General features: G+C 40.0%; 1 protein-coding gene across 2 annotated transcripts; it reads left to right on the top strand.

Annotated features, from left to right (window-relative positions):
• Positions 1–56,912: 56,912 nt before the first annotated feature.
• On the top strand, positions 56,913–136,876 carry LOC5566189 (homeobox protein B-H2). Of its 2 annotated transcripts, XM_021854476.1 has the most exons (4): positions 56,913–58,363; positions 132,295–132,473; positions 132,725–132,882; positions 134,889–136,876. In XM_021854476.1, the coding sequence occupies exons 1-3, from the start codon at positions 57,589–57,591 to the stop codon at positions 132,866–132,868; spliced, it is 1,098 nt and encodes a 365-aa protein (XP_021710168.1). In that variant the 5' UTR covers positions 56,913–57,588; the 3' UTR covers positions 132,869–132,882; positions 134,889–136,876. The 2 variants fall into 2 exon arrangements, with proteins under 2 accessions (XP_021710168.1, XP_001650563.2); XM_001650513.2 differs by lacking the exon at positions 132,725–132,882.
• The last annotated feature ends 7,303 nt before the right edge of the window (positions 136,877–144,179 follow it).

Genomic DNA, 144,179 nt, shown 5'->3' with positions numbered 1-144,179 from the left:
TTTCAGGGAGTCTTCCTCCAACCGTAAGCAATAATTCCAGGGGGTGCCCCGTGGAATTATAAAACTTTATTTTTCTCCCATACTGAGCTGGGCCAGTTTAGTATCCACTTATTAACAGAAAATCGAAACTTTGTCTTAAAAACAAGCTTTTTATCTTCAGATAAATTTTCAGGCCAGCCATATTGTATGCTGTACCAATATGGACTAGCTGTTGTAATACCAGGAAGAAAGCTCTGCAGATAATTCAAAATAAAATTTTGAAAATGATTCTGAAACTTCCTCCCTGGTATAGTACTAATAAGTTACATAGAATATCCAATATTGAAATAAATTAAATAATCATATAAAACAAAAATCGTTGGAACAAATGTCATATAAAATAAATAATTATTTTAGACAAAAATCGTTGCAATATTCTATTGCCACGATTAATGCGTTAAAAATTTAGGTTAAGTAAATTGAAAGCATTATTTTTCTCTATAGGTGAAATCAACTCACCCATAAACATTCGTAACTGAAATGTAATATGTTGTTAACAAAATGTTAATAAAAGCTTGATTTTGTTATACGAAATTAGGATGATAGTGTTGTCCAACAAAGAACACCTAGATATAAGAAACGAATGTAATGTTTAGAATGATACTAATAAAGAATTAAAAAAAACGGAACCACACCTATTACAAATATTGCTCACCGCAAGATTATTCCTGCCCAAATGTGCATCTAGTGAGTTGGACATTAGGGCGCGGCTTATTTATCGAAATATCTCAAAACCAAATGTTCGCCTGCTTTTCTGAATTTAACTAACTTTAGAAACGAACCTCAAATTTTGAGCCAAAATATTAAGATTTAGAGGTGGAGCAAGTGACTTGAAGGTGAATTTTCAGGTTATGAATTATGACCTTTAATAAAGTGTTCATAACTTTGTTAATTTCCAAACAATTTTTAAGCTTTTGTGCCAATTTGAATATTCTACAATTTTTTTATAAATTTTATTTCGAAGAGAATGATGCTACTCTTCGAAATTAAATTTATAAAAAAATTTATAGAATATCAAATTTGTCTAAAATCAAAGGTAGTCTTAATTGAAAGTAGTTTTCTCTAAATTTTTCCTCTTTTTCTATGAAAAAAATTAAATTGTTTGACCGTAATTTCATGAATACTCTTCCGGTTCCACATCTGTACATATGCTTTGAATCTTATTTAGATGTTTTTATACTGTGCATACAACGAATCTAATAATAAAATGTTTTGACTCAGTTATTTAACAAAAAATACCCAATACATGATTTTATAATAAAAAAAAACATTGTTTTTTGAAACGCGCAGCTATTCAGCAAGACCAAGCTGAGGGTCGTGGGTTCGAATCCCACCAGTCGAGGATCTTTTCGGGTTGGAAATTTTCTCGACTTCCCAGGGCATAGAATATCTTCGTACCTGCCACACGATATACGCATGCAAAAATGGTCATTGGCATAGTAAGCTCTCAGTAAATAACTGTGGAAGTGCTCATAAGAACACAAGCTGAGAAGCAGGCTCTGTCCCAGTGGAGACGTAACGCCAGAAAGAAGAAGAAGATATTTTGAATTGTTCATAATTTGTTGCCGGAAATTATATTTTCACTTTTTAATGAAGATAAAAGAAGCATCTTGTAATAACTTCAAGCTGAAAAATGCAAACATTTTTAAAAATTTTAGAAAATATTTTTGTTTACATTATTGAAAAAAAAAATATTTTTGTTACATTATTGAAAAAATGCTTCTAATACAATTTTGAAGGTTTAACAAAACAGAGAAGCCAGTTTCAACTAAAGTATCAATGGCAAAAATTGAAAAATATAATATTTTCCGTTGAAAATGCATGTTTTTGGACAGTGTTTGTTATGTTAGTAAATCAAAATATTGTTTTATTTAATTTGTAGTACCCACAATTTTAAACCTACTAAATTTGATTTAAAGGCATGTAAAAAGTTTTGAAATCAGTTAAGTTATTTTGAAGTTATGGTAAAACAAATTTATTTTTTTAGTAGAACAAATGAAACATGTGGAGAAAACTAGTTTTAACTAAGACTAGTTTTGATTTGGACAAATTTGTTATTTTGATAACTTATCAAAAATGTAATTTTGAAAGGATGGATGCTAAGAGCTTCAAACTTGGTTGGAAAATAACAAAGTTAAGACGACTTTATAGAAGGCCGTAAAATTCATCTTCAAGTTGCTTGCACCACTTTTGAATCTTAATATTTTTGGCTCAAAATTTTCCCTTTTTATGTGGTTTGATTTGAGAAGAGCACGCGAATTTTTGGTTTTGAGAACTTTCGAAAAATATGTGGACAAGTATACTGACAAAAAAATATTAAATCTGTTACGTATTTGCTGAACGGTGAGAGTTTTAGTATTTTTTTTTCTTTCGCCTAGGCCTAAACTGGTTCAATCAGTTTTAAAAAATTAAGATGATAGCTTGTCTAAAACAAAACACGTAGATATAAGAAATGAAAGTTTTGTTTGAAATGATACTAATAACATAATTAAAAATAAGTGTGATTATCAACAGATTATACCCAAAAGTGATGATAATACATTGTAATGCCACAATTGGGTGTAGTTTTGTTGCTTTATTTGTGTGATGGTGTCACATTCTTGGCCGAAATAACCGCCCCAAACATTGTAAAACTTTTCAAACCATTTAACAGTCAACAGTTGACCGATTGTCTGTCTGTTTTACAAAAGTCAAGCAACATTCTCTACTTACTCACCATTGTTTTCATGTCATCACAAAATTGGTTGAAGCTAAACCTCCATCGATACTAAAAAATGAATCGAACAATAATCGTTTTCAGTAGAACCACTCATAATTGCCAATAATGGCCACCGTGTGTGTGTGTGGATCATAGTAGACAGACACTACTGGTCAAAGCTAAATACGAACAAAGCAAGAAAAGTAATAAATTAATTTTGAATAATTGATGGTCGTCAATTCCGAATGGTTTCAGCACAAACGTTTTGTGCCTGCCATTGTTCTGTATGGCTTTATTCTGTGCTTCCTCCACCGGCCATTAGGCTCTAACGCGGGAGGCACTAAATAGTATTCGCGCAGTGGCCATCACCAGTTAGGAATATTCATGACAGACTACCCGATGGTAATATATCATTATATACAGTTGGATAATAGAGTACATCAACTAGATTCGAACAGAAGTCAGTGTCAGTGGAGGTCTTTTATCAAAGTGTCCCGATCAGGATCGAGCTCATTTCGAATGCCGTAACTCATGGATAGAGCAGTTTTTTTTCTTTCTTTTTTAGGCTAATTAGCGGTTGGGAAATCTTGATGGAATTATTAATTGTTTCCCGGTGGAATAGGTAAACTCCACGTATGGAATAAAGAATCGTCAGCTTTGATCCATCAACAAGGTTATTGTGTTTCGTTTGGCACATTCTAGTACAAAGTAATAAAAATGTTAGGTAAATGAAAACAAGATGTTTAAGAAGTAAAAGTTTAAAAAAAAATACTTGATCAAAAAGAATTTCACGGAGTGTTTACATGATCATTGATATTTCCAGAAAGCTTTTCAGATTTAACTACAATGAATGAGTAACACTCGCTGCGACCGGCTGACTATTTACACTTGGTCTTTCAAAATGTTCAAATTTATGCTCAATGTTTAAACTCCAAACGAGTAACTAAAGAAACTACATTCGATTGGTCAAATTGATGGACCATACGGTAATTATTATTAAAACAGTTTTCGAGGACCCCTCGATTTTTGACAATGTTTAGCTCACTCAAACTGCCATAACTCAGAAATTTGTTCAACAACCCCTGCATAATAACATGGAAAGAGAAAACATAGGAGCTTCATTTGCAAAAATAATATTATTTGGCGGCCATATTGAATTCGGTCGCCATATTGGATTTTATAGGAAAAATTGAATTTTCATAATGTTTACAACCACCGATTTTTGAAGTTTTACACAATATGAAAAAATCAGAGTTGTATGTTTATTTGATCAAAAATCAAATAAGTGATTTCCTATTGCGCTGGTGCAATTTGCGGTCTTAAAATGGTGCAATAATTAAAAAAAAATCTGTGGATGCGAATCATGAAAATTTAGTTTTTCCGATAAAATTCGATATGGCGGCCATATTGGCAAATGGAATCAAAACAGTTGTAGGGACAAAAGATCACGAAGAGGGAACGGCGGGGAACGTGCCTCTGGAGCCGGCCTTCTGATACCTGATAGGTTCATATCAAAATTATATCAGATTATGTTATTACGATATGAAAATTTTTATCGAACATAGGTTGTTTCAAACTAGGGAAAAAGAAAAGTTTTCAAATGTTGTAAATTTTTGATAAAAGGCACGGTAAATGGCTGGGCATGGCGTACCATTGGTACCTCGCGTACCTGCATGAATAAACTAGACCCCTTTGTGTGGTCCTTAGCCTCTTGCCCAGCAACTCCTATCCCTACCTCTTCGTGGTACTGGTCGGGGTACGAGTAACCTTGAAGAAGATCGGGTAACCAACCTCCGGTGAGAACTTTGGTCGTATGCTGACAGGGAAAGGGGGTTTGCTTTTGCTTTTGCTTCTGCAAACCTTGAGCGTCTGTACTCCATGTTAGGAGCGGCTCACAACAGCGTCTGTTTCCCATGTCAGGGGCGGCTGATCATCGTCCGAGTGCCAGAGAAGGACTCTAAGCTAAACTTCGCACTATGGTCCTCCGAACATTTAGGGGGAATGGTCCTCCGGAAATCTAGGGTATTGGTGTCAGGCCCTGCAAGCCAACCGTAAAACACACCAGCACAGGAACGTCAAGAATACGGACCGGAACAATCGACAAAGACCACAACGACGGAAATGGACTAGCGATTGGAAACTCTGTACGTGGAACTGCAAATCTCTCAACTTCATCGGAAGCACACGCATACTCTCCGATGTACTGAAGATCTGCGGTTTCGGCATCGTAGTGCTGCAGGAGGTGTGCTGGACAGGTTCGATGGTGCGAACGTTTAGAGGTAATCATACCATCTACCAGAGCTGCGGCAACACACGTGAGCTGGTAACAGCTTTAATAGTGATAGGTGATTTGCAAAGGCGCGTAATCGGGTAGGCCGGTTCTTCAACTTCAGCATCATAAACGTGCATACCCCTCACTCTGGAAGCACTGACAATGACAAGGACGCATTGAGGGCGCAGCTCGAACGCGAGTACAACATGCCCAAGCCACGACGTCAAGATCATCATAGGAGATTTGAACGCTCAGGTTGGCCAGACCGACGATTGGAAAGTTCAGCGCCCACCGGTTGACGAACGAGAACGGCCTACGACTAATACATTTTGCCGCCTCCAAGAATATGGCCATTCGTAGCACCTATATCCAGCACAGCCTCCCGTATCGGTACACCTGGAAATCACTTCTGCAGACAGAATCGCAAATCGACCACGTTTTGGTCGATGAATGGCACTTTTCCGACATAACCGACGTCAGAACCTATCGTGGCGCTAACATTGACTCCGACCACTGCCTGGTGATGGTGAAACTGCGCCCAAAACTATCTGTCATCAACGATGTACGGTATCGACGCCCGCCTCGGTACAATCTAGCGCGACTGAAACAACCGGATGTCGCCAATGCGTACGCGCAGCATCTTGATGCAGCGTTGCCGGATGATGACGAGCTCGATAGGGCCCCTCTTGAGGACTGCTGGTGGACAGTCAAAGCAGCCATCAATGACGCTCCCGAAAGCATTGTCGGATGTGTGGAACGGAGCTCGAGAAACGGTTGGTTCGACGAAGAGTGCCAGGAGGTTTTAGAGGAGAAGAATGCAGCGCGGGCTGCAATGCTGCAACATGGTACGCGACAAAACGTGGAACGATACAGATTGAAGCGGAAACAGCAAACCCGCCTATTCCGGGACAAAAAGCGCCGCCTGGAAGAGGTGGAATGCCAAAAGATGGAGTTGCTGTACCGTTCTCAAGAAACGCGGAAGTTCTATCAGAAGCTCAACACATCCCGCAAAGGCTTCGTGCCGCGAGCTGAGATGTGCCTGGATAAGGATGGGAGCATCTAGACGGACGGACGCGAGGTGATCGAAAGGTGGAAGCAGCACTACGATGAACATCTCAATGGCGCAGAGAACACAGGCACAGAAGGTCAGGACAGCGAAGGCGATGGCTACGTCAGCACAGCGGACAGTGCAAACAAACCAGCTCCCACGATGGGGGAAGTTAAGGATGCCATTCAACAGCTCAAAAACAACAAGGCCGCATGCAAAGATGGTTCGGAGCCGAACTCATCAAGATGGATAGGTTGGCCGCTTGTCTGCATCGGCTGATAGTCAGAATCTGGGAAACAGAACAGCTGCCGAAGAAGTGGAAGCAAGGCATTATATGCCCGATCTACAAAAAGGGCGACAAACTGGAGTGTGAAAATTATCGTGCAATCACAATCCTAAACGCCGCCTACAAAGTGCTATCCCAAATTCTCTTCCGTCGTCTATCACCTGTAGCAAACGAGTTCGTGGGAAGTTATCAAGCAGGTATCATCGACGGCTGCTCGACAACGGACCAGATCTTTTCCGTGCGGCAAATTCTCCAGAAATGCCGTGAGTACCAAGTCCCTACGCACCATTTGTTGATCGATTTCAAGGCGGCATACGATAGTATCGACCACGTAGAGCTATGGAAAATCATGGACGAGAACAGCTTTCCCGGGAAGCTCACAAGATTGATCTAAGCAACGATGGACGGTGTGCAAAATTGCGTGAAGATTTTGGGCGAACACACACAGAAAGAAAAATCCATGTAAGTTTCAGCGTAAAATCGTGCACATAAAGGGAATGCCAGATATGTCGCAAATTTACACGTCACATCGTGTAAAATTACAATGGCATCATGTAAGTTTCCGCTATATATCGTGTAACACGCTAGATTCTAGAGGCTCTAACCGATTACGTGACAATTCGCATAAATTTACATGATGTTGATGTAATATTACACGATGTGTCATGTAAATTTACGACAAATCTGGCATTCGCTTTATGGGCATGATTTTACGCTGAAATTTACATTGATTTTTCTTTCTGTGCAGTTCATTCGAGCCTCGGCGGGGACTACGACAGGGCGACGGACTTTCGTGCCTGTTGTTCAATATTGCGCTTGAAGCTGTCATGCGGATAGCAGGACTTAACAGTCGAGGCACGATTTTCACGAGATCCGGCCAATTTGTTTGCTTCGCGGACGACATGGACATTATTGGGAGAAAATTTGAAACGGTGGCAGATTTGTTCACCCGCCTTAAACGCGAAGCAACAAGAGTCGGGCTAATGGTGAATGCGTCGAAAACAAAGTACATGCTGGTAGGCGGAACTGAGCGCGACAGAGCCCGCCTAGGAAGCAGTGTCACGATAGACGGGGATACCTTCGAGGTGGTGGACGAGTTCGTCTACCTCAGATCCTTGTTGACGGCTGACAACAACGTTAGTCGGGAAATACGAAGGCGCATCATCAGCGGAAGTCGTGCCTACTATGGGCTCCAGAAGAAACTGCGGTCAAGAAAGATTCACCCCCGCACCAAATGCACGATGTACAAAACGCTCATAAGACCGGTAGTCCTCTATGAGCATGAGACGTGGACTATGCTCGAGGAGGACTTGCAAGCTCTTGAGGTTTTCGAACGCCGAATGCTAAGGACGATCTTCGGCGGCGTGTAGCAGAACGGCGTGTGGCGGCGAAGGATGAACCACGAGCTCGCTCAACTCTACGGCGAACCCAGTATCGTGAAGGTAGCTAAAGCTGGAAGAATACGCTGGGCAGAGCATGTTGCAAGAATTCCGGACAATAACCCTGTAAAGATTGTGTTCGCTACGAATCTGGTAGGAACAAGAAGGCGTGGGGCACAGCGAGCTAGGTGGATTGACCAGGTGCACCAGGACCTGGAGAGCGTGGGTCACAGTCGAGGATGGAGAGAAGCGGCCATGAACAGAGTGAATTGGCGAAATATTGTTGGTGATGCTTTATCATGATAATTGATGTAAAGCCAAATAACAACAACCATTTTTTTTGATAATAATAAAGATTTTTCAAATTTTGTTATAAAATTGTTATAAAGTAACAAAAAACATATTCAAAAGGAATATAACACAATATATTAAATTTTTGTTTCAATATATTTTGTGGATGACGGCCTTAAACAAAATAATATCATAATAAAATATGCATATCATATTTTGATTAAGTTTTATTATTTTCTTGTTATGCTCCTCTGGTCGGGTACGTGGTTTATGGACCCGACCAAAATCTAAAGGGGGAAAATGCTGTTCAAGAGATGTTTAACAGTTTTACAACTGTTAAACATGATTGAGATACTTTTGCCTGAATGTCATTTCCCAAAACTTCAGCTTTCCGAACGACCCATTTCCCCGAATGATCCGTTTCTTCGAAAAGTTATGCAGTTCAAACAGGTCCAAGAATAGTCTTCAATGACTGGCTGCCAAACTAGAAAAAAGAGAAGTTATCAAATAAAGGAGATATTATTGATCATAAGGTCATTCTCGACTAAACAAGTTTTACCATAAATGCTGAGAATGGTGAAACCTGAAAGAACCGCTAATCAATTAAGAAGGGTGCACATCAGATGACCAGTTGTGCAAATTTGAGCAGACTCCTTCAAATTTAAGAAGAACGAGCTTGAAGTTTGTAAGAAAAAAAATCTTATAAATATATAAAAAATATATGTGATGCCTTATTTGATGAATTTCTCGGGTTATTAATGAAAAGATTCTCCAATCAATAAATAAAGGACTGAAACAAACTGGAAGTCCTGTAGTTAAAAAAAAAACAAACAAGACAAGGTCAAAATATTAATACTAAAATCTGGGTTTCCTCGGATTTTCTAGTTAAATGTGTTCACTATTTACTACATACCATTTTCCTGGATTTTAACAGACCAAAATTCTATTATTATATTTTTTCTTGGGAATATCCCATTCTGGAGGATGTCATTCTGAAGAATGGGTTTCTGGGAAATGTCGTACAATCACTAAAACTCAAGGTTTAGCCTGTTAGTCTGTAAATCAATAAGCAGAGCAATAATATGTTGTTTTTTGACGATGATTTGCTTTTAGATGTAATGTTTGAGCAAGTTTTTTTTTTACCTTATATAAAAACTCAAAGCGATGACATGTTGCTTTTTCGAGCAAAGTTTGTTTGCATAAGATGTTAAATAAACATATTCATGGTCATCGCATTAAATTTTAGTTTAAAAACAAACAGTTACGAAAATACTTGTTTTGTAATTCTAGTAAATTAAATTTGAGTGCAATAAAACCTTTCTATTTCAAACAATATTTTTTCAATGGACTTTCATAGCCCGGTAGATTTAAAAAGTGGTTAGTCTTAGTTTTATTTATTTATTTGGATTGCAAAAACAGAAAAAAACTGATCCTAATAATGTATTACTTATTCTAGTCTAGCAATTTTTACCATTTATAAACTAAAACACAATCCATGACAGAAATACAAAAACTTTTCGGGGGCTTTTCGTAGTATTTAAAATAAAATAAATTTTGAATGCACTGAAAAATTTTATTTCTGGCCAACCATGTTAACTAAACTTCTAGAATAAAATAAATATTGACAAAACAAGACGTCATCGCATTAACTTTTGATCTTTAGGTAAATGTTATTAAAAATGGGATTCTCCTAATTTTCAGGCAAACAGTGTTAATTTGCAGGGCTTCTTCAATCAAATTAGATCAAATCCATATTGCAAGACTCGTTGAATAAATGTTCGATGCGTACTGAAGCAATGAATCATTCAATTAGAATTCAAATGCTCATTTTGGCCAATAACAAAAATCTTTAACAGAAAACTACTTTTGTGCGCGCTTCATGGAGTTTCTTTAAATGTATTTTAAAGATAGATAAGTTTTGAACTGATTGTTAGATATATTCCAGACAGCAGCTTGTAATCATTGTTACATAAAACTAAAAATATATAGGAGAAGGTATCGACCGTGATTGTTGCGATGATTGCGACTCAATGGTAAAGGAAGTCTATAGAAGATTGATGGAAATAAATAGGAAGAAGGATAGGCATCGCCAAGGAGCGACAAGATTGAAATTTTATTAGGTGGTGAAAATTGAGCAAGCCATAGTATAATCAGTAAGCATCGAAGCGTCATGTATTTCGCCTAACTTCTCTACTGGAAATAGGTTGGCTCAAAACTAAGCTTTGATACCAACACAGGTAAAATACAGAAGGCTTTGATGTGCTTATATACTGAAACAACATTGAAACTTCCCTTGTTCGTCTCAAGGCATTTATTCACCAATTGAATTGTGTTTGTATTCACTACAAAGTTGTAATTTTTGAATAATTCCTGAAGTAAACAAATAAATTACATATTTCGGAATGCTTGGCATTGCTATCACAGGAAGCATGGAAATGAGGACAAACTTTCATACATTTTTAAAGTTATTTTCTGCGTTCCATGTGCCGTGTTTACTCAATAAATAAATCATGATTACGGACAGATAAAAATTTATTTGCTCATTACTTTCCACCCTTAAGTTGCATTAAGATCAGAAGATTATTCTGGCGCCATGACAGTGGATCGTTTTTCTATCTCTGCTTTTCCCAGTCGTTCCGTTCTGCAAGAGGCTTTTGGACCAATCCCACTTTTCCAATCATATTACCTGATGAGCTTGGGCTTTTTACTTCTCTCTTTCCCATTTTGTCCCTGGAGTTCACTCGGCATACGAACACATCTACACGTTTCAACTCCAATACACTCGTCCTCACCCCAACGCCGAGGTTGCTTCCTCCAGCCGTTGGACATAATTCTGATGCCCATTTACGAGAGTAATTTATTTTTTCGCTTTTTACTTGAACTCTCGTCTCGCACCTCGCTGTCCAAATTAGCTCGCTTTCTGCCAACGCCAAGTCTTTAAGCTCGCGATCTCGCCTTCCTTTTAACCGTGATAAGCAGACGACGAACGAGCTCTCAAGCAGATCGTGCCCCCAAATGCTCCACTACAGTCCGTCCAGTGTCGCCCTTTCCTTCTCTCTCTGCTTCTAGCTTCGTTTTCGTATTCCTACAGACATTCGCCTCTTGTGGCTTCGCGCAGATTCAAGAAACCACCCAAGAGTCGGCATTTTTCCTTTGATGTTATTGTTATAAGCAAAAATAAATACATCATCATATTAATATTATAATTTTCATTCTTTCGAAGAGGTGGTTTGCCCTATGTTACCTCCGGTGCCCCTTCTCAGGCGTGGGGCTTCCTTCCGTTCCTAGAGGTTTCAAAGAGCCAGAGTAATTTCTTGGTGGTGGGTAAATGAGAGATCTCTTCTGCGGGGCTCTTCTGGACCACAACGATGACGATGTCGATGATGAGGACAACGAAGACGACCAGAGATGATAGTAGATTGGGTTGGGAATGAGCCTTGAGGCGAATAAAAGTTAATTCTAAAAGGGTGCAGTTGCTATTGAAGAGCTATAGGCGTGTGCAGGTTGGACAAGCCATCTTGTAATTTAATTGGAAAAGTTGGCAGAGCTTAACCATTGAGAGGTTATGTGTATAGTTTTGGTCAAATGCAACCAATGATAGTTATATTAATTTTATCATATAAGTTGTGACGGTACATTGCGGAAGCAAATCTCGAGTTGTATCAATGTAGCTGGAAAATTGATGTGTTAGCACTAAATATTAAGAAATAGGGAAAGTGTACCAGTTATGGTCATAGTGGTTCCCTATTTGGCCATGTGTGAAATTTTGATTACTTTCTAATAACACTCGCCTGAAATTCCTGATTTTGTTTGCTCACTAGTGGCAACAAGCGGATTTTTTAGAATTATAAGGTCTAATTCCGAATGTCCTTGACACTCTTAACAACTTTACCGAATACTTGAACTTTCTATCTCATGTGGGTCACAAGAAGGTCTTGCTTATAATACTCATTATCACATGCTAACTTGCGCCACCTAGCTACTGTTTGCTTCCGGATGTCTGACTTTCAAAACAACTCTGTCGAAGACTCAAACTTTCTATGAGAATAATGAGAAATATTCTTATTTTATATGCTTTTACAAGCGCCACCTTTTGGCATAACTGTGAAATCACACTGACTGTCCGTCTACCGAATGTTTTTGACTTCCGATTTTTCTGCCTCATTTGACCACAAGATAGTACTAGTTTAGAACTAGTTTAAGTGAATTAAGTGAATCCGTGTTTATGACGGGTAGTGTAAGTACAAAATTATCATCCCATAGTGAAAACTCATTCATTAATGAAGGATGTTGCTGTATCCCTTTTGTGCTTATTTTCCTTGAGATTTTTGTAAGACTATAATCCCATGTATAATTCTCAACACATTCCGTTTGACCCCTTTTTAAGTATCGACTCTACACAACACTGTACCCAGAACAAACTATCCGGAGCGTATGTGTGGGGCCTCCGGCTTGACTGCGAGCAGAGACGAAAGATAAAAAGAGAAAAAAAAACACTTCGCGCAGATTTGATGTACGAGATAATGGATGAGATCTTGTAAAACAGGGTGGAGAAGTAAAGTCCATGCTCATTTCCTCGACCCCTCACCGAGCTGGAAGGAGCGTGGTGGGGCTGGAAATTGGCCTTGGCTTGGTCTGGGCACTTAGTGAGATCACACACATGCAGAGTGTGCAATGTTCATTATCATTAAACGTGGCCCACCGTCGCCAGAGGCAAAATTTTACTGTGGCGGAAGACGATTGTCATTTTTGTTTGGCTAAAATTGTCCCAAAATTGTGCTCCGCTGTGGTAATGACGTCGAGCGGCAACGAAGGCGCCATGATCGACATTATTTCACATCTGCTTCTTTTGGTGAACATTATCATTAGGGATTCAGATACCGCGATCGTGATGTCTGATCTTTGCTGAGTGATTTATTGTTTATAGATGGATTTTGGTTTATATATAATTTTTCCTGTGGGGTCGTCCCATCCCCATATCGAAAGTGAATAACGATGGGATCGTGGCTATAAATTACCTGACATGTATCGATCATCGAGTGTTTCAGGATTAAAAATATAGACGTCTGATATCGGTTGTAGGTTTTGCTTGAGTTATATTTATGCCTTGTTTGATTTTTTTTTCTTTACGGATCAGCATCGTGTGTGGCAGATAACTTGTATATTTTATATTGTGATCTTTTAAGGTAGGGCTATGTCAGCATAAAGAACACGTTTTGCGAATGCCTATTTAAGACAATAGAATAAAAATAGTTGGTATTGGAAGTAACCAAACGATACATCTTTCTAGGCGATCCCTCTTCTTTTTTCGCACGTTACGTCCCAACTGAGATTGAGCCTTCTTCTCAGCTTAATGTTATGTTAGAGCATTTCCATGGTTATGAAAGCTTACTTTACCGGCTGACCACTTTGGCATGTGTATATCGCAGGTTTCGTACCCTACCCTGGGACGTTCATTATCCATCTCATTACCCCGAACGCCACTATAGGCTTGGCATAAACGACGCACGGAACGCAAAGGAACAAGATTGATCAGTTGGCAACGTCTTTCGTAGCTAGGAAGTCGATACAGGTCTTTCCACGGCAGCCAACGCTACTTATATGTTAATTGAGAATCCAAAATCACACCAAGATCCTTTAAGCGATTTACACGTTCAAGAGTCGTTCCAAGCAGTTCATAATTGAAAACGACTGACTGTTTCTTCCGCGTGAATGTTATTACGGAACATTTTGCCGGGTTTATCATCATCCGATTTAACGTAGGAGAAGTGGTGGTAAAATGAACACCGGGCTTTTTATCGAGAAAACACTAATTTGAATTAACTTTTATCACGCACGGGCGATTTATTGCATAAATCGGACTGTTTGGGTTGATACGGAGGTCAACGAAAACTAAGATTTTAGAAAATCACGTTTGAAAATAAGAACTGACGTAACTTTTAGCTCGGAAGTCTTGAGGTTTTTCAGTGAGGTGAAAATCGTTATGATATGATGTCAAATCTAATACCTTTGGATTTCCTTTTGGATGTGTTGCAATCATTAATGGATATATTTTGGAAAAAAAAAAACAATAAACATTTTCAAATATATTTATTTTGCTCACGTTTTTCGCATGATGTTCATTTTACCACCAACAGCTGTTTATTTTACCCAAATAGTGCAGGTAAAATGAACATTTGAATCGTTTTTGCTAGCGATAAAAAATATGTGAAAATTTAGCTATTTTATTCTGAATTTGTGTCGCTGCTATAGATAATATCCCTACTTTTGATGGTGTGCGATAGAACCATATAAATTCTTCGATTTTCTATCAAACTTAACCTTCCTACGGTGTCAATATGACCCAAAACGCACTTTCAATGCGCCATAACTTTTGTTTAGTACATCTTTTGCTATGAAATTTAATGACTTCAAATCTTTCGCGGAAAATAAGAATTTCACGTCCAAAAAAAAAAAAAAATCTAGGACTAGGATTCTGAAGGGCTGGACAAAACAAGTTACGTTTAACCTTCCTTGTGCATTGGAGTCGTTTTGGCCAATCGGCACGGTAAATGAGCTGTAACTTTGTAGAGAAAAGACATAAAAATCCGAAATTCTCTGACTTTACCTAACTTTTGAAAACGAACATTTTCGTGCTAAAAGGACCTCTAGGAGCGGCGCTACAAAAAAGTGACACATCGTGCATTAAGGGTCAAAAATGACCCATGACTTTGAAACGCTCTTAAAAATCCATTTTTAAACCAATTTTCGTTCTTTTAGCTTTATATGAAAGATATAGAACTCTATAATGGAACCCTGGAAGTTGTTAGTGAGTATGGCCATTCTGGGTACAAGGGCAAAAGGGAACATGGAACCTGTTCCTGATGAAACTGGCGTATATCATATTCAGCAGTTCATACACATGTATATAACGACGATCCGAATGTCATGGGTTTTCATTCCGATTTACAAGAGCACCAAAAGGACCAACATTTAGATCTGGCTGGTTTTTCGAAGTATTCCGGAACCGGTTCCGCTAGGGTGTGATGTAAACATTTATAAACCATCATATAGTTCCTTCATGCGACGGCTCAAATACACGATTTATCATCCAGATGGAAATGGACACCATGCCACCCCTACTGGAACAAAGCCTGCTTCTCAGTTCTGTGTTATTTTGAGCAGTTCCACAGTTATTAACGATGAGGTTTGACATTTGACTATTTTTGTATTTGTATTTGTATTTGTATTTGTATTTGTATTATTTACTTCATCTGACAACTAGTGGTCTTAATGAATAAATTAATAATTACTACAATAATAGAGCATTGACAAGACAGAATTGGAAACTTTATACTAAGGAAGATTACGCATACGATTTCTAAACGACAATACAGAACTATTAAAATCAAACAAATTAAAATTCTCTTGCAGTCATCGGCTTATACTATTAATTGGACAGTGGATCAGATTGAAGGAAATGCAATCCATGAGCGGATTAATGCATCTGAGAAATGACGTATGATCCGAGTGGATCAGATTGAAGGAAATGTAATGCATGAGCGGACTAATGCATCTGAGAAATGTCGTAAGATCCGAGTGGATCAGATTGAAGGAAATGCAATCCTCGAGCGGATTAATGCATCTAAGAAATGACGTAAGATCCGAGTGGATCAGGTTGAAGGAAAAACAATCCTCGAGCGGATTGGTGCGTCTGAGATGAATCAGTTTGAAGGAAATATAATGCATGAGCGGACTAATGCATCTGAGTAATGACGTAAGATTCTAGTGAATCAGGTTGAAGGAAAAACAATCCTCGAGCGGATTGGTGCATGTGACAAATGACGTATGATCCGAGTGGATCAGATTGAAGGAAATGCAATGCATGAGCGGAATAATGCATCTAAGTTGCAGGAATAGTTTTTTATTTTGCTGTTTGATCGATTTCTTTGGGAGTCTGATTTTCTCCATTAGAGAAAATTTGATCAGATGCAGTGATGATCATGTTATGAGATTTTTTAATGAATTTTTCAATATGTTATTGCAATAATTTATGATATAGCTGTTTGATCGTTGTTTTTTATCTCGACCCTGATAAACTCCGCTTGAGAAAGTATGCTCAGACTGTAATAGTCTTGATTTGAGAGTTATAAATTGTAAATGAAAATATCTTAGCAGTTGTAAGAGTACTTTCTTGGATTTAATTGATTTATTGCTTCTGGAGCCTGGTAAGCTCTATCCGAGGGAGTATAATCAGATTCAGTGAATATCATGTTATAAGAATCATGATGATAAGTAAACTGGTTTAATCAGTTGTTGACATAACTTCTGGTTTTACTGTTTGATCAGTTCTTCTGGAGCCTAATAAGCTTCATCCGAAAAAAAAATGATCAGATGCAGTGATGGTCATGTTATGAGAATCTACATAAATAAAAAAAAGGAATGGTGTTTGTATGTCACGAAATAACTTGAGAACTAGGTAGTCATTGGATTTATTTTTCTTTCACATTTAGGTTCTTGAAGTATTTCGAAGTGATTGTGTGTGCGAAAAAAAAGAAGAACTTTACGAAAAAAATAAAAACAACAGGGGTATAAAACTGGAAATTATTTTCATATATTTTTTTTACATCATCTAAGGGCTAAGAGCTTTCTGGAGCCTGTTAAGCTCTATCCAAGATAGTATGATCAGGTTTAGTGAGGGTCATCTCATGAGAATTATAATTTGAGCTTCCGATTTGAAGGTTAGATTTGGTAACGAAACTGACTTAGCAGTTGTTATAGTATTTTTTTGATATTGTTGTTTGATGGATTCTTCTGAAGCCGGGCAAGCTTCATCCAAAAAGTATGATCAATTTGAGTTATAGTCATATTTAGGGAGTTTGAATTTGTTAATTAAATTGACTTAACATTTATAAGGATTTTTTTTGCAGATGGATTTTTTTGGTAGGTACTTGGTAAGTTTGTATTAGCATTTTTTTTTGTTAAAATTTCGTGCGAGGATATTTTTTTATATTATTATTTATGGTGGTGAGTATTACCCCTTGAACACAATAATATTTACGCATTCTTCTTATTTGCAGAATTAGCGACACCAAAGCTTCATAATTTTCGAGTTGTAATGCCATTGATATTATACATTGGTTCATAGAGGTGTTTTAATATTATCTAGGTATTGCAAAGAACAGCCCTTTTCAATATACATATTTTTTTTTTAGATTTGTTTATTCTTCATTTTCATTGAATCGTTCATTGATATAAAACATATTTCAATAAACCCCTTGATGTTGCGTTCAATTATGTAAATAATGAGATTAAAGAGTAGAAGAGGGGGAAGATGTAGGGAATAAGATTAATTATAATGAAAGTTGTTTTATTGAATCATTAGAATTTGTGTGAAAATATACATCAGTGTACCCATCGCATAGAAGAATGAGCAAGAGAAGCGCACGGAAATCCAACTCCATCATTATATCGGATCGATGTCAACCCAAGCGAGCAAAGGATGATCGGACGCTCCAGACAAAGACGAAAAGAACGGGTAGAATAGAAGAATGAGTAAGGGAGAAGAGTATACATGGGCTATCTGAATCGGGGTTATGGGGTTATATGAAGGAGAACGGGAGATCAGTTTTAAGAATGAAGTGTTTGACAATGGTTGTGTTTGAAAAGTGTGTGATAAAAAAAGAAGGAAAATAATACAAAAAAAAATGGAGTTTTTAATAATTAAATAATTGTGTTTTGTGCTATAGATTCGAAAATCCGACAGCTTCCATAGAGCGTCCGTCTTGGAGATTGTCGCAAAACTTGTCGGGATCTTAATGGGCGGTGTGGAGTGTAAAGGTTCATTTGTCCAAGCAATTCTGGGCTGTCAACCTCAGCGCAGAGAATTTTGGCGCCAAAAACAGCTTGGCCGATTCGTCGTCTCTTTTCCAAAGGTTCGATACCCAGTAAAGCACAGCGGTGTTCATACGGCGGTAGATGCAAAGGATCCGACCAAGGTAAGCCGCGCAACGCACACCTGACGAATTTACACTGTACAGCTTCTATTCGAGATATCCAGATTGCTTCGTAAGGTGCCCATACCACAGAACCAAACTCGAGTATGGATCGAACCAATGAACAGTGTAAGGATCGCAGACACAGTGGGTCATCAAACTCGTTGGCAATCTTGAAAATGAATCCAAGCTGGCGGTTGGCACGATCGATTTTCGCCGAGAAGTGCATTTTGAATGTCAGGCGGCTATCAAGAATTATCCCTAAATCCTTGACTTGTTCCACTCGATTTAACGGCTCACTGTTGATCGAGTAGTAGTGTCGAATAGGGTTCTTTGATCGGCTGAAGGAGATTACTGAACACTTCGAAGCACTAACCATTAGAAAATTGACTGCGCACCATTCGCAAAACAGATTCAGTTGCTCTTGTAGTTGTCGACAATCCTCAATACGACGAATGACAAGAAAGATTTTCAAATCGTCAGCGTAAAATAAAACACAGCAATTCGTCAGCGGAAGCGACGCATCGTTGAAAAACAACACAAACAGCAGAGGTCCTAAGTTGCTCCCTTGCGGTACACCACATTCTGGAGAGAAAGGTGTTGCGACATCAGATCAAATCTTCACAATCAGTTGACGGCCAGTTAAATACGATTGCAACCATTCACAGATTCTCATCGATGCTCCTAGTTTTCTCAGCTTGGCCACCAAAATGTCATGATTTACCGTATCAAACGCAGCTTTTATATCGGTGTATATACTATCGACCTGAGCGCCTCCGTCCATATTGTTAATGCAGAACGATGTATATTCACACAAATTAGTCTGCACTGAGCGCTGAGGATAGAATCCATGTTGCGATGTTGAAATATAATGTTTGCACGCCTCGATCATGACATTATGAACAACAATTTCAAAGCATTTAGACCCGGCTGGAAGCGTTGTTATACCCCGGTAGTTTTTAACATCAGTTTTACTTCCTTTTTTGAAAACAGGTTTCATGAACGATTTCTTCCATGCGGTAGGAAATTGTTGATTTCGCAGTGTCAAATTGAAAATAGCTTGCAGTGGTACGACTAAAAGATCACTGCATTTCTTCAAAACGCAGGCGGGAATCCCATCTGGACCAGGTAACGATGACGGTTTAAGTTTCTTCAGAGCGTTTTTCACCATTATCGGGTTTATTTCAAAAATATCTAAGTTAAACACGTCGGTAGGAAGTATTGCGGTAGCTGCATCGACATCTCGCGGAGTGGGAATTGCAGTTTCAAAAACGCTTTTGAAACGAGTAGCAAACAAATCACATTTAGGTTCGGCATCATTCGCAGTTATCTCACCAAGATGCATTGTGCATGGCAGGCCAATATTTTACGTTTAGAATTGACGAAATTCCAAAATTGTTTTGGGTGTTTCCGTAAATTCTCCTGAATGCGTTTCACATGTTTGCTATACAAAAATTGGTTATAGCATCTATAACGACGACTCGATTGGACAAAATTTCGTTTGTTGAATTCATTTTTCGTGGCAGATAATCTTCGAAGCGTGTTAGAGCGAATCCTCCGAAGTTGTCGCAGCCGTGGATTTGACCAAGGCGGCTTATTCGCTGGTCTAGATAACGGAACACAATTCGAAAAGCAATCGAGGAATGTCCTATTGAAATTTGAAACAGCTTCGTCAACGTTACGACTTTGTGACACAACAGACCAATCAACTTGTGATAGCGCATTGTTGAGTGCATCGTAATCAACTCTACTGAAATCGCGGTTGACATCGACCGGGTCTTCTGCAAAAGTAATGCATTCCGGAGCTTTTATTGCCACGTCCAACACTGGATGGAAAACATCAACGTTAACGATTGACTCTAGCGACTCATCAACTGAACTACAATTCGTGATAATATCGTTTGAAAATACCAGATCAAGCGTTCTATTCATATGGTTTCGTATTAGATTACGCTGTTTCAATCCATTAAAAGCCAAGCCATCAAGTAGTACACGACTAGCGGGCGTAGAAGATGAGAGGAATGGGTCCGCAAAAGCGTATTCGTTGTTTGCAGGGGTCCATACAATGCGTGGTTGATTAAAATCACCGAACAAAATGACTCCATCATTGATATTCATCACGCGATTAATTTCGGTGACAGCGTCTATGTGAAGTTGAATGCATTCACAATCTACAGCCTTTTCAGGAGGTACGTATGACACTCCTACGAAACGAGCGCCGAAGTTCGTTGTTATCTTAGCCCACAATGTTTCCACCGTTGTACTTGAGGCAGCTTGAACCATCGAAGAACCGAATTTGTTCGAAACAGCGATTAACACACCTCCACCACGTGTTCTAATACTGTTTGCCCGAGAACGATTGACTCTAAAAACACTGAAATGACGACTATCGAATAGTTGACTAGAATATACGCTATCGTCCAACCACGTTTCCGTCAGCACATAAACATCGTAGTTGAGATCCAACACAGCTACGAAGACATCGTCGATTTTCGTTTTTAGTCCACGCGTATTTTGGTAATACAAACGAAGTCCATATGAATCCCGGGATGAGGCAGTACTCTTCAAATATCTCGTTTCTCGTTGGTTATCACTGAAACACGGAAAAGCATCAGGCAAGGAATCACTGTTTGAACATGCATACTTGCCTGTTTTTAGAAGGTGGAAGACCCCGTCACTACCCTCAACCACAGGACCAGAACGGCTCCGACGACAGGAACCTGCGAGCACGACTGGGTTGAGGAGATCAGGGGCTTCCATAATGCTGCAGGCAGTGCGTTCTGGTTCGGCTGGTCCATCGAAGTTCAGTGATGTTGAATTATCATCGGATTCGTTCGATGAAATATTATCGACAACGTAGTGCTGACGAAGCGAGTTGGAATAGACGGAGAAAGAATCAGCGCAAATCAGGGGATCACAGTATGCATACTTGCCTGAGAATGGGGTTTGGGAAACCCTGTTGTAGTATCCGGACACTTTCCGACTGCTTTCGGCCATCAGCCGATTCTCCACTTCGGCTGAAAATTCAACAGCCGTTTTCACCACCGTCATCCACAACAATCTTCACTAAACTGAAGTCTCGATTCGACGACCAGCCTGGAAGCTGTTTTCGCGCTCATTCAAGCTGTCAATAGTTACACTCAAATCAAAAAGTGCTCATATAGAACATGCACGCTAATATCAAACATGCACGCTAAAATCAAACATGCACGCTCAACTAAATTCAAGTAATATTTCAATTGAAAATCAATAAACCAGCTCTAGCTACCACACCTGTCACCATCATCGACCACAGGTCCAGAACGACTTTGGCGGCAGGATCCAGCATGCATGACTGGGTCGAGTGGCCCAAGGGTTTTCCTAGTACCTAGGGCAGTGTGTTCTGGGATGCGATGATTATTCGATCCGGTTACTGAAGATTGTCCACTGGTTGGTTGAAACTGATTACTCGTCGTTCGTTTTTTCCAAAGTTAGTAAACTCCCGAAAACTAACATTTTCCGGCCACGAATCAGTAGATAGTGCACTGTCTTTCAAGGTCATGCTGATGCCAACTTTGAAAGACATAAAGCTCAGGCTGGCTATATCTTTATCCTTCGGTATTAACTTGATTATTCTCGGTTTTGCATCCATATCCATGCTCAAACATTCTTTGGTAAGAGCTTCAATATCCGATTCTGATGTACTTAGATGAAACGCTGATAGGTATATCCAAAATAGATTCTCAGCCTCGCTTTGCTGAACTGTCTTCACCAGCACGCTCACAGGTTTTGTTCCACGCGTGATTGGCAGAGGCGTAGATTCCTCAACGCGTTTTCGCTTTGGAGTGTTCATAGCAGTTGGGCGATTAACTTTCTTCCAAGCAGGGTTTGTCAAAGGGGTGAGCGGTTTAGCATCAACTTTTGCCGAAAGTGTACTGACGGCATCACTAAGCTTGATAATATCATCCATAAGCGCACGAACAGATATCTCGTTAGGCTCATTATCGATTGTATTAAGATTAATCAAGCGTCGTAGATGATCATTCGAAAACAGATCAGCACATCCATCGCACATCCAAAATAAATTACGTGGATGACTGGTCAACATCTCTTGTACCAGTCGATCAATATGTGCACAAAACGCATGGAATGAGCAACCACAATAGCCACGACAAATGATGCGTTCATCATCTCCAACAACTTTTTGACAGCGAGGACAGGCCATTCTGACGCACTTACACAGAACGATCCGGGTTTAATGCAAGATTGCGTGGAGTAGCTGTTGAGTGCGATACTAGCAATGTATATATATATATGTTTCGATAGTCTAGCGGCGGTATGGTTCAGATAGCAAATTTCGCTAAATTACTAACAAATTAGCACGAAAACAGCATACACTTAATTGATTGGTGAGCACAGTAAACAGTAGAACACATAAAAGTCAATCACACGATTTTAACAATATCGCGACACGTAATTAGAGAAACGAAATCCAATAGAGTCGATAGCAAACAACTTGTTCACATTAGACCTGTTCAGAATCTTTATGCCTATGTATATCGTTTGGCAAGCACGATGATACTCTATGCGTGGAAAGTCGAGAAAATTTCCAACCCGGAAAGATCCTCTACCAGTGGGATTCGAACACATGCCCCTCAGTTTGATCTTGCTGAAAAGCTGCACGTTCACCGCTAAGGCTATATGGGCCTCTCAAACATAAAGTTATCATAATCGAATTCCATTTCCGTTATTAGCAAATTAGAAAAAAGTGTAATATCGGAATCATTCGACAAGTCATAATTCATGTTTTGGGTAAGTAAAACGACATTTTATTGCTAGCAAATTTTAACTTTTTACACCAATCGCAATTTTAAAACCAGCTCAAATGGGGGCATCAGACGTTCTTTTAGGAAAACCTCCAGAGATTCTTTGAAGAATTCCTCTCTAAATATCTCCACAGAGACTCTTCCAGAGAATTCTCCAGGAATTATTTCGACGATTCCTTCAGGGATAATCTCTACCGTAATCCGTAAACCAATTTCTTCACTAGGGCTTTTGCCAGAGATACCTGCAGGAACCATGATACATTTTAAATAAGTTTCGATAGACTTCCATGAATATCTTAGCAATTCCTCCAGGGAATCGATAAGGAATTCGATTCCTAGGATTCCTGCAAACAATATTCCTTTAGAGATTTCGCAATGAATTGCTGTAGTCACTAGTGATTCCTCCAGTAAAATTTTTACTGTGATTCTTCCAGAATTTTCTCCTAGAAATCTTCCAAGATATGTTCCAGGAATTCTTTCAGGAAAGTTTTGAATTTCTCCAGAGAATTTTCAACGATTTCTTCTGGTATTCCTTTAGAGATTCCTCTAGAACATCGAGGATTCTTGTAGAAAATCTTCAAAGGTACACTTTTTTCATTTTATGGAGATTGTAATATTCAATCAGTGGATTTCATATCTTCAAGGTTTCCTCCAGGAGTTAAACTATTAATTTTTTTTTCAAGGATTACCGTAATCCGGGGTAACATTGATCATTTTTTTGAATATTTTTTAAATATTTCGTTTGAAAATGCAAATGTTGCAAATTTTATATTTTTAAAACAAGTACTGCCACCCATAACTCGTGACTATATACTGTATTTTGTTTTTTGAAAGATTTAAGCATGTTTAAAAAAATGTTTTAAGCGATTTTTTGATTTAGCTGATATGGGGTAACATTGATCACCTATGTAAACAATATTCGGTAATATTGAAAATGTCGTTACTTACTTAAATCATGGCCCCCGAAGCCGAATATGAAGGCAAAACGCTTACAAGTCATTTACTTTTTAAGTTATTTTAATATTTTGAACACCTCGATCCACGGAATACGCCTAAAGGTAGGCAATTTCCTAAGGGAATTCTATATTCCTCACAGTAATTCGTTAATATTGTCTAATTGAGCATACTTATGAAAGTTTTGACAACGGAATCGTTTTCGGCGATGCCATTTTTAGTATGAACCGCATTTCCCTTGCTCATATTGTTTGCAAAACTTATGTGAGACATGAATGTTCGGTAGTGTCATCCATACCCATTGAAATGATTGTTTTGAAAAGTTGACAAATTTACGCATAAGGTAAACGCAATTTACGGAAAAATCTTCACTTTCATTAGCTTATGAATATAAGAAAGAGAAGCACCATTCATGATTTGAAAATGTTTCATCAATAAATGGCGATACGAACATTTTACGAGATGGGTCATCCCGATCAATGTTACCCCGCTGATCAATGATACCCCGGATTACGGTACTCAAGATATTTATCTAGTGATTTCTTCAGAATTTCCTCCGATGATTCTTTCACGGGCCCTTCAGGGGCCCAGATAGCCGTAGCGGTAAACGCGCAGCTACTCAGCAAGACCAAGCTGAGGGTCGTGGATTTGAATCCCACCGGTCGAGGATCTTTTCGGGTTGGATTCTTTTTCGACTTCCCAGGGCATAGAGTATCTTCGTACTTGTCACACGATATACGCATGCAAAAATGGTCATTGGCACAGTAAGCTCTCAGTTAATAACTGTTGAAGTGCTTATAAGACCACTAAGCTGAGAAGCAGGCTCTTTCCCAGTGGGGACGTAATGCCAGAAAAGAAAGAAGAAGAAGAAGATTCCTCCACGGAAACATACTGAGATATCTCCAAGTAGTCCTCCCAAGATTCTTCCAAGAATCATTTTGGAAATTTCTTCCAGGATTCCTCTCCGGATCGCTTCAGGGATTCTACCAGGAATTCCTGCAGGTGTTCCACAACTCACAAATTGCTTAAGAAATTTTTGCAGGAATTCTCTCAGAGTTACCACAACGAAAATCGTGACATGCATTATTTTAATGATTTCTCTTGATAATCTTCCAGGGATCCAGGGAATTTCTGCAGGAACTCGTTCTGAGCCTCCAACGAATCCTTCGGGGATTCCTCCAAGAGTTCTTTTTGAAATTCATTCAGTGGTTCACCTATGAATTCCTGCAGGAATTTATTAAGAAATTATCCTAAGAACTACTTAAGGGATTATTTTAGGAAAATATCTACAAAAATTCCTCCAGTAAATGCTCTACATTAATTCTTTTTGGAAAATCTCTTCATGGAATTCTTCGGATATTTCTCCAAGAATTATTTCAGGACTTTTCAGGAGCTCATCAAATTTTTTTTCAAAAACTTCTCTAGGAAATGAGTTCTTAGAGGAATCTCTAAAAAATCGCAGATGAAATTTGAAAAATCTATGTAGGAATTTCTAAAGGAATTCTCGAAGAATTGCCCGGAGGAGTTTTTGGAGACCCACAAAGAGTTTCTGGAGAAATTTTAAGGGGAATCCCTGGAAGATCACCTTAGAAGAATACATGTAGCGATTTCCTGGATGCATACTTGAGAGAATTCCTGAAGTAAACTCTTGAGGAGTCCCTATAGGAATTCACGAGCTAATTTCTTGTAGAATCCCTAAATTATTTTCTCCCGGAGAATTTCTAGAGCGACCTCGGAGGAAACTACCAGGGAATACTCTGGAGAAATAACTGGAGTAATCCTTGAAGAAATCGTCGTAACTTGTTACTTGGAGAAAGCCCCAAAGACATCTCCGCATAAATACCTGTAGAAATATTATGGAGGAATCCTTAGAGGAGTCCTCGACCTGATAGAAGAAACAAGATTATAACAGAAAGTTTGGCTCTGATATAAGTTTATTATATCATCAGTTGTTATAAAACATATATTGTAAGTTGTTAAAATAACACAAATTCTAACAATGTTTACCCCAAATAAATAAAGAACATAATTATAGCAAAATGATTACAAAACGTGTTACAGACATGTTACAATATAACAATATTATTGCAATTTTTTCATAACTTAAGATGTTATGTACAACCAACTTACAAATGTAAGGGGCCATCCATTAATTACGTAAGAGTTTATGGGGGAGGGTGGGTTTGAGATTTCTTAAGCGCCATACGATAATTTTTTATTTTCATACAATAAATCTTATCATGGAGGGAAGGCAGGGGGTTTGAAAATCCCAAAAATTGCCTTACGTAATAAATGGACCGCCCCCAACTTCTAAAATATAACAAATGTCATTAAATAAATCTGTTACAACAAATGTGACAAGCAACCCAAGCAAAGCTTGAGATCATATTGAAAACTAAATTTGATACTTGTTTTTAATTATGAATCGTAGTTTACGGCCAACCAGCCGAGTGGAAGTTTAACAACTACCGAATAGCTAAACATTACATATACTTTGAAATTGGATTAAATGGACAAATTGCTGTGAAGTTTTGTGAAAAAGTTACACGTCTTCTCAATAAGAATCGAACTCATGACTCCCTGAACGGACTCATGTCGATTATTCGGAGACTCAATTATCCGGTGACTCGATTATCCGGAATTTGTTTTTGGATATTCTTATTTTTCAGTTTTTATGCATAAATTTGAGATAATTTGGTATTGCTATATAAAATATGTATGGTTTTGCTGTTTTCGACGTAGGTAAAAAAAAGGGGTTTGAAAAAGGATTTTTATGTGTATGCTGGTCAAACATTTTTTCCTCTCAATTCCCCTAATGTTCCTAGAAATAATTTCTGGCTACGCCACTACGGAAAATGATAATAGTTAAGTTCTTTTATTGCAGATTTTAATGTTTCTTTTAGTGATTCGATTATCCGAAGGATTTAATTAAGGCTCAAGAATCCATCATTCAATCATCAGCAGTCATTGCAAATCAAAAACCAGTTTTTTTGCTCAAACTTGAAGCCATCCTCATGAAAATCTATCATTGCATTATAGGTTGCAAGTGTAATGCAATGATAGATGTTCATGAACATTGCTTTGATTTTGAGCAAAAAACTGGTTTTGAAAATTTGTAAAACAATGATGGTTATTTTCCTTTTAACCGGAGTGAAAAAAATCTATACTCCCGATAATCGAATCCTGTAATATGAAATAATCTTGTCATGTGATTCTGGACGGTGTCTGAAATAAATTTTGGAGGAATATCAGGAGGAGTCCCAGAAGTAATCTTCGGAAAGGTTCCCTGTTATTTTACTGGGGGAATCTATGGAGGAATCACTGGATACATTTCGGCAAAAACTCCTTCTTTGATGTATTGCACAGCTGTCACTTGTACAACTGTTGGTTGCGATCTGGGAGGGAGAAACCGATACAAAATTTATGTACGTCATAGTGAGCCAGGATACCGCTGTCACGAACTGTCACTGTGAGCCCAGATCTCAAACATTGGACTAACATGGAAAAAGCGCGTAACTGATTAAAACGCATTTTCGCATTTCATCAAAAGTGACAAAAATCGAATGAAAATCAATTCATGCACATAATGCAAGTAATGTCACGATGGAAAGTGTAGCGTAATGTAGAAGAAAGTGAAAGTAGATGTGAATATAGATTAGTTGAAAATAGACATGTATCGGTAAAGAAGATACAGATTAACTATGATTCCGGCACAGTGGTGGCCACGAGCACAGAGTGCCTTTCAAAAAAACATAAGGAAAAAAAAAATCTCCATGGATTCTAAAAATTCTGATCCACATCCCGAGCAAAATCGGATAACTAGATGATATCAAATTGATAATAACTTTTATTTATTGTTAATTCAGCCAAAATGATAACGAAATCAATTAGCAAATGATGATAACCAGGTAGCAGGATTTATTATCATTTTGCTATTCAACTTTGCTCGGGATGGCTTCTACTAAATGTTTGAATACGGTTCTTGTGCGGGAGTCCCGGAACCTATAATGGAACAACAGGATAACCAATAAATAAAAAACTTCGAAAATAATTGAATTATGAAGCACTGTTTTCCATTAATTTGAACACAGCAATACATTTTGGACCCTCAAAGTATATGTTTTGGACCCCGGCATTTCTTATCGTTCGGCGACAAAGCCCACGACACTGGTTGTATAATATGCCCATAAATCAATCGATTGACAATGGAAAACCGAAGAAATTCTACGCTTTTAGTTCATAAATTTGAAAAAAGTTTGTGTTTACAATTGAAAAATTTCTGACGGCTTCAATTTCTGTGCGTAACGTGTTTTAACAGTTGCATAGATGAACCGATTAAATTGAATTTATTTCAGATAATACTTCACATCTTCTATGTACCAACTGTTGATGCAAGTGCGAAATAGTCCTATCTTTCGAAATGGCATGCGAATTGAGATGGTTTTTGGATTCAAACTGGGAAATTTGCAGAAAAATGGCCCAGGGGGTAAAAAATATATAGGGGTCCAAAATATATTGGTTACCCTACACCTGACTCTCTGCACAACACCTTCTAACGCAATGTTGAGCAACAGGTACAAAATTCTGTCGAAGGTTCGATCGAGATTTGAGAAATTTGGACCTTCGCCCTAGATCTACACGAAGTTTTAGTAACCTTTTCAGCTGTTCAGAAAAGCAGTATTTTCCATTAATTATGAGTTTTCTGTGATGTACCAACGCTACTTTAAAATCTATTTACTGGTTGGACCCAATTTCGCAATATCTGCTAGTCTGTGGTTTGAAAAATCGATCAGATTCAAACATAATATCATTGACAAACGATAAATCAGTTTAGAAACTTCTCATCCAAGAAGTGTGGGAGAGAAAGAAAATGTACAATTTGAAATGGGTCTCATCTCACCAGCAATCCGTACAATACCATAACAAAAAATACTCGGAATCGAGTGATTGGAACGGAAAGGAACGGAAATTACTTTATAATAACTTTATAAACATATTTATTTTGATTGCCGACTTTGGTGCGTTGTGGCTGCCGGCATATACATATGTGTTTATTTTGATGGTTTTGTGCGCGCCTGTAACAGTGGGAACCGTCTCCTCTCCTGATGGATCGGAGTGTTCCTGTGCAAGTCCCATAACAATAATGTGCCACATCATTTCACATCCACTCGATAGCGCGGCTTTCTATTCGGATCGAGGTCTCTCTGCGCTTTAATGTCTGTCGTAAAAATTATCCGGTGATACTCGGAAAACACTTCTCTGGAAGGTGTTTGTTTACGAGCTGGTTTTACGAGCTCACATTATTTTGACAGATGCCATTTGTGCTTGGTAAACAGAATCTGCTTTCGCACCGGGCTGATAGGGTTAATTCAAATATAACGTAACGCAAAATTTGCCAATTTTGGATTCCCACGTAACAGCTTTTGTATGGAAATTTTTCAATTTTTGTATGGACCGTAACACTATGCAAGACCCCCTCCCTCCCCCTGTTGCGTTACGTAATATTTGAACAGCCCCATAGGCGAGCTACAAAGTGAATATTACAACCATTCAGCAATGCACAAGGAAACTACTGGGCTGGGGCAATTAAACCAGGTTTAGTAATACGAACCGGACGAGCAATTATATTCATATTAATTTTTGTCGTTCATCCCCTGGCAGAAAATAGACGGCCATTACCAAAGCGGCCATTTTGACAGCTGTCAATTTGTGTTATCGAATAAAAGCATCAGTAGCTCCGTGGATCGATTTGTGCTACATTATAGAGCAGACCGCAAGTCCACATTTACGTGATGGGTGTAGGCACATCAAGATTGAAATTATCGATAGAGTCACGCGCATCCATGAGCGAGTTAATATTTGATAATGGTGGCGAACAAATCTCCTGTAAATTAATTTAGCTTTTCTACCAAGATACTTTGCGATATTAAATTTGTCCCTTGACGAATGAAATTTTATCACTGGCATCAATCACGTGCATGGTAAAATTGTGCAATACTATGTATGCACGTATGTAGCCATTAATCAACAATAAAACCTAATGCTAATTATGTATAAAGCAACAATTTGCTTGGTAAGCAAATGAAGCTCTTCATATAATTGAATTTATGCATACTTTTTCTTTAGTTTCGAAAAACAAGATTTGAAAATAGTTGATTTTGCGCACCAATTTATTATTTGAGCACAGTACACACAAGATCATTAAGAGACGTGAATATACCATGGATCGCATCTCTAAAAATATGTGAATCACAGATCATTTTTTTTTTAATTTCTTTATTAGTATCATTCCAAACATTACATTCATTACTTATATCTAGGTGTTCTGTGTTATAAGACAACACTATCATCTTAATTTGGTAAAACAAATTTAAGATTTAACATTTCATTTGCCGTAGCAGTTCAGATTTTTTACAGGTGAGTTGATTTCACCTGCTTATAAGAGAAAAAAACACGTTTTCAATTGACTTAACCTAAATATATAACGCATTAATCGTGTAACGATTTTTGCCTGAAATTATTAATGATTTTTTTTGACATTTGTTCCAATATTTCTTTCTGGTATTACAACAGCTAGTCCATATTGGTACATCATACAACATGGCTGGCCTGAGAATTTGTTTAACTATCAAAAGCTTGTTTTAAAGACAAAGTTTTGATTTTCTATTAATAAGGGGGTAGAGATATTTACATATTTATTACATTTGGCTTGAATGCCCTCAATGTGATTTTTGAAAGTTAAATTCTTATCTAGCATGAGCCCTAGATACTTAACTTCATCTGACCGATTTATTTGAACCCCTCTACTTGAAGGTTTCAAATAAAAAGCTTTTGGTTTATGTGGGAGTATTATTAGTTGAGTTTTGGAAGCATTGACAGAAATCTTCCATTTTTGCAATTATGAAGAAAAAATATCTAAACTTTTTTGCAGTCGACTACAGATGACACGCAGACTTCGTCCTTCGGCAGAGAGGCCTGTGTCATCCGCAAACAAGGATTTTTGACATCCCTGGAGTAACTCAGGTGAGTCAGATGTGAAAATATTGTATAATATTGGTCCCAAGATGCTGCCTTGGGAAACACCAGCTCTTACAGGAATTCTTTCAGATCTGGAGTTCTGATAATTAACCTGAAGCGTACGATTTGACAGATAACTTTGAATTATTCGAACAATATATGTTGGAAAATTGAATTTTTTTAATTTTACGATCAAACCTTCATGCCAAACACTGTCGAATGCTTTTTCTATGTCTAGAAGAGCAAGACCAGTAGAGTAGCCTTCAGATTTGTTGGAACGGATCAAATTTGTTACACGTAAAAGTTGATGAGTGGTCGAATGTCCATGGCGGAATCCGAACTGTTCATTGGCAAAAGTTGAATTTTCGTTGATTTATACCATCATTCTGTTCAATATAACCTTTTCAAAAAGTTTACCGATGGAGGAAAGCAAACTGATTGGACGATAGCTAGAAGCTTCTGCTGGTTTTAAAATTGGAACAACCTTAGCATTTTTCCATTTGTCAGGAAAATATGCTAATTGAAAACATTTGTTAAATATATCAACTAAAAATGATAAGCTACTTTCTGGAAGTTTCTTGATGAGGATGTAGAAAATTCCATCATCGCCAGGAGTTTTCATATTTTTGATTTTTTTAATAATAGTTCTCACTTCTTCCAAATCAGTCTCCCAGGCATTTTGGAAAACGTTCTCTTGATTGAGAACATTTTCGAAGTCCTGAGTAACTTGATTTTTAATTGGACTAGTAAGTCCTGAAATAAAATTGTGCGCACTTTCAAACTGCATAGCAAGTTTTTGAGCTTTTTTCGCAATTAGTAAATAATAATTTGTTTTCCTCTTTCCATGCCGGTATTGGCTTCTGAGGTTTTTTTCACAATTTTAGATAATTTCCAAAAGTGCTTAGAGCCAGGGTCCCATTGAGGAATCTAATTTTCAAAATTTTTGTTTCTTAATTGTGCAAAACGTTTCTTGATTATTTTTTTTCTACAAATCCTGCCGCTGCCATATAATTTTCATAGCAGGATCGCGAGTGCGTTGAAGTTGCCTTCTCCTTACGTTTTCAAGGCGGATCAAGAGTTTAAGATCATCGTCTATAATCACGGATTAAAATTCACTTCACATTTTGGAATTGCAATGCTCCTGGCTTCAAATATGGAATTTATCAAAGTTTCAAAAGCATTGTCAATATCAAGTTTCATATATATTCCAGTCTCCAGTCGGCTCGAAAATAATTGAAAGTTGAGCTGATAGGATTGAGAATCGCTTCATGGGATATTTGAAATGTAACAGGGACATGATCAGAATCAAAATCAGCATGAGTAATCAGTAATACAAAGATGACTAGAGTCGGTTAAAACCAAGTCAATCGTGGATGGATTTCTAGAAGAGGAAAAACATGTAGGGCAATCAGGGTGTTGAATTGAGAAATATCCTGAAGAGCACTCATCAAATAAAATGCTGCCGTTGGAATTACTTTGAGAATTATTACATGACCGACGTTTGGCATCAAAGTCACCAATGACAAAAATGCTGTCCAGAGTATTGAAAGGCAAATAGGCAGCTATGAAAGTATATTTACCATACATACATACATACATACCCCATCAAGTCGATCATTACGATAAACAAAGAAGTTAGGATCTTTTTTAAGTTTGTATCCAGGTTTCAAATATGTTTCAGTAATAACTGCTATATGGACGTTTTTAGCTGAAAGTAAATTAAACAGCTCGTCCTCTATACCATTCATAGAAAGATTATTCCAATTTAAAATATTCAAATTATTATTAATTGGATCCATTAGAAAAACGTAATCCAATTACAATGTGTTTTGTGAATTTTACACTGACTTGGACTGCTTCAGTCATGGTGATGGCTTTGAACATTGCATCAATCATTAGATTCAATTGTTCGAGTTAGAAAAATAGAGCAGAGGGAGGCATACCACTTGAAGTGGGTACATTATCTGATGATTTTCCATTAGAATTTTCGGTAGACGAAAATGCGGAGCATTACTATCCTGTGGCGGCAGGGTTTTTTTCCATTTGATTTGAAACAATTAGAATGGGTACTCATAGTATGAAGAGGGGAAGATTTCAAATTACCTGCTACGATATCGGTAAAGAATTTACCGTGGGTAGATTTATTTTTATTTATTTAGTTGGTATTACATCAATTAATTTGATAAAACCTCGTAAACGATGTTACGCCAATTTACTCGGTCCATGGCTGTGTCTCTCCAACTTCGATTTTGGCCCACGTTCTCCAGATCTTGTTGCACCTGATCAAGCCACCTCGCTCGCTGTGCTCCTCGCCTTCTTGTGCCAACCGGATTCGACGCGAACACCATCTTTGCAGGATTGTTGTCCGGTAGTCTTGCAACATGCCCTGCCCAGCGCACCCTTCCGGCTTTCGCAACCTTCTGGATACTGGGTTCGCCGAAGAGCCTAGCGAGCTCGTGGTTCATTCTCCGCCGCCACACACCGTTTTCCTGTACTCCGCCAAAGATCGTCCTAAGCACCCTTCGTTCGAACACTCCAAGTGCTTGCAGGTCCTCTTCCAGCATGGTCCATGCTTCATGTCCATAGAGGACCACCGGTCTTATAAGCGTTTTGTACATGGTACATTTGGTGCGAGGGTGAATCTTTCTCGACCGCAGCTTCTTCTGGAGCCCATAGTAGGCGCGACTTCCACTGATGATGCGTCTCCGTATTTCACGACTAACGTTATTATCAGCCGTTAACAAGGATCCGAGGTAGACGAACTCATCAACCACCTCAAAAGTATTCCCGTCTATCGTAACACTGCTCCCAGGCGGGCTCTGTCGCGCTCGGTTCCGCCTATCAGCATGTACTTTGTTTTTGACGCATTCACCTTCAGGCCGACTTTTGTCGCTTCACGTTTCAGGCGGGTGTACAGGTCTGCCACCGTTCCAAATGTTCTGCCGACAATATCCATATCATCCGCGAAGCAAACAAATTGGCTGGATCTTGTGAAAATCGTACCTCGGTTATTGAACCTGGCTCTCCGCATGACACCTTCTAGCGCGATGTTGAACAGCAGGCACGAAAGTCCATCACCCTGTCGAAGTCCCCGGCGGGATTCGAACGAACTGGAATGTTCACCCGAAATCTTCACGCTATTCTGCACACCGTCCATCGTTGCTCTTATTAGTCTTGTGAGCTTCCCGGGAAAGCTGTACTCGTCCATTATTTTCCATAGCTCTTCGCGGTCGATGCTATCATAAGCCGCTTTGAAATCGATGAACAAGTGATGCGTTGGGACTTGGTATTCACGGCATTTCTGGAGGATTTGCCGTACAGTGAAGATTTGGTCCGTTGTCGAGCGGCCGTTGATGAAACCAGCTTGATAACATCCCACAAACTCATTTGTTATTGGTGATAGACGACGGAAGATAATCTGGGATAGCACTTTGTAGGCGGCATTCAGGATAGTGATCGCACGATAGTTTTCACATTCCAGTTTGTCGCCCTTCTTGTAGATGGGGCATATGACCCCTTGCTTCCACTCCTCCGGCAGCTGTTCCGTTTCCCAGATTCTGACAATCAGCCGGTGCAGACAGGCTGCCAACCTCTCCGGCCCCATTTTGATGAGTTCAGCTCCAATACCATCCTTACCAGCGGCCTTGTTATTCTTGAGCTGGTTGATGGCATCCTTAACTTCCCTCAATGTGGGGGCAGGTTGGTTTCCTTCATCCGCCGTGCTCACGTAGCCACTTCCTCCGCTGTCGTGACCTTCGGCGCCTGTGTTCTCCGTGCCATTCAGGTGGTCATCGTAGTGCTGCCTCCACCTTTCAATCACCTCACGTCCGTCCGTCAAGTGAAGTCGTGGAGTGTATGGGTAGTGGACGTGCTTCATCGAAGCGCGATCGTTTTTGACGAATTTGTTGCGACAAAATCGTTTAAGCCATCTAAATTGTGTTAGAAAGGTTTCATTTTAGAGAATATTCCTAATGTGAAGTGCAGTGATAGTGAATGGGAACTGCGATTTTGAGAAAAGTGCTTTGATTATCGAAAAATTTTCTCAAGTGAAGCCATATCTATGTGCTTGGATACAGTCGTCGAATACACCACCACATGCTAGCATGTGGTGGTGTCGTAAGTATTTTGCAAATTGAGCTTTCACCATTCAGTGTAGAGCATACAGGTATACGCGTACAAGAGTGTATGCTTGTTCTTGCTGAGTTACCAGCAGTGATGTATTTTGAGTGACTATATCTGTATATACTTCTACGATACAGTCAATTCTCTCATGGAGATAAATTGGATGCGTGTTTTAAATCCATTTGTAATGTGTTTTCTACCACAATAAATTGATGGAAATCTCGGACGATAATGTACAAGATTCTTTTTGCTTCTATAGAGCTTCACTTGACTCACGCAATTCAAATCTGTTGGTAATAGTTACGCTTTTACTATATGGGGGAGTTGTGTGAATAGGTAGAAGTGAACCCATAGAGGCGCAGGAATTCTCGTTCTTGTATCACATCAGCACAAGCTGCCGTGTTGCCAGAACATTGTTGTTTTTGTCTGGCACTTAAATAAATATTATCAATATTGTGACTTACACACTCTTAAGACCTGACTTGTGTATATGTTCATACTCTCTTCGACAGTTGTATGATCAATTGTGTTGTTGATTAACATACACATATGTTGCAAATGAACATTCATTGCAATTAGAGTAGTGATAAATCTTATAAATTTACAACGACTGTAATTATTGCACTTTTGAATAGTGTTTGCCATGATTCGGGTTTTGGAAAGTGTGTTGAGATCACAACCATTTTTTCTCATTTCGAATTTGTTCGGTGACAGTTGGTACATTTTATGTAAATGTGTTAAACTGTGTAGTACCAATTGGTTTATGTACTTTTGTCCTACAAGGGACACACTTATATTAGAGTATCTAATTTGATCACACAAATGCATTAGTTTAATTGTGTGATCGGTACATACCAAGAAAAAACGTATGTGGTCAGTTATTCACACTGATAGTTTATTTATGATATTTGTGATACCACAAACACAATACCATAACAATTTCATCCACACAAGAATGATTTTTGAAGTTGGAAACACTTGTGAATGCCAAGCTCTTTCTTTTTTTTGGTGGATTTTATCGAGTCAACATCGTTGTTTCTTCCGAGCTGTGAACTTTCATCTCAATTTTTTTTTATATCAACATGGCTGCCAACAACGTTCCTGAAGTCGAGATGCAGAGTGCTGAAGCTACATCTGGTAAGGTTGTGACTGCCGAATCTCAGTTTTCTGAAGCTGACGATTCATGTGCCATAAGAACAAGTTTACTAGCTGTGCCTTCTACTGCTGTGATTAACCCAGGAGACGGTGCTGGTTTGCCACGTGCTGAAGATGTGCCTTCCAACGAAGTTCTGTCGGAGGCCTCCAAATGGCGTATTCAAGTTAGGCTTGAGAATGGCCATTTTACACCTGCGTTAAAAGACGCCCTTCTGAGGGATTTGAATGTGTGCCTTTACTCTTCTCCCTCATCTTCTTTTAACCCTAGTTTTAGGGGATCTGGCCTTAGGTTTGGAGTTGTCTGGTTTCCCCAGACAACGAACCTAGCTATAATTGGCTCATTGAAAAGCTCACAGCAATTAATGAGAAAGCTGGAGATCTTAAGTTCGTAATCGAACCTTACGTTGCACACCAGAACAAAATCTGTGTGAATATTCCTTGGGATCCCAAGGAAGGTCTGCGTGACGCAAATGTTTTGAAAAGATTGAAATTTCAGAACCCCTCAATTTCAGCTGATCGCTGGAAGGTTGTAAAATCTAGAACAACTGACAACAATAAATTGTTGTTATGTAGCATTGATGATGCTTCTTTGAAAGTTTTGCAGAAGCAAAACTTTCGGCTGAACTACGGGTTCTCTAAGGTACAAGTAGATGTACTTCTGCAGAAAAAATCTGCTAAATCCAAACAAATGTAATTTTTATTACCAATCTGCTTATACTAAGCACCAAATGTTGCATAGCTCACATGTAATGTAATGTAATTAAATAACTGAACTTCGGGTTCCCATTTTTTTAGCAAATTTTGTTGCTTTGTCCTACAATTGAGGAAGAGGCTATAATGGGTTGCGCAACGATGTGTTGCGGCTGGTTTTGATAGTTAATCCATGTTATTTTCTATCAAATCCTTGCGCATCGCTGCGAAACACATCACAGTCCAGCCTTTACAATCCGTGCGACGGTTCTTTCAGCAACATCTCCTTAAAATGTTCTGATAAATACACTTTACTGATACCTGATACCAGATTCTGACAATCAGCCGGTGCAGACAGGCTGCCATCCTCTCCGGCCCCATTTTGATGAGTTCAGCCCCAATACCATCCTTACCAGCGGCCTTGTTATTCTTGAGCTGGTTGATGGCATCCTTAACTTCCCTCAATGTGGGGGCAGGTTGGTTTCCTTGATCCGCCGTGCTCACGTAGCCACTTCCTCCGCTGTCGTGACCCTCGGCGCCTGTGTTCTCCGTGCCATTCAGGTGTTCATCGTAGTGCTGCCTCCACCTTTCAATCACCTCACGTCCGTCCGTCAAGATGCTTCCGTCCTTATCCCTACACATTTCGGCTCGCGGCACGAAGCCTTTTCGGGATGCGTTAAGCTTCTCGTAGAACTTTCGCGTTTCTTGTGAACGATGCAGCTGTTCCATTTCTTCACATTCCGCTTCTTCCAGGCGGCGCTTTTTGTCCCGGAATAGGCGGGTTTGCTGCTTTCGTTTTCTTTTATATCGCTCCACGTTTGGTCGCGTTCCTTGCTGCAGCATTGCAGCCCACGCTGCATCCTTCTCCTCCAAAACCTGCCTGCATTCATCGTCGAACCAATCGTCACATGTCCTCCTTTCCACGTACCCGACGATGCTCTCGGCTGCGTTGTTGATGGCTGCTTTTATGTTGCTCCAGCAGTCCTCAAGAGGGGCTTCGTCAAGCTCGCCCTCTTCCGGCAACGCTACCTCGAGATGCTGCGCGTATGCGGCAGCGACATTCGGTTGGGCCAGTCGCGCTACGTTATGCCGAGGCGGGCGTCGATACCGTACATTGTTAATGACGGATAGTTTTTGGCGCAGTTTCACCATCACCAGGTAGTGGTCGGAGTCAACGTTAGCGCCACGATAGGTTCTGACGTCGGTAATATCGGAGAAGTGCCGTCCATCGATCAAAACGTGGTCGATTTGTGATTCCGTCTGCAGTGGTGATCTCCAGGTGTATCGATACGGGAGGCTGTGCTGGAAGTAGGTGCTGCGAATGGCCATGTTCTTGGAGGCGGCAAAATCTATCAGTCGTAGGCCGTTCTCGTTCGTCAGCCGGTGGGCGCTGAACTTTCCAATCGTCGGTCTGAACTCCTCCTCCTGGCCAACCTGAGCGTTTAAGTCTCCTATGATGATCTTGACGTCGTGGCTTGGGCAGCGGTCGTACTCGCATTCGAGCTGCGCGTAAAATGCGTCCTTGCCATCATCAGTGCTTCCGGAGTGAGGGCTATGCACGTTTATGATGCTGAAGTTGAAGAACCGGCCTTTGAGCCTCAACTTGCACATTCTTTCGTTGATCGGCCACCACCCGATCACGCGCCTCTGCATATCGCCCATCACTATAAAAGGTGTTCCCAGCTCACGTGTGTTGCCGCAGCTCTGGTAGATGGTATGATTACCTCTAAACGTTCGCACCATCGAACCTGTCCAGCACACCTCCTGCAGCGCTACGATGTCGAAACCGCGGATCTTCAGTATATCGGAGAGTATGCGTGTGCTTCCGGTGAAGTTGAGAGATTTGCAGTTCCACGTACCGAGTTTCCAATCGCAAGTCCATTTTCGTCGCTGTGGTCTTTGTCGATTGTTCCGGTCCGTATTCTCTCGTTGACGTTCCTGTGCTGGTGTATTTTTACGGCTGGCTTGCAGGGCCTGACACCAACCCCCTAGATTTCCGGAAGACCATTCCACCTATATGTTCGGAGGGCCATAGTGCGCAGTTTAGCTTAGAGTCCTTCTCTGGCACTCGGACGATGATCAGCCGCCCCTGACATGGGGAACAGACGCTCCTAACATGGAGTACAGACGCTCAAGGTTTGCAGAAGCAAACCCCCCCCTTCCCTGTCAGCATACGACCAAAGTTCCCACCGGGGGTTGGTTACCCGATCTTCCCCAAGGTTACTCGTACCCCGGCCAGTACCACGAGGAGGTAGGGATAGGAGTTGCTGGGCAAGAGGCTAAGGACCACACAATGGGGTCTATTTTATTCCTGTAGGTACGCGAGGTACCAATGGTACGCCATGCCCAGCCATTTACCGTGCCACCGTGGGTAGATACATTAGAAATTAAAAGAATCGAACGGCGACCCGACGGATTAAAATTAGTTTGTGAATGAGCATGATTATGATCTTCCTGCTGGGTATGATTCCTAATCAAGCGATCATTAACTAAAGAATGAGCATTGTTTGATACTCTACCAGGGAAATTCCGGAAACGACCGTTATCGTAACGGATATTATCTTTCATCTGCCTGGCACAAGCCTTGACGACTCGCCTACGCGAAGGGCAATCCCAAAAAATTGACCTATGATTGCCCCCGCAATTGGCACATAGGAACATATGGGTATCTTCCTTCACTGGACAGAGGTCCTTAGTGTGAGAAGAACCTCCGTAAATTATGCATTCAGCATCCATGCGGAAATATTTTGTACCATGACCCCACTTTTGGCACTGATGGGACTGAGTGGGGTTCTACCCGAGTAACACACATGTTATAATTGATGCATATTAACTCTTATATGACAAAATCTACTCATATAAGAGTTAATATGCATCAATTATAACATGTGTGTTCATTGGGTGGTAATTTTTTCCAGGTTTCTGGAAATGTTCCCATGTCACATGGACATCGAACATAAGTCTAGCTATTTCTTAATCTTTAATATTATTTAGATCTTTTTTTGTTAAAGTGAACTAAATAATATTCTTGAGAAAGCACTTTCCGAACAATTTCATAATGATTACTTGAACTGGGAAAAATCCAAGTAAATCGTTTATTCAATTTTTGATCTCTTTAGGTGACTTATTGTCACTTGAAAGACCTTTCAAGACGACTTTGAACAAACGTTCAGTTTTGTCGTCATAAATAAAAAAAAATTGTACTACTTCTCTTCAAGATGTTTGAGAAAAAGTTCCCGATCTTTAAGAGTTTTCGGCAAAACGCGACAGTCACCTTTATTTGCGATTTGGAAGGAAACCTTGATTCCCATAATGGAGTTCAAGATATCCTACCTAAATCCCGTAAATTCGGAACAACTGACCATGATAGACGGCACTCTTTGCTTCCTCACTTGAATCAAAGAGCCTGGGCTAGAGACTGCTTCGAATTTTTATTCGGAAAATTTGTCTAGAGCATCAAACTGATTGTCCATATCGATGCAATTATCAACATTATCCATTTCATCCTTGGAAGAAAGTTCGCATTCCGGAGAAACGTCCATTCTTCTATTCTTGTCACGTTTAGTGACAGTTTTAAATCCCACTTTTTTGGAAGGAAGTTGTGAATTCAGAGATTCACCCTTGTTTTTGTTTGTAGTTGCAACCATGTTAAGTGAATAAACGAAAGAAGACGAGACCTCCTGAGAGGGTTTTTCCCAAGACGGTGTCCAAGAAGGATTACCACCGCTAGCTTTCGCCAACGCACAGTGGTCCAGGAATCAGTTTTACGCGGAAAGATTCATTTTGAGCTTTAGAATGAAACATTAGACGAAAACGGTCTTCTACAAAGTTGTTTGTATTAGTAAGGTCCTTTGTTTGGTGTTATTGAAAATTAGGGTGGAGCACATTTCCATAGAAATTGTGTAACTAACTTTTTCGTTTGTAGAAATTATATATGCTTCAACAAAGTTGTAGACCATTCAATTCCAAGCAACTTTGCCCAAAAAAGTTTTTTTGTATCTCTTAAATTGACCAATTTAGAACTATTTTGCTACGGTGACATAGGGTGGTTCGAACAAAACTGGTTTTCTGGCTCTAGAGTTTTCAATTCAAATTTCTCATCAAAGTAGTCTATGAAACACTTTTAGAGCTTTAAAAAATGCGCAATTTGGTGAGTGAAGAAACTCGCTTTCTCCTTTCGTTTGGGATTTATTGTTGTTTTTCTCTCAAAAACATGCCTACTTTGATTGTGGATATCTCTGATTGGGGCAAACATAAAAAATATCTTTTGACGGCATTCAAAAAAAAAAAAATGTATATTATATCAAACAATTACAGATGTGTTTTTTTTTTTGTAACTCTAATGAAATGCCAAATGCCCTGGAAAACAAAGGATTTTAGTTAGAAAAACTTTAATAACTTTTGAACTAAAATAGATATCAACAATCTTTTTACATGAAAATTTGCGTGTTTGCGTTAAGTTCTTAAAGTCGTTCATAGACCGCTTTGACGAGAAATCTGAAATAAGAAAGATAGGGCTCTAAAACCATTTTGAAGATTTTCATAGTATGTATTTCTTTATTTTTTTGCATTTTGAGCATAAAAATAAAATTTTTGACAAAAATGATCTTCTACAAAATTGTTTCTAAAAATGTAAGCTTTCATACTGTGTCATCTAATGCTAGGGTGGTCCACAATATCACACAAATCATAAAATCAACTTTTTTATTTGCGAAAATACTGGTATATACAAGCAGTAGAACTTGAAATTTTGATCAACTTTGCCAAAAAATGTTTTTCTGTAGCTCAAAATTTGACCAATCTAGAGCATTTTTCCCAATCATCGCAGGGTGGTCCAACAAAAATAAGTTTTTCAACTCTAGTTTTTTTAAATATTTGTTTCTCGTCAAAGTCGTCTATGAACGCTGAACTGAACCAGCCGAAACGCAAATTTTCATGCAAAAAGATTGTTGATATCTATTTTAGTTCAAAAATTATTACAGTTTTTGTGATAAAAAATATTTGTTTTTTTCAAGACATTTTATCAAAGTTACAAAAATAACACATCTGTAATTTTTTGATATAATATACAATTTTATTTTGCCTTATGAATGCCGTCAAAAGATATTTTTTATGTTTGCCCCAATCAGAGATATTCTCAATCAAAGTAGGCATGTTTTTGAGAAAAAAAAACAACAATAACTCCCAAACAGAAGGAGATAGAAGTTTCTTCACTCACCAAATTAAGCATTTTTAAAAGTTTTCAAAGTGTATGATAGACTACTTTGATGAGAAATTTGAATTTAAAACTCTAGAGCCAGAACACCAGTTTTTTTCGGACCACCCTATGTCACCGTAGAAAAATAGCTCTAATTCGGTCAATTTAAGAGATACAAAAAAACTTTTTTGGGCAAAATTGCTTAAAATTGAATGGTCTACAACTTTGCGGAAACAGGTATAATATAATTTCTACAAATAAGAATGTAAGTTGCACAATTTCTATGAAAATTTGGTCCACCCTAATTTTCAATAACACCAAACAAAGGATCTTACTAATACAAACAACTTTGTAGAAGACCGTTTTTGTCTAATATTTTATTCTAAAGCTCAAAATGCATCTTTCCGCGTAAAACTGATTCCTGGACCATAGTGCAACGGGTTCAACGAAAAATCGAAGGCACGGGTCCAAACAAGGATCGTAAAGGGATCAATAGTAGTAAAAAGTAGAACTTAAAAGTAATGTTTTAGTAGCACTGAAAAGTACTGAAAAGTTTTTAAAGAAAAACTTCCAAAAGCAGAGAGAATTTGTGTACGAAGGTACGATGCGCATTGGTGAAGGTGTCCTTGTTTCATTCCACTTTAAGACCAAAAACTGATTTGTTTTCGTCTGTTCATTAAAAGTGAATGTAATCTTTTGTTATGAAAATGTATGTTTCAGGTGCAGACGAACCGATTAATTCCTATTAACAATCTGTGGACAATTTAAGGAGTTAATCATTTCTCCATTATTTGATGCTAAAATCCAAACTGTGATGGACAAACAAACTCCTTTCCATACCTGTTAATAGGCGAAATCCAAATCAAATGCACTCAACTCAACGGTAAATTTCTTGAATGATTGATAATTAATTGCAGCAGCCGTTAAGTAACCACTTCGTATTTAATATGTCATCAAATGAAGTCATCATCCATCATTAGGTGAACTTCTACAGGCAGCTGTAACCGTACATCAATTACGACTCTCGGTTAATGATGACGAGAAGAGTGCGTGAATCTTTTTCCGATACTTTTTCGGTGACATTTGGCTGTTGTTGGGACAGAAGCCCAGTTTTGTCACATTATAACTGCAGTTGAATATCGTCTTAATTACGGCCCTCGAGAGGTGATTTTTTTTGTGTGGCATGATTAGTCACGCTCAGTTTTCGTGCCCCTATGGGAACCCAAAATGCCAATCTACAAAACCGGCCAGAAAAGCATGTCTAAATTTCCTTTTGTGATACGAAACGGAACTCAATGATCGATTTGTATAGTGCTCGATACTGTTTGAAAATCGCATACTGATGGCTTGAGCTATCAATGTCTTCAAATTGGTTAGGGTGAATATGAAAATCAACGAGGTTAACGCTTATTTTCGGTTTTACGCTTCTATTTGTGTACTGTATTAAAAATCATCGAAATAGTTATTTAGGCAACAAGTTGCAAAATGATGATTTTTTCAGCACGAGTTGTACATTTATCCAACGAGGCTCGCCGAGTTGGCTAAATACAACGAGTGCTGAAAAAAAAAAACGAGTTTTGCGACGAGTTGCCTACAACATTTTTTGCTATTTCGAATAATGCCATTTCAGCTGGATGAACTCTAAAAGCACAAACAAACATTTCAAGAGAACGCACATGGGCACACATCCATGCGTAGTATCAATTCAGTATTTTTCAATCACGTAGGCTGTGATACAGTAGTACCTACCCATGAATGTCACAAGATTTCACGCTCCCATCGATATCAGGTAAGACAGCACAAACAGTAACTGATTATACAAATGTTGTTATTCGATTCCAAATCAGAATCGCCAGCCTGTGTGGAGTTATCCATAAATCACGTGCTCATTCATGGGGATAGGGAGGGTCTGGCCAATGATCACGGTCCGTACAAATTTTATAAATTTGTGTATTGATAAATGACCACGAGGGGGTAGGGGGGTGGCCCCAAAAAACTGATCACGTGGTTAATACACAGCCCCTGTCGGAATCAGATCGCACAACGGATCTAGAATCAGATGCAATTTTGCGCGGAATGAGAGGCGAGGCGAGTCGAATAAAGTCGACTCGCTCCCATTGGATTAACATTAGTCGCCTCACATTACTCGAGGTGAGAACGACTCGTCTCGACTCCCACGTCGCGAAAATAAGCTCAAATGGCATGAAGAGTTCGGTTGATGCCTACCAAAACAGCACTTTTTAGCACTGTTTTTTTTCAGTAGGAAAAGTAGGCCATTATGTTGATCAACTTCTTAATGAAAAGTTGATTGATTTGCAACGGAATTGCAGAAAGTATATTTCGATAGTTTTTAATTATTCTAATGCAATTCATACGAAATGTTGTATGGGAGAGTAGGGCGGATCAGAATTTAAAAAATGTTTGAAAATCCAATTTCCCACATCTATTTTATGACTATGAAAATAGTGTTCTGTAAAATTTTCAGGTTTTTGGTGGTGATTTAAAGGTGGCCCAAAGACAATGTTTGTATGGAAATTACTATTGAGAAATTTTGAAGAATGTTCCAAACACTGGAGCGTAGGTATAAACTTATCATCCCATAGTGAAAACTCAATCTTCAAAACAACATTCTTTGTAATAGCATAACTACGACCAAAATATATATTATTCATTCCGTAAACAGAGAAATTTTTGTACCTTAATTTTGACTGTACATTACCCAAAATAAGTATATCAATCATACCCAAAATCTCTCGGTGATCCCTTTCTTCCCTACGAATGTTGTCAAAAATAGAGCGAGCTGGGTCTACCCTACCCCCATTGAGCCTAATATGCCAAATGCAGCTTTTCTTATTTTTGAGTTGACAGAATTCAATTTTACTCAACTACAGAATTGCGTTGAAACAACCCAAAATTGAGTTGAATCCCGTCTCCGTGTAGAAATTTCTGATCCACTGTAAGGCTTCAGAATCCACTCGCCTATACGTCTACCACTGTATATTGAGTTCAGAGTCGCCTGAATTGGTTCATACCAAAAAACATTTTTTCACGAACGTTGTAATGGAAATTTTGTTTAAGCAATTCAAAAATTGTTCGTTTTTCAGCAAACTATCCATCGGAATCATTTAGTTTTATATGTATGCTATATTTGATAGCCTAAATCTTATGTCCTAACTTTATCGCTTCACCAGGTTCTACTAGTTCAAAGATCAAGCCGCTTTGGTTCCGAAGATGGAACCCTACAGCACCCGGACCAATACCTACCTGTTTTGATTTCGGATTAGACCAAGTATAATAAAACTGCAACCGGAAAGTTACCATGCAACGTGGAAAGAAGAAACTGAAATCGGTAGCCGTTGTTTGATGTTTCGGTGTTTCCTTCGGTAAATTGCTACCGATTTTTCCAGTTGTTTTAGGCTATAGCTTATTTTTTCGGTAGCAATTTGAGGCTTTCGCCGTAAAGTACACCCATCCGAAGGTATACAGATTCGTCTCGACGGCAGCAAGAGGCATCCGCATCGGGCTTAACGTGTGAAACAGATTCTTCTGTTTCTAGCATGGCTAATGACTTAATTTATTTTGAGTGAAGGTGTTAATTTTGACCTATTTTTCATGGGCAAACAAAGCGATCGGGTTGAGCGTAGTACTGTTAATGAGGATCCAGACCCGATGTCGGCGGGTTTGAAAGAAGTGCTATCAAGCGAGAAAATTCGAGCACCTAGAAGACCACCTAATCAGAATTGGGTGTATTCTCACGGTCAGGACGAGCCTCTTCCAAATTTTTTGGTTCTTATTTATTTAGCAAAATATTGGTTTATTTTGCTTTAGTTGACGATATGGCAATAAGCTGGATTTGATTTAACGTATTATCCGCTACAATTGATGGATTAGTTTCGTTACTTCCTCACATACATCGTGTCCAATATACATACAAACGAAACCTGCAAAATTATGACGATTCTCATAAATGGAAAAAAAACATCAAAAACATTTTCTGAACTTCAAGGAAATGAGTTTTTAAACAACTAAACAACTAAGATATAGCCAACTAAAATTAACCATTTTGTATGCAATATAAAAAAGGTTGCAAATATATTTGCCCACTAGATAAATTTCGTGTATCAAGCGAAATAGAAATGCGAGAGAACTATTATAGTTTTCGACAGACCTTTTGCAAGCCGATTTCAAAATATTGAAATTAATATTTTAAGGCTTAGCTTATAAGCATTACTTAAAAAAATGAAGTATCTTGAAACCATCATGTGGATTAAATTCAAGTTCAACTTACGCTTAATTTCAATTCACTCATCAATTGAAGTCCAGTTTCCCTTACTTTAAAAGTTTTTTTTTGTATTTAAAATCCTAAATAACTAAAAACTACGTCCGACGGCAAAACGTTCTTTAGAAAATCGCAGTCTTCTTAAACAGAGCGAACATTTTTATCCGGAGATGACGTAATCCTTGGTCGTCCGACATGCCAACTTCCAATCTAAGCTTGATTGACACAACAATCCTATAGAGGATTTGCATTAAGGTGCTAGAAAATCTGCCATTAGCGCGAGGATATGCTGTCAAATTAGTATTCAACCAGTGGACCAGGTCGGTTGGAAATCCCACAGAAAAGACGGTGGCGGTCGCCGATTATTGCAATCGAACTAAATTACACGATAATTAATTAATGCCTTCGCACGAAGAGTCGTCTTTCCGAGCGGATGAATTTTAAACTAATTTCAATACACTCAACTTGAGAAGAGTGGTGTCAGAAAGAGAGAGGGGAGACGAAATCCAACCCTATCCGACTTCGACCAACGACGATGACGGCTCGTTCAACCATTGCTAATTCGTGTTCGTGTTTTAAAAGTGAGTGACACCCACATTGATTTATATTAATGGTAACACGCCGCACCATCGCGTACCCGGACGGAGATGCCTTCCAAGGCTCGCTAGAGGAACGCTAAAAACTGCGAAAAGAGCAGAGTCACACAGGACGCACACAACTTTGGTAACATGGTCATGGGCAGTGTTGCCACTATTTTTCTTTTGCAAGAAGAATTGGTCAGTCAGACCAAATGTAGTGTTTTTTATGATTTCAGGAAAACATTGTAAGCAACTCTAATTACAACATTTTTGTATTATTTCCTATAATATTGGAACTTAATTACTTGATGAAACATCTGTATAAAAATAGCATAGGAGAGATTAAAATTGGCCGAAGCCTTGATAAATCTTTTCGAGGTCGAAATAACGTCTAATCCACTCTTTTCGAACACCCATTGCTTTTGATACAGAAAATCGAAAATGAAACTTTGCCGTACATGTCAAGCCTCTAGATCGTTGCAGTAAAAAGTTAAATTGTGGCACCACATATGCGGATGATTAACGAACTATCAGTTTATGTCAATAGATGATCCTTGTTGGTACGAAACACTTTTCCGAGAACACCAAATGCTTGAAATGCTTCGTTACCGAATTGTGAATTTTGTCCCGCCAGATTGCATCTCTAGCCCATAGTGTAGTGTAGTTAAACACTGGCCTCAAGAGAGGCTTCATCCAGCTCACCCTCTTCCGGTAATGCAGCTTCGAGGTGCTGCGCGTATGCAGTTACGACATCCGGTTGCTTTAGCCGTTCTAGGTTATACCGGGGTGGCCGTCGGTATCGTACGTTAAGACGTAGAGTTTTGGGTGCAGCTTAACCATCACCAAATAGTGGTCAAAGTCGATGTTTACGTCACGATAGATCCTGTCGTCGATAATTCGGAGAAGTGCCGTCCATACATCAGAACGTGATTAATTTGTGATAATATATGCTGTGGTGATCTGCAGGTGTATCAGTATTTAAGGCTGGGCTGGAAATAGGTGCTACAAAAGGTCATGTTCTTGGAGGCGGCGAAATCAATCAGTCGTAGGCCGTGGCATGAACAACTGTTGTACTCGCGTTCACTCTGCGTGTGAAAAGCGTCTTTACCATCATCAGAGTGTTCGGTGTGAGGGCTGTGCAAGTTTATTATGCAGAAGTTGAACCGGTCTTTGATCCTCAACTTGTTTATTCTCTCATTGATCGGCCACCACCCCATACGCCTCAATATAGTCCCTTCAATATACAGTTACTCACAAAATTGAGCGTACAAGTTTGTGTTTGGTTTTATTTTCAATTTTTTCCTTTAAAAAGAATAATATTCCAGTTTTCTAAAGCATATTTCAATATATAATGGTTCGAATATTACACTATGTACAAAAAAGTATATTATACTTCGTTTAGTTATTTGTGAAAATCAAATTTTAAAGACATTAATGATATTGGAGACTCAAAATTGAGCGTACAATATTTACTTCTGTCCGGTATACGGTTCAATCACCGTAATTTTTGACAGTTTTCTTGTAAACAGTGTTCGATGCGGTGCTGTGCTTGAGCTGGTCTTCGAATTTCGCGAAATCAGCTGTTCTGGGCGAAGTTTCGGCATAATGGAAGGTAAAAGGAAGCAAACCGACTTGGCCACCCGAAACCTTATTGTCAATCTGTACTGCAAAGGCAAGACTATGCGGGAAGTAGGCAAGATTGTCGGACTCACTCATTCCACCGTGCAAAAAATCATTAACAAATGGAGATACGAAGGAAAACTGCAAAATAATCCCGGAAGAGGTTGATCACAAGAAAAATCAAAAATAATCCAAAGATTTGTGTGCCGAATCTGGTGTCCGAGGTGTCGGAGATGATCAACAGACCGGTTTCCACCGAAACCTTCCGCAGGGTCCTTCGACGTAACAACTTACACGGTAGAGTAGCTCGTCGCAAAACATTTATTTCCGCTGTGAATAAGAAAAAGCGTCTGGAATTTGCAAAAAAGTACATTGCACAGCCGCCTGAGTTTTGGGAACAAGTGCTCTTTACGGACGAGACGAAGATTTATCTTTTTGGTTCAGATGGAATGCAGATAGGGTCCTAAAGCCCTGTCCCAATTTTAGTGCCAAACGCTTAAGTTTAAGCCAAAAACACATGTTTACTCAATTTTCTAATATTTTCCCTTGGTTTAAGCCCAAAAAACATTTTTTTAGATTTTGTCTCATCCTTTGGCTTAAACTCAAATTTTGGGTGTTTTTTTTTTCCGTGTCCCTAACGAAATGTCAGATAGGAACAACCCCAGTAGTCGAACTAAAACCCCTGTGGTGTTTTTGTCAACTAAGCGAACGTCAAACATGATCAAAAGTGTCATGGTTCATTTATGGACCAAATTTTTAAATTAAAGTTTAAACATGATATAGCCATTATTTGAGCGGGAAAAATTGCTAAAGTAGTTACAGTAACATGCTTTTTCGTGTTATTAAATAAAAACAAGATTTCATTAAAAATTTTAGGACCCAATTGTATGGAGGAGTCCAAACACAGCGTTGAAATCACAACATTTGAAACCAACAGTGAAACACGGAGAAGGAAACGTTATGCTGTGGGGCTCGATGGCAGCAAGGGGAACCGGTAACATTGAGTTTATCGATACTATCATGGATACTAAATAAATTCACAATAAATACTATACTAAATTCACAATAAATAATATATTATATTACAAGATACAAAAAACAGCGTCAGTGTCACTTCCAATGACTGGGAGATGGGTAAAACCAGTGTCGTAAAAATTCAGCCGAATGATACCCGATCAGTGCGAAAACGAACAAAAACAAACTCCGCTATCAAGAAGCCAATCTGACTTCGAGTGCGAATGCGACGAGAAAGAGAGTGGGTGCAACACACGCACACATTCAGTTTCACCCACTGTTGGTGTCATTTCAAAATTCAGTTTCACCTAGAGGCACTGAAATTGAAAATTGAATATAAAAAATTACAAATGAATTTTATATTACTGGTGTAAGAAAACGACAATGTGATGCCTCCAATTGATGAATCATGATTGTCTTTTAATAAAAAAATACAACTTTTGCAATTTGCGGATGTTTTGTGGGGTATTTTGACGGAAATGATTTTTTTCACTAGTGAAATTGAATTTGAATGTCAGTAGTGGATGAGAATTAGTATAGCAAAAGTCATTGAAAAACTGAATGCACGTTCTACCAGATTCGTGCATGTATTGTCAAACAAACATTCACACAAAGAAGAATTCAACGATGACGGAGCCTACTGAGGATCGGCGTTGTTGACTGTATATTGAAATATGCAGACACTGGGTAAAACATGCAGGAGATCTTTGGACGTATGTCCCGAGGATTACAGTGATCTACACATGACATACGTCTTACTGCATTGCGCTTTCATCGTAATGTTCTCCCAAATCTTCGCATCCCTCTCCCTTTCACTACGATCCCATACATAATCGTTGACGCTGCGTGCTGCAGTTTTTCATGGGGCGGTAGTTTTCTAAGTTAACGAGAATACAAGTATATGTAAGACTTCAATGGGAAGATTTAGAAAACGGCCCACACGAATTTCTGTCCCGTGTTGTCCTAGAATTCATGCGCACCATTTTCTAAACCTTTTTATTGAAGTCTTACATTTACTTGACTTGGCTTTTTCGTTAGTTTTCCCTAAGATAATGTAAGTAAACTGTAACCCGGAAAACAACCGCAAAATAAAAAAAAAAAAGCCCTGACGGGAAAGTAATGCAAAATTTGAGAGGTAACCCAAACAAAAAAGAATGTCAATAGTTGCTGAGAACGTTTTTCCACAATTTCAGTTCATTGATTGTAGTATTATAGCACGTTTGGCACGCTTGGCACACTTTGGCGCACTGAAGGCACAGCTGTGCCGAATGAAGTGCGTAGATTGACCTTCCCCTTGCATGGATAAGATGTTGTATATGAGCATCCTGAAGAAGAACGTCAAAGCAAGTGTCGATAAACTCAACCTACCATCGGTTTACTACTTCCAACAAGACAACGACCCAAAGCATACGGCCCACATTGTAAAGGAATGGTTGCTCTACAATGTTCCAAAGCAGCTGAATACTCCACCGCAGTCACCAGACCTTAACCCTATAGAGAATCTGTGGAACGAACTTAAGATTCGAGTCAACAAACACCATCCAACCAACAAAAAGGACCTAAAGTTGAAGATTTTGGAGGCTTGGAAAAAAATCCCACCGGCGGTCACGAAAAAGTTGGTAGAATCGATGCCGCGCCGGCTGCAGGCGGTCAATTGATGCCAATGGAGGGCATACCAAGTACTAAATCCTGAGCGGAATTAATATGTTGTCAACAATTTGTGAATTTTAATATGATTTAAGTTGTTGTACGCTCAATTTTATGTCTTTGAAATCGAAGATATTTTATGATTTTGACTGCAATAAATTACTTTATAATTATCATCCCAATTTTCTAGCTGCATATCGAAATATTCGAATGATACTTTTGGAAAACACTTTGAAAATTTAAAGTGTCACACTTTTTAGGGGAGAAAATAGAAAAAAGATGTAAAAATTCAACTTGTACGCTCAATTTTGTGAGTAACTGTAAAGGCATGCTTGTATGCTGACAGGAATGGTGGCTCCTCTCTTCGGAAGGGGTAGCTCATTAGAGTGCCTGATCTCCATGTAAGGGGCGGTTAGCATCGAAAACGGACTAATTATAGGAGAGTCTGATCATGGAATTGTAAGTCTCTCCATTTCTTGGGAAGCGAGTACCGGGTACCCCCGTTAGTTTGACCACATTTAATCTGAACACTTTTTAATCTGTACCCCGCTAATTTGCACATCGTTAAGATTAAAAATTGGTTCAAACGTCACTTAGCTCATGAAACGGAGTGAAGTGAGATGGAACGCTGTGGAACGGAACGCAGAATTGAAACAAAACAGTGAAAGAGGTAACCAGAAACACGTTTCTAGCGTGACTAGATGTTCAAACTAAAAATGAACCCCGATGGTTTGCATGAGGTACCGTTCAAATTAGCGGGGATGCACGGTATTTCCAGATTATTGATGGTCTACAAGTTTAAAATTGTAGCGCTGCAAATAGGTTTGCAAATGGGACAAGCTGATTTGTGGGATGTTAGTAGGCTGGTTTCGAGCACGGGCGATCGGCAACTGACAGATCCTAAAAAGCGTTGCGACTGTCAATTTCCTATGCACCACCTATTTATCGTATTGAGAGTTTCCTATAGTAAACTCTTTATTTGAAGCTCATGCGCCATTTGGCATTACGGAGCCATAACGGAAAGATGCAACCTATGATACCACGACAACGCGCGTAGCTATGGAAAATTATGGATAAGAACGGTGTTCCTGGGAAACTGACTAGAGTAATCAAGGCAACGATAGATAGAGTAAACTTTTGTATTTATCTTTATGGACGATTTTTTTATGAAATATCATCAAAGAAACAAACTTGGCCATCATAGTAATAAATGTTTTTTTTATTTATAATTACCGAAGGCAAGTAATGCGTTTGAACAGCCCAACATAAAGTCTTTATACCCAGTTAGCTTAGCTTGAATTACTATAAACCTGGGAGGGAGAAACCGATATGAAATTTATGTACGTCAATGTGAGCCGAGATTCTGCTTTTTTTTATCTTTATTAACGAGATTTTTAGCCCTGGGCTAGTTCATCTCGGGGCCAACGTCTTTACTTCGCTTCCGAAGGAAGTCGTCACTGAAATTTTTAGTGATTATCATGGGGATGGGATTCAATCTCAGGTCCTCGGCGTGAGAGGCGTGTGTTCTAACCACTACACCAGGTCCGTCCCCGGAGATTCTACTGTCACGAACTGTCACAGTGAGCCCAGATCTTAAACAATGGACAAACATGATAAAAGCGCGTAATTCATCAAAACATATTTTTGCATTTTATCAAACGTGACAAATAATCGATTGAAAAGCTATTCATGCTGATTCAAAAGTAATGTCACGATAGCACCTTTCATTCTGATCGAATATAAAGTATTCAAATACTCATAATTTTACTTTTTCCAATAAAAACGAAAATTAACTGCATAGAAAACTTTTGCCCTTATTCCATGTTTGTCCGGAAAGATCGAAGGTACACTACAAAAGAAAGCTAACGATTTTTATCAAGTCTGCCTTGATTTTCGTTGGCAAGTTTCTTGCAGTTTGAAATAACTTTGTGTTATATTTCGTGTGTAGCAGAGACAAACAGACGTAACACTTAGAACAAATCTCAAACAAAATCATAGTCGCGAGGGCATGTACGCCCAATGCTAAAATAAGTCTGTTTGGCCGACAGGCCAACAGATGGCGGTAGTGTGTAAACGTCAAACGCGAACAAAAACGAAGCGAGAGCTGCGTGTAGTGGATTGGCCACCTACCATATTTTTGAGTCAGCCGTTAAAAAGGTGGTCGATGGTCAATGATGAGAGTGTGACGTCTGTTTGTCTCCTCCCAGTAAAAGCATTAACCTAAGAATGCTGATGTCGCTGCTGTTCGTGTTACCAACATCTAGTTTGCCACGAACTGACAGCGTGAGTACCGGGCCTCAAAGTGTCAGCTTAATTTTAAGAACCAAAACAACATCATGGTATAGAACAAACAATGAAAAACCATAATTCAGGGTAATAAAAATTGAAATCAGTTTTGTGACAACTACGCCATTAGCGTTCTACTACTAATAATTCTATTCTCCTCCCAGCTATAAACCATTATCCGGATAGAAAAAAGTGCAATTTAATAGCGATTTTTGCCACTTAAGAATTATTGAATGTCAACATTTTTGTTTGTGTAATTTATGGAATTTCAACTTTGTATGAGATGAATACTAAAAATTATCTTATTTCACCATTGTAACAACAAACTTATATTGATAATGAAGACAAAAGTAAATTGCAAAATTAGAATTTTAACAGCCTAATTGAGGGGCTAACTCACAAAGGGCGAAAAGCCACGTAGAGTGCCGGATCCTATTCTTGGTACTTTTGATTCACTTCGGCAGTAGGATTTTTTGAAAGCTACTTAGCTAATATTCGGCTACAATATGCGTCGTATTGGAAAGCTCTTTTTTGCATAGTTTAAGACTATTCGGCAGAGAAAAGCCCCACATGCCATTTCGAATCATGGAAGTGCTCATGTGGCTTTGCACCCTATTAGGGATAATTAAAAATGAACACCTATATATACAGTTATCTTAAACTTCCCATGAAAAACTCATTTAGTTATTATTTAGTAATCAATATCTCAATTATAGCTTATTTTGCTATTGCATTGTGTTAATACTTTCGTTATTGGGTTTTTATTGCAATGGCAATTGGATTGTTGTTGCTTTATCAGATGACTTTTATGCCATAAAAATAGTATATTTTGTTATTTTAACTCTTGTTTCAAACATACAAATTACGAATTTCGGTATGTAAACATTATTTCAATACTTGAATTTGATATTCATTTACAATTCTCCTCTACCCGGGCAGTAGTTCTGCTTGCAAGATGCATGGCAGACACCGTTTAAGCTTTGCAACAGATTGTTGACAACCGCTACGGACTGCTAGAGTAATTTGAACATAAGATTGATTTCCGTTGCAAAGGAATTGCAGGGCTGGTAGCGGTTAGGCAGCATAATAAAAGTGACTAAAATCACAAAAAAAAAGTGACCAAAAAGTGACTTTATAACTACAAACATTTGTTTTGAAATAAAAGTTCAGACACGGAAACATAGTCTTTATAACCAAAAATATTAACAAGCCTACACGTTATGAAATATTAAAAATTAAATTCTTCCTCTTCTTGACATGACGTCCTCACCGATGCTAAAGGAACATTCTTTAGCGTTTCTTACAAAAAATGTTTTAAAATTCCTGCACGAGCTTGTGGAATTCCCGTCAGAATCGAGAAATTAAAAGCAGAGAGGAAAATATCCGACTAAGAATTTATTTCAAATTTAACCCTCATTCACTCACATGATAGCTTCGAAGCTTTATCTGCTTTCGACGAATTCGAGAAAAACTGGATAAGGTGATTGTTGTGCTATAGTAATGATAAAAACGTTTAACAATAATTTAGATATTACTCAGTACTCGAAGTATTCAAAATACTTGTATCACTAGAAAATAATAAATAACACTGACTTTAAACTGATATCGAAATAGTTAACCCATGCACCCATGTGTGTTTAAAAAACGACTATTTCTATACCAAAGTGCGTATTTTGAATAAAAATAGTCGTTCAAAATCGCAGAGATGAAAGGATGAGCTTAATCCGCGAATAAGTCTGGCGGATTTCTTGTAAAATTTTTGATTTATTTTTCTTGATATATTACTGAACCAGTTTCTTGGTGAATCATTTTAGGCATAATTTCTGAACAAGTTCCTGACAAGTTTGATAAATAATTTTTAGTTGAAATTTCAGAGAAGGCTTCTTTCTTGAAAAACTTTTGTTAATCTTCCTTCAAATCGTAAGTCAAAGATTCTTTCAGAACGTTGATTTATCCAAAAATTTATCTTAATAAACTCAGCAGGTCTGTCAGGAATTAAGACTACCTTTAGAAATAAATACTTTGCCAGAACTTTTATCACAAATCCCAACAAATAAACTCCTGATATTCTGTCAGAAATGTTTGTGCATTATTCACCCGAATTCTTCCAGAAAATAAACAAATAATCGTTTCCTCTCTAGACACTTTTAAATGCTGATCGAAAAACATAAAAAAATCATGTTAATCAGTAAAACATACCTGATCATCCTTTTAAGTTTGAGAAGCTGTTCCAGAATATTGTTGATTTATTATCAGATCACGAAAATAGTGAATTTTTAAGAGACCAGGATGAAAAGAGTTACCAAGCTACTAAAAAGTGACTCGCTGCCAGGCCTGGAATTGTATTCAATTTTTTCACAGATCAGGAGAGGCTACAACAAGACTCCCAGATATGATACCTCTCGTTCTCGTTCTAATTTAAATGATATAGGAACGTTTTCAAACTAGATGAACAAGCCACTAGAGCACAGAATCTTGCTCATTAGCTAAGCTAGCAAAAAATGTGCCATTGCATTGAACGATTATTTAGGCAATGCCAAAACCATTTGTGACTTCAGGTTGTCTGACTGTTCAAAGCAGCGTAAAATGACTAATTTATCTTATATAAATGGCATATATGCCATTCTGACTGCATGCCACAAGTTGTTTTCAAACTACAGATATCAGTTTTCGTTACTGTTTAATCAATTACACCGAATAAAACTGTGTGCCCACGTATTTCCATTGCTTCATTGAGACATTCTACTTTGAACCTTTCAGTTTCTTTGGAAATTCGTGCTCAAACATTACTCAAATTGACTGTATCAACTTATTTTATCTATAGCGAGCTTTTCGAAATCAGTGAACTTATCTCTTACGTGTTTATCACAGTTCATAAAGAGAATCTGTTCTTTTATTATTACGATAACAAGTAACATTCTTTCAATCAGTTCTTATTCCCAGTTTGACGAAAGAATTAATCGAGTGCAAAACCTTTTAGAAATCCGTAAAAAACCAACGATGAATAATGTGGCATCACTGATCACGCGCTAAAAACAGTAACAGTGAATATTGGGCTTGGCCATGGACGAACGGTTGGTCTGGTAGTGCGGCGTCGACGACGGTGAAATGTGTTAATGGAGAAACAAGAAACGACGGCTCCTCAAGCAATAAATAATACATTTAACTCTAAATACTTTTACACTTAGCCTAACTATATGCGCTCAAAAGTCAATTAACTAACCTAACAAATTAGCCTTCCCGGCGAAGCAAGCCAACGCTCACATCTTGATTTATGTCCGTGTGTTTGTGCCCGCTATCTTGACAGCGCCGACATTTTTGCTTTCATGATGCCGCCACCACAGTAACCGAACCGTCATTGGCTCAAGCATCGCCTAGGCTCCTCCCCTTTGCCGAATTGCTTTTGCGCCCATCTTCCATCAAGCGGCACCACTAAACGGGTACGTTTTCTGCTCTACTCACTCACACTGATTGGGGATATGGATTGCTCGAATTGCTTTTGATACTCTTCGCTTGCAAAGCAAAAGCATCAGCGCAAACAGGCAAGAGAGCAGGAGAGTTTCGAGCCCGCTGTCAGTTTGTCAGTGCCCGCCGTCTTCATGTGCCGTGTGCGTGTTTTTCAAGCAGAGCGCGCTCGAAGCGTTGTTGAACCGGGTTTTTAACCTGCCAGCCTGCCGATAGTTTGAGAAAGGTGTTTCTCGTTGTTACAGACAGAAGACCAAGCATTACCTACCAGATCGGCACTAGCGAGTAGTGAGTGCGCGGGTGAAGAGACGGCTGACTTGCCATTAGCGGCTTGATTGATTGATTGATTTGAGCATACAGACCGCCGCCACTGCCGCCGTCAAATGCTTTGTTTGTTACGGAGTGGTGCAGTAAAGAGTGAAGTCGATCGACCCCGTCAGTTTCTGAATTTGCGTTTGTCGGTGCGTTTCGCGATTGCGTTTTGATAGCTGTTGCGTTTATTGTTCGCTGTTGTTTGCGGCTCGACAAGTGCTCAGATACTCAGTTATTTCGTTTGAAAATGATGGAACAAACTCGGCTACGACGAAGGATTATTAGCAGTGTTTCGGTGTGTTAATGACACGTGAAGAAAACGGTTGAAAAGTTTGTTTCCACTTTGACAAGCAAGAATTGTGGAACCGGTGCGTACTTAACGATACAGTGAAAAACAACAAAGCGTGTACCTACGCGCAAAATCTGTGATTTAGTAGCAAGCATAAAGTGTAGTGATAAGATGTTGTGTAGAAGTCCCCCTCCAGCGAGTCCGGCCGGATCAGAAATCTCCGTCGGATCACCCAGCCCACCTCCAGTAGACCACCATCATCACCACCACCTGCAAAATCATCACAACCGAAGTGATGATTATTTCAGTCCACTGAAACGGTTAAGGATGGTTGAGCATCATAGTACGAGTCCGAAGGAGCCTAGTCCAAAACCAGAACCTCCAAGCCCCCCACCAACTGCCGCTTCATCCGCGTCGAGCGTGAAATCGTTCTCGATAGCGGATATTCTTGGCCGGGACACAGAATCAAGCAATCGTGATAGTGCACTAGCCCTACATCACCACCACAGTACGCTGCAAGCAGCAGCAACGAAAATCGTGCGACCATGGGATCACCTCCGAGGTCCAATCCCTGTACGGCCGTTTCTGCCACCTGCACTGCTACACTACGAGCACCGGTTGGCGCTAGATTATCACCAGCAGTTGCAGGAACATTTTCGAGCACAAGCTCAACTTCTGCGACACATGAGCATGGACATAATTCCCTCGGAAAGTGGCTCGGAGCGGTCGAGTTCGGCGGCAAGTGGTGATTGCTGTTCGCCGGAGATCGGTCGAAGTTCCGAGCACCAATCGTCTCAATCGTCCTCCTCGGGCTCGAACAATAACAACGGTGGGGCCAATGGCAGTGGGAAGGTCGCCGGACAGAAAACTACCCCTAATGGAACCCCATTGGATGCGCTGTTCCAGATGACGAACAAGAACTTTGACGAGGGCAATGAAGATGGAGGTAAGCCCGTTGTTATGGGTTAAAACGTTTGAGGTAAACATTTCAATTTAAGAAGGGGGTATTGATGGAAAACTTGAGGACTCATTCCAAAACAAACAGCTTTGAATGTAACCATACAACGATGTCTTATAACTTGGATGTACGTTCTATGTCCAGTTTGTTTCCTCAGCATCACCATTGATATTTGGTGATGATATCTTAAAATCTTCCTGCTTCCCTTCGTGGCCTTTTCTTCATACAAATGTGGCCAGATGTGTCCCGGGAAAAATTCGGGACGCTTGTCAGGTCTCGTCCCTAATGAAGCGCTGCCTATGTATGATGTGAAATTTACATTCATATCTAGTCTAAGACATGTACTACATAGTAAGTTAATAAAAATAAAAAGTATTGACACTGTACTGGGGATTTTTTTATTTCCGTACAAAGTGGGCCGAAGGGTCTCAGATTTTCATGAAACTTTTTCCACAGGCAGGGCTCATCAATATATGAATAAAAAAAATTGAGAAAAATTCAGGGTCGTTTATTTTCCCGGAAAGCTCAGTTGGAATTTTTTTGTTTTCCTCTGACACTACTAACTTTGAAAAATCATAACTCAAGAACAAAGCATCGTAGAAACAAAGTTTTTTATGAAAATGAAAGCAAATTTTCTCAGGAATAAAAAAAAATATTAACTGGAAAAAGGTTTCCACAAAATTTGCCACCGTTGAGAAAATTCGTAAAGAAAAGCCGGAAAAACTATGCTCTAACTCGTGAAAATTTTTCAAAAAAATATTTTTGAGAAGATAATCTCATAAGCTTTAATCGCTGAAATTTTTGAAATGTACTTTTTTTTCGTTTTTGAGTTATGGCCAATTTTGTGGAAAATGACCGTAAAAGCCTTTTCTTTGAAAACCCATATTTCAATCGAAGCATCGGAAAAACAAAGATTTTTTATCATAGCAATTGCAAAATTTCTAAAACATCTGAAAAAAAGATATGGGGTTGGTTTTAATGAAGTATAAGTCGGAATGAATGATATTTTTCATGAAAAATTACACCACTAAGAAAAACTGAAAAAAAAACTGTTTCTGCCTCAATTTTTCATTACACTGAAAAGGAATTCTTTTCTATGGAACAAATAAGATTATTATTATTTATTTTATTTTTATTTATTCAATTATTCAGTATATAACTTACATTTGCATCTTAATACTATCTATTCTTTCAACCGGGAAGATTGCCTTTGGTTGCTAACACCAGAAGATTTTCGTTTCTTTGTGTTATTAAGAACAACGCATGCTGTATTTTCTTGGTTTTCATGTGCATCTGAGAATTCACTAGCAAAAATGCTTCGTTCGTCTTTTGGTATAAATGAATGATATTTTTTTGTTCCAGGAATTGGAACAAGGTTAGAAAATCTTTCCTGAAGAAATTTTTCATCCTCTGAATAGTCATTTCCAGTTGCATGGATAAATTCCCAATCTTTTTTAAATTGGTCTTTCACCTTTTGCGACACAGCCCAGTCGAAAAATTGTTTGGCGTTATTAATTTCTGCTGACTTTCTCATACTAGCATCTCTAGCTATTCGCTTAATGTCAAATTTCAAAAATGTATGCAACCATGAAAATGATTTTAAAATTAAAGCAGAATGGCACTTTTTCCCAACCTCACATGGAAAAGGTCCTTGTGATGGTATCGGTGGCAACAATTAAGCGAACCCCATTGCACGAGACTGTATATTGTATTCTGAAAATTTCAAACATGTGTAAAAAAATGTTTCAAGCAATTTTTTAACTAGCATTCATTGATTACCAACATTCGGTAACATTGAAAATACCGTTGCTTACTAAAATCATGGACCCTGAAGTCAAATATGATTTAATTTTTGCGCAAATGCTAACAGATGTGACAGCACCCTTCCAGATATCAATGGAATATACTGGATGTGTAGATCTTTCCCCAAAAAGTCATTCTGTATACATTTTTTTTATTGATTCAGACTATTATTTGAGAAGGGTCAAACAACTTCAACCGATTTTTCTTCTAAAATCGATAATCAAAACATGGTTACCTTTAAGAAAAGTGTAATATAGTTGTTTTGTAGCTAATAATCTTAATCAGTTCACTCCAACTGAGGGATAATATCACGATAAATTTCAACTGTTTTCAAGTTGTGTCTGGAAATTAATTTGTTTGCGACATTCATAAAAGAATCTATTTTGGAATCATCATTGTTATAAACAATGAGTGATTTTTTCAACAATCTCCAAGCAAATATTTATCAAGCACTTTCTTTCCGTAGACTCTGTCTGTAACCGTTTTCATGTACATTGTCTTAGTTTTCATTCCTCTCATCTAAGTAATGTTATCTTTTTGGATTTGAGATGAAGTTTGAGTTTAAGTATCTTCTTTATTCATGGTTCTTCTGACTCCACAATTAATCTAAGGTCACAAGCGAGGATAACACTCCGATACTTGATTCAGATTCGTTCAAAGCTATTCGTATCAATTTATACCACAGTAGATTTTATTATTCTTATGTGAAATGGACATGAGATTAGTAGTGCAATTCGTTAAAGAGCGATTTCAGTATTATGAGGTGTAGTTAAGGTCACATCTCGAAATCCAAACATGGCAGACACAATCGACGGCTTGTGCCCTTACTCACGATTTCAAAGGCACTAATCTGCTGCAATCATGAACGTACAAAGTCAATTTTCTTATTTTAAGCTTTCTGCTAGTGCACAAAGCTAAAATAGAAGTTGCACTCTAGGTTGTTTGTTTGTTTGTTTATTCATTAGGCAGCGTAAGGGAAGTTCTTTTTAAATACTACCTCCGTGTCGTTAAACGTTTTATTTCATACATTACTTATGTTTGAAGCTTCTTTCGTGAGATTAATGCCTTCGAAGTTTTGGTCCATTATTGAATTTTGATTCCAAGCTGTTTCACCTTAATTCATATTTCTTTTACTTCATCAAATCACAAAATTAAAACACAGGCATGATAAATAAATGAAGACCGAATTAGGTACTATTTCTTTTATATACAAGTATTCCACTAAACAACTTGAATTTTTTTCAACAGGCATGATGTTTACGCACACATATTAGAAATAAGGGGTGTTCATTTATTTTATTTCACAACGCCTTAATATCTTTAGTACTATTTAGGACGAAAACATACTGGAACCATAATCATCATGCGTCAAATTCCGATTTTCTTTTACCATATTTACGTATTTTTGCAAGGCAAACTTATCAAACCAAAGGTAATTCGACAGGAAAAAAATCGTGTTCCATTAAATTAATTACAAAACATTAATTACACCGTCAAAGTGGCATTAGGAAATCCAAATTCGATAGCATAATTGTAGAGTTTCTCTTCCTCTTACGTCGAACTGACACATCAGATTGTAATAGCCAAAGTGCATCTGTGACGCACTTGCAATAATTAACACAACTTAAAGCATTACATTAGTCTATGACGCCAATCAGAAAAATTACGTTGAAGAAATGTTTTAAATTTGATTTGGTCTGGGGTAAAATGGCTTTTACATGGCTGGTAGTAGGAGTTTTTAGACACCTAGTTTTTCATCGTTGAAATACAAACCTCCATTTTCAATAAAGGGTTTCTTAAATCTCTTAGGATTTTTTTTTCAACCTTGAGCGTAATATTTTGATCTTGTTATTTTTAAGTATAAACAATTTATTTTAGTGCCAAAACTAGTACAAGATATTCTTGGCAGCTCAAACCTTCTTCTTTCTGGCGTTACGTCCCCACTGGGACAGAGTCTGCTTCTCAGCTTAGTGTTCTTATGAGCACTTCCACAGTTATTAACCGAGAGCTTACTATGCCAATGACCATTTTTGCATCGTGTGGTCGAAGATACTCTATGCCCTGGGAAGTCGAGAAAATTTCCAACCCGAAAAGATCCTCGACCGGTGGGATTCGAACCCACGACCCTCACAGCTTGGTCTTGCTGAATAGCTGCGCGTTTACCGCTACGGCTATCTGGGCCAAACCTAGTGAACACATTAAAAAAATATTTGAAAAGAGATATTTCAAGGCCAACGTCCAACTAGCCAGCAAGACCATGGTGAGGGTGGCAAGTTCAAATTCTGTCAAATGAGAGTCTTAAGGGAAATTTTCTCTTCAGTTCTTCAATATTTTTGATTAAGTTTTCAAAAAGATTTCCCCTATATTTTACACAAAACAATAAGTATCTAATGAGTCTTGACGAAGTTCATACGAAAAGTTGTGGAAGATATTCATGGAATAACTCTAAAACGAATATTCATTGATAATAATCTGGAATCAGTTTTTAAGTAATCCGAAAATATTATAGAGAGCCTCCAGAGAATTTTTACACAAATTGCATCTGGAATAAACTTTACATATGTTTTTTAAAGAAATTGTTTATATAAATTGCTGTGTAAAATCATGAAGGTAAGAAATCACATTCGAAATTCCAGGAAAAATTGTTTTAGGAATCAAGATAAAACATTTGTATGTATTCGTAGAAGAATCCTCGTAGAAAACCCCAGTATCCAGCTATTGTTACAATAAATAGTGGAGACGAAACAGCCTTCGGCTGAAAGTCTCGATAATAAAGATAATAATAATAACAATAAATAAATTAATAAATCAGGACAAAAGTCACAACTCACATATTTAGATTTGTAACGGTACCTCTACCTCTTGAGTAAGGAATGTCATTTTTATTCCGTAAATACTTGTGTTTTATTAGAATGGATTAGAGATGGGCAAAAAGAATAGGAGCCGTTCAAGAGATCTGGATCACTCAAAAGAACGAGTGATCCGTGGCTTCAAGAGATCCGAAAAAAGAACGAACTGAATTTTGTTTTTCCTATTCTTCTTCGTTCATTTTTTGGATTTATTATAACGCTTGACACGTGCCTTGTTTAGCGCGCTACGGCACACATGAAAACACAGTTTGCTGCAGCTCTGCGCTCTCAGCATACTCAGCCAAACAACTAGTTTTTTCCGCCCACTTGCACAAAGAGAAAGAGTGCCCACTTGAATGACAACGTACATTTTGCTTCGGCCGAGTAGGTATATCTTGAGATAATGGGAGAGCGAAAGATACGACGCATGTCGCGCAAAAGGGAGTGAACCGCTCTTTTTACGTTCACTTAGTTCAATTTGCTCTTCTTTTGCGAGCCGCTGAGCCACTGAGCCATTGAACCGTTTAAAAGATCCGGTTCTCTAAAAATGATTGATTCGGATCGGGTCCTTTTCCCATCTCCAAAATGAATGACTTTTAGTCGACAGCTTACCAGTTGTTGTCGTCATAGTTTAAATTTGTTCTAGGTTTCCAACTGCTACAGGGCCCCGACCCATTTGAATTTAACAATTTGGTGTCTGGGATCGAAGAGAATCGAAATTCACAAACATGTGTTCGCCACTACGAAACAAAAAGAGATTAACAATGTGCTCAGCAGCTTGGTAGTCGTGAATTGGCGTGTTCTAGAATAAGAGCGTAAGTCGCATGATCGATTTCTCTTCATCGATCATCTTTGCTGTGGATATAGCCGATAAGGCGCAAATTTGTCAGCATTTTTTGCACTTTAGGACGCAAGATTACATCGCTGCCTAGCATCCAAAAGTAAAAAATGTTAACAAACCCGCATCTTGTCACCATTATTCACAGAAAAGAGGATTGATGAAGAGAAATCGATAATGAGAGTTACGCCCTTATTTTAGCACAGGCTTGAAGTTACTTACGCCTTGAATCGATTGACTACATTCAATCGATTTGCCATGGTCGATTTCTTCAAGATTTTATTTTTCACTTCTATAAAGTTCTAGATAATTGCCTTCTGGGTCTCTTAGAAACGTTATCTGAATATTCAATATAAACATACAATCAACAATGAACATTTATTGTAACAAAAATAATCGTAACAATTGCTCTAGGAAGTGCTTGAAGTATTCTCAAATTGATCTATCCTGAGATTTATTCTGGGAAGCATTCAGGAACTCCGTCAGAGAACTTCTTCTAGAAATTTCGGACGAAATTCCTCAAGAACTCACCCAAAAAATCACCCAACAATTTCTCAAGAAACGCACAACTCCACCAGAATGTCATCTTCGCAGTCCTTTAATTCAACGTGAGGTATAAGTAATTTTCGCGGAAACTGCTTAGAAAATGTCCCGTAAGATTTTTTTCTACACAAAAACCAGTGATTTTTCAATTAATTTCTTCAGTTGGGACAGATGTCCCAAAGATTCCTAAAGGATTCGTCGTGGTATACTATAAAGCTTTATTTCTGGATTTTTGTGGTATTATGCTTAGGCATTTTCTTATTATTGCACAAGAATTCCTTCAGTAGCTCCTACACCCTGCTTTTTTATTTTTCCACGAGGATTCCTTCAATTACTGCTCCATAAATTCCAAAGATTCTTCCAGGAATTACTCAAAATCTCCTCCAGGAATTTCTCAAATGAGCTCCTGTATATTCTTCCACAGATTTCTTACGTAAAATTTTCCATATAATGTTTAGGAAGCTCACTCAGGGTTTTCAACAAGCTATAACAATTATTCCCATGAACTTGTATAATATTGTTATATAAATTTCTCTAAAGATTTACACAAATAAAAGTAATGGATAGTGTAACTCTTGTATTATTTGTATTCTGAAAATTATTTCATTAATTTACTAAGTGAATCTTTCTGAAAAAACGAGGGTCTTCACTTTTTCTTACATTGTTGTCGAAGTTTGTAAAGTATTTCTCGAAAGTTTCGTCAGCAATTATATCAGGGTGTCTTACACGAAAATTATGGAACAAATTTCGGAAGAATTTCTAAGGGAATTCTTGAAGTACTTCTGAATAAATTCATGCTGCATCGTATTAAAAAACTTATCAAATACTTCCTGCTACCAGATTAGTTTATTCGTAGTCTTTTTCCTCAGCCATGTTTAACCAGATTTATTCCATAGACTCGAAAACAAATAACAACGATCAAACTGCAAAGAATAGACAAACTATTTAAAAACTGGGCTTTCATTTATTTTAGCAGTATTGATGACTTTATTGATGAGTTAGGTGAACATTTGACTTTAATGCAATAACAAATTTTCACAGAAAAAAAAAAACTATAATATTATAAAGGAAATGAGTATTACACAGAAGACTTCAATTTTTCTGAATCCTGAACAAATTTATGTTAGAATACAATTAAAATATAGGGGGAGATCCCCCAGTGCCGGACAGCACCCAATACCGGACAAAGTCAAAACATTGAGAAATCATGGTCCAATCAAGATGGTGTATTAGTAGACAAGAAAACTATTATGTAGACTAATCTTTGCGTAGAATAACACATCCTTGAAATATGCATGCCTTTTTAAAAAAGTAGAAAAGTATGAAAATCTTTAAAAAATTGACGTATTCTCGTTATTTTGAGCCTATTTAGTAATTATTTTAAATATGAAAAAATACTTTGGATCACGCAATCATTATCGAACATAATCCTTATTTGATAATATGAATCTTTTTTGTACCAAAATTGAACTAAATATGGACAAATTACAATTTTAGTTAAGCACCTTCTGTCCCCAGTTTCGGACAGCTTGATTTGTTATATGATGTCTTTGAAATTATTGCACCAGTGTCTCAAAATACATTTATTTTTCATGGATTCCGTCGATCATGGTAGCAAACATGCAATAAAATTAAGAAGAATGAACATTCAGAACAACATCGTAAAATGTGCTATTTTTCATCATATTTGAAAGAGGTTTTTGATAGGCATCTAAGGCAAACTAAGAAAAACTCAAATTATTCTTGTAAATGTTGCAAATGCATTGAATTGGTAATTATAAACTTTTCCTATAGTGTACAATTCAATGATATTAAAATTTGCAGAATTCGAGGCATTTCCAGATCGTGTCCGGTATTGGGTGCCACCTTTCAAGATCGATCAATTTGGTACTAAAATACATCATCAAAATGCATTGTCAAAATTCATATTTATATTTTCAAATTTATTTTTGTACACTATAAAAGGGATAATATTTATCATAAATGGGTAACACGAGCCCATAAAATCAATATTTTTCGAATTATGGATTTAGTGGCTTAAGTGTCCGGTACTGGGGGATCTCCCCCTATAGTTTTGTTATTTTAAATTTAAAAGTTGTGGTCAACGATTTATTTTTACTCGTAAAGTCATGAATTTTGGAGTTCAATTTTATTTGTATTTATATTTGAACATCCCTTTTCTTTCTTATTGTTTCTATCGTCTTTTTTAATTATGAAATCTCTACCGATTTTTAATTATGATGAAATTGTAAGGTTAATATTTTTTGAAAATATATTGAACATCAAAATTTTTCAAGTAATATATTTAGAAGAAAATATTTTTCGTGTAACTAACGTAATAGAGTTTTAAAGTAAACTTAATATCACCATGTAATTGGTGATTGTGAAAAAAACATAATATACAAATTTTTGTGTTACATTACCCGAGCAAAGTCGGATACCTAGATGATATCAATAATTGTTAATTGATAACAACATTCATTACTGCTGTTATCATTTTGATATTATGTTATCAATGACAAGTGAATTATAACAAAATTTGTTATCATTGTATCTATGACAGACATGTTCGACAAAAGTTTGATAACAAAAGTCTATAAAACTTTAATAAAGCGTTTAATAAACAAAGTAGACCCCTTATCATTATTTTTTTCTTGTAAATTGTTTGGTGTGTGAGTTTGAGCCAGAAAATTCATCTCTCAAAAAATGTCCGTGATGTATGACCAAAATATTCAGAAAAATTGATACACATTTAATTATCAACGTAAACCAATTGACAACAGAATTTGCTGTTACTTTGCTGTTCGACAAACAAATTTGAGTTCTCATTTTTGCTATGCTAGATGTTAATTCAGCCAAGATGATAACAAAATCCATTTACAAATGATGATAACCAAGTAACAAGATTTTTTGTCATTTTGCTATCAATCTTTGCTGGGGCAATAACAACGTTTCAAAAATTATGAAGAACTTTCCTGATAAGCTAAGAAAAAAATACAAAACAAAGATATCTGCTTGTTTAGCATACCTATTTATACAGAATTCATTGGTCAATGAGTTGAAAAGACAATGTTAATTAATAGTTTTGCTTAAATTTTGGACGAAGTCGATAGAAATACAGAAAGTTAAATAAATTTTGAGGAATCGTTCGATGTTGGTACTAGTAGTTCTCAAACTTTGTGCTTCTGAAGATTTGAGGTAAAGCTTTGGTTCATCTTCACATTCACTTCACCTTAAGGTGAAGATGAATTGAAGCCATAGTTCAAATTTTCAAGAGCACAAATCTAGAGTACCATCGATTGGTCACTCGCAGGTGATGACCAATTGTTCAAATTTTTAGCACAGAGCGTTGTTCGGTTGTGCTTTTGAAAATTTTGAGAGCTTTAATTCATCGCCACCACAACGTTCTGCAAAATGACCAAACGCAGTATTTGTCACCTTTTTCAAAGATACATTCAAAACGATAACTTTTACATTAAAATTATTCCTAGTGTTACGTCTATTCGTCTGTGGATAACCCATTACACCTAAAAGCACTATATCTGCCGTAATTAAGGTTGCCTAAGAATCAAGTCTCGTGAGCGAATCCCGAGATGACTCACGCGACCAACCGTGACTCGCACATATACACATATATACGCGCTCGTCGATCTTTTACACGTCAAGCGTGAGCGCCGCGTTACCGTTGGTAGGTACACTTACTCTCGACTCTCAACAGCCAGAAGACGCCTAAAGATTATTAGTCAGAAATTATGATGATTTATTACACCCAACCGTGGCAAGCCAATTAGGGCCACTACTTTGGGCTTGCGTCCGTCTGCGTGCTGTATCAGCCATGGTCGCAGTTATATTTCTTTGGCTCGCTTTGATTCACTGTTGCAGAGCACTCTACACTTCTGATCACATTTCGCAATCCTATGAATTTTTCAACATCCGACGAACAACGACGACGCAACGGCAACCCGACTGCTTTTATTGCCACGTCAAGTGACAGTCCGTAAGCCATAGTGCGGTCATTGTGTGGCCAACCATTTATGACAGGTGATAATCATTTCGACCTTGCTCGGACGTGGCCGGGCACAAAGTTCAACCAACTGTCAAATGCGAGGGGCCCGCCAATGGCTGCGAATTACGATGATTGAAACCGTTCAAATCTATGCCAAATTATTGAGTGTTTCCGAAGCATGCGCTTCCCAAATTTAAGGTTTTCACTCACCAGAAAATCAATAAAGCTCATCTACAAACGCGCTTGATGAACCTTCTTTTTTTACTGAGAGGGGTAAAACCCGCTTCAATAGCTTCACGCCTGTCATTTTATCGCTTGTTTTCGGTGTGCGCTTGTTTCGGAAAGGCGGTGTCGATTCGCACACAAAAAGCGCAAAAGATCAAACGAATTCGAGTTTGGTTGCCGAAATGCATATAGGAGCAGAGATCCACAAGAAGGAGAACTCACGAAACAGTTTGGTGTTAATATTCATGTAAGTCGGGGATCCCGAGTAAGGGGAGGGGGATGAGGGGGGAAACGATCGCCCGGTAATTACCTTATTAATGCAGTCATATTTATGCACGCCACACAAACTCTTTAGGGAACTGATGGCTAAAAGGACGCCGCCGCCGCCAAACCGTGCCGCTACGCGAAAATGAGCCACGGAAACAAAAAAAAACGGGTTTGATAAAAAAAAAATAACGCTTCTTTTATCCCAATCTTGGATTAGTGTTGGCAAGGGCTCGTTTCGATTTGTGCTGCTTTGTTCTTGTTTTGTAATTATGACGTTTGTCCGATTTCAAAGACAGACACGATGATGATAATGAGCCCCCTTTTTAGTAGACTACGCACGTCTGTGGTAAATATTCTGAAGTGATACACAAAGGGACAGGCGCAATTACGGCTCTTGTTCGTATGCAAAATAACAGCAAATGAAGAGAGCGATTTTATCACATTCTGCCGGTTCTTTGACGGAACGCAAACATGCAGAAATGTCATTCTTTGTTTATGATGTGCAGTCGAAGCGTGTTAATTAAGACAGTTCAAGCGGCAGCTGGATTTCCTCGCTGACTCCCGCAGGCCGTAAGCCCCTAGGGTGGTCCGATTAGCAGACGCAGAACAGTAGACAGCGAGTTAATTAAATTCGATAGCCACAAGTTGGAATAATTCCTCATTTGCTCTGGCTAGACGCCAGCTCATCAGCGAACGTGTTTGCGAAATTCTGATCTAAGATAATGAGCAAAATCTCACCTAACTAGAATCTAGTTAAACCACAGCTCGAGCACGGGCAAACAGACTTAACACTTAAAACATTTTTCTACAAAATTTATCGCTAACTTCACACAATCATCATCTGGTAGCCTACAAAACCTGCATAAGGCGCTAGTATAAATGATTCGGAATGATCGTTTAAAGCGTGGCCGATGAGATTTTCGCCAGTGCTACGTCTGTTTGTTTGTGGCTCAAGCTTTGGGTTGCTAATGGAAATCTTCATCACCACAAATTTTACACGTTACACACACCACAGCACAAATGATTTCGGATTTTCACACCTCTTACTCCGCTGCCCTCTACCTCAACTCGAGTGAGATTTAACTAGATATTAAAGTCAGCGAATCAGGCAACGGAGCTGAAATAAGTTTACATTTTTAATTACAAACCGGCGAAGTCTGCACCTCTTGTGGCGAACGATCGAATCAGATTCCTTCGTGTCTATGTTTCATTACACTTTTTTCCATTTTAAATAAGCTCGAACTCAACCAGCAGAGCAGAGCTCTTATGTAGTGGAGCAAATATCTTACCTGCTCTTTCGTGTGACCATTACCGGCGCAAAACAGTGCTCAGCCATATGATAATCATATCTCATTTGTAAATCACTAATCTAATTTGAATTCACGCGTTTGAATGCGCGTGAGCACTTAGCACTGCCGCCGATTCGCAAACAGGGGTGGTGTTCGGTAGGTACAGCAATGTTGCATGAGTGAAGTCAATAAATTGAACACAAGGAGGAGGTAGCAGCACTGTCGTTAGAATCGGGCTTAGATATGGGGATCAGCCCATTGGCAGGGGTTTCCAAGGGCGGTTCGTGGGTTTCTCGAGTCGAACTAGGTTGACCAATAACTTGAATAAGTATTTTCAATAAAATTTCGTTTGAAGTATAATTTTAAGTATTAAATTCAATTCTTAGATTTAGGTGTTCTGTGTAAGGAAACTTATGAGCTTTACGTATGCAAGACCCACCTATCCATCATGTTCATTTTTGCCATTTATAACCAGAGAAAAAGGGTAAGATAACAGTTTTTTTTTGCGGAACAAGGCCATAGTTTTGGAAAATATATACATAAGAAACGAATTCGAGTGTTAATCTTAAACATACTCACGTATTTTGAATATTGAAGAAAACTTTTTGAAAATAATTTGTGGAATAAACTTTCTGACAATTTAATTGAATTAATTTTCTGATATATCTGATACTACTTCTGTTACTCTTCTAGTTCTGTTTTTTTGGTGTTACACCATTTCCTGGAAAAAAAAATCTTGGAAATCATATCCCGAGTACCCCATTTCCTGGAAAAACATTCCTCGGAAGGACCCATTTCCCGGAATGACTTATTTCCTGGAATACCCCATTTCCCGGAAAGAATAATTAAAATGATAGTCAAAAAAACTTTTAAACAAATGATGTACCGTCGATTATGGGATTGAGCCATATGGGTGACTTTGGACCACTATATTCACAGCAAAGTAATATAAAAAACATGAAAACAATGTGGCAAGTTTCAAGAATACCTTGTTAATAGCCACTAGATAGTCATAGATTAGTTTTTGATGTGCATGCTAGCCATGAGAAGCATCGAAAAGGGTCACCTCTAGGCCCAATGTCACCCCGCACGGCGGTATTACTTTATTGAGGTATCGTTCGCAAATCCATGCTCAACCACTCTACCAGCAGCATCGTTTTTTCACCATATACAAAAAATTTCAAATCGCGATAACTTTTTTGTTCCTCAATATTTTTGCTACATTTTTTCAGAAGTCTTCGAAAAACTTTTATTTTTTCAGAATCTGTGTCGATATTGATAATCAATCATCTGGTTTTGAAGACATTCCGATATTCTTTGGGGGACCAACACTTCCCATATAAAATTATGTTTACGCCATTACGTTTTTAGTCAATTTATATAAAAAAAAACAAAAAGAATGGGCTATATACAATATTATGTAATAAGGAGCTTCTCTAAAACAATCATGCATTCGGATGAGCTTTCTCCAAGAAATCTTAAAATCATGTTGTTACGATGTTTTTTGAAGTTTTCAAGATAGGTTATTGCTACACATTGGTTCCCCAAGGAATTTCGGAATATCGCCAGATCCAGATCAATGATCAAAATCGACACAGATTCTCAAAGTAGTTTTTCAGTAAAACGTGGTGCAAAAATATCGAAAAACAAAATAGTTATTTGTTCGAATTTTGTTCGAACATTTTTTGTGGGAAAAAATAAGTATCGGTAGAGGGGTTTATTACAATGGATCCCGGTCATTTGGCCAAATGCCGTTTGGCCGAAATTAAAAACAATAGTGAACTACAGTTAGCATGCATTTGTAATGAATTTCAAAGCTGAATTTCAAATAACAGTTTATTCTTGAAGAAAGATGAACCATCATTAATATAAAGCTTTTTAGTATAAGTTCAAGAAACAGTAAATGCTGAAAGAAGAACGTCCTAAATATAAGCTACTATTTACTTCTCTGCTAGCGGTAATAGCTGCCAGCAGATGTTTTTGCATTGCTGACTACAAACTCAGCTTTTGACAGAAACTAAATCGGTTTACGACTTATTCGACCTTCTGTAGCATTGTTTTGCTTCAATGCTTCGAAACTAAGTAAATTAATTCATAGTTCTGGCAATGGAGAGACAGTGAGCCTTTTTGACGTAAGTGTTCACCGAGTCGTTCGATTAACTGATATACGCAAACAACGGTACAGAGTCAATCTTGGAGGAGAATGACATCTCTCACAAGTGCTAAAAACTATGTTTTTAATAAATTTCTTCATGAGTGTATTATTAGCCATAGTTCCAATAAACTATGGGAATATTCAAATTTGAAGGAACAGACGATGATCAAAAGAAGGAAAAATGTCTTATAAAAATTTAAGCAAGTGAATTAATTATTATATCAGTATAACTACAAAGCACTGCCGATAAGTTAAAGAAGGTGAAATTCCTAATTGAAATGTAAGCATAATTATTGCCAACAATTATGAAACCAACGAAAGAATAGCCTATGTTTAAAAGAAGGAAAAATTACTGATGAAAATCACTCTAAACTCTAAATACAGCGATAAACATGACGTTCGGTTACATCATAAAAATCATCAAATTATTTGCTGATTAGTTATTGGGCCACATCTGATTCCTTCTCATCAGCGTTGAAGCAATTTGATTTTTTTTGTTCGTAATTCGGCCCAACGTCATTCGGCCAAACCACCCGTTCGGCCAAATGGCATTCATCCAAATGGCGTTCGGTCAAACGGCATTCGGCCAAATGGCCGGACACCATTATAATTTGTGTTGAAATAAAATATTTAAACATTTATCTATTTAGCAACAGCAACGTGATTTAAACTTTTAATTGACATTTAACTCAATATTTGGCATGCTAATTTGAAAAGTAGTTCTATCGGCTAATTTAGTAGCACATTATAAAACATATTTCAGCAAATCACCTGAAAAACTATTGGCAGTCATACTGATTCTATCCACCATATTTTCATTTAGTGGGCGAAGGAAAGTGACTAGATTTTTTATAAGATCAATTAATTTTTACGAGCAGGATTTTTATCTAACAATCCGTTGGCATGTTTAGTTTGGTCTATTTATATATCATGTAGAACAATGTTCTTGATTTCATTCTTCTTCTTCTTTCTGGCATAACGTCCCCACTGAGACAGAGCCTGCTTCTCAGCTTAGTGTTCTTATGAGCACTTCCACAGTTGTTAACTGAGAGCTTGCTGTGCCAATGACCATTTTTGCATGCGTATATCGTGTGGCAGGTACGAAGATACTCTATGCCCAGGGAAGTCGAGAAAATTTCCAATCCGAAAAGATCCTCGACCGGTGGGATTCGAACCCACGACCCTCAGCTTGGTCTTGCTGAATAGCTGCGCGTTTACCGCTACGGCTATCTGGGCCCCTTGATTTCATATCCCTTCGAAAGGTTTCCAACTGTAGACTTACTTTGAGGTAAAGATGAATCGAAGCCAAACCTCAAATTTTCAAGAGCACAAATCTGGAGAACCAAACATCTGTTTGAGCTGAAAACTTAATCGATTGGTCACTAGCTCGATTAAGTTTTCAGCTCAAACTGGTGTTCGGTTCTCCAGATTTGTGCTCTTGAAAATTTGAGGTTTTGCTTCGATTCATAAGACCTTAAGACTAAATAATCTCTAGATATTTTAAACTTCTGTACCAGCAAAGTGCAGTCTGTGAGGAATTTTTCAATCGGTCCATTTTCGTATTAATCTGGTAGAGTTATTATTGCACATACTTGTCTTTATTTTCATAGAACAATTGCCCTTCTTCCATACAAAGGCTGTTCTGTCGAGTTATGCCATTGGAGCAAATAATAATGTTCAAACTGATCAACAAATCCATCAGCATGAGTATTAATTAGCTACTGCCATTTTCATAGAGAATCACTTTGAATTTTGAACATTTGCCGTTCTCCCGGAATAATGGGATTCAAGGAAATGGATCATCCCGGGAAAAGGATTCCGGGAAACGATATCCCGAGAATTGATTTTTCGTGAAATGTTATAGAATCTTATTATTGATATCTATGAATTCTTAGGATTTCTTGGAGAAGAATTCAATCAAGTTAAATGTTTGTGCATATTTCAAATTCTTCGATAATTTTTGGTATATCGATGAATAGGTAGAGTATTTTGAAAAATAGTTCAGTTGACTGTATTATTAAACATAGGACATGCATTTCAGAACAGCAAAATGCTTGAAACTTGCTGAAAAGTCCGCAAATAATATATATTTATTTAGGGTACTTGGAGAATATATTTTACAAGTAAAATGTTTGTTATTTGTTGAAATTTTTGATTATTATTTGGTTCACCGTAAAACGGGGCAACATTGATCAGCGGGGTAGCATTAAACGGAATGCCCATCCTAGTAAGAAATTCGAATCATCATTTATCGATGATATACGTTCAATGCGTCTTTCTCCTTCCTATTATTAGCTAGTAAAGCTTTGTTTGTGTAAATTTGGTTTTGCCCATGCATGAATTTTACAATTTTTTGAAACAACGATTTCCATGATTATGGATGACATTACCTCACATGAGTTCTCCAAAACAGATGAGCAATGAAAGTGCGGATTTTACTAGAAATGGCTCCGTCAAAAATGATTCAGTTGTCAAACTTTCATTCGTATTATCAATTCAGCAAAATTGACGAATAACTAAGAAGACTGCATAATTTCTTAAATTTCTTCGCGATTTAAAAAAATTTCAATTTCACAATAGATCAAAAATAAAGATTTGTAAAAGTTTGGCCTTCATATTTGCCTTTAGGAGCCATGGTTTTAGTAAGTAACTACATTTTCAATATTAACGTTCCTTGTTAACAAGGGTGATCAATGCTACCCCATATGAAGAGATGAAGCACAAATTTTTTACTTATGACGACAAAACTGAACGTTTATTCAAAGTTGTCTTGAAAGGTCTCTCAAGTGACTATAAATCACCTGAAGAGATCAAAAATGGAATAAATGATTTACTTGGATTTTCCCCAGTCCAAGTAATCATTATGAAAAAGAGAACCCAATCTGGCATTGTTCGGAAAGGGCTTTCTCAAGAATTTTATTTAGTTCACTTTAACAAAAAAGAACTAAATAATATTAAAGCGTTAGAAAAAGCAAAACTTTTGTTTGATGTCCGTGTGACATGGGAACATTTCCAGAAACCTGGAGGAAATTACCAGAACCCCACTCAGTGCCGTCGGTGCCAAAAGTGGGGTCATGGTACAAAAAATTGTCGCATGGATGCTAAATGCATGATTTGCGGAGGTTCTTCTCACGCCAAAGACTTCTGTCCAGTGAAGGAAGATACCACCAAATTCATATGTTGTAATTGCGGGGCTAACCATAAGTCCAATTTTTGGAATTGTCCTTCACGCAAAAAGGTCATTGAGGCTCGTGCCAGGCAGATGAAAGATAATATCCGTTACGATAACGGTCGTTTCCGGAATTTGCCTGGTAGAGTATCGAACAATGCTCATTTTTCAGTTAACGATCGCTTGATTAGGAATCATACCCATCAGGAAGATCATAATCATGCTCATTCACAAACTAATTTTAATCCGTCGGGTAGCCGTTCGAATCTTTCTATTTCGAATGTATCTACCCACGGTAAATCCTTTGCCGATATCGTAGCAGGATATTCGAACTCCTCCCCTGTTCGATCCATGGGTACCCATTCTACTTGTTTCAAATCAAATGGAAAAAACCCTACCGCCACAGGTAACTCCGCTTCTTCGTCTACCGAAAATTCCAATGGGAAATCACATGACATGTCTGCCTCTGATTTTAATTTTCTAACTGAACAATTGAATCTAATGATTGATGCAATGTTCAAAGCCACCACTATGACTGAAGCAGTCCATGTAGGTGTAAAATTTACAAATCAAATTGTTATTGGATTACGTTTTTCTAATGGATCCAAATAATAATTTAAATATTTTAAATTGGAATGCTCGTTCTCTGAATGGTAAAGAGGACGAGCTGTTTAATTTTTTTACGGTTAATAACGTGCATATAGCAGTTATTACCGAAACGTATTTAAAACCTGGATCTAAACTCAAAAGAGATCCTAACTTTTTTGTTTATCGTAATGATCGACTTGATGGGGCATGTGGGGGAGTTGCAATCATCATTCATAGGCGTATAAAACATCAACTGTTTTCATCATTTGAAACTAAAGTTTTTGAAACTTTAGGTGTTTCTGTTGAAACACAGTTTGGTAAATATACTTTCATAGCTGCCTATTTGCCTTTTCAATGCTCTGGGCAGCAAGTTAATTTGCTCCAAACTGACTTGCGAAAATTGACTCGCAATAAGTCAAAATTTTTTGTCATTGGTGACTTTAATGCCAAACATCGGTCATGGAATAATTCTCAAAGTAATTCCAACGGCAGAATTTTATTTGATGAGTGCTCTTCAGGATATTTCTCAATTCAATACCCTGATAGCCCCACATGTTTTTCCTCTTCTAGAAATCCATCTACGATTGATTTGGTCTTAACCGATTCTAGTCATCTTTGTAGCCAACTGATTACTCATGCTGATTTTGATTCTGATCATGTCCCTGTTACATTTCAAATATCCCAAGAAGCGATTCTCAATCCTATCAGCTCCACTTTCAATTATTTACGAGCCGACTGGAATATATATAAAACGTATGTTGACTCCAATCTTGATGTTAACATTTCTTTAGAAACTAAACTTGATATTGACAATGCTCTTGAAACTTTAACAAATTCCATTGTTGAAGCCCGGAGCATTGCAATTCCAAAATGTGAAGTAAAATTTGAATCCGTGATTATAGACGATGATCTTAAACTCTTGATCCGCCTTAAAAACGTGAGGAGAAGGCAATTTCAACGCACTCGCGATCCTGCTATGAAAATTATATGGCAGGATTTGCAGAAAGAAATCAAGAAACGTTTTGCTCAATTAAGAAACAAAAATTTTGAAAATAAAATTTCTCAATTGGACCCTGGCTCTAAGCCCTTTTGGAAATTATCGAAAATCTTGAAAAAACCTCAGAAGCCAATACCGGCATTGAAAGAGGAAAACAAATTATTACTAACTAATTGCGAAAAAGCTCAAAAACTTGCTATGCAGTTTGAAAGTGCGCACAATTTTAATTTAGGACTTACTAGTCCAATTGAAAATGAAGTTACTCAGGAGTTCGAAAATATTCTCAATCAAGAGAACGTTTTCGAAAATGCCTGGGAGACTGATTTGGAAGAAGTGAGAACTATTATTAAACAATTCAAAAACATGAAAGCTCCTTGCGATGATGGAATTTTCTACATCCTCATCAAGAAACTTCCAGAAAGTAGCTTATCATTTTTAGTTGATATATTTAACAAATGTTTTCAATTAGCATATTTTCCTGACAAATGGAAAAATGCAAAGGTTGTTCCAATTTTAAAACCAGACAAAAATCCTGCAGAAGCTTCTAGCTATCGTCCAATCAGTTTGCTTTCCTCCATCAGTAAACTTTTTGAAAAGGTTATTTTGAACAGAATGATGGCCCACATCAACGAAAATTCAATTTTTGCCAATGAACAGTTCGGATTCCGCCATGGACATTCGACCACTCATCAACTTTTACGTGTAACAAATTTGATCCGTTCCAACAAATCTGAAGGCTATTCTACTGGTCTTGCTCTTCTAGACATAGAAAAAGCATTCGACAGTGTTTGGCATGAAGGTTTGATTGTAAAATTAAAAAAACTTTAATTTTCCAACATACATTGTTAGAATAATTCAAAGTTATCTGTCAAATCGTACACTTCAGGTTAATTATCAGAACTCCAGATCTGAATGACTTCCTGTAAGATATAAGAAATGAATGTAATGTTTGGAATGATACTAATAAAAAAAAAAAAAAAAAAAAAAAAAAAAAAAAAAAAAAAAAAAAAAAAAAAAAAAGCTACCCCATATCAGTTAAATTAAGAAACCGCATAAAACACAGTTTAACAACACGAAATACAGCATAGAGTCACAAATTATGGGGACAGTACTTGTTTCAAAATATGAAACTTGCAACATTCACATTTTGAAATAAGATAAAGATCTAAAAATCTGGACAATGTTACCACGTATTACGGTAGCGATGAATACTCGCAAAGTTTGTCAGACAACTAAAATTGTTGGGAATTCTTTTAGTATATTTTGGTTTACAAATTTTGTAGCTAGCTCACTTTCAAGAATATTCTGTTCTCTACCATTACACAAGATTTAAAAGAAATCTAGAAGTTTGCAATGCTTCAAAGGGAAAATAATCCAACAGAATCTTAAAAATCTATTATGTCAGGACCTCAAATCTTATACCTCCCCAATTTAAATTTAACTGACTCTTGGCCTAATATAAAATAACTGTCTTAGTTAATATTGTAAAACAATTGAAAAGTTCCTAAGAAGCATTCGCCAAAATAGTCGAAAAAAAAAGAAATCTGACCCACAGTTTGAGAAATAATCTATGCTAAGCAAACTGAAATCAACTTCTTGTAGTAAGATAAAATCATTTTTATTTAACTAGGGTACCGGTGCCATTAGTGGACTACCTAAGCTATAAAAAATCATAACAAAATAACGAAAAGCCTTAGCAGAGATCTTTTGGCGTCAACAGAAAGATTTCAACCTCTACTATATGGGAAAAAATATAAAAAGAGTGATAAAACTTATTTTTTAACATAAAATCGCTTGAGCCACTATCGGTACACGTGTTCCAGTAGTTGCGCTAGTGCTCCAGAAGTAGACGTTTGGGAATTATAAAAGGAATTTTAAACAAAAAGGCAAATTTTTACACAGGTTTAACATTTTTCCCTTCGAACAGCAACTAATATCTTTCGAATGAAGCATTAAGAACATCTCTGGGATTTTTCTCCATTTTTATACATCCATTTTAAAAACTGCTTCCACTACTAGAACACGACGGCAACTTTTGGTGCAAGGGAGCAATATTTTTGCGTAAACTTAATTATTTGTATGACTTTTTGATGAAATAAAAAGCTGAAATTTGGCAAATCGACTAAAATAGAGGCGATCTATCCACCAAAAATAGCACAAGTCGTTTTTATCAAAAAATGTACGTTTTATTCCATAGTCCAATCTACTGGTACATTACAACCATTGGTACCGGCACCCTAAACCTAGTTCTTTCAAGCTTTTTTCTGTGTCAATAGAGCGCTGCATATGACGAGCTTAACCTCACTTATTTGACAGCTGCTGGTCCTGTTGTTTACGTTTCGGACTTAGTCGTTTTTTCCATCATTTTTTCATCTTCGCATTTCTATCACCGGCATGCTGATGGTGACGATTTTCCACAGTAGGAAGATAGAATAATACAATTCGTGGGTATCTGCAGTGGATTTGACCTCTTCTCGCAGCAAACTTTCACGAAATTAGGAATGATTCGAAAAAAGTACTAAGTCCAAACTGTAAACAACAGGACCAGTACCTGTCAAAATTGATGCGTGACGTCACAGTGCAGTGTAGTATAGAGAATCCCAAGAAATTTGCATGTAATTAGCTATAAGTGTATATAACATTGGCTCCAATTAGTATTTCAACATATTAACATTATTTTTATTATAATTTTGATTATTATTGTTATTATAACATTGGATATTTTTGCAATTCATGTGATGTAATCCAGAGAGCAGCTTCAAAATTAAAGTTCAAAGCATTTATTTGCATAATACCGCTATTTTCTTAATTGATGATAGCTGAATCAAGTGTCGTTTTCAGATTTATTGGTTGTTGAATGAGCATTCTTTAACGATCAACTTGCATGCAAGTTTACCGGCTTGAATGATGACTTATTTTCTTAATTTATCAAAAAATTCAACCTCTTTGTGTTAAACAATACATATTAACAAAGTATAATACTTTCGATGCTCTAAAGTTACTTGTTGATACTTAAGGAATGTATTGCAATATAAAATGAAAAGATCAATGATAGTTTAAGTCAAATTTAAATGTTTGATAAATCATAATTTGAGTTGACAAGACATTTCATATCTTTGTCACATTTCGCTTGAGTGCCCCCACTGGATTTTTTAAATATATTTTTTTTCTGACTTGCATTCCAGATTCCAAATTCATTTGACTAACCTATAAACATTTCACTCATCATGACAACATGTCTACTAGCCAGGGATTGAATCCTGAGAAAATTGAGAGAATCTCTCACGTATCGCTCTCTGTAACTATCATAACATGCTGCACATTATGAGAGACTGTTTATCGTACACTGCTACAACTTTGATCAGATTGGGGGTATAGTAGTGCATGATAAAACCCCTCTAAACATGCTCCAAGCCTGGGGGACACTATTGCTGTTGGAAGTTCGTGGATTGTTTATCGTGCCAGTAAAGAAAAAACACCTATCCCCAACGGTAAACAAGTGAGAAAATTGGATTTTATCATCGCTTTCTCATTGGGGCTCTCGCTCGCTGCTTCCATTTATCAGACTTGTTACACCTTGCGATACAATGACGATCGTGGACCGCAACAGATGGGATGTTTTTCTTTGCTTGCTTTGATCGTGCTTCATACTCAAATGAGAGCGAATTCTGCAATGCCTGCTACTAGCATGTTCCAAATAAAGAGGTGTCAGTTTATGTAAGAATTCTGTAAAATACAGTTCTATTTTATCCAAACTTTATTGCAACTTACAACATATCACACGTAGGCTTTGTCCTTCAGCCGAGAGGCCTGTGTCATCAACAGATAATGATTCTTTGGTATTCCTGAGGTAACTACATTAAGTCAGATGTGAAATTATTGCACATTATTGGCTTAAGAAAGCTATCTTGAGAAACACTCGCTCTCAAAGAAAGTCTATCAGATATGAAGTTCCGATATCAAACCGAAGCGAAGGATTTGGCAGATAACTTTGAATAATTCTAATAATCTATGTTATTAAATTGAACTATGGCTTGCGTCAGTGGAACGCACACCTGAGTTTGAGAACCCCTCAAGCACGATAGCAGGAAGAGCAGTGACGAATCGATTCGCTGTAAGCACGACAAACGGTGTAACCGTTTGAAACGATCAAAAACTTAAATGCAAGCGATTGCGCATTACTGTTGCTAAAAAAAAGATGCATGTTGGCAAATCATTCCTACCTATTTTGCTTCCCCACAGTAACAGAGGCACAAAAAGACGAAGAAAACAAATTGATTTCGTTAACGACAACAGTAATGGCTGCTGATGATGGTATTAGGTAGCCGAATCCGAAGGTGGTTCACTACTTTGTAAAAACAATTATCGAACCCATAGGCTCTGTTCAGTGACAATGGAATTGTGTGACGTAATCGGTTACAATGGGTGTGTAGGTAAGTGAAAAGCATTGTCAAAGCGAAAATGATTGACAGCTTCCGTGTGAATTTTCCTGCGCAACAATGTAGTACGACAGGTTGGAAGAGAAATTGGCGAAAGTTGACAAGTTGCTGAAGAGGTTTGTTTTGATGTGAAAACTTCAATTTCATCTCACATTATCACAAGAAAGCTTTTTCTAAAGAGGCCGTTTCAAATCAAATGCTAACGAATGTAGAATCATCAGAACCAGCAGGTTCCAGTTCCAGTCCTAAAACACTTTCAAAGGTCATCACAGTGCGTTTTCACGCACACCGGAAATTTACCAAAGCCCCATTCACATACCCTCTTACGAACAACAGCACGAATCGGTCTCGGAAAACACTCACGTCTTTCCTAGAGCCAACTATCAAAAGTAACCGCCAACCAGCCAGCGGTCCAATTCAACGCTCTTTTAGCGCTACAATTAACAAATTTACATTCACATTGCCTAATTTAGCCTCAGTGGAAAGAATCAAGGTACAAAAGATTTCCAAACTTCCCGAAAATGCTCTTTATTCACACCGGTCAGTCGTATGGCATGGTGAGGTATTCCCCTCGCCGCCAGCTGGGAAGCCAACTCGCAGCCGAAGTGAACCTGTTAATAGCTATTAGTCCATTGATAATTCCATTGAAATCTAAATCATCGCCTTTTTATTCTCGGTGATCTAGTCGACCTGGCGGCGAGTCGTCGTCGTTGTTGAGAGCGGGAGAATGGAGATTCGCTTCAATAGTTTAGCGGCGGACAAACACGCAACGATCACTCACCAATACAGCGAGACCTGACCATCGTCGCCCACAATAACTCATTCTGCTATTAGACACCAACAATGAACGTCATAATAGCATCACAAAAACGATCCCGCGGGACCCGGGAGCCTCTACGGTTCCTCTATTCTAGAGCTTCGGGCCCGTTTGGGAGCGAGCGCGGAAAAAGGATTTCGGCTCGGTTTGAAGATTATTGCCGCCTATAGAAGATGATGGGGCATTGACAGTGTGGAAAGGGGTCAAGAAGGCGAGATGACGGCAAAAAGCAGCGTGAAAGAATGAGTATTATGATTGAAGGCACAAAGCGGAGGTGCAAAAGCGTCTCGAATGGAGCTTTGAAACAAGCAACCTCCGAGTGTGGTCCATCCGTCCAGACTCTCCTGGATCTGGATGCGTGCGCGCGAGAGCCCCATGGGTGTGTATGTGTGGTTGTACGCGCGCTCGCACGAGGAAGATCGAACCGAAGAGAGCGAGACCAGGGAGCTTGCGCACTGATCAAAGGCCATTGCCGCCAAAGCCTAAGGTGTCGGCTGAGCTAATTGGAAGGAGATCAAAGAAGGCCGCCACACCATATAACGCAAAACGAGCCTCATCGGGTTGCTCTTCGTCTTCCACTCCCAAAGGCTTTTGTGTGAGTGTGTGTAGGTAAGTGGCGACCTGCGAGGTAAAGCCTGATGCTTTCTGCCTTCTCATCATCATCATCTTTCGCGCCGGGCGCGCGGGTTGAAGATCAATGCAGGAGTAATAACTCTATCGCACCGCACGGCCACGGCAATCGCCGTTGCAGCCTGGGAGGCCTTCAGATATTCAGCCAGATACAGTCAAGCCCATTGCGGGTCGTACTGACGGTGACCTCGCAGAAATTTTGGGTCACCTGGACCGGTTTCAATTAATTTCCTATTTTAAGCTGGTGCAAGTAATGCCGGTTACTAGTAGCTTCCGGTGGGCACATCGGTCCGGCTTCGGGGTGGTCCCACTGTGCAAGCAAATTATAAGCCCATTTTTGCTCGTTGATGGCCACTCTTTCACATCGCGCAGCCCGAACGCGGCGAGAAAAGAGGAGGCAAATGGGAGGAAGCCTTCGCTTTCAAATCTAATTTGTTGCTAGCGTTAATTAGTTTTCTGAGAAGCCGCGCGCAGTTGCTGCTGCCGTTGCGAGCGCGGCCACTATCCATTGATCCGCGATGGGTTGTGGTCCAAGAGAGCAGGTGATTAATCGCCGAAGCCGGAGGTAGGATTTATGGAGTTTTACTGGTGTGTATGCGGTAACCAGCAGCAGCAGCCGCAGCGGATGGAGTTCGATTCCCCGGAAGTGTGAGTGTCTGATGTGTGGGTCCGTGGGTGCTTGCGTTGGTGCAGAAGATTTATGAGTTCACGTGAAACCAGAAGCCAACCATGGGGAGGTTCCAGAAGTGAGAATTTTCGTAGACACAAAGTTTAGTGGACTGCTTGTGCTCTTCATTAACTCTTCTTTCTGGCATTACGTCCCCACTGGGACAAAGCCTGCTTCTCAGCTTAGTGTTCTTATGAGCACTTCCACAGTTATTAACTGAGAGCTTACTATGCCAATGACCATTTTTGCATGCGTATATCGTGTGGCAGGTACGAAGATACTCTATGCCCTGGGAAGTCGAGAAAATTTCCAACCCGAAAAGATCCTCGACTGGTGGGATTCGAACCCACGACCCTCAGCTTGGTCTTGCTGAATACGGCTATCTGGGCCCCATTAATTACGTAAGGGATTATCGGAGGAGAGGAGCTCGAGATTTCTTACGCGCCATACAAATTATTTTCGATTTTCGTACAACAAATCTTACCATGGGGGGAGGGCGGTAAAAAAACGACAAAATTGTCTTACGTAATTAATAGACAGACCCTAAGTACAGCAATTTTCGGTCAATCGCTCAACTTTCGTGTTCAGCACACTTATCCTACAGTTTCTAAAATTGCTTATTCTGATGAGACAATAACTGTAAACTCTCTATATCTCGATATTCAGTTAGGAAGTTATTGAGTATACAATATTGTTGTGGGAGCTTCGATGGGGGTTCTTTCAACAAAATCGTTTAACTCAGATTTGAATTTGATCAGCTTAAGCTAAAATTTAGGTTTATTTTTTATTTAGGACATTTTTAATGACAAATTTACTTTTTTCTTACAATTCAGTCCCCTTACTATATTTTTATCTAACAAACAACTAGATTTTAACGTTTCAAACTGTAGTCTGTAAGTTTTAATTGGCATGTAAATTTTAATCTATACCTAGTTGTACAAAATTTTATAGTTCACCTTTACAAATTTATTATTTCAAAAACACTTTCCTACCCTCAATCAGTAAATTAAATTATCACCGACTATCGCACAGTTGATACACAATCCTCTTATCACTTTTATCGAGTCATTGAGTTTGATGTTTTGCCGACGTCAAATGGTTCAGTGGACATTGGTAGTGGCTCATGATATCTATCAACAGGGGTTTCCACTACGATGGACTGTTGCGGCGAACATCCTCCGTCCCCCGTGTCGCCTTAACATCTGGTTCGGCGTCAGCAGACCTTATCGCGTTTGGACTACTCGTATCCACCGGTTCCTCACATTTTCGTCCGCTACGAGTCTTCGATCGCCTTCACATTTCGGAAACACTTCGTCTGACGTGTAACAGTCGGTAGATACTCTACCACCCAACGGCGCCAGAAGTTGTCCAACGTATGCTTCACCGTGTTCCAACTACTTTTCAGCGCCATCCTTGCATTCGTCGGAAATTCGAACTTAGCAGCAAAAAATGGTTCGGGGTTAGTGATTCGTGATTGGCCGTCTCCAGTGGTCTGGAGTTGATCATGCTTTCTGCTTCAGCTAATACCGTCGCGGAAGATTCGTCGTTCATCTTCCGTACTACTGGAACGCACCCTAGAGCTGGTTTGACTGTCCGAACCATTCTTTCCCAACAGGCTCCCATATGAGGTGAAGCAGGAGGTTTGGATCGCCATTGTGTATGGGCATTCGTAAGAGTGCTCACAAATTCCGTAGACATCCTTCTGAACTCGTCTTGAAGCTCTCAACTCGCTCCAGCGAAGAAGCTAGTGCCATTGCAAGAATTTATTTATTGAGGAGATCCACGTCGTGCTAAGAGCCTTCTGATCGTCTTTTTGCACGCATCCGTGAACGAACTGGCGACCACCTCAAGATGAATGGCTCTGACCGTAAGGCGGGTGATAAGGCAGATCCACCTTCGCCAGATACGGTCCGAAGAGATCCACATCAACATAGGTAAATGGACGTACACCTGGTTGCAATCTCACTGCAGGCACCGGTCCCATTTTGGGAGCAACGTGCGTAGATTTGTAGACGCGGCACCACATGCAGCATTTCCTGGCTAGGCGAATTTCCATTCGCAATCGTGGCACGTTGAACATCTGCTGCATTTCGTTGACTACAGTCTCATCGTTGGCATGACCGTACTTCCGATGATAAAAGTCCAAACGTAGTTCGGTGATCCGATGGTAACTTGCATCGGAAACTTTGCTCCGTACGTGAGTATCTTCGCTTCTGCTGCTCAGCTACCTACCCGCAACACTCCGTATTCACCGGCGAATGATGATTGTCTCCCAAGACTACTAGATGCTTCTATCTGCTTCTGTTGTCCAGTGCTTCGATTCAGGTTCTTCTTCAGGGTCGCAACTTCCTCGGACTGAGCGATTGACCACAATGTTCCTTTTCGAAGCTCTGCACTCGTCAAGCTGGCCATTAGCCTTTATGGAACGTAGGCTGTTCACGAAATGGTGGAAACATACTACAGAACGCATACTCAAACCGCGAAAATCTTTTAGTGTCTATCATTGGCTTCCTATCATCATATCAGACTTATCAGACTGAAAACGTACGCTTCCGGTAATTCCATTTCACATTCATCCGTATCTTCGTTTGGAGTCATCGACCACTACGCACTGCTCCTGTAGAGAAACTCAGGACCCTGAAACCAGCGACTGTCCACGTTACAGGACGGACCTTTTCCCCACTTGGTGGCATAATCGGCAACATTGATCTTCGAAATCCTCTGCTACTCGTCAATTTTGGAAAGACTCTATATTTCATCGACTCTAAAGGCGACAAACTGACAATATCGACGCGTTTCAGACCTGATCCACGAACAAACCGTTGATGAATCGCTCCAGAAACCTTCAGCCTGTGGTTTTCCTCAACAGACCTGCGTAGACGAGCTCCAAGGAACGCTGCCATCAACTTCAACCGTGGCATTGAAAGTGTCCTCCTCGTTTTCGATGTGACAAGTTCGACTCTTATCTGTCCATGGTCGACGATCCGGAAGCCTGTTCGCTCGCGTCCACAAAAATGTGTAACTCTAGAGTTTTGAAGCTCGCTGGGTCGTATCCTGAGAAGTAGCAACGTGGTATACGCAATCCACCCATTTTCTTGAGCACAGAGATCCGATATGTCCAGCGTGTGGCAATCTCTTCGGGAATACAGCTATTCCAATCTAGTTTGGAATGCCACATTTCTTGGATGCGAACTTTCCCGTGGATTACGAATGACGCCACTAGTAATAATGGGTCTTAGATGCTCATGATGAGGGGGGGGGGGACTGGCTGCTCCGAATATTGCCACGTCGGTCACCATACTACTCATTGGCAGTTCAGGAGAATCCCTGTAGGAACACTGTAAGGCGCTGCGATCTTCCGGCCGGATCGAGAATTGCAGAAACATTATTTTGATGTCTGCGGACACTGCGACTTGACGCTCCCGGTACGGATACATCACGGATAGTAACGGAGTCAGAAGATCCGGGCCCTCGAGCAACATGGAGTTCAATGGTACGCCGACAACTTTCGCCGCTGCGTCCCAGATCACTCGAACTTCATCAGGTTTTTGTTTTCATCCACGAAGACTCCAATCGGTAAGAACCATAGTCCTCCGCTGTCGTTTCATGTATGTAGCCCTTGGCTTTAAAATCAGCTCTTTGCTGACGAACGCTGTTGTAAAGCTGCGAGTTTCGAGATAAACGCTTTCCCAGGAACCTGAAGCGTCGTTCTGTCATCGGCCGACTGACTGGAAATTCCACGTAGTTGTGCTTCCAGAGCAGACCAGTCTCGAACTTCTCGCTGTTCAACCAGCGTTTTGTCGCTTTCAGAATATTGTAGGAACGTTGTTCTTCCACACCTTTCACAGTAGTTCGATGTCGAAAAATTCTCTACGGTTGGTTAGGTGTGCACATGTCTGTGTATTGCGTTGGATTGTGGCTTCCGTAGACTGCCACACACTGCCCATCCAATCCTGGTCTCCGATGCAATCGATTCGCTCAACGCAACTTGAGTGTGGCGAGAAGATGAACGTTGCTTTGTTCGATTAGGATTCCTGGTACAGCACAGCTGAAGCTTTTTGAGATGCGTGTTTTGATTGGCAGCGTAACCTGTGGTCTGCTGTGGTAAGACCTCTGCTCCGGCGATCGTCTTGGTTATCTATGTAAGCAGGGAGGTTATGCAAGGGTTGACACGATCCCTAATGAAGATCGTGTTCAGAGCCGGATCGTTACAGGTCATGAATATGCTTAGTGCTCATTGTTCCAGATAAGTGGATTCCATTCGTATCTGCAGGCCTGTCAAGATTTCAACGAGATGAAGGAAAACTGCTCACTTGGGTTCAGCTCTCCAAAGTCACTGTCCAATCCAAAATCCTTCACTAAAATGAAATTCATTGTAGAAACAACTGAGGGAAAAGGTGGTGATTGGTGATAGGAGGGCTAGAAGACCTAACTGTAGATCTCCCTTATATTTGTCATTTACTCACGTGTTTGATTGTTCTTTCTCTAAATTCGTCCATGGATACAGAGAGAGAATTTTTGTTAAGTGACTTGGAATTCACGGATCTAATGTGATAGCAGTGATGCCAAATCGAAATGAGTCAAATTCTACAGGCAATTCGTCCATTATCTCCAAAGCGCGGTAGCGTAACATCCAAAGCGGTTCGTTTGATTGAATCCAATTAAGATCAATTTTCACTTACGCACACCGCTTTATGGAGATTACTGCTGATCCGAATGGCGCCTCTAATTCCGTAACCGGGAATAAGCCATGGTCGAAGCCATAAACTTATTATTTAATAGTATCGCGCCGCCAAAGAGAAGCCGATCCGAGCTTAAAGCGCTCTAGCTTTCAGCTTCTTCGGATTACAGCGGATAGAGAGCCAACCACGGTGAATGAGTAATAAATAATACATGGAAATATTTTGGGGCAGCCGGGCCAACGCCGAGCGAATAGGCAAAAAATTATTAAAATATATCATCGTAATTAACCCGATCCCGGTTACGGTGCGGATCGCAGACCGGAGGCTTTTTTACAACCCTATCAAAGCTTATTAGCGAGCGAGGGACCCCCGAAATGCCGAGAAGACTCGGCAGCAAGCGCAACAATAAGAAAGACCGTGTGGAACGACGCGGGAGCCACTGAGAAGAGCGGTAACATCAAAGAGCACGCCGACAGATCATCAATTTTTCATTGATTGACTTAATCACTTTAGTACCGGTTGATTATATTCCAAGCCGGTTTCTTTGGCATCTCTTTACGGGGTCGCCTCGTTTTTCTCCGTTTTCCTTCGGTTACGAGTGAGAGCTGCGGAGCGTCTAGAGAACGATGTGAGAGAATTTGAGCGCGAATGTGTATAGGTGTGAAAAAATCTAGTTTTGGCAAATGCACTTTCAATAACTAGAACACTCAGTAGATAGTTTACCGAAGCGGATTCACACATCAACCGAAGAACAATTGAATCAATCTCCACGTCCCCCGAGTGAAACATGTCGGACACTAAAATGCCAGTGATGCGCTCATTAGAGTGAGCGGCTTGAAAGATTCCCGCTGCATCAACTGACATGCGTTACATGCTAATTTGAAGGAACCCGAAAAAGCAAACCGACTGATGTGTGCACTGACAGCAGTGTTGCCGAACCGCGGCGGAATCGCAATTCGATTCGGCAAGGTGTAATTTCGGGGGACCTGTTGTTGTTGCATTTGTGTGGCGAATCCGTGTGCGGCAAAAGCAACTGCATTCGTCACAATGCCTGCCCGTCAAGGATCACCTGATTAGGCGTGCTGATGATCATCGCTGGATACTCGCACACGTTGTCCGGAAAGGAATTTGTATTTAACACGCTGGAAACTAAAAAAACGAGATGCCGAACGAAGCCGACAATAACATAATTGTTGGATCAATCTAAATCGGCTGTATCTAATTGGATACAACATGTTATTTTCCTGTTCTCTTTGGGTTCCCTTCCTTGAGCGCAGCTCATCGTGATGAACTCAACTTAGTAGCCAGGAATTCGGCGTTAGATTTATATCGGCAAATAACTTACCGACTTATGGCCGTCGTTTAGCCGATCGAACCAACTGCTAGCAGCATCGACAATCGCAAATTTATGCGTTTCTGATTGCGTTTCTCACGAGCGGTGTCGGCGAGCAATAACCGCATCGGAGACGCCACCAATTTGCAATCATGCGGTTGATGATTTATTCACTAATCAAAACTTTGGCAACCTGTTCGGTGCGGTACCTATTCGGTAAAGAATCATATTTTTGGTAATTGGATTTTGATTTATTACCTCGTGTTCCTGGTGCAGCCGCAGCTGTACGCACCGGAGTCGCAATTTTCCCAGAAAGGTGCAAAATGCAAATTTTCCCTCAGCTTCTGGAAGTGGAAACTTAATCTCGATTAAAAGACGTCGGCCGGTTCGATGAGAATTCCCAGCTCCGCAGAACGCCCTGGCCGCAACCACCATCGGTAATAATGATCCCCGGCTGTACGTGATTTCGCTTCTGGTTTTGTGACTTGGCCTGGGTGTTGCCTTGGCGATCGAAACGGCGGCAGTCAGCCAGTAAGTAACCAAACGATGTGAAGAGAAAGGATTCAGGTTTCCAGCGCCGTAAGTGGACGAGGTTCTCATTATCGGTGAACGAGATTGAAGGCCGTCAGGGGGAAATTGGATCGCTTGTTTACGTTTTCAATTACTCCGATAAATGGCGGTCTGGGATGGGTGTGAAAGCTGACGGCCGTTCGTTCCCAAGTTGTGCAATTGCGGATTTGATTGAGGCCGCCGAATCGACGCAGCGGTTCGACGTTGACGGATTACGTTACGTTTCGGAATGCGTTCGTGGGTTGGTAACAAAGTACCAGCTGCTTCTTGTGAGCTGGAATGAATCAGGAGTTCCTCCACAGAATATATTAGGAGTACCCACGGTGGACAAAATTAAGAAGGTGATATATTCCGAAAACTTGACGACGTCATTCCTATCCACCTCGAAAAAAATTGCGAAAAAAAATGATCTAGTGGTCCGGAAGATAAATGGTTCGATAGGAGTGACGTCACATCAGTAAAGAGCCTGCCTTGTTAATTTTTATGCTGTGAGGAGTACCTATAGAAATACCATCAGGATTTTTTCTAGGGAAATCATAAAGAATTCCTCTAGGGATTCTATGAGCAATCTTATCAGGAATTCCTCCAGGGATTTCAGCTGCAGTTCCTATAGGGATTCCATGAGAAGTTTTTCTAGAGATTTCATCAGAAATTTCTTCAGGGATACCACCTGAAATTTTTCTAGAGATTATATTAGAATTTCCTCAAGGAAATGCATCAGGATTTTTTAGGGATTGCATAAGGAGTTTTTCTGGGATTCCATCATTAATTTGTTCAGAAATACTATCAGTATTTTTTTCAGAAATATCAATAGTTTTCATAGAGATAGATTCCTTCAAGAATTCCTCTAGAGATTACATCAAAAGTTTCCTTAGATATTCCACCTGGAACTCCTTCAGAGATTACATCACAAATTCTTCAAGGGATTACATCAGGAGTTATTCTGGGAATTACATCAGGAGTTCTTTAAGGGGCTCTAGCAGGAGTTCCTTCAGAAATTCCACCCGGAATTCCTCCAGGGTTTTTTTTTTCAGAAGTTTCGCTAGAGAATCTAAGAAGTTGCTTCGGAGATTTCACCTGGAATTTATCTAGAGATTATATCAGGGATTCCTCAATGAATTCCATAAAGATTTCTTCTTGGAATTTTATAAGGAGTTTCACAGGCATATTATCTGGATTCCTTTTAGGGATTTCATAAGGAGTTCCTATAAGGATCCCGCCAGAAGTTCCTTCAGAGATTCCATTTGCAGTTCTTCCAGGATGAGGTTACATTAGGAGTTCTTCTAGGGATTACTGCAGGAGTTCTTCTAGAGCAGTGATTCCCAAAGTGGGCGAATTCGATTTTCAGGCTCAAGGGGCGAAAATTTGTAAAACAGAATTTGGGGGGGGGGGGGGGGGGGGGGCGAAAAATCCAGAAAGGGGGCAAAAAAGCCAACACGGGAGCATTTGAAAATAATTACTCATAACCTTTGAAGGACACATATCTGATGGTTAATCAATTTCAAGCTTATCTATTTCTAGGACTATTTTACGTTAAACCGTTATATCTCTAATCATGCTCATTTTAAAATTATGACAGACAACACCTGATGATTGTCAAACATAAAATGTTTGTGTTATGCATCAGGTTTTTAAATATCATGTAATATTAAGAAATGCAGCATTTGAGATTTTCACAAAATTTTGCAGATGCCAGCTTTTTTCAAAAAAATCTAATGTTCCCGTTTTGATGTTCCGGTTGCACTCTTTCTCATTAGTTGTTATGGTACAAATGGCGTCTATGCATACATTACATTTGATAAGTTGAAATTGGACCGAACTTTTATCGACTGATTCAGTAGCGTGTAATGCACGCAAGATATTGTTAAAATTGAGTTTAGAAATTACAGTCCATAAATCATTCATAGTAAGTGAAGGTTTTCGATATTTAAAAAAAATATTTTTAAATGTACATAAAAGTTATTGTATTATGATTCTATGTATATGCTAGTCGAGGACATTTTTTGGCGTACAGCGCTTTATTAAAATATTTGAATCACATATCAGGTGGGCGATTCCAGATATATATTGGCCTCAGGGGGGCGAAAGTGGAAAATTTTTGGGAAGCACTGTTCTGGAGGTTCCATTAGGAGTCCTTCTAGAGATTTTATCAGAAGTTCCTTTGAGAAAATCAAAAATTTCTGTTGGAATTCTTTTAGGAGTTCCCTCAGATATTGTACCTGCAATTCCTACAGGGATTCTAACAAGAGGTTCCCTAGGGATTCTAATCTAATCTAATCTAATCTAAGCGCTTGCACAGCCAATATTGAAAAGCATCCTGGAAATACCTAAATTTATTCAGATATTTTCTTGTCAGTATTAATATTTGCAGAATATTAGCGATATGATACAAATATTAAAATGGCCAGGCCCACTGTGCAGACTTTGGTGTTGAAGACAATTGAAAAAATCATGACGATTAGGTTATTCACGCATGAATAAACTGATAGGCAAAACATTTTCAATTTTAAGAAAGAAGAAACGGGGACAACCGTACCAACCGTTTCGATTCAGGGTTATAGGTAATATCGTTGGGAGTGGCTTTGCTAAGAAAGTTAATGCACACTCCATTGCTGTTCTCCTGGGTTGGGACATAGGCATTTCTTCCTCATGTCCTGGCTCAAGAGCCTTGGTTTAAGCGCCTTTGCTCGCTCTCTGAAACGAGGAGAAAACTTATGTTGCCCCTTACCCGCAATAAAGGAACCAAAACTGTTTCCCATATATTATAAAATGTTGTAACAAAAATAGATTAGGAATAACAAGAATATGAATACTTGATTCATTCGACCAAATATAAGACAATGTGTGTGATTTGATGAAAAATTATAAAATTGAGTATTAAGAACGATCTCACCAAATTCCAGTAGTATACGTCCGGTGTGTCTGTACTCCTGGATTGTGGGTACTGCTGTTACCACCAATGACTTCGTCTTGCGGCAATCAACAGTAGCTTTGCAGTGGTCAGTAAAAACAGCATTTTCACCTCTATGAGCCTTGGTCTATTGGCAATTTTTTTCCGTCTGCTATGCATGTACTCGGACGCCGAAACTCTCACTGAATTTTGCTTCTTGTTGATCCACAAGCCAACGCAACTTCCTCCGAATGAACTCGGGCTCACACATTGATGGCAGTTCGGTAGCAGGAACAACAGCAGCGCTTGAAAAATTTTCCACGTAAGAACAATTTGCATTACTGCTTGATGCACACACTTTTTTATTTCGGGCTCAATAAAGCAAATAATCAAATATTTAACATTACAAAAACATAAAAAAAAATCTTAAATTTGACGGACGGAAAACTTTTCACGTCCGTTATTGAGCACAGCACGCTTCGATCTCCCTAGGGATTCCATCAGAAATTCCTCCAGGTGTTACATCAGAAATTCTTCCAGGGATACCATCAGAAGTTCTTCCATGGATTCCTTATGAAATATTTCTAAGATTTCATTATAAAATACTCATAGGACTCTATCATGAACACCGTCTTGGGTTCCATCAGAAGTTTTGGCAGGGATTCTTTCAGGAATTCTTCTAAAGGTTCCTTCAGAAAGTCTTCTAGGGTTTTTGTGGGTTCCATCAGGCTTTTACTATTCCTTCCCGGAATTTGTTTACAGATTCTACCAGAATTTCCTTCCAGGGTATTTCTAGAGAATTCTTCAAGGGAGTCCGCCCGGAATTAATCAAGGGATGCCTCCCGAAATTCTTTGAGATATTAATATCTTCAAGGTTATCAGGAATTCCTCCTGGGATTTCAACAGAAATTTCTCGTAAGGATTTGAAAAGGTGAATTACTAAAAAGATTCCTTCCGGAATTTCTGAAGGAATTTCTCGCGGAAAAACCCTCCAATGGTTCCGCCAAGATGATCTCCAAGGGTCCCATAACGAAAAGGATTAAACAAAGCATTTCTCGGAATGTCTTTAGATTGAATCCCTGGAAGGATTTTATTGGAAAATTTCAGGATAAATTTAAGGAACAGTTTATTGTGAAATCTTCGGAAAAATCATACAAGAAATTACTGGAGAAATTCACAAAGAATTCCCTGGAGAAATTCCTTGATATATATCTGAAACAACTTTCAAGGCAATCCTACAGGATTCTCTAAGGTGGATTCCTAGGAAAAAATTCTTCATGAAATACTGGAAGGAATTGATGGATAAATTCCTTGGAGAAATTGCTGGTACATTCTTGAAGTAATTCCTTCTAAAATCCCAGGTTTAATGCCTCGTAGGGTCCGTTCAGGGACACAAGGAAGAATCCTTGAAGAAAAAACTGGAAGAATTTATAAATTAATACATCAGAGATTCCTTAGAAGAATTCTCTGAGAATAACCTGGGAGAACCTCTCAGAAATTGCAAACGGAATCTCTAAAGGAATTCCTGGGGGAATACCGTGTAGGATTTTTTTTGAATTTCTTTGCAGTATTTTTTATAAAATCCCTGAAAGCTACCTGGGGGAATCCCTGGAGGAACTCCTTGATGAATCCTTGGAGAAGTTCTTGGTGAAATCACTGTAGGAGTTCCTGGAGTAAATCTCGGCATGTATTTCTGAAGGAATAATTGAAGGAATTTCTAACGAAAATCGTGTAGGACTCCCTGAAGCAATCCCTACAAGAATGTTTGGATTAATCGCTGAAGGATTTTTTGAAGGTATTTCAAGGGATATCACTAGAAGGAGCAATATAGGAGCAATTCTTGGTGGGATTTTTGATGGAATTCTTGTATTAATTTCTTGGGAGGGATTCATCGAGCAATTTCTTTAAGAATTATGGAGGAATTTCTGGTGCAATCGCATGAAAAGAATCCTGATTGAATCTGTTTAGCAATTGCTGAAGTTTAACTGAAAAATTTCTAAATAAATCTTTGGAGGATGTTTTGGTGGAATACTTCAAGGAAGCATAATAAAATCCTTGGGAAATTTTTAGGTAATTCCCTGGAGGGCTCTATAGAAAAAGTAATCCGGGGTAACATTGATCAGCGGGGTAACATTGATTGGTATGATCCTCCTAGTAAAAAGTTCGAATCATCATTTATTGATGAAATATTTTCAAAGCATGAATGGTTTTTGCAAAAATTTCGTTTCGTTCATGCGTAAATTTGTCAACTTGTTGAATCAATGATTTTTATCATTATCTCACACCTTCCGTGTACGGTACTAGCCCGTTGAGGATTAATCTCTACAACAACCTGCCCGTCATGTCTTTTAGACAGATAGATCCATACGCCATCTGGTGGTCTCCTCGTAGTAGCACCAATTTTGGTCGCTGCCTTGTGTCCGGGAAGATTCTTTGATCTATGCAGCGTTGCAATGCTGTTCTGAACATGTTAGGATCCGCATTTGTTACCACTTTTAGGGCATATTGGTGCAGTGCCTTATTTGACGCGAAAGATTACGTAATATATATCAGCTCTTCGTTCGTAACTCTCGCCACTTCTTCCTTTTCATCTGCCGCATACGGTGCCGGGGGCCATGGGCTTGTGGGCAATTATCGATAACAGCAGCTCGAGCAACTTCTCTTTGGGCGCCATGCTGCTTTTGGTCTTAGCCATCATCATTATTTGGGGTCATGCACAAATTATGTCACGCTCCAAGGGGGGAAGGGGGTCGAGCCAAGCGTGACAAGCCTTACACAAATTTCGGAGGATTCACACAAAAAGTGTGACAAAAGGGGGGAGGGGGTCAAAAAGTTGAAATTTAGCGTGACATAATTTGTGTACCATCCCTTCAGGTGTCACCTCACGTACTCGAGTTGGCACTCTAGAATAGACTATAAAAGCATGCTCGTTTCCGTGATATCACAGCAACTAGCTCTTCACCGTTTAGGTCCAGGGCTCCAGTGAACACTTCGCCGTTGAAGCGCGCTGCTTTCAACTCTCGGACATGGGCCGAGTTACATCGCATTGGTCTTATCCCGCCAAACACTATACTAATCGCTTGATGATCGTTATGCGTATAGCCGTCATCAATGCGCCAGTTCATGGTACCTAAGGGGTTAGGACTACAAAAAGTCTTGTCGATAACTGATTCTGCACCATTTCTGCAGAAGGTGCGCACTGTACCCACATTTTTCAGGTCTACATTAAGGCGACCAGGAATATCAACAATAGTTGATCTCTTTGGTTGATGCAGCGGCTACCCCACACTACTGTCCATGTATTAAAGTCACCAGCTACCACTACTGACTGCCTATTTGATAATTCGGCTACCAACCTTAAGTTCCTCAATCGACTACCTTAGAGGCGCGTAACAGCTGTAATAGAACAAGTTGTCATTTGAAATAGAGACTACTTCTTGAATTGTATATCGTTTTGTCGTCTCTATAGCTGCTAGCTGTTGAGACCTATCTGCTACTCAGCTCCCATTGTTGGCTGGTATGAGTATGGGTCCGATAGTACCATTACGCCAGTCTTCGTTTTCGAGACTGATTGTTAAAGCATCTGCTGGGCTGCATCGCAGTGGATTAAATTCAACTGCGTTACTTCCGTTTTGGCAGCTTTGATATTTCGCTTGTGCCCGGAAATTTGCTTCCAACCGTTAAAAGTCCGTTGTTAACTCTATCGATACATCTTAGGCACTTAGCGAATCGCTTGCCCTATGGCCTTCGGTGCAGCATCTTCTGCACAGCTTATTTCTCTCGGAACCATTGCATTTCCACGACTTATGGTCCTTCTCTGCGTACTTGAAGCATACTTCAAGAGGTACGTTCAGCCGGCAATACGATCATCCTACCTTGAGTATGCCCAAATTTTTAGCTTCTGCTAACGGTAGTCACCTGGGTGCTCAGCGGGCTTTTTTTGAGGTAGATGGCCTTACTGGCCATGTTACACTGCTCTTTGAGGGCAGCCGAAACCTGTGATCTCATACATAATTTTACACTGGAGTGTCTTTTCTGCAGTCAGGGATCTCAACGCCGTCGCCCAGTACTTCTTGTGCTGGTTACTTATAGGCTGTAGAAGATTTGAAGATTGATCTGAGATTTTCTAACCGTAGTTACTTCCCAAACTAGACACACACACACTATAAATTAAGAATCACCTGTAATGTGGGCTCTTATACACCTGAACAGGCAGTCCGTATTATCAAATCTAAGTCAATTGAAATAATCACTACTGACTGCAGGCAATTTAAATGTTTATTACTTTCTGATGGAATGATTTCATTTCCAGATCCTATAGATTCAACGTTGTGAGTAGATTGTGTAGATGAAACATATCTTTGATTTCCAGTAACATCATAGTGAACAACTTTATCAGCGTCTAACACATAACAGAGACTCCTGTGGGGGCACTCGCGGAAACAGCTTTTATTGCCTCACGCGTCAACAACTCGACAACAACCGAAATGTCAACGATGAGAGTGAGTGAATGAATGAAGAATAATCACCATAAGTATAAATCAACTCTGCGTGCGTGCTAGCTGCGGGTGCTCTTCGCTCCCTCCCGATTTTACCGAAAAATATGCAGAGCTCTCAATGTTATACAACGGTTTCCCGTGAAGTCTCCGTAGAACTCCAAACGAAACATTGCTCGGTGAAGCCTGAAAATGACTGCAACACGACAACGTTGGTTGAAATTGTTCTTCCACCAACGACCGGGACCAGTCCATAGCTCCGACAGTTCGTGTTTACATTGGGGATTTATTAAATGGAAACAAATATAACAATAAACGCACACATACACAGCCACTGGCAAGCGCCGACGACGACGACGACGAGAACGGTCAAACCAGGCCGCTTTTTCGCTTGACTGGCTACCAATTGAGCAAGTGTTTCGAGGAGGTGGAGAAGAAGTTAGCAGAAGCAGCTAAAGTGGCAAGAAGATTGATTTATGACTCCCTTTTGGGTTCTACCGTCAAATAGGAAATCGGTAGAAGCGAGATGACTGACTGGCAGTTAGAAATACGCTCTCTCTCCGAGGGATCGATTACAGAGTCAGCAATCGTTTAAGGTTGGCGGAGCAGGGCGAGAATGCCGAAAATTAATTAGCCAATAATCGAACGGCATTAATTTATTGACTCTGTGGAAACGGGAACCAAATCCATCGAGGGGTGATAAATGAAAATTAATAGCATCGTACATGGCAGCTTGTCAGCGTGATAGTTGATTTGCCTGACACCAGGTGACAGCAGTGTCGTCTTCCCAGCATGGAGACGGAGGAACCACCCGGAAGATTAATCGTCGTAGGAGGCAGGAAATTAAATTCCTTCAACCGCAACGCTCCGAACAATGGAGAACGATGACATTTTTTTAAGGGAAAGCGTTTAAACTAAAATAGCAGGTGACGAAGGCTTGCCTTGTGTGTACGCCTGGTAGCCATTGTCGAAGCGGCAAAAGCGAAGAACCGAATTTTCGGTGTGCAAGAGAGGGAGAAAAACAAACAAATACCATTAATAAAATTAATGAGAAGCTACGAGATACCGCGGATGCGATAAGAAAACCACTGTGTGGTAACCGCTGATTCAAAATGGCGACCGTCGCCGTTGGTCATTGGTTCTTCGGTGCGTGACGGCGAAGCGTTTCGGCAATAAATCAGCCAATGAATTGGAAAATGTTTCCATTTTCAGGTCGATGCGCGGAGACCACACACAGGTCCCGGGCTAGACCGTGTTGCAAGCTGGACATCAAATGAGCGAGAAATTAGCCTTGGTTGAACCGTTAGGTTCGTTTAGTGGCTTGATTGAAATTTTCAGCTCCGTAATTAATTACTGTAAGCGGGGTGCGAAGCGTTAATTGAGTTAGTAGCCAAAGGATTAGTGGCAAACGCTTGGAACGGCAAAATCACAGCAGTGCCAGAAATCTAGGCCATTCAAAGGTGGAATACATGGTTTCTGGGTGGGCCATTTCCCCCGAAAAAAAAAATAACATGTGAGAAGGCAAGCAAGCCGAGTGCTTTTGATGAAGGCTTGCGGTTCGCCTTGGGCGGATCCCATCTGCTGCGGTCTGCACATGGAGTATTTTTTGTTGCTCTCAATTTGACAACATTAACGAATCATAGGTAATTTACTCGTCGGTGGAACGATTTGAGGAGACTTGACCCCATTTTGTTACTTTATGTACTGAAGCCTAGCGAAGTAATTTTTCTCAAAACTATTCTGGAACACTTCTGAACTGTAGTATCACTTTTCGGGGAAAGGGTTCTTTCGGGGACATGGTATTTAGGGAAAAGGGCCATTTGGGGAACTGACGTTCAGAGAAACGACATTCGGTGAAAAGTAGCTCAATCGCATACCTCTTCCTCCAAGATGCTGGTTAAGTTGTTCGTTATCTTTAAGGGCTTCCGGAAATATGCGACAGTTTCCTCTCTTCACGGTCAAGCAAATGCGGAAATTCTGACCAAGATTGACGCCATAACTTTTTTGTTTCAAAATCTTCTAATATTCGTTTGCTTCTAGTGGTTTCCAATACAAATATTTTAAAAAGTCGGATACCTTTCTACAGACCAGCAAAGGTTAAGTTGCACAGAACCGGTCGGTTCTCTTATCCAACTGCTGTTGCTGCAACCCACTGGTTCTTGCACTTCAGAGCATCACAAATGCCGACCGTTGCAACCGCCGCGCGCCGTCTGGTTTCTGTACGATTTGTTCCGCTCACTGTCATCGCAAACACGCATAGAGAGGTTATCGACTGGAGAAATGAAGTTATTCAAGACACCGCAAGGCGCATTCAGCCGTATAGTCAATGGAGCGCCTTGAAGTTCGAACCGTTCGCAATGTACATCGCTCAAGGACGATTACAACAAATTGAATTGATTTCGTCGAGTCATTATTTCATTCTTGTTGAATTCGATTGTTGTTCAATTGGGCACATGTTTTGATTATTGAAAAAAAAAACCTTTCTTTGGTATGAAAATCAGTAGATTTACGAAGACACGGAATGTCACAGTAACATTAATTGTCCATCGATTATTTGATCCTCTTCAATCGTCGAGCTTTCCAATCCCCTTTAAGCTCGTTTATCAATTCGTCCACCGACAGTCAACAGTCACAACACTCCGACTTCTCTTCACCCGGCTCTGTTAGACTCCACAGCAAATAGCTGGCATCTAACTGTCACCGGAACGGCCACCCGTCATTCCAAAACGCCAAGCGGCTATTCTCGCTCAGTCTCGCCAAAGTGGGCTTCACACTTTAACAAGATTACGACGATACACTACTCACCTGTCACCGCGCCATGCTATGTTGCAGTTGTCAGTCGTTTTCCTCGCATCTTCACCTGTCCCGATTTCCTGTCATGATGACCACGCTATCCGCTTCTCGCTGCAGCTCACTCGCCGATTATACCGGTTTTCTGGTAATGCGTGAAGTATTTTTTGTTTCACACCACCTCCACCGCGAGCACGCTCATCAAGCTCTCATTAGCGAAGAGCGCGCGGAGCTGCCGCGGCTACCATCGAGCCCTTGCCGCTCTCCTCTCACCAACGCCTATCGTATTAACCTTATCGGCGGATAAAAGCGTTATCTGACTCTCTTCGGCAGGCTTTGTTTCCCATCTCGACCGTCATGATAATCATCACCATCATCCTGGAGATCGTGGTGTGATTTTCTCTTGTGATTGAATATCAATTATTGATTTGTTAATTGATTTCTTTCTTCGCAGTTGGCAGTGGTGTCGGTGGTTTGCTTTCAGGTCCAGGAGAGTTCTGACCAGCTTCCTCGAAAAAAAAAATGCGAGGAAATCAATGTTTCTGAGGGTATCAGTCATTAATATAGAGGGAACTCTTAACCTAAAGTATCATTATTATCACACTCGGAATGTAAGCTAGACTTTTTTACTTTCGTGTTTGAGGGACCGAGAGAGAGAGAAAGAGAGTAATCTGTTGAAAGAGTTAACTGCATGCGCGGCTTCCTTTGATCTTTTGGAGATTGGCCACCGCGCGGTCAGCGAGAGTTCCGATTGCGTGAGAGCAGAGTTGTGAAACTTGTATGTGTATGAGACAGTTTGAGAATATGTTCGTTTATATATAGGGACCATCCATAAATCATGTGGACCTTCTTGGAGCTCGATGAGAAACTGATCGAACCTTACCCTGTATCAAAATTTACAGATTTCATTGATCTACGACAGTAAAGACAAGTTGTGCTACGTAGTTCATGGACGGCACCTTCCGTGTCGACGTGAATGAGGTTTTGACCAGGCTCACCGGGAAATATGAGCGATACGGAGATGAAGAGAGCCCAATCGCGTTGCTCACCGGTCACCGCGCTCGGCTTGCTTTGATTTTTTTTCGGGTGTTCGGAAGATTGTTATAAATCCATTTAATGCGATAGCGGCAAACTGGAGGCCTGTAATTATATGCCCTGCCCCGGGTTATATTCTAACACCCCAAGAGATTAATTTGATTCTGCGGTCGTTATGTAGTGAATGCGGTCAGATTTTTAAAAATTGAATCTAACGACGATGCTAAGTACTAAGAGTCTTAGGAGTATAATGTACGGCGCTCTCTTGAGGTGAAAATTAGGCTGCTGAGTTCAACCCTGGTTTGATGTCTGCTTGAGTGCCGCAGAACCTAAAGAGGAAGACACAACAACAAGAGGCCCACTCGAAGCCATAAGCTGCTCGTGTTGACGTTTATAACGATAATTGAAGCCCACGTTTTACCGACGCGGATGTTTTTCTTTCTTTCTGACGGAACGCAAGTGCTCCACCCAGAGCGGCAGTTAAATTAGAGCAATTTGCACTGCTCGCAGAAATTTGCATTCGCTTTTTTTTCGTTAATGTTCAGTATTGGAAACTCACAATTGAACGCTTTGGGCTTTTCCAGGGAGTTACTCTGTGCGTTATTATTTGAATGGACGCCTCAAAGAATGAAATTAGAGAGGAATACCGAACCATAATTATGTTTATTTATGAACACTTATCATTAACATTGTTATGTAAATATATTTCGTAAACACACAGTGAAGAGCTCTCCACTTTGATGAATCATTCGGGAGGAGTGTTTGAATGAAACCAGGTAAGATTGAGAAAGCAGATGGTTTTGAGGAGCTAGTCGTTTTCTCAAGAGTGTTTCTCAAACTGGAAAGTGTACAATGGAAAATGGTTCTGGCAACTTCCAGAGACTACCGTCAAGTTAATCAACTGTGTTATTTTAATAGGTTTGTTGAATTGCGGAGTAATAGCTATAGATATACAATATGTCTAAGCTGGAGTGGACCTTCTGATACCTGAAGTCTGCGCTAGAACAATTGGCACTTCCTATGGGATGTGATCGAGCAAACAGCACCAACTTTTGTCGCTTCCAGGAGTCTGGGAAGCTGCCATCATCAATGCAGTTCTGCAGTGTGGTCCTGAACATATCGGAGTTTTCGAGGATCGCTGTTTTCAGAGCCAGATTTGGGATTCTGTCTGGTCCTGGGGCCTTCTGTTACTCGGGATTCAACATAGTCTCCATCCTGCACTCCGTAAGGAGTGGGCGACCAGGTTGTAGCTTCATGCTGCGGGAACTGTCTCTCCGGGCACCTTTCCGTTGGCATGGTTGGCCCTTTTTTGTTGGTTTTCTCTCAATAATTTTGGAGGAGGCGAAGTTAATCAGTCGTAGACCATTCTCGATCGACGTGCCTTTTTAACGAGCAGCTGGTAAACCCTAGCACCAATCTTCTAGATTGGCAGAGGACCATAGTGCGCCGATTAGCTAAGAGTTCTTTGTTGGCCGCAACTGGAACAAAGCCTGCTTCTCAACTTCTCTTCGTTTACTGCTACGACTGTTTGGCACTCGGATGGTAATAAGGTGCTCCTAACACGGGGAACACAAGCTGGTCAGAACACAACCAAACATTCAATCGGGATTGGGCATCCATTCTTCCCCGAGGTTGCTCGTAACTCGTATTATTTCTCGATGAGCTAGGGATAGGAGCAACAGGAGAAGAAGGTAGCAACCACACTTCGGGTTCTACTTCAATCCTTCAGCTGCGCAAGGCACCAATGGTACTCCAGCCTAGTTTCTACTAACTTAAGCAATCTTACAAAGAGCTAACAGAAACGGTGGTATGACCCAAGTGGAAGCCTTGGAGGTTATTCTTCAATGTTTGAACCTTGACCAGATCACATCGGCGGAAGAGGTGAGAATAGTGACTCTCAGGAACAATTCGAATTTGGTAACATCGAAATGGTGGTTCCGCTATTAAAGGGACCATCTGGAATGTAGGTGAAGTCTCCAGTATACGCAGCTGATAAGGTATAAGCAAAGTTAAAATCGGTTGGACGGTGTGTCCGCCTATCAGCAACCAAGATTCGGCCATCTGGCACGAAATAACAAAGGGCTGTGTTTTGAATACGAGATGGCAGTAAGGCGTAAGCATCAACCATGATTCGATACACCATGTTTTTGAAACAACCGTTATAAATGTTGTCAATGGAAGAATGTGAGTACAGTATCACGGCTGTTCGTCTATGTTGATTCTCCTGCTAATCGGACGTTCTTCAGCTGTCTTCATCTCTCTGAAGACTCGGAAATAATGAGACACAAAAATGATCACCACAAATGCATTTTAAATCGAATAGTTTTAAAATTTTCAGGGATTATATAACTAAATATTAGCTATGTTTTGGCATAATTTATTTATTGAATTTCCTGCCTCAATCTGAATGCTCTCTTAATGCTGCTAATGAGATCTTGGACGAGGCTTTGTCCAACTTTCTTACACAGTTTCTCCCAGTTTTCGATCGGACGAAGTTCTGGTGTATTTGGCGGGTTCTCCTCCCTCGGGATCACATTAAGGCGAAGATGAATCGAACCCAAACCTCAAATTTTCAAGAGCACGGATCTGCAGAACCAAAAATCCGTTTAAGCTGAAAACTTAATCGATTGGTCACTAGCTGGTGATGACCAACCGATTAGGTTTTTAGCTCAAACAGGTGTCTGGTTCTCCAGATCCGTGCTTTTGAAAATTTGAAGTTTGGCTTCGATTCATCATCACCTTAACGCCCTTCGCTTCGTACCAATCCATTACAGGCTTGGCGTAATGGCACGAAGCGAGATCCGGCCAGAACAGCATGGAACCACGGTGAGAGTGGAGGAAGGGCAGCAAGCGCTTCTGCAAGCATTCCTCACGATAAATCTGCCCGTTTATGGTGCTGGATGTAACGAACGGCTTGCTGTACCGTACGCACTTGCAGATCGCCTGCCACAACAAGTACTTCTTCGCGAATTTGTCCATCTTTCTCTTCCGGAACTTCCATGCGGGACGTACCGACAAAAACTGGAGGCCGAGGATTTGTTTGGTGTCCGCCTTGATGTATGTCTCGTCGTCCATGATGAGACAGACTGGCTTGATCAGCTGCTCACGGTACAACTTCCGCGCACGCAATTTGGCCACTGTGTTTTGTTTATCAGTCCGGTTTGGGGCGTTCCAGACATTAAAAACAGCCCGCTTCATGGTTTGCTGGACGAACCACTTTGACGAATTGACCTCGGATGGAAAGGTTCGGGTTATTCTCAAAGTACTGCCTTATCTTCCGCGCCTTACCTGGGTATTCCGTTTTCGGTTTTCGGCCGTTTCCAGCGCGCCGCTCGATGGTCTTCGTCTCTTGAAACATCTTCACAACGCGGGACACAGTGGAATTGTGGTTTCCATCTTTTGCCTTTTGCCGATCCATCTGTGTGACTGACCAGGATTATCGATCACCGCGCCCAAGATTTGCTGGCGTAGCTCTTCTTGTTTCGAATGCATCTAGAAAACTACTTGACAGATCACGATAAAATTGTGCACACATAAACATAACACTCTTAACTAGTATTACTCAATATTCTATTCATTTTTACTCACGCGATAAAAAGTTACACCTAAAACAAAGTGTTACATTTTTTCCGAGTCCAATCTTAGTCAAAACCCAAAGCCACCCATATAGGCTGTTGTCATGTGTTTTCCTTAATGGCACAATTTGACAGTTGAATGCTGGTGCGAGCAAAGGAAATGAGTCCTCTGGGAAATGAACGTGAATCGGGTCGTCGGGTGTCGAGAGGCATGCGGGAGATGTGGTGACTTGGCCAAACCAAACCAAGACGATCGACGGCGGTGTCCGATGACAGAAAAAGTGGGTGTTAAATGATTTTTACTGCACACGGGACATGTGAGAGTAATTGAGCGTGGAACATGAAAATGCATATAACTTGGATGCGCTTGATAGAGCTGCTGCCGTTGATGGAAGTGGGTTCTTTAGGGACAAGTGCCTACCACTTTTAGGGGGTTCAAATCAAGAAATTTTCTTGTCTTCCGTGGTTTTGTAATTGCGATAACAATTTATGGTGTTAAAGCCTATATTAAATAGTTTTGAACGAGTGTTTTGGGTGAATGAAGAATTCGATATAAATAACCGAAACAGCAATTGAAAAGAAGCATGTTATGACAAATGACCCTGCCTGCCGTAAAGAACAGAGCTAACACTTCGACCAAAAACAATAAACATTTAATTTATGGCTCGGCTCGCTGCGGAAACAAACTGCGAGAAGTGGAAATCGTTCGCCTTTCCCTCCCTTTTTTCGAAATGCGTTTGGTTTTGTTTATGACTTGGTTTCCACAAGAAAGAAGAGACTACTGCAGTGCTACGGTGCAGTTGTGTGGAATTATGATCTGTTATCCGTGAGAATCTATCCACCTACATTAGAGTTTATCGATATTTACCTGGCTTCTGGACATTATTTTATTATAGCTTTTTGACAGCTGGCAAGGTGAACGTCAAAGATAGCGCTACTGTGTTTTGACAGATTAGCAATGCTGTGGTAAACGTCAAATATATAGTAGTGTCTCTGTTTGGAGGAGATGAGTGGCAAATGAATTCACTTCAATGATTCGTGGGTGATCGAAGGGAACTCATTTTTCACTCATCACATCCCCACACTTATGAGCTTGATATTTTTCTTAACGCTCAATGATGGTAACTATTACAACTGTGAAAAAATATCATTTTGCACCAAAGCATAATCAACAGATATAGTTATATACTGCCATTTTCTTTCTGAGCCCTTCTCACAGACAGACAGCTGGAACAGTTATCAATTCAAAACATAGTCACGCAAACACTAACGGAAATTTGACTTTTCACAAGACGTTTCAAAACAGCGGATTCGGAATATGTTTGACAGTTCTTCTTCGGAAATGACAGTTCCGTGTATGCACCATTCTTCAACAGATGTAAACAAATGCAGACACGGAGCTGTCACATGAAAAGGCCTATTGCTAAAACTTTTGTGTCTTCTTGTTCCCGATTGACAAGGTGGTGGTAGTGCGCAAACGTCAAACACGAACAATAGTGATACGAGCTCGTGTAATACGTCTGTTTGTCTGTGCCGTTCTTATAAACAGCAAGTGTAAAAAAATCTCACATCCACAACGGAAGGCGCGGCGTTATTAATAAAAATACGAGCTTCTTGGGTAGTTTTACGATCCCCTTCGATGGCCGTTCATCAATTTTCGAATGTTTATTTTTATTGGTTTGTTGTGCAATAAGAGGCGCTGCAAGCCGGAGCGTGTGCCTCGAGAACATATTCGATGGGGAATAACGCGTATTTCCTTCGCGTTCGAACGCAAGTTGACCACTTCAAACAGTACCGAAAGCAGGAGGGCGGCCGCACATGTGCCCGAATGGGTTGTTCAAACGGTGCGGATAAAATCTGGAACTCCTTGGAGCAGTCTTCTAACTTCCCTCTCATGGGCAAACGGAAGAAGGCTGTGCGGCTGCTTGAACAGCAATTATATCGGTGGCGATAAAACAAACAACTCGCGGAACTAGTCGTGGGTAATGTAATTAGACATAAGTGCGAATATTAGCTTTGAAAGCCGCGAGCTGGGTAAAGTTTGTTTTTCCAGTGTGAGTATAGCTAAACGATTCTGACAATTGCGAACGGAGCAGTAATTTCAAATGACAAGGTTTACATTTCATAAACATCTAAATTAGTGCAATTACATCTCGTGACAATGAGTTTGGTATAGGAAATAATTGACGGACTATTTGACGGTCCAATAATGTGAGCAAATGGCAGTTTTTTTTAGATCATAAAATATACTTGTCATTTTCGTAAATATGACAACCGGTTGACACCGAAGCAGACGAAATCTGTCGTTGCAATCCTGTGTAGATAATTACCGAGCAGTATGAGATTTCTCAGTTCTACTTAGACTCGCGCCACTCCGCTGCCGTCAATACTTTTTACTTCATGACTACGCTCCATGATTTTTCCTGAAGTTTGTTGATGCACACCTTTTAAGGAATCCTTCCTTACTTTTAGGGATTTTTCCAGAAGTTCCTTCAGTTTGCATAAGTTACATTTCAGATTCCTCTTGGTAAACATTCGGGGATTCCTTCATGGAATCGTAAAGGATTTCCTATAGCTTTTTAAGGTTTTGTCGGGATCACTCCAGAGATCGATGCAGCAATATCTCAAGAAAAGCATAGAGAAATATATTGCTAAAGGGACTCATTCAGAATTTTAATTTTCAGGGAATCTTTCAGCCATTCGTATAGCACCTGTTTCAGTCATGTGTCGCCTTTGGCGATATTTATCCAGTTGCCCTGAACGTTTAGGGTTGCCAGGTCCTCTTCCGCTGCGTACAGCTAGCATATTCGTGGTTTTCCACGAAGTCGCCTACCTCTACCTGGTTCCCTGCTGAATACTTTTTTCACAATTCTTTCTTCCGACATTCGTATTAAGTGAACAGCCCACTTAAGTCTGTCATATTTCACACGCTCAATAATATTCGCATCTCTTTACACTTGATATAGTTCGTGATTCATGCGTCTGCACCACATACCATTTTCTAAATTCCTACCAAGGCTTTCCGGCCTGCCTATTTCAACGTACAGGCTTTGTGCTCTACAGACACCGGAAGAATCAATGTTTTATTCAAGAAGCGAACGACTTAATTAGTTAAAACGTCTCAAATAAAGAGAACTAACTAACTAACTAATGTTTTATTTAGGGCGCATTTTGTTTCCATTTGCAAGTTGGGCAACCTTGCTTCAATCCGTCTATCGTAACAAACGACGTTGTCATCTCGTCTGCACTGTTCTGATTGTGAACCATCCAGCGTAGCACCAATCAGCCTAATTAGTTTCGCCGGAAAACCATGTTCAGACATTGTCTGTCTCAGCTCATTTCTTTTCGCTGAATCGTACGCCGCATTGAAATCAATAAACAGATGGTAAGTCTGCAAGTTATACTCCCAGAACTCACCTAGGATCATTCGCAAGGTAAACATCTGGAACGTTGTCGAGCAGCCCTCACGAAAAGGAAACGACTTCTCGAGCGGACTCAGTCTTTTAAACAGGATGTGCGACAGTAATTTGTACGCCGAGTTAGCCGGGTAATTCCTCTATAATTGACGCACTCCAGTCTATGCCCTTTCTTGTAGATTGGGCGTATGAGGCCATCCAACCAGCCGGTGGCCATTAGTACTTTTAGAAGTACTCGGTTGATTGACTGGTAAAGCTGCTCGGTGCACTTAAAACAAGATATAGGCCATTGAATCGATGGTTATAACCTTGTCCAACAGCAACTTTTGTCGGTCGGATTGTTTTCGAAAACCATTTTCACTCGATTGTTATCCGACATTCTGGTGACATGCCCGGCGCACTGCAACTTCCCAATTTTTGCGAGGATGACGATGGTTTGTTCTCCCATCAGCTGGTGCAATTCATAGTTCATCCTCCTTCTCCACATTCCGTTTTCCATCTGCACACCGCCGTAGATGGTCCGCAGCACCGTCAGTTCTAAAACACCAAGGGCACGTTGATCCTCTGCACGTAGGGTCCACGTTTCGTGCCCATAGAGGAGTACCGGTCTAATCAGCGTCTTGTAATTGGTTAGCTTTGCGCGATGACGAATTTTGCTCGATCGAAGAGTTCTGCGGAGTCCAAAGTAGGCATGATTTCCAGCAACGATGCGTCTCTTCGACAACCTCGATTTCATCTCCTTCAATATGAACTCGAGGTGGAGGACGAGCCGTGTCCTCTCTTGAGCCTCTCGCTATCATGTACTTCGTCTTCGACACATTGATGGTTAAGTCCGATGCGCCTAGCTTCAGCCAAAGTTGCGTGCAACAATATCAATGTCGTCGTCGAAACCAATGTAGCTAAACGGACTTTCTGAAAATCATGCCACTCTTGTCTATCTCCGCTCTTCTTATCACACCCTCTAACGCAATGTTGAACAGTAAACACGAAAGGCCATCACCTTGGCGTAACCCTCTGATACTCGGACTACGCACATCGATTGCTCCATTGTCGCCTTGGTCAATCTTATCAGTCCTGGAAACTGTATTGTGCATAATCTACCATAGCTGTTCTCGATCGTTTGTATCATAGACCTAATCCTGCCTGATTTTGCCAAACAAATTCTCTAGCAATTTGTGATAGATGGCGGCATAATATTTGGGACAGTACCTGGTTGATGGCGCTCAAAATTGTGATCGCACGGTAATTGGCGTAATCCAACTTGTCATCCTTTTTGTAGATGGAACACATGACACCTTCCATCCACTCCTCCGGTAATACCTACCCCTCCCAAATCTTGGAAATACACCAGTGCAGCTATCTTGTCAGTGCATCACCACCGTATTTCAACAGCTCGCTCGGTAGTTAGTCCACTCCAGTGGCTTAGTAGTTTTTCAACCGTCCAATCTCCGTTTCTATCTCTTGGAGATTCGAAGGCGGAAGTCTTTTATCCTCCGCTCATCGTAGTGCTGCCGCCACTTCTCGATTACCTCACTAACGTTCGTGAGACGATTTCCGTCGCAGTCTATGCACATATCGGTTTGTAGTACAAAGCCTTTGTGCGAAAGGTTAAGCTTCTCATAGAACTTCCGTGTGTCTTTAGCGCGGAACAGCTGTTCCATCCCTTCGCGATCTCGTTCTTATTGATGGCGCTTCTCACTCCGGAAGATCGAGTTTTGTCTGTTCCGTACCTGTTCATACCGTGCCTCGTTCGCTCTCGTGCGGTGTTGCAGCATTCTCGCTCATGCTGCATTCTTCTCATTCTTCAACTGGTCGCATTCGCCGTCGTGCCAGACGTTTCTCTGGTTCGGGGCCGCTGAGCCTAGTGCTGCTGTGGCGGAGCTACCTATGGCGGATCTTATGTGCCTTCAGCCATCTTCAAGAGAGGCTGCGCCAAACTGCTTTTCCGTTGGAAGGGCCACTTCCAGAGATGCCTTCAGAAGAAACTATTCTTCATGAATAGTATATGCTCAAGACAATCCAGATTGATTTCGTATTGAAGTCAACAGTAGCCACACCCTGATATCTGGAGCATCGTTGTGCATAATAATAAATTTGAAGGTATCACGATGGTCAGCTCGTGAACATTCATTATATGTCCATAAGATGCCAAACATCCGAGTAGAAGCAAGGTGGAACGTTGGAGCCGGTTGATTCCGTGAGGATCAAGACAGTTTGCGACGCTTAGATGAAGCTCTACGACGCGTTCGTGGAAAGTTGTCTGACACTTCACAAACAGATCCGGACTGACCTGGAATCGTGCGAATTCTTGAAAACCTAAGCGGATAGGGAAATTTCAATGTGCCAACAACTTAATGAGTTTAATTTCCCCATTCTAGAGCATTTCTTCAGCGTTTTCCTGTTGGCTGGATTCCTTGAGAGGTTTCAAAGGGCTACCGTAATAATCATCCTAACAAGACGGTAATTCTGTAGTAGAACAGTTATTTAGCGAAAAAACAACGTTTGTCGTGGAATGTAAATTCAGAGAAAAACAGGAAGTCAACTATGGCAATTTGAAAAATCCTAAGGATTCGACATGTGTTCTATTTGACCCTAGTTTACGGTATCGAGTTGCGATCAAAGCTAACTCTCATTAGGACAACCACCAAATGCTCGGTTACGTCTATTTTCATGTTACATATTGCCTTTATAACGCCACACAATCATCTCAGCTCTCAATCATACTTCATTGCTTCTCTCCCATTGAAATATTATTTAGACTGATCGCGGACATCACTTCACGAAGCAGTTAAATGCCTGCAACCACTCAAGAGTAATATCCCTATTTAAGATACACCACCGATAAGCGTCCGTAATTATGATATTTTCAAAACATAAACATTGGCTTAGTTTGTTGCTGTTCGCTCACTTCGGCACACATAGCGCCGGCTTCAATTTCCGATACCCGAAAGCAACAAGCCGCCGAGCAGCACCAGCAACAACGCCTCAACCCACTCAAGTGGATGCGCTCTCGACAACGGCCTTCTCCGTGAAGCTCCTGAGTCTTTCCAGGTGGCTTGAAATTTTGCGTTCTGGCTTCGTGTCGTCGTTCGGAACGCCGGCCAGGAAAATGTGTGTTTAATTTTTCCTTCCCTGCTCTAGAAGAGGCACCAAAAAATATCTCTTTCGGACAAATAACAATCATTTTTGTCGGTCATTACGGTTGTTGCCTGGGTTTCCTTGAAAAAGGGGGAAAAAGAGTTTTATTAATTTAAAAATCATTTACTTTAACAAAAGTGTTGCTCATTTTTTCGCCTTCTCTCTCTCTCTGTCTCTCTCACGCTCCCATACTTACAAAGTGACTCACACAGAGCGGTACAAACAAGCGGAAAGACTCAGCTCCAGCTCGGAGTGTTTGGCCTGGCGGTACTTTTTGCCGTGGCTGCCTCTTGCTTCCTAACCTATTACTGAAAATGATGATGATCAAGCTTTTATAGATGAGCTGCTCGTTCATTATTGTTATTATGATGATTATACGATGATAATGACGAAACACGACCTGAGCTCTCTCTCTCTCCCTCTGATGGTGGGATATATTAACTTTCAATTTTAAGGATGATCAGACCCTTTGATGTTTGCCGCCTTCACTTGCTGCATAGTTTGTTCAGTCAGAGAGCTGATTTGGTGTGCGAAATTGGGCCATATTGTTGCGATGCAAGTTCTGATTTGTTTTGGATCTTCTTCAAGTTTTGGATCTTCGAACACCTGCTGTTGCACGAAACTGTCAGTTCCATAGAAAAATTGTCGAACGACTTTCGAATAGGCTCTTTCAGTTTTCACGAGGCGTTTCAAATCAGCTGATTTGTAAGCAATATGATGGTTCTTCAAAGGAAAAGTCTCGTGTTGTATATGAACCAGTCCACAGCAGGTGTAAACGGATCTGTCACATGAAAAGGCCTATCAGCTGATTTGAACGTTTCTTGAAAAGACCTATATGACAATCATCAAACTGCGGTCTGCAAGCGACATCTGCCACAGGTTCCTCCAAGTAAGCTCACTTTCCAGAGTATTTTAATCGACTACAATTGCCTCTCGTCTCCGCTTTCCACTTTGATACACTATCTTCGGAGGAAAGGAAAAACCAACAACACAAAAAGTGCCGCTCGCCATCAAAGTCAGAGACAAACCTTGAACAAACTGCTCTCGTTCCATGTCAGTTCATAATTTATTGCTCTCATTTTTCCTCAAATTATGGTAATTGCTTTCCACATGGGCTTCATCCATCGTGTACGCTTCCTAGACAATCGATGCCATGTGCTACGGCACTTGTACGATTGGATTCTGGTGTAGAACAACATGTTTCGGACCGAGATAGAGTGAAAGCAAGAGAAGGAATTCAATTACAATTTGTGTTGTTTGAAAATATTTTGACTTGAAATAGGAGAGTAGTGCTGCACCTGGGAAGCGAATCTGAAGGGTGGTCCGAAGGGCTGGTGACCACCCGTGCGAACAGTGACCGTTTTAAATCACTCCAGTACACGGAACGCAGCCATGCATGGAAAGCCCTTCATTGCAGGAGTTATTTATTTACACTTCATAATTACGGTTAACGAGATTTTCCTTTGTGCTCTGTGCGGCTGCATTGTGAGGTCCCAACGAGCATCGTCGATGCCCGTTTTGCATGTTAATTTAATGACTTTTGTGTTGCGTGCATGAATTTACGGCCTACAGTTGGGCATCAATTTTATCACACTTTTTGATTGTTACTAATCAGCACCTCCTTGACAACTGCATAATGTCTTTCAAACATACTTGTTTATCGAACTATACCTACCCCGTTTGACGACATCCCGTTAGCAAAATCGAGCCTTCACTGTCCGGTTTATTCATTCATTAAACTACTGGTTTGTTCGTGAGCGACAATCTATATGTAGTTAGCATAATTCCAAGCTCATTTTCTATCCATGCCGAGTTTATTTTATGATAACCAAATAGCAACTACAACTATTGCTGTCACGTTCCAACACACCATCGTTCGTACGACGACGACACGCCATCTACCGAGCAGCAGTCCTCACGCCAAACGAACACCTCGCGTCATCGTCGCGCCGCCGGTCGTCGTCTATTGCCGTGGCGCGGCGTCTCGCGTGAAACCCATTTAACTAGTTTTTCTCACCCCACCTCCATTCGGAAGCGGAGGGCTTTTCTCCCCAAAGCAAACTTCTTTATTCTACTCATTCACCATTCTGTTATTATTGAAAATTTGCGGCAAATTATCCACCTTTAGGGAAACGCTACCGTCTGGGAACAACATCAAAATAAACACTCACACAAACCCGTACAATGAACTGGGTGGTAGCGATCGATCGAACGCGATGCTTGTTAAATCTGCCAGTCATGTTCGGTGTGTTTTACTTCGGTCGGTAGATTCCCTACGGTGAAGTAGAATATTTTGATACCTAACGAAATTGGATTTTGGGCGCAATTTCTGAAGGACCGATAAGAGGAGAATGTTTTGGTTCAGTGTATGTCATAAAATATTAGTCACATGGCCACAGCAAGGGGTATTATCCACCGTAACATCCCCCCGATCCTCAAGCTGTTCCAGCTTAGTCTTACTCTTCAATACGTCTAGTTGCGTCAACTTATCTATCGGTAGTCAAAAGAATGCTGCAGCTATCTTCACCACACCTAGACAACACGACCGTCAATTCGTTTGATTATTTCTGTGACACAGCCTTCACCAGTTGCGTACGCTATCCTCCAAGATGATCACCAAATAGAATTGCGGATACATCTTCGAACCATTAGGTGCGACGTATTGAATCCGACAGAAATTCTTGCATCCATCATCGCCAGATTGCGTCCACCATTACACTGCACAGGTTACTGACTCACCTAGAGCCGCTAGTATCTCTGACGTGAATGGAAGAGTTCGGCCCATAACCTGTTGAAAATAAATGACTACAAAACAAGGCTTCTACTTCAACCGCAGGCTACTGTCTGATATTGCTACCACGTCAGCCCCTCTCTTTAATTCAATTTTTTTTTTACTTTTAATGATCTTTATATTCTGTTTTCAGTTATTTATATTATTTTTACATTTTAAGAGATTCAGGGGAACCTTTTCATCTTTAGTATTAAGTTTTTCTATAAAGTAATGAATTAATTAGACTAGCTATATGATATAAATATTCACCATAAATGTGGGATTGGAAATTATTACTTACACCTTAAACCTATCCTAATCTACTATATACAAAATGCTTATTAAAGCATGGTCAGATGTATCCATTTATTTATAAAGTTGTCTCTAATATTGTTAATTTTGAGGCTGATTGAGGGGCGATTTCCCTCCTCATGTAAGTCGATGATCCTTGTGCCATAAGTAGCGTTGGGCGATTTTGAATCGATGTTCCGAAAATCGATGTTTGCTTTCCGATTAATCGATTTTTTGAATCGATGTTTGGAGCACCTAAAATCAGGTAAATCGATTCTCTTCATTCGATTCTTTGATTCGATTCAGTTTGTTGAAATCGTTCAATATTTCTTAATGAGTCTGTGGAAAAGGAATCATATTTTGAACTAATCTCGAAGTGGTAAATCTCTCGCATAACTTCTGATCTCGCCCTAAAAGCCATTGGTAATCATGTGTGTAGCTCGTTGTTTCTGAGCATTTGAATGGATTTCCATGTTATTCAATAAGGGTATGCGAAATTTTGAACGATTCCGTCAAACACACTTTGAAACGAAATTCCGCGGAATTCCACGGAACTCATACAAGCGGTATTTTTATTTTACGATTTTGTTTCGTTTCGCCAAATTGTAAAAATATTTCCGCGGAAACTTGAAAACAAACGGAATAAAACGGAATTTCGCGAAATTTCAAGTTTAATTTCGAACAAAAACGGCATTATTTCTGTGTAGTATATCCCCCACAAATATAAAAAAAAGCCTTTTCGTAATATTATCGCGGAACAAGAGTCCTCAATATTGAACATGAGCATGAGCACAGATGACCGTACAATTCGTAGTTGCTACTATGTGATTGACCAGAGCAATCGAAGTCGCACGGAGGTTTAATGCATGGGGCTAGCGATTACCTTGCCATTCTCTATGTACAAATATCAAGAGCTCGAATTTTTCAAAGTCAATAACAGCGTCAGCCACGTCCTAACGGTCATTTTGATGATAGTTTTTAAGGAAAAATCTCATATTTTTGATTCATGCATTTATTATTTTGAATTTGATGATGGTTCCGGATTTAGGTCCAAATTTGTTGGGGTACTTAGGGTATTTCGAAATCAAAAAGCACAACAGTATTTTTTCCGATGTTTTGACACATCTGAACAGTGAGAAATCAATTGTCTAAACGAACATGGATGAACTTTTCAATCTGATTTGCAGTTCCTCAATGTTCTGTTGTCCAGGATCAGGGCTTTTTTTCATAATTTTCTACCATTTTTTAAAATACGTTCGAGGCTCCAAAGTTATTGATAATTTGATTTTGTTGGGGAAAAGCAAAATTTTTCGACCCAGCACTAATCTTCAAACCATCCATACGATTACATGGATTACTCAAAAAAAAAATCTTACCACCAGATTTTCCCATTTATTCTCCCAGCATGATTCCTCCAAGTATTAATCAACATTTTCCAGGAAATTGAATAGAAACTTCCAGTTAAACTCGACCAGGAAATCCTTGTTCAACTCGTTCAGCAATATCTATTGCAGTTTATTACTCTTGCAATTCTTCCAAATTTATCTCGATTGGTTTTAATTAGTATAAGTATAATTCAGGGGCTCCTCAAAATTTAATTTAATTTAATACTTCAGCAAATACAACAGCAATTATTCCGGTAATTACTCCGTCTCTGTTTTTCTTCTTCTTTGGCGTTGTGTTCCAACTGGGACAGATCCTGTTTCTCAATGTTCTTATGGGCACATAAGTATCAACTTCACATTCACTCCTATTTACGTTCTCTCAAGGCACAAAGCATACATATGGCCAATTTGCCTAAAATCGAATACCATTATATCATGTTCAATGATAGTTAGTGACATAACATCACCACCGCACGATTTTTAAATACATTGTAAGGTATTTCGTAAAGTTAAACTGCTTGTGGGTTCAACTCTACATTTTTTAGATTGTTTTCAATGTTTGCGACTACTTATCGATCCAATCCTTAGTTGTAACAATTTAAGAACATCCACCCACCTTGATCGTTATGAAAGTTGTGAACGGGCTTTTATCAAACAAGACCTAAGACATGTAGGTTTGTCCTTAAAAGTCAGAAAAATGTCCAACTCGAAAAGATCCCAAACGGGACCGGAATTCAAACCTGTCACCCTCAGCATGGTTTGGCTAAATACCGTTTACGCAACTGATTTTGCGCAGCAGTAAACAATTTCTTTCGTTTGAATTTTTCATAGTTTTATGAAATTAAAATTGAAATAAAAACAATCACAATTTTTAAAAGATTTCTAAAAAGTGCGCAAGATTACGCCCTAGGGACGCAAGGTATGGTGCGTACACGGTCATTCAGTGAAAAGTGGGATGTTTATTGTAGATATGGGAACTTGGGTTTTTGTTGGCAGTTCTCTTCGACATGGAACATATCTGTCATCAAAATCGGCTGAAGTTTAGTAGTAAGATGCACATAACATTTAAAAATAGATTGAGCCCGATGGGTTATAAAAAAAACCCTTTCCTGGCAAATTGAATGAATCTCTCAAGAATAGGAGAAGTCACCCTACGTGTACTAGACCAAAATTATCACTACTCAAAAAATTTCGCGGAACGTTAAGAAAAATTTCGTTTCGTTTCGTAAAATTTCGTGAGGATTTGAATTTCGTATCGTTTTTACGGAATATTTCAATTATTCGTTTCGTTTCGCTACGAACAGTTTCGAAAATTCCGCATATCGTTTCGTTTCGTATCGCCATGGAAAATACTCATATCGCATACCCTTATTATTCAACAACGCTATGGGAAAGGAAGGATCATTATCTACCTGTCCGTGATGTTGGTTTTGATGCTTATTCTTTCTTTTGCTCAAAAACAACGAGCTACACATGTTGCTACCAATGGTTTTTAGGGCGTTATCTCAGAGTATGCGAGATCTGTTCGATTGATTTTCGTATCTGATTTTATTGAAAGATGTTGAAATCGAATGCAAATGCATTTGGTCTCATTTCAAACTTCATAAATCTCAATTTTCATCCGATTCGAATCGATTCGAAAACATCGATTCAAAGGATTCGATTAAATCGGTGAATCGATTCAGCAGATCAAATGTGAATCGATTCAGTAACATCGATGTTCTGGACAAATTTGCCCAACGCTAGCCATAAGGGCTATCAAGGATCATCCTTAGCGCACGATTTTGTGCGACTTGGAGCCTGTTTTTGTGGGTTTGTGCGCATTGTTCCCACACCTGAGCTGCGTAGAGTAATGCAGGGGACACTATTTGCTTGTAGACCGCCAGTTTATTGACCTTCGAGAGGTGAGATCTACGGGCAATCAGCGGATACAGGCTTCTGGTTAGGGCGGAACATTTGGTTAGGGTTCTATCGACATGGGACCGGAACAATAATTTGTCGTCGAACAGTAATTCAAGGTACAGTACCTTTGATGACCACTCGACCCTTGTGCCATCCATGATCACATTGCAGTTTGGTGGGGGTTTTAGTCTGTAGGACTGCCGATGGAGGAACATTACCGCCTGGGTTTTGGAGGCATTAATTTTGATCTTCCAGGTGGAAGTATATTCAACAAAGGCGTCAAGCCATCGCCAAGGGGAGGAATGTCGGATGTGTAGATGCTGTAAAGCAGCGGACCAAGCAGGCTGCCTTGTGGTACTCCTGCTGGTATCGGGAAGGCGTTAGACAAATAGCGATTCAACGATACCCTGAACGACCTCTGCTGAAGATAGCTTCGGATAATTTTGATCAGTGAACCCATCGTGCCATACATTGTCAAAAGCCTTCTCGACGTCTAACAAGGCCATGGAAGTGGACTTGGATACAGCTTTGTTACTTTTGATGGTGTTCATCACCCTCACGAGCTGGTGAGTTGTGGAATGCCATTTCCTGAACCCGAACTGTTCCGGCAGGAGAATGTTCCGTTCTTCGACAAACTTGACTAGGCGGTTGAGGATGAGCTTTTCAAAGAGTTTGCTCAGCGCTAAGAGTAAGCTGATAGGCCTGTAGCTCGATGGTAGAGTGGGGTCGTTCCCGGGTTTGTGGATCGGTATGATCTTGGCAACCTTCCAGGAGTTTGGAAAGTAGTACAATTTCAAGCATCGATTGAAGGTGGTGCTCAAAAGTTCGTAAACCTTGATGTTTAAATGTTTGAAAATGAGGTTGAAGATCCCATCAAACCCGGGGGCCTTCATGTTTTTGGTTTGCTTCAGCGCTGAGGACACTATACTGAGATTTCATTATTTTCTTGAGATTATATTAGCAAATAATCTAAAAAATCTTCAACAACTTTCTCAAGACTCCAGAAGTTATTTCAGAGATCCTTGTTCAGTATGGCTTTAAAACTTACACAAGTTTAATCAGAGGTAACTCTAATATATTCTTTAGAAATTCCTCACGGATTTATCTTTCACAGACATTTCCCTGGTATTCCCGTGTAGACATTTTCCTGTCACTTGTAAGAAAAAACAATTCAAGAGAATCTCAAAGAATTACTGGAGGAAATTCTGCAGACGATTTTTTTTAGAGAAAACCCTAGTTGAAATCTTATGTAAATCGTGAAAGACAATTTTAAAGGCAATCCCTCGAAATATCTGGAGAAGTGCTTAATTGAAGTTTAAGAAACGTTTAAGAAAGACTGGGAATCTTGGAGGAATTCCCAAGGTAATCGATGGATGAATCACTCGATAAAATCTTCGGAAATTAGCGCTTTCTTGAAAAATTTCTCAAAGAATACGTGGAGGAATTCAAAAGATTTCTGAAATAATCTTTAGAGAAATTTAATTTCTGCGGTTCTCTTTGGGCAAATCCAGGATGAATTATTGGGGCAAACAACATTCTCGGAGAAATTCCCTAGCATAACTCGTGGAAGTGATCACTGAGCTTATTTAGAAATCTGAACATTTGTGCAAATACCTAAAAAAAAAATTATGACGAGTTTTGCTGTAAGTCAACGATAACTGATAACTGCTGCCAAATGAAACCAAATTTTTAAGGCACCATGTGAATTTAAATAACTTTACATTGAATGTTCAACTAGAAATTCTGGAGTTTTACACGACCGTGTAATTTAAAGCAAATTTGATTAAAAAATAAGTGATTGGTAGTTGTGGGTAGGTAGTTGAAATTTGTGTTTATTTTGATGCATCAAATGTATGTTCATGAAAATACATTTAAATTTACAACATTTTTCAAATGTGTTATGTCACGAGGGATTCTGAAAAAAAGGCATATAGAAATGTCTGCTCTGATGCTATGAAGAATCAAACTCTTATCTCATGGCTTAGTTTCGTTTTGTTTTCTTGGTTTCTGTTTGGAATCTTTTCGGCTTCTTTTTAATTCTTTTAAGGTCTCTTTTTTCTGGCAAGAGGTCTCTAATTTCCTATTTTTAAGGCTCGTGTGACGAAATGCTTTCTTAGTCTTGTGGTAACGCGTTTCAAGCATTCTTAAATATTTGGGATGTCATCGTCGAGGGTGTGACGAATGGTTCCGTTTTCAGACCACAACTTGCCAAATCTTGACTTTCTTGTCGATTTATCAGCAAACGCGAACTTGAATCTGATGAGTCGGGAGCATTCCTACGGCCAGTCGCGATGAAAACCTTTGAACTGGAAAGCTGCTTAAAATCGAGTTTGACGTATGTTTCGTCATCGGATAAAGTGCAGCCCATGTGTTTCATCAAAACGCGGACGTACAAGAGCCTTGCACGTTTTTTGGTCATGGAATTCTGCTTTATATGCCGGTTCAGATTTCACTGACTTTGTATTACTTGTAACGTTCCCTGGCAAGAATGTTCCACCATCGTTTGAAAGATGGCGTTGTATCTTCTGGCCTCATCTCGGATCAAAAGACCAAGGGCATGCTTTAAGCTGAAGATGAATCGAAGCCAAACCTCAAATTTTCAAGAGCACGGATCTGGAGAACCGAACATCCGTTTGAGCTGAAAACTTAATCAATTGGTCACTTACAGGTGATGACCAATCGATTAAGTTTTCAGCTCAAATGGATGTTAGATTATCTAAATTTATGCTCTTGAAAATTTGAGGTTTGGCCTCGATTCATCTTCACCTCAACGCATCTCAACATCTTGCCGCACAACTGACGGTCTCTGGTTCCAGTTGTGTCGCGGGCAGTGAATCAAATTGTCATCAAAACAGACGAAAAACAAACAACAAAGCAGGTTCGCTAACAACCGTTTATCCTAACTTTTGCGGATAAGGATACAATCAGAAGCAATATTGTCATGACAATCACAGGGCGCAATATTGTTGCAACTTTTTCGACTCGCGATTAATCAGTTATTTTAAACACAAAACCAAATTTGTATTATGTACACTCTTAGATAATGTGTCAATGTTTACTATCACGGAGAAAGTCCTCGAAAATTGCAATACGGAGCCCAGAAAATCGCTGTGCAGGTATCGATCATTGTCATATTCTGTTCAAGTGGTGATAAACTGATGTTGCGGAATGAAATTGTTGCAACAAGAACAGGAGATGACAATGTCTTGGTTGTTGTGTGTTGGGTGAAAATTGATTCACTGGTCGCGGGTTCTTTCTGATTGTAGATTGTTTCCTTCTAAGTTCTGAGCACTCGACAAACTATCTGTTTGTGCATCTTCAGCACTTCCAACACTTTCAGCTTGGTACCATTCCGAATTTTCCAGGTATTTTATTTTCGTTTCGTTTGGCGTTATTCCGGAACGCGATCGACTATTTTGATCAAACTTGCACCAGTTGTTCTATACAGAAATCTTTGATTGTTTAGATTGTCGATTCTCAACACTACAAGCATTCTTGTGGCGTGCGAGGGACATACCCTTGGCACGTCGTACCATTTTTCTCCCAGTCAGTCTTTAATTATAATAGAATTTTATTCTGATAAACGAATGGTATTCTATTGTATTGTTAATCGGAACAGAATATAATCAAATAAAGTTCCCCTTATGCAGACAGGATCATTCAACATGTTCTTGATATAATATAAAATGGCTACTATGCACAACTCTATCCGTGTTACGAGATCAGTTACCCCTTACATTCTGGAAGACTAACTGTTGAAATAGAAGCGTTTCCCGTCGGTAAACTTCACACAAGCAAGTAATTGAATGTAGATACACAGAACAAAATCAACACCAATCGAGCTAACAATCGGTGTTTCGATTTTCTTCATCGTGGACAACCGCGTGGTAGCCCCCCAGAACTGTCACATCAATGTCACCCAGTTGTCACTGTCAAACTGACTAGTTTACCGCACCCAATGTAGCCCTTCGCCTTTGCTTGCGGTTGAGGGCTGTGCTAGAACACCACTCGTTAGTAATCGATTGAATTGAGTAATACTTATGACACACTTGTGGTATACGTACCATGGTACAATTATCTTGAAATGGGTTCTATACTGATAATTGTCTTCATTCAAGATAGCCTTGGAATAATTTTCTTGACAACTTGTACCATGGTATATGTATCAGATGTCTGTCCAAGGTATAATGGAGTCTGCTTTCACTAACGGTCGGTAGACACACATGGACGCGCTCTAATCACTAATGAGTTCCCAACAAACAATGGCACTTGGGGCGGATGGGTGTGCCATTACGCCATTACCGGCGGTGTCATTTATCATTTCGTTTCGCGGCGAGTTTGCTACCGTTGCGTTTGTTCATAATTGATTAATTAAGCAGATATTAGAGTTGATTGATTACACCAGGTGGGGTTCGGTTTTGCCGGCTTGGGTAAACGACACACCTCAAACACAGTTAGTTCTTGGTGGAGCGACTAGCGTGTTTGGCAACTGTCGACATAAACGTCGGAGTCGACATACATACGGCGCACGAAGTTCGCGCTGAAGGCTGCCTAGTCAAACGCGTGGGATGGCTTTGTCACGCGGCAGTAATTACGATGCTCACGCTCCAGAGGTCTAATTACACATCCTGTGGCGGAATCGATTAGAGCAAGCTCAGCTCCACAATCCGAGACCTAGCATAAAATATGACATTGCACACTCCATGTCGACCGGCGGCTTTTAAGTTAACCAATACAATCAGCGCCGCCACACAAAACCTACACAAGTTTGTCAATTATGCGTTGTTGGCGGTGTGGAGTTGGTTTTTAAACCCTTTCTTCCTGGGCACTTTGGGTACTAGTCAGCGGTGGAAAGGGAGGGAGCAGATGACGGAAAGCAATGAAAAGAAAACAACGAGAGCGCCATCTCGCGTGGGGCGTGGCAATGCTCACACCTCCGTGCGCATGAGTGGGATCCACTGCTCTTTCTCGCGCGCTCAAACACTGGCTCACCCCTGCCTGCACACGCGCTAGTGCCAAGTCCGGAAAGGGAGAAAAGGCCATCAAAGCGGAAGATCGCAAGACAGCTCCAGATCAAAGACAGCCGCGGACGAAGCACTGTGTGTGCCCCTCTCTTTTTTTAGATGGGTGTAGATTTGACAGAGCATGGATGGAGTCGTGTTTTTTTCTTTTCTTTTAAGTCACTGTCCACACACGCAATGTTTACTTTGTGCTCATGGTAGCTTGAACGGACGTCTTCGGCTCAGTGAACCGCATCCAACGTCGTGACATCGGCAGTCAGGTTGGTTCTCTATCATCAACACATGAACGTTGTTTGTTTTCGTAATGGTTGGAGAAATTTTGAGCAACCGTTCGGCTTCAGTTCAATTTTTGTGGTTAGGGCTAAGTAGCCATTGGATTCGGTAGCCATGGTGACATTTCAGATCGCAATTTTAGAACCGATTTCTGAGGAATAAAACTTGAAGAATATTCAGTCATCATAATAAATATAGATTCGAAAGTGTTCTTCTATACGATTATCTTCCTGTTAAGCAATAAATAACCCAGGTAACCAGTAAGCATTTGAATAAGCCGTGCGGAAGACTATTGTCTGCATTTGAACTGCTTGCTGCACTATCCAAGCAGTTTGGTTGCTTTGCTGCCTCTAATCAGCAAAAGCATTGCTATTTGAAATCTCTAGGCTGTTGATAAGCATTTCAGATGCCCAGACGGTTTTAGGCTTGAAGCAAACTAAATGCTTTCTTGTTGCTGCATGAATACCATTGTAAAGAAGTACAGGTAATATGTTACTGGCTCGATAATATGTGTTGTCTCTGTCGCACCCTTTCCTCGTTTATATTGAGACTAATTTTGACACCTCCATGACTAAAAGAGATCGCAAATCGCTCTCGCACTAACGAGAAATCTCGTAAGAAACTGTCAACATTTGCGGGAAGGAAAAGGCAACAAGCATGTTGCTTCTTCTATTACACAAAGTCTAAGAAAACGTCACTATCTTTGAAGTCAAGAATAGAGTCTATCGAATAGGGAATATAACCAAAATGGAAATGCGGGAGGGGTATGGTTTGCCTGTTTTATTCACCTTCCTTCTTTTTATTAGATTAATGCGCGGCTTCCACAAGATCATGATCTGGCCGGTTGTGTTCCGAATACTTTAAACGAGCGCATAATTGGCACACAGTAGAAATGAATGCGAACAAAACGTACCTTTTAAAGGCTATAAAAGCATTGCGTAGCATAACATCCTCTGTAGCATATTCTGTAGCGTGGATAGATTATCACCAATGCCATTCTGCGAAACACCGGGTCATAGTTTCAAGTTTCAATTATAGATTCAGCTAGCAAAAAATACACATCAACAAAAAGTATCCAATACAAAAGACAAGGACCGGCGCAGGAGAGAGAAGGATAACATATTTTTATTTTGTTTTACTCTTTCAGGAGGCGTTACACTTTTTGACAGGAATTACAACGTTCCTGAAGGTGTAGCATTAAAGCAGCCCGTTATTTCGCCAAAACCTGCTGTGAAGAAGCACTAAAGGCAGATATACGTTTTGCGAGCATTTATTACTTTGCTTTGTAGGCGCATATAATGCTGACTGAATGCTGCTTTAAATGCTCAATGGTTACTTGGGAATAAATTGTCCTGACAAATGTTTTGTTCCAGTAAAACATTCCAAGGACGTCCTTCTTTGGACGTAGGGCAAGAAGCAAGTTTGTGATATTTGGTAAACCTGCATCTTAGAAGAGAGGATCGATGAAGAAAAAATGATCATGTTACATACGACCTAATTCTAGCACACGCTTGACTCCATAACTCGATATTGAAGGGATCATCGCAGTTGCAGAATACAAAAACAATGCAACTAAAATCCAAGGGATCATCGAGTTAGCCATGATACCTAAATTTTACTATCCAAAGCCTGATTCATGCATGGGAAATTCCTGCAAGGAGTCGATCAATAAAGCGCTTTTTTATTATCGCAGTACGCAGTTAAATAGAAATGTGTGGTCAAACAGGAGACGCTGTTGAAAATTTCTGCAAGGAATCGACGAAAAAATTCTTGGGCGATTCCTTTGCAGCAGCAAATCAGCCTTAAACCGATATCGATGTACGGAATATTGAGTAAGGGAGAGCCAACTGAATATGTTTACTAATAAATGAGTATCTGATAGTATTTCGCGTGATTCGCCTGATAGATGACAATGTGCCCATTGAAAAGTGATGATACATACTGCCGCAATCCGGCGAATTGGTATTTAGGATATTCGGCACATTTCAAGTTGTCAAAAATTATAAATAAGAATGGTAATAAAATATTAACCTGCCGTTCTAAGCTAAATTAACCCCAACTAATACCATCCTAATTAGTCCTGGCAAATCTAACGAAATTCAGTTTTTCACATCTCATTCTGAGCCTCGTAGTTCCAGAAACTAATTAGCGTAGTAATAAAACATCTCCAGTGTTTGTGCAATGGTTTTGCGCTGCTCGCGGAAGCGAACCCAACCGAATCAAATCCTCCAATTCTAAGCAACAGAAATGTTGTTGACACTGGCTGGCGGATCGTTCTTCTTCTTTCTGGCGTTACGTCCCCACTGGGACAGAGCCTGCTTCTCAGCTTAGTGTTCTAATGAGCACTTCCACAGTTATTAACTGAGAGCTTACTATGCCAATGACCATTTTTGCATGCGTATATCGTGTGGCAGGTACGAAGATACTTGATGCCCTGGGAAGTCGAGAAAATTTCCAACCCGAAAAGATCCTCGACCAGTGGGATTCGAACCCACGACCCTCAGCTTGGTCTTGCTGAATAGCTGCGCGTTTACCGCTACGGCTATCTAGGCCCCTCTGGCGGATCGTTCTGGAACCCAATTAGAGACCATCATCGAACTTCTAACAAGCTGGCAGCTGGACGCAAAGGTCTTCCGTATTCGAAGAACGTGGTTATGCAAATACTGGCAACCCTGCCTGCCGCCAAACCACATCAACGGCTGTCATCAAAGCGTCATTGACAGATCAAAGCAGTCTTGTGCAGTTTATTCGCATCATTTAGCCACCGCGCCGCGCTAGGTCAGAGAGAACAGCAGCCATTTCTCAGAAGTGACGATTTCGACTGCTGGGCTAATTAGCCGCCTCTCACTTTGCGGCCAATTTGCGCTGGAAGAGATTAAGAACTGCCTCGGCCGGGAATCGCGTTTTGAATCGGGATTCTTTTTCTCGTTGTTTGTGTATTTGCATAAAAGTAAAACAGCAGCTCGCCGCTTTCAACATCTCCGGGAGTTGTCAATTGGTCTTGTTGTGCATCCTGTGTCGAAATTCAGAAGAAGAAATCATTTTATAATTTTCATAATTTTATTGCTGCTTCATAAGAAAAAAAAACTGGGAAAGACCGCCAAAGACCTTTTGGCGGCTTACGGATAAGAGCACAAAAAATGCCTAATATGTTATCGTTTAATTTAATACTTCCTTTGCCGGTTTCAACAATTAAACCCGCTGTCGATGTGGATTCACGAAGCAGAAATTAATTGGGGTCCATTTTGCCATTTACAGCAATCCTAATGCGTTATTTTTTGGGAAAGCCGCTCACATATCGTTTGAGGATGACAATCGATGAAAAACTAACGTGCTAACAAGTTTGACAGCTGGCAAGTGATTGTCGGCAAAGTCGTTTTTTTTTCAAAAAATCTGGAAAATTTAGTCTGAATGTCGTACAGAACCTTCTAAATGCAGCACTACATTTTATCTGGATTTTTCCAGATTCGCGTAAAACGAAGGCACAAAACTCTCAAATATTCCAGACAAATCTGGAAGGTTGGCAACGGTGTACATACACACTTAAATTAGAATGCCGAATTTCGGCTAATTTAAACCGAGATTCGTACAGCCGAGTAGTCGGCAAACTAATTTCCTGGGATCTCAGTAAATATAAGCACAGCCGAGCTCGTGAAAAAAATCTAAGTGTGTACATTTACTTTCAATCTTCCATAAAATGCAAACAATATGGCCGGAGAGCCAGTTTCGAAATTCTCGATGCATGGCTTTTTTCTTGTTAATACGTTGCAAATGTTCCTAGGAACATATCTCATATTAATTAATATGTTTATGACTTGATCGTAAATTAGTTAACTTAATGAAAATTTATCACCTGCATAGTAAGGCGAATATATTGGAATTTTAATCAGACAATTCTTTAGATGGACATTTTCTGGTTCTCACTTAGTACTAAACATTAACAAAAGTTCACGCTCATCAGTGAAAAATACGAATTAGTGTTAATTTATCCATTTCAAGCATCAGTTGACTATCAGACTTCGTGGTGCGTGGATGTGTTTATTCTATCTCTCGAACGCATTGTACCCTATTGAAATTTAACGTTGCGCAGTCACGTGGCTGCTGTATTCTTTTTTCGTTTCGTCGGTCGTATATTGACAATGGAAGACGGGTTAGTGAAAAACACCCTAGCGTTCCGGTTCCCGCCGGGAGCACCAGCACCCACGCTGGTGGATATAGCGCGATTTGTTAAGAATCTTGACGCGGATCTCGATTCGATGGAGACAAGTTACAAGTTAGCGGAAGAACGATGCGTCTGTGTGAAGTTCAAGTCACTCGATGACATGAAAGAAGCCCAATCCCAAATTCCAGAAATCGTTTTCTTTCGGTACTCGAATGGTGAAAAAGTGGAAGTGAAAACGACAGTGGCCGGATGCTGTACGAAATACGTACGTATCTTCGATTTGCCGCCGGAGGTGCCGGATTCGGAAATCGCTGCTGTGTTGGGCAGATACGGAGTTGTTAAGAGAATGATAAGAGAAAAGTTTCCGGCGGATTTGGGGCTAAATATGTTTACGGGAGTGCGTGGAGTGTATCTTGACATTAAGAAGGTGGTTCCAGCATCGTTGTACTTCCTGAACAGGAAGGGCCGTATTTTTTATGAAGGGTTAAAGCAGAAATGCTTCCTCTGCAGGGAGGAGGGTCATTTGAAAGCCGATTGCCCTCAAAGAGAGAACAGCAAAGGAGTAAAATCGGTACCAGTAAACCACGTGCTTGGGGAATCGAGTGTATCTTCCCCAGCACTTCCAGGTGAAAGTGATTGTGAAAAAGTGTCAGTAGCATCTACTCCAAGCTATTCAGGAGTTTTAACTGGTGCCAAGCCTAAAGTGGCGGAAGAAAAGTTGGTGCCAAAAATGGTCATGCTGGTGTCTGAGCGAAATAAAAGTCCGGCACGAGAAACCAGTGTCGAACGGTGTGCTTCTGTTGAGAACATTGAGATGGAATCGGAAACGGATGCGGACGATGTCGTTAAATCTGGTGTGAAGAGGCAACATTCCACCGGAGGATCCGCCGGTGAAACTGACGAGGACGGTGCAACAGCATTCACCAAGGCTCATGGAAATCGGAAATCATCACGTACTGCGAAGAAGTCGATGACTCCACTCGAAACGATTGCGAGTGTGCCGTTGTCACAGCGTAAAGGCAATCGTAGTTCCAGCAAATAGGTGTAAAGGTGATTGAGGTTATGTTTCATTGCAACACGTGTCTCTGATCGTGGGTAGTTTGAGAAATTGGTCGTGTATGATGAATTTTGTGCGGAAAGTTGCCACAATCAACATAAATGCGATGGTGGTACAAGCGAAAAAAATGCTGTTGAAAGATTTTCTAATTCAAAATGATGTTGATGTAGCGCTCCTACAGGAGGTTCAGTTCGAGGATTTCTCCTTTATTCAGAGTCATGAAGCACTTGTAAACATCGGTGATACAAACAAAGGTACGGCGATTTTAGTTAGAAGTACCTTGCAATACAGTGACCTTCTAATGGACCCCGGCGGAAGAGTTATATCGGTGGTAGTAGACGGTTTGAACTTTGTCAACGTGTACGGGCACTCAGGTTCTCAATACAGAGCCGAACGAGATGAGCTGTTTACCGATACCATTGCGGTGCACTTCAATAAGTCTAGAGTTATCAGCAATGTATTAGCGGGTGATTTTAATTGTGTGTTAGAAGAGAAAGACTGTAAAGGAACAATGTACAATTTTTCGAGCGGTCTAAAGTCGGCAGTGGAACTTCTTGATCTCCGTGATGTGGCGATCGCGATCAAAGGAGCAAAAAGAGAGTATACGTTCTACCGTGGAGATTCTGCTTCGAGACTGGATCGAATATATGTGTCAAAAAGTTTTATTGGAAGTGTTAGTCGATGCGTAGCGAAGCCTATTGCCTTCTCCGATCATCATGCGCTAGTAGTGGATTATCGGATTGAAGCAGATCAGCGAGCGCCTATTTCGGGTGGCAGTTACTGGAAAATAAATGACTTTTTACTGAATGAGACCTCGATTAAAGAAGAGTTTCGAAAAGAATATGAAGACATTAAGAAAAGGAAGAAATATGCAGAGAGTTTCAGTGAATGGTGGTCATATGATGTTAAACGTAAGGTTAAGCAGTTTTATAAACGGAAAGCCTTCGAATTCAATGATGCAAATAGAAGAAAGAAAGATATTTGGAGTAAAAAGCTGAGTGATTTATGTGAAAAACAGTCAAAAGGGGAAAACGTACAAAACGAGATCAGTGTGGCTAAATCAAAAATTCTGGAAGTGGAAGTAGACAGGATGAAAGGCTATGCTAGCCGTTTCCAACCGAGCTCCTTACTGGAAAATGAAAAGATAGGACTATACCATGTTGCTAAAATGATCAAAAGGAAGGAAAATCCAGCCAACTGGACTCTCGAGGGAGAGAACGGTCCGGTTGCTAATATCAGGGAATTAAAAGGTATGGTAAGTGAACACTATCGCACACTTTTTAGCGAAAATACGCCTAGTGAATCTCGATGTGCGGCATTAGACCACATCAATAAAGTGTTTAGTGCAGTAGCGCAAGAGGATTTTGTACGTCCGTTCAATGAGGACGAACTTCGAGCGACCATTAACTATGCAAAACAGAAGAAATCCCCGGGACCTGACGGAATAACTTACGAATTCTACCTAACACATTTCGACTTGTTAAAAGATGATCTTCTGAAGTTGTTCAACGGTTTTTTGGACAATTCACTTGTTCCAATTGAGAACTTTGCTGATGGTGTAATTACGTTAATCCCGAAGAATGGAAGAGCTAAAGAGTTATCCAACTTTAGACCAATAAGCTTATTAAACACTGATTATAAACTGCTTACTAAGTTAATTGCAAATCGTATTTCGAGTAAAATCGGTGAAATAATTGATGAAGGTCAGTCAGCTGTTGTGCCTGGTAAATCATGTATAGATAATCTGGATATTACGAGAACACTTGTCCTCAAGGCTCAGCAGTCAAAAAGTATGAAATTTGCGTTATTGTCTGTAGATTTAGAAAAAGCATTTGATGTTGTCGACCATAAACGTTTATGGGAGGTACTTGAAAGATTTGGTTTACCACGTACGATTATAACGATGATACAAAGATTATATGCTGATGCAACATCTCGAGTTTTAGTGAAAGGCAGTCTAACAAATAGTTTTCAGATTAAAAGATCTGTTAGACAAGGGTGTCCGCTGTCCATGACGTTGTTTGTACTGTACATCGAGGCTTTAATAAGACAAATTTACGCTGGAGTAAGAGGAATACTAATAGATAATAGATTTTTTAAAATAAGAGCATTTGCGGATGACATTACAATTATTATTAGAAATGATGAAGAGTTTGATCTAGTTTTTAAAATTATCGATGGTTATTCGTTAAGCTTTGGAATCAAGTTGAATTTTAAAAAGTCAAATTTCATCAGATTCAATAACTGTAGAATAGGCCCTCAAAAAGTTTCCGAAAAAAATGAGATAAAAATTTTAGGACTGCTTGTGTCGACATGTTGGAAAGAAATAGTGAATAGTAATTTCAAAAAATTAATTAACGCTTTAAAGCATACCGTACATATGTTCTCATCACGAAGAATGAATCTTATAGAAAAAGTGACTGTGCTGAACACATTTGTATTAGCAAAGCTTTGGTATGTTTCTCAGGTAGTCCCTCCGAATAACATGCACTTGGCAGAAATAAAAAAGATAACTGGTGAATTCTTGTGGAGTCATCATAAAATGTTCAGAGTTCAAAGAGATCAACTTTACTTAGATAATGGTCGAGGTGGTTTGGCTCTAATCGATCCAGAATCACAGTGTCAATCGCTTTTTATCAGGAATTTTCTTTTTAGTAATGGCCGTAAGATCGATCATCCTTTGTTAAAAATCAATAATTGTAAAAACTCCACAATCAATACAAAAAAGTTATTTGAGGTAGCTAAAACGATAAGCAGTATGGATCATATTGTTATTAACAAGCAGATATACAATTACTTAATCGCTAAAAAAACTATCGAAGTTAAAATAACAAACAAATTTCCAGATATGCCATGGGAAATTATTTGGGAAAACATTTCTGCTAAATTCGTGTCTTCACAAGCTAGATCTGTATTGTTTGAAGTTTTTAATGATGTGTACCCGAATAGGATTAAAATGTTCAACCATAATTTTGCTAATGTAAGTAATTGTTTATGTGAAATTTGTGATAAACATGATTCAAATTTCCACAGGATTAAGGAGTGTAAAAATTCGAAAATTGTTTATGATTGGGTAACAGATATAATTAGAACAAAATTAAAAATCAGAATGAAATCAGCTGAAGAAATAATTTACAAAAGCATCAACGTTAAAGATTCCAAAGCAAAAAGTGCATTATGGTTAGTTTCAGAGATGATAATGTATAACATGAAATACCACAAGAATAGTTGTTTATATAGCTTCAAAAAGCTTATTAGAGATGCTCGATGGAACAACAAAAAGTTATTTGACAAACAATTTGGGAAATTTCTTAACTTTTGTTAATGAAGTGCTATAAAGGTAATTGTAGTTAAACTTAACAATATCAACATGATTGTATGTAAAATACAATACGGTGTATGCATCCTTAGGTTAAGTTTGTAAACATGTTGTAAATAAAAAAAAAAAAAAAAAAAAAAAAAAAAAAAAAAAAAAAAAAAAAAAAAAAAAAAAAAGCATTGCGGTGTGGTAGCTGTCTTCCGGCGTCTAACATTTTATGACCTTTTGTTTTACTTTTTTTCACCGCGGCAAAGATCTACCGAAACGAAGGTAAAATCATCGTGGGTCCTACCTTGTACATGCATTCGGCTCATTTTTTCGAAGTCCAATAAAAACAACATAAAGAAAGTTAAATCACAATAAAATTTATGGATTTACTGCGCCACCAGAAGCAGCCATCGCTGTCAAAAGCATTGAGCGGCTTCTTTGTTCCCTCATTTTAGCAAGCCAATTAACAAGTTGTTCATCCCTATCCACACACACACACTCCTAAACATTCACTCATCGATGATATTTGTTTCTATAATTACAGAGCAATCGCATTTGAACCTATTTGCCAACCGGCCTCAACCAAAGAAAAAAAGGAAATCGCGGACGGCCTTCACCAATCATCAGATCTTCGAACTGGAGAAGCGATTCCTCTACCAAAAATACCTGTCGCCATCGGATCGGGACGAAATCGCGGCAGCCCTCGGCTTATCCAACGCTCAGGTACGTTGCTCATTTTTTGTGTTTGGAAGCATATACCATAGAAAAAAAAGTCAGATTTCCTCTTGAAAGGTTTTGTGGGATCTCCGATTGAACAACTCGCATTTCAGAGGGCGCACATTTTAACTCGCGAAGAGACACAGTCACATACTCACACTCACACTCACTCACAAAAAAAAACTCGTGAACACATCTTGATTGATATTCCTCTCATCCGTTTCCCCTTTTTTCCCTTCTCCTTTCGGCTATTATAGGTGATAACCTGGTTCCAGAATCGACGTGCCAAACAGAAGCGCGATCTGGAAGAACTGAAGAAGGATGTTAACGCAGTCGAGGTGCTCTCGGCCCACAAAACCTTTCTCGAGAACATAGGCTTCCGGGAGGCGGGTTCGCCGTGAAAGTTGACGGAAACGTAGGTTTATTTTTTTTTTATTTCACTTGCTAGAATACGGTTTTGTTTATTTTATATGTTTCGAAAAGGTGATGGGATATGCAAAAGTTTTTGTATAGTTCGCTAAAGAAAGTTTGGATCCAAATGTTATTTTGGGCGCACAATGGAAATGTTTACAATTCAGGATCTTATGAATGGTTTAGAAAATGTCAAAACACAAAATAACGAAAGGACAAAAGTTCAATAGACTAAAGGGCGAAAATGAAATGCTTAGGGCTTTTTGTTTTTCTTCGTAAATAGTTTTTCATATTTACGGTGGGTGGTACCATTCCGAATTTACTAAAACCAGATAAATCAAATACATTGCTTTCACATGTATACTAGCACCATGAAGCAGCAAAATTGCTAACTAAACAATGCTGTCTCAAATTGCTTTCAAACTTCTGAAGACTCGCATGGCGAACATTGAATCGAAGGTAAAATTGATCGATATGTATTACGTAATGTTTACACAAATGTTGCACTAATTGGTAAATGTTGATGCTGTACAAATATTTTAATATGTGGACTTCAACGTCATTTAAGTTGAGTTCAACTGTAAAGTTCGTGCTGGTTTCAAATTTTGTTTGATTCTGTGATTTTTACTCATGAACAAGAAAGATAATAATTCAAGTTGTAACGTCAAAAGGGACGTTCTGACAAACTTCCCAAGAAACTTGTTAAACATGCTACGGAATAAATGCTGCAGAATTTTGCTGTACCAAGAAGCTTGATTGGACTTAAACTACTCACACATGGTTGATCGTACGGTTATGACTACTCGAACTTAATCCTACTTGCCTGGCCTAAGGCTCTGGCCTTTTATTCAGTCGAGAAGCTGCTTTAATTGGAAATTGATCAACTTAAATCTCTTACGTTTGATAAGCTGAAAAAAATTACAACATTTTAAAAAGCAGAAGAAATTTCACAATACTGCATATTTATTCATAAATATAGGTACTGTTAAAAGACCACACAGTGTACTGTTAATAACGGAATTGCGTCTATCGTCGATACTCCTTTGCAGAATCCAAACTGACAACCCGTGCTCACTCTCCGTACACTTCATCAGCCTGTTGAGGATGATTCTTTCCTATAGTTTTCCGATCGTATCCAGCAGGCAAATGGGCCTACACGAAGCTGAATCTTCCATTGGCTCCCCTGGATTTTGCAGCAGTACCAGCTCCTGGATCTTCTATATTCCCTGGATGTTACCTTCGTCAACACACTTCTGCAACTTCCAGAAGACGTCCAGATATGCCAGGATGGCAGCTTTCAGCGCCACATTCGGTGTTCCATCTGGATCCGCAATTTTAAGCGTTCCGTCGCTTCTACAAGCTCGTCGTTAGACACTTGCCGGTCCTCGGCAATTGCTTCTGCGTTTTTGCCGTACGGCTTTGGTGGCCAGAATGTTCGATCGTGTTTCGGGAAGAGACCTTCCACGATCACATTCAGCTTGTCTGGGCACATCTCAGCTGGCGTCGAAGCGCCCTTGATCGCTCCTGTATAGAGAAGAAAGACGTAGTCCTACGTCAAAAATCAATAGCAGTTCGCCAACACACAACTATGTTTAGGTATTATAATTTTCAAAATGTGAAATAATCTAAAAACACCTAGAAATTTAAGATACGTTTGATTGATTTTTGACGCTTTTTCACGTTTTGCCCTCCGAATGTGACAGGTTTCCTTGACTTTTGGGAGCTCGCGATCTAAGCCAGCTCCTCTCTCTCAGGTCATCATCTGGTGAAGATAGCTCAGAGGTGATAGCTGTGGAAGTGTTTTTAGAACACATAGCTGAGAAAGGGATGCAGGATGCAGTAGGGATGCAATAGATGTGTTTTAGTGACTGTTACGACTATGGGTAATCACTACTAACAACAGAAACAATAATTCGTATGTGTAGAAAAAAAAAACAGCTAAATTTATCTTCAATATCCTTCATGCATTCAAAATTCTCATCACACATCTTTTTCTCTATTCCTCCGCAGGTTATAACCTGGTTCCAGAACCGCCGGGCCAAGCTCAAGCGGGACATGGAAGAACTGAAAAAGGACGTCGAAACGGTTAAGGTGCTGTCCGCGCACAAATCGTTCCTCGAGAACGTAAACGACATGAACATCCTGAAGAAGAAGATAATGCACGACGACGGCGGAAGTCCGCACAAATAATATCCGGGGCCACCGTTTTTCGGTGGCGGTTGTGGTGGCATTAGCAGTGGTGTTGGTCCACCACCGCCGGCTTCCATCAGTGCCGTCATTGGATCGTGCCCTGTTACGCCGGCCGAGCAGCAAGCCGCCACCAAAACCCTAATCAATCTCACCACCTATGGCAGACTGCTGCAATCGATTGCCTCCGATAAGACTTGAAACCCCTCCCAGTGAAGTATGAGTGTAATCAGCATGGGATGCATACTGCTGGTAGTTTCACTACTACTTACGTGTAAAGTTAACTAGAACTGTTGTAATTCCTAGTACTGTGAATGGCAAATGAATGTAGTCGAGACAAATCGTGTGAGTGATGAAAAGAACGAGTCCAGTGTTAATAGTTTTATTCTATTGTTTAAATGTTATTTTCAAGAAAGAGAATTTTGCCTTTTTATGTTTACCGACTAGATAATTTATTCGATTCGAGGATGTTCCTCTGGTCTCAGTATCCTGTGTAATTTAGTAGTTTAAGTCGCTTGATCCAGGTCGAATCGTGTAGATGTGTTTGTTTTACCCACTCGCAACAAGATTCTTGTAATTTATATGTAAATTGTAGCAAATAATTATGAAACCGTAAACGAAACGAGAGACTAATAACATTGATAACTGAAGTTAGTTAGGGCTGGTTGTTCCATTCTTCATGTTTCTGTAAATACCTTTTGAGCATCGAACAAAGCTTGTCCCGTACTTTTTTATAATTGACTGCAACGGATACAATGTAGTTAATGCGCCTTTCTTTTGATTGATTTATACGTGAAACTCGAAACTGAATTTTATTTGAAATCAAAAGCGCACCGAAGATGTGGTTCTAAAACAAAATCAGTAACATGTAATGAGTGGCAATATTATTGTTTAAAACATGAATTCTTCAAAGGACAATTGTTATAAATAAATACCTTTGAGTTTATCAACAGACGTAAGCAATTTTCGTGGCCTCAAAACGAGAAATTGAAAATAACTTTTTTAGAACCTCAAGATTTTCATTCTTACCACTGGACAAGATTAGACGATCATACGTTATCTTGTTAAACTTTGAACTTTCTCAAACCGTATTTTATTCCGTTTTCAAAGCATCCTCTCAGATAATATCAATACCTTTCCCAAATCAGTCCCTCTGTAGCTCGTTTTGAGGCTGGCCATGGATTTCTCAGGCTTGCAAGAAGAATCATATGCTACCGTTGCTTGCAGTTGACCATTGCGGCTTCTGTAAAAAAAGTATTAATTGAAAAATGAAATGTTAAGTAATATTTCCTATATAGCGTAATTAAAAGAGCGCGTAAAAGTGGGTAGTTTAATTAACTGTGATTACGGGTGTCGGCAACAGTGGCGGCGTGGTGAAAAGGCGAAAGTCGCACCAAAGTGGTAGAAGTAAAATGAAATATCATCCAGTATTCAACAAACGAAGCTCCAGTTGTTGCAGTGGCATGAGAATAAAGGGAACGAGCAAACAAGCAGACTCACGAAACATGAAAAATTGTACATATTTCATCATTATTGGAAGGCCATTTCTCCTCTCCTCCTCGGAATATTATTATTTGTTTGAGTAACGACGAATAGCCTCATTTGGGCATGTACTAAATGAAATGCGTAACCCAGGATCAATCATACAGCAAAAGTATTTCTGAGAAATCCTAATTGAACAAATTATACAAATATATGATTGCTTTATCTAAATGGTCTAAGCTGAATTGTAATTCCTAACAAATACATATAGATCAAAAACAAGTGAGAAATCACACATGAGATGAAAAAATATAAATCCGTGAATCATATATCCAATGAGTATTTTGTTGATAGAAAATTTGAGAAACTTCATAATAGACACAATTTTCCTGCTCTTGAGTCCTCTTGAGGTTTACATAGAACATGGGACAAGTAGGCGTAGAAGGGCAGTGAGATCCAAATTTTAAACCTAAATATGTCTATTGAACACAAACCAATTGTGCGGTGCACAAAGTGGCAAACGGGAGGGAACGGGATCCTGGCGGGTGCGCAATCGGTTCCAGCGACTGGCTAACAACAACAGGCCAGGGCTAGTAGGTTGTCCGTGTGCAGTCGAAACGGTGTCCACAGCAGATTACCGGAAAGGTCTGACTGTGGATCGAATCGAGGGGACAAACGCTACTATGGAACCCTTGTTGCTGTTCCAGAAGCGGCGGAACTCGAATGCTGCTAGACAATTGGTTTTCCGTGTGCAAACGAACCGTGTCCACAATCGACTACCTCGGGTGGGATCAATTTGTGGACAGGAACGAACGGACAAATCAATTGCCAGCGACGAACGGTGGACTGTATCTTGAATCGATGGTTTCGGCAGCAGCAGCGATCGGCTCGACTGGCAGTGGAGGACGGGAACTGGATGCTCTTCGGTGAAAGGAAAGAATTGCTGGCTTCTACTTCACTTTACGGTTTATTTGCGATGTTTACGGTGTGAAAATTACAAAAATACTGATGCGCTTTGCGCAAAATTGTTTACTTTTATACCTATAATCTTGGCATCGTGACAATTGAAAAATTCTAACTAGCTCCTCCCATCTCCATGGAAACGTCAAAGGGCGAAACAAAAACAACAAAAAGAACAAAAACTACAAAGCTGGATGGGAGAGGGTTGCTGCGATGGGAAATACTGTGTGTTCTGGCTGACTTTTGGACTGGTTGACTTACAAACTAACATTTATTACTTTTTGTTTCGGGAATGGGGGAAAGGTATTGACTTTTGTGGATATTGGGGAAAAGGCGCAAATGACTAATTGACACGGGGAGTGGGGAAGAGAGGCAATGATTTTGGGTTTATATAAAGGAAATGGATTTTAGGGCTGAATTCAAACTAAATGGTGGAAAACAAATCAAACAAAAATTACTTAAAACTAAACTTCGGTTTTGAACCGAACATACACCCGCCGGAATTCACTGTGGATCTGCAGATGCGAGTGCGTCATCGTTTTCTTGTATTGGAAGCGGTGCGAGTCGGGAAACTGGACGACGGTATACCCCGGTTGCAGTTTTTACATCTACTACCCTAACTATCAAATCCTTGCCAGGATAAACCTTCATGATCTTGCCCAATTTCCATGACTGCGGTGGAAGATTGTCTTCCTTAACCAGAACGATCAATCCAGGCATTACATTCTGGGATCCCTTGAACCATTTAGAGCGAGCTTGTAGAGTGTTGAGGTATTCGTTTGACCATCGTCTCCAAAAGTGTTCACGGAGAGATTGCAAGTATTTCCATCGGGTCAAACGGTTTGCAGGGATATCTTCAAGCGTAGGCTCAGGAATAGCGACCAATTCTCTGCCGATAAGGAAATGACCAGGCGTTAAGGCAGAGGGTTCGTGGGTATCCAAAGAGTTAGCGAAGAGGGGACGCGAATTTAACACTGCTTCGATTTGTGTGAGAACAGTGTAGAACTCCTCAAATGTGAGGCAGGCATTCGACAAGACTTTCCGTAGGTGGGTTTTTGTACTCTTCACCCCAGCCTCCCACAATCCCCCAAAGTTGGGAGATCGAGGTGGAATGAATTTCCAGACGATTTCTCGTGCGCAACAAAACTCATCGATCTTTCCCTTAGTCTGATCGTCGCGGAACAGCAAATAGAGATCATGAAGATCGGATTTAGCTCCGGCAAAGTTTGTGCCGTGGTCGGAATGGATTTCTTCCACGAGACCCCGACGGCTCACAAACCTTTGCAGAGCAGCGACAAATGCTGCAGATGACAGATCAGAAACTAATTCTATATGGATTGCCTTTGTGACAAGGCAAACAAAAATACATATGTAGGCCTTCACTCTCACGGACTTTCGGAGGCCAACCTTTACGAAAACCGGACCGGCAAAGTCCACGCCGGTGTGAGAGAATGGAGCGGAAGGAACAACACGAGTCTCGGGTAAACGGCCCATCATGGGCTGCAGACAACGAGGACGACTGCGGAAACAAGTCACACACTTCCTCAAAACCTTCCGAATGGTTGATTTGGCGTTGATCAACCAGAACCTCTGACGAAGCAAGGACAATAATCCAGAGGGACCAAGATGAAGGTTTTCCAGGTGCATGTCTCGAATCAGCAAGTCACAAACTGGACTCTTATTCGGGAGTATGATTTGATGCCGTGCTTCGTAAGGCAGACGAGAATTCTCCAATCTACCGCCTACTCTTAGCAAGCCATCAACCAACATTGGGTCAAGCGCAGCCAAACGACGACTGGGTTTCTTGGATGAGACCAGGCTAATTTCATCCGACATTTCAATACGTTGAACCAGTCCGATGATGACAATCATCGACTTACGCAGTTCGGGAACAGTCAGAGTTTTGGAAATTATGCGATTTGCACGGCTGGATCTGCAGTTGTTCACAAAACGCAAAGCATATCCGACTACTCGCTGCAACTTACGGAAAGATCCGAAAGCTTCAAGAAAGGGAACGTCATCCAAAGCAACGGTAGCACAGACAACTGGCAGAGTCAAAACTAGACAGGGTAATTCAGAATCTGAGATTGCATCAGGATTCGCTACTTCATACTGGCGCGATTTCAAAAAGGATGGTCCATTCCACCACAGACAATTGCTCGCAAGGGTTTGTGGCATTTGGCCTCTGGACACGACATCAGCTGGGTTTTCTTCCGATCGGATGTAAGACCACTCATAGCCTTCAGTAGCGGTGTTAATCTCCGTCACACGGTTGCGCACAAAGACCTCAAGCTGGTTGGCAGACTTCTTGAGCCAAGCGAGAACAATGCTACTATCGGACCACAAACAGACGCGCTGGAAGTCGATTTTCAAAGCGGAAATGCACTTGGGAATCAATCTTGACAGTAACAGGGCGGCACACAATTCCATTTTTGGAATTGTCAAAGGAGTTAGCGGGGCGATTCTTGACTTACTACAGAGCAATGAGATCTGGATGCCTTTGGCAGCAACAACTCTCAGATAGACCACAGCTCCGTAGGCACGACTGGAAGCGTCGGCAAAACCATGTACTTCAATGTACTCGACACCTTCCAGTCCAACAAAGCGTGGAATTTTGATCATATCAATATGCTTCAAAGAATTCCGAAACTCAAGCCAAGACTTCAAAGTATCCTCATTCAAAGGATCGTCCCACCCTACCTTATTCTTCCACAAACGTTGCATAATCTCTTTGGCCAAAACTATCACCGGGGCAACTAGTCCCAAGGGATCAAACAACCGGGCTATCTCGGAAAGGACGATACGTTTGGTTGGCATGGACAATGGTTCGAATTTCAGCTCACAATGAAAACGAAAGATATCTTGCTCTGGATCCCATAGTAGGCCCAGGGTTTTGATAACTCTGTTGACATCTGAGCATTCAAATTCTATAAACTTCTCGCGGTCTTCCTCTGGAACAGTGTCGAGAATGGTTGCATCACTCGCACACCATTTATGGACTGGAAAACCACCTGAGTTGAACAGATTTGTCAAATCCGAACGGAGATTGACGGCCTGCTCAACAGTATCAGCTCCCGTCACCACGTCATCCACATAGACATCCTCTTCTACTACCTTGGACGCTATTGGAAAACGCTGGGATTCATCACGGGCTAACTGCAAAAGTGTTCGGGTGGCCAAATATGGAGCACTGGCTGTCCCATAAGTGACAGTAGTCAACTCAAGAATCTGGAGTGGATCATCGGGGTTTTCCCTCCAAAAAATTCTTTGAAGACCAGAATGACTTTCATCAACCTGGATTCTTCTGTACATTTTGGAGATATCAGCTGTTATGGCATAACGATGCTTTCGGAATCGGAGGATTATCGAAAACAGATCGTCCTGGACGGTAGGACCGATCTTTAGAACATCGTTCAGAGATGGACCAGTTGATCGAGCCGAGGCATCGAAGACAACTCTTAATCGGGTAGTGGAACTGCTTGGTTTCAAAACCGCGTGGTGAGGCAAATAGTGAACGAGCTTGTCAGGGGCATCATCAGATTCAGCTACAGGCTGGCAATGGGACAACGATTTGTATTCATTTATGAAATCGACGTAAGCTTGTTTTAAGTCAGCATTCTTGGCAAAGCGATTTTCGAGAATGTGGAATCGTTTCAAAGCCAATGAACGGTTATTTCCCAATTCGCTTACGAATTCCTTCAACGGAAGATGGACAGTGTAAGTACCATTTGGATTTCGAACGGTAGTGGAACTGAAAAGCTGTTCACAATCTTGCTCTTCCCTAGACACGGCGTCAATGGACTCAACCGACTCAACAGACCAAAACTTCTCCATACATTCTGTGAGCGGTCGCAAACTGGCTGTATAGCAATGCTGATTCTCATCAACATCCTCGGCACCACCGGCCACAACCCATCCCAAACGAGTTTCCTTTAGGATTGGCAACTGACTACCAAGCATCAGCTGACCGGGCAACATTAAATGGAAGAATAGCTTCATTCCAATCAAAAGCTGAACTTCTCCAGGAGTATGGAAGTTCGGATCGGCAAGCAACAAACCTGAGGGAATGTTCCAAGACTGGGTTTCAATCTTTCGACCAGGGAGAGGACCAGTCACCACATCGGTGACTAAACATTCGATTTTGGATTGGTAATTCGAGCAACGGGAGCGGAATGAAAGTGTCGCCTTCCTATCGAGCACCGATCTTTTACCGGTTGCTCCAAACACTTCAATGTGGACAGGTTCCTGGTCGATTCCCAAACATTCTACTAATGAACGGGAAACCAAATGTGGTTGGGAACCACAGTCGAGGAATGCACGGCAAGGATGGGAATTCCCATGGCTGTCTAGGACGTCAACCATGGCCGTTAACAAAAGTGTGCCATCCGACCGAGGAACCTTATGGACAGGATTAGACGTAACAGGAGGCGAAACACTTTCCACTGGAGGTGGAACTTCGGAACTAACGACAACTTGGGCAGATTCTGGTTTGGATTTTGGAATGTCAACAGGCTTTGGATCGGGTTTTGGAATTTTGGGCTCATGCAGTAGGGTATGGTGTCTTCCTTGACACTCCTGGCAAGATTTGCTGGAAGAGCATTTCAAGGCAAGGTGGCCCTTCCTCAAACAATTAAAACAAAGATTAAGCTCTCTTACCTTGACTCTTCGTTGGGGTACCGTTAGGGAAACAAACCTGTCGCACTTGAAATTGGGATGACTCGCACTACAGATCTCACAGGTCGCCTCACTATTAGCTACGGGTGTAGCCATAGCAAACGACTTCGCCGGTTGGGGTTTCGGGGTGGACTTCGGGTTGGATTCCTTGGTGGACGACAACTTCGGGTGGCTGGCTTCGCAACGTTCCAACAAAGAACATCGCTCCTTCATAAACTTGATGGTGGCTTCATAGGTTGGGATTTCTTTATGGGGAATGGTAGCTTCCCACTGCTTCCTCGTCTCGGGGTCGAAAGCATCGGACAGGATGACGACGACAAACCTCTCGGATACGCCTTCCAAATCCTGCTCCAACAGCTTCAATCCTTCAACGTGGCGGGTTACCTCGTTCAAAAGCTCCCTCATTTGCTTGGAGCTCTCCTTATTCATCCGCTTCAAACCCAGCAAGCCATGGATGTGAGAGTCTACTGCCTTTCGTTCGTCTTCGTACACGTCAAGCAATAACTCCCAAGCGTGGGCGAAATTTCCGTCGCTGAGCGTCTTTGGGTCGATAAGTTTCGCGGCGGAACCACCCGCTAGTGCCCGCTCAAGATGGTGTAGCTTCACAGCGTTGGAGTCCCTGGATCGATTCATGATGTCGGAAAACACTTGCTGGAATCGTGGCCAATTTTCCGGCTTCCCATCAAATGACGGAATAGGAACCGGAAGTGGTTGCTGTTGGACAACAATCTGTGGTTGCATCATACCTGCATCGGGTTGGAGCACTTGCGGTGGCTGGTTGGGTTGCGGGGTAGCGGACGAAATCAGGCCTTCCACCAACATGGCGGTTTCCGTGTGGTGGGTCTCGAACTGAAGGTAGGTGGCATCATTGTCATCCAGCTTTTCCGGTGGCAATAAAGCTGTGATTTGGTGGTGCAGGTTGAGGTACTCTTGGAAATGGGTCTCCAAATTCCTCGAGTACACTTTCAGCTGGGCAATGGTGAACTGCACGACGCCGCCTTCAATAACATCCTCGATGGCTTTCCGGATCCGGGTCACTTTGGCCTTGGCTTGGCCACGGAGATGGATGAGCGTCTTCAACTCGGCCATTTTGTCCTGCTTGCTTTTCACGGGGGTGTGTTCTAGCATTATCGACACACGTTTTAGCACTTTTTCTTCGTTCCGGTTGGGCACACACACTACTGGAACTGTCCTTTTTCACACACACTAAAGTCTTTTCCGAAACTTGTTCGGACAGGATTTTTCAGCCCACGTCGGGCTCACAACACAACTCTACTGTCTTTTCCGAAACTTGTTCGGACAGGATTTTCAGCCCTCGACGGGCTCACACACACAACTATTTTCACCGAACTTGTTCGGACCTGTTTCACTTTTTCACTTCGCGCGAACTGTACTTTCGGAACGCGAGAGACGCCGTACGGGGAGGGATGATCGCGGAGCAATTTCTTTTTCCTCAACCAGAGCTGACTAAATGTCCTTCCAGCTGCGCTTGGAATGCCACCGATGCTGCTATCCGGCTCGAAGGACCAAACAATGTGCGGTGCACAAAGTGGCAAACGGGAGGGAACGGGATCCTGGCGGGTGCGCAATCGGTTCCAGCGACTGGCTAACAACAACAGGCCAGGGCTAGTAGGTTGTCCGTGTGCAGTCGAAACGGTGTCCACAGCAGATTACCGGAAAGGTCTGACTGTGGATCGAATCGAGGGGACAAACGCTACTATGGAACCCTTGTTGCTGTTCCAGAAGCGGCGGAACTCGAATGCTGCTAGACAATTGGTTTTCCGTGTGCAAACGAACCGTGTCCACAATCGACTACCTCGGGTGGGATCAATTTGTGGACAGGAACGAACGGACAAATCAATTGCCAGCGACGAACGGTGGACTGTATCTTGAATCGATGGTTTCGGCAGCAGCAGCGATCGGCTCGACTGGCAGTGGAGGACGGGAACTGGATGCTCTTCGGTGAAAGGAAAGAATTGCTGGCTTCTACTTCACTTT

The sequence above is a fragment of the Aedes aegypti genome, chromosome 1, assembly GCF_002204515.2.
Source record: "Aedes aegypti strain LVP_AGWG chromosome 1, AaegL5.0 Primary Assembly, whole genome shotgun sequence".
In the NCBI taxonomy this organism is placed as follows: domain Eukaryota; kingdom Metazoa; phylum Arthropoda; class Insecta; order Diptera; family Culicidae; genus Aedes; species Aedes aegypti.
Note: the sequence above shows the minus strand (reverse complement) of the source record. Positions and strands in the feature narration are given on the sequence as shown.

Bases quoted from the DNA above. Each gene is read 5' to 3' on its own strand.
- LOC5566189 (XM_001650513.2), top strand. From the start codon at position 57,589: ATGTTGTGTAGAAGTCCCCCTCCAGCGAGTCCGGCCGGATCAGAAATC. The intron at 58,364-132,294 runs GTAAGCCCGTTG...CTATAATTACAG, and splicing joins CGAGGGCAATGAAGATGGAG to AGCAATCGCATTTGAACCTA. The intron at 132,474-134,888 runs GTACGTTGCTCA...ATTCCTCCGCAG, and splicing joins TCGGCTTATCCAACGCTCAG to GTTATAACCTGGTTCCAGAA.